This window comes from Cinclus cinclus, chromosome 7, assembly GCF_963662255.1.
Source record: "Cinclus cinclus chromosome 7, bCinCin1.1, whole genome shotgun sequence".
Lineage (NCBI taxonomy): Eukaryota > Metazoa > Chordata > Aves > Passeriformes > Cinclidae > Cinclus > Cinclus cinclus.
In genome coordinates, this window is record NC_085052.1 from 5,281,001 (window position 1) to 5,383,102 (window position 102,102).

A 102,102-nucleotide genomic window follows, 5' to 3' on the forward strand; every position below is an offset into this window, starting at 1 on the left:
GCACTGGGTTAAACGCTATGGCTCTCACTGAGAGATTTTACAATCTGAGCTGTGCACTTGGAGTGGCAAGACAGAGTGCTGACAACTCCCGTTCTTTGCCACGGATCAGTATGGGCTGCAGAAAAAAACACATTATCTGCCTGCCAGCCCTCTGGGAAATGCTCAAGGGAATTATTCCAGACACTGCTCGTTTCTGCAAATGGAAGGAGCAGAGCTTTCCTGACAAGACAGAAATGGATGAGAACTCAAAGTTCATGAATTGATGAAAAGGAATAAATCAGGGCTTCAAGTAACCCATGTGGATGATTCTGCAAATCTCATCTGTTCACTGTCAGAGGCTGCAGAAATGCTGTAAAAAAAAAAAAAAAGCAGGCTAAGTTCTATAACCCCTTTGTTGCTAAATTCAGTCTATTTCTTTTACTGTATTAAAACTCAGATAACCCCCATTTTTAAAAATTATATTTGTGAATTCAGATGAACAGCAGACAGATCATCCAGCCACTGAGTAGATATAAGCAGTGATATTTCAAAGTTTGTTACATACATTTTCTTGCATGCTCACCTCATTCCTAACCCAGGCACTATATTTCATTGGAAGGAGTTAATTATTTTCATCTCTGTTCCATCTCCAGCTTTTTTACCAAGATTTCCAACAATGTTATCCTTTAGTGCAAACCCTATCAGTGATTTCTATGTTTGTTGTGGAACACATCAGAGAACATTGCACAGTCCCTGAATAGATGTCAAATGTAAAGAACCAGGGATGAAGAACTCCACATTACATTTTTAATTCTAAAACATGAAGTATTTCCTTACAGATCAGCGGCCTTTGGAATTATTTTCTGAAATATGTGTGTCAAATGTGCTTTACTTTTAACAGTCTGAATTTTAATGTAAGATCCTCCACTTCTTCTTGCCCTGCAATTTGCTGGTGCAGGGACATATGGAAGCTAAAGGCTGGCTGAAACTCTTCTTTCCTTTCACGTAGACTTCCAGCTTCTAGAGCAGAAATTCCAGCAGGACCAACTGAACCAGCCTCTTTATTCTTTTTAAGTTCCTTACTAGATCCTGGAAAGGTGCTTGAGAATTGGTGTGTTCCCCTGCTTTGTAACCAGCTTCTAGCCCATCTTAAAATAACTCTTGCTCTGGATTACAGGGGCTGGCATTCAGTTACATTGGTCTCTGGTGTTACAGACCATCCACGCTCCCTTAGTGATTCATGGGCACAGGGACTGATCCCATGTACAATCCTATGGACGTGTTCTTTGGGCAGAGCTCAGGAACACAAATTATCCAGTCTTAAAGGCTGTTTCTTTGTGCAACCAGGCCAATGTATCTCAGTGTCACTCATTTATCTTTAAGCAAATTATCTTAAGAAAAAAAATAGTTTAAACACACTTGTTCATTTGGCTCTCCTGTACCATTGCACATAAGTAGGTGAAAGTGACAATAAAACTACTGTTTGCTAAATGCTAAAATGATTGTATTCATATTTCATTAATGGCAGTACTATATCTACCCAGAGAAGTTTGTCTGTGGAGTTTTAATATTTACATTAAGGCTCCAGGAAATGGTATTTTGTATGGTTAACTTCTGGCTTCGATTTGTATTCCACAGCTGAGGTCAGATTAGTTTTTCCTGAAGGCCTCCTTTACCCAAGTGTCCCAGAAGGGCTGGATTTGTTTCTGTCAGAAAAAATGTGTTTGTGCTGGATTATGTAATAAACCCAAAATTTTATTCTATTCAAATTCTATAGCACTTAGCTTTATTTCTAAGACATCTGCATTTTATTTCTTGATCACAACAGGACCAAAGGCACAAAAATTACTGCCCATAATTAGACCTTTAGTATAAGCCAATTTTCCCCCATGCTTGTATATGTCTTATTTAAGTTCATGACATAGTGCCTTCTGTCTTGTTACCTGACTATTTAAAAATCCATGCACTTTCAAGGAGGGAGACTGAAAACATAGCAAATTAAAACCTTCTCATTAGCATACCTTGACTGAGATTTGTCCTCTTCAGCAGCTGTGTGCTGGCCACCAGAAGGTATTTTTTTATTATAATTAAGTCTAAAAGAGATCCCCTCACTGAGGACACCGGATCAGGGCTTTCCTTGACTTGCCTTGACCTGAGCTGCAGGGGCAGAACCTGCCTGTACAAACTGCTGTACTGCTTTCCTGCCTCCTGGGTGGAGTGTGCTTTGTACCCCTTTCCTTCCCCACCTTGCCTGCAAACACAGCTGAGCCAACATAAAGCTGAAAGCAAAACATATCCCAGATAAAGGGTTTGTCCCTCCCTCTGGACAGGAATCAGACACCAGGCCTGTCTTACCATGCTCCTGGGGGCAATGTAACTGCTGCCCCTTCCTCGGGGCACAGCATGGTTTAGCAGTCTGTAAATAAATAGTCAAAATGCTATATTTACAGGAAACACAATGCCTTGCTGCTGTGAGGGTTTAAAAATAGAGAACAGGCCACTACTGGCATTTAAAATAGCACTAGCTGGACAAGATAGTGCAATCAGAAAATAGCCTAAGCTTTTACTGTGATTCCGTGTATAGGCTTTTCATACCCCTCCTGCTACTTCTAAATGAGCTGAAGCAGTGCCTTTCACTGACAGGGGATCATTTGCTTTTGAATAAATTGCATTGCTTGACATTTATTCAGTTTTTTGAAATGGCTACTGCAAATGCACCTTGTATTTGAAAACCTTGCACTCAACAGCACAGTTGCTGAAGTTGTATTTGTTGTTGTGCACAGCTGTATTTGGAAAGTAATGCAACATAATTCTTATGGTTTTAAACTCCTAATTGTTTTCTACCTGAGTTTCAAAGCCAGGTTTCCAGCTGTCACCCAGGATCAAAGCACAGCAGGTACCACCATCCTGCAAAAAGGCAAGTGAAGGAGGAATCCCCTTCCTCTGCCAGCTCCACACATCACTGGTACTCAAGGCAGCAAACAGGCTCTGCACAGAGTAGGTCAGGAGCTCACAGGGAATGGGTGGAAATCTTCAGCTGCTTCCTTCTTGGTCACTCCCTCCTCCCAGCCCATATGCAGCATTTGTAGCTATGCTGATGTGTCAGAACATATAAGCTGGACTGGGCGCAGTTTAGTCTTGAGCAACAGAGGAAACAAAGAGAGGCTATGACTCAGAGCACCAGTCTCCAGCTAGGCAGCTCCAGGGCAACCAAACGTACTTTCCCTTATTAGGCCACATCATGAAACCTCACTTTGTTTTGAGTTGTACTAATTCTACAGTAGTAGCACTGACTTTAAGAATCAACTTCTAAAGCAGCACTTGGCAGAGTGCAGCTCTAACTGCAGCTTTGCTTCTTAAAAGAACCCCATCAGTTGTAATTGAATTTGACTCCACCCAGTCTGACCAACACTGAATAGTATAACATGAATCAGGCCCCATTAGCAGCAGATGACATGTATTAAAAATCTAGCACCTGTTTAACTCCCTGTAAATACATTTTTAAGACTATAATCCTAATTTATACTGTGCCATCTCAGTTAATAAAGTGGTTTTGATCTGGATTATTTTAGTAGTCGACTAAGAGAAATCATTTAGAGATAGGGCCTTATGTCTCCCACAGACTTTGCTTAGAGAGTTTAGTTCTAGAAATCCACAGCTGATTTTCCTCAGTTTAAGTATTTTTGTTACATTATGTCAGGTATGTGTCCTCAGCTGAAACGTAACCCTGCATGAGCAATGCACCACTGAAGTGAGTTCATGCAAGAATTATGCAGGCAGCTGAACTTTCACACCTCTTCTAGGATGCCTCAAATGCTGCACCCAAAGCTGGAGCAGCCAAAAGGTTACAAGACATTGTGTATTCTCACACAGTGCAGTTGACTAGGAAAATGAAACTACAAGACACATCAACCTTCTACCTACAACTAAGCAAACAGTTCACAGCCCAAATGCTACACATACTGCAGTATAATTTACATGCTATATTGTTACTTAAAGAGTTGCAGTTCTCAATGACCACTCTCAACCTGCCTCTTAAAAAGGAGATATTTTCAGATGAGTTTAAACCTTATTTCGAATCCACTCCCATGATTCTAAGTGTTCAGTAAGTGATCAATTGCCTTGAGCAGATCGGTTTTGGTATTCATAAATTTGGGGCTCTATGCCACAAACATGCTGTCAGGTAAAAGAAAATTTGCATTTGTAAAATTAACAAGTTAATTGTAACCTCTGGATTTTCATTAGGACCCCTTCCTCCCCCACTGCTTTCATTTTGCATGGATAGAGCTGAAAATGGTTTCTCTCCTTTGCTTAAGTGCAAATTGCTAATCTTTTTGAACAAAGCATCACTTAAAACTGTTCACAAAGTGAGATGAATCCTACTGACTCTATGAATACAAAATGTATTTCTAAATACAAAAAAAATACACTTCTGCATACAAAATTCCATAGCTGTTCATAGAAGAATAATGACTTTGCAGAAGAAGTTATGATCTGGAAACTTCTGTAAGACAACCACAGATCTCAATCTTTTAAACATATCTGTTAAACGGTGACTCCCAGGGTGAGGGGGGCAGAAATGCTCGGCCAAATTCCTTTCTCAATCCACAGATGTGACACAACAACATCATTAGAAGGGAGGACATGAATAGAGAAAGGCATGTTTTTGCCTTGATGAGAAAACAGCTGTCAGACTTCAACTATAATGCTGCACTAACAAATCTGTGTTCAGAAGAGTGTATTTAAAGCCAATCACTGCCTTTACAGTTTATAAAATCACAAGACTAAATTAGGCTTCCATATTATTTTATTTCCCTCTTAAAATATAGCATTGAAGTCCTGCACACATATAAATATCCCTACAGTTTCTTACACACTTTCTATCCATCATTAAAGTGCCCAACTGTGAACATTAAAAATAAAAACATAACTGTTAAGAGTGGCTATACTTGTAGGAGGACTGGTATTCTGACAATGCAGGCCACTGATTTTACAAAAATCACCTGCAAAAGAATACACCTTAAACAACACGCATCAATATTAACCCTGAAGTCATTTTTCTTTTCCATTCAGCTGATCTAAAAGCAATTAATGCACAGGGTTTATTTTTGAAACATGTCTTTTACATAGTGTAAGAATAAAGGATAAATGCATCACTTTCTTTCTAGCCCCCTCCTTTACCCACAAAGTGTTTACTGTGTCCCAAGCTGCTATGTTGATTAAAACCAGTTGAAAAGAGCTCCGGAAATGCATGCAACTTAAAATTCACTTAAACACACTTTAAGTTATAAAGTCTGAGAGATTTTAACTTCAGCACGTGGCTATGGTTCAGTTGGGTTATTGGATGTGTTTGTCGTGGTGGCGAGATTGGTAAACACTTCTTCCTTGGTTTCAGGCTGATGTCTTTCCATTTTGGTTTCCTCTTTCGCATTTTTATTACTGCTATCTCCCTTGCTCTTGACTACCACAGGTTCAATCTCCATGATTTCCTGTGGTGGCTTAGGCTCTGGCAAATTTGACTGAAGTCCATCAACTTGAACAGGTTCTGGGACATCTTCTGCTTTCTGTTCAAGTTTTTCCAAAATGGTCTGGACCTTCCTCACACCATCTCTCCTGGCCTGGCGCACATCTGCACGACCCTCAGGGTCCACTGAGTCTAGGGCTAGCAACTCCTTGGTCAAATACTCTTCAATCATCAAGTACTTTTTGTCAGTTTTCTTGCCTTCAAAGGAGTTGACTGCCTGCTCAAGCATTTGTACTTTCTCCAGAATTGCTTCTACTTTCAAAACACCAGGATGCTTTTGAGGTTCTCCTGCTTCCATCGTCTTCAGGGGCACTGCTTCTTCAGGAGGAGGCCTTTCCTGGGGGGGAGCAGCCTTAGCTGGGGAAGGAGCCTTTTTATCAGCTTTCTCTGCCATAGCTGGAGGCTTCTGGGGTGGTAGTTTAGGATCTAGTTCTTGGTGGGTGACCTGGATTGGGATATACGTGGAGGGTGCCTCTGTTTCGGGCGGTGGGGCTGCCTTGTTGTCAGGCTTCATTTCAGGAGGAGGGGCTGGTCTTGGTGGCTCCTGAGCTGGGACTTGTTGCTGAGAAACCTGGTGAGCAAGGCAAGTTTTGTGTTGAGACACAATGCTCCTTATTTCTCTCTAAAGAACAAGAAATCTAACATCTAATTTTCTGTACTCCTCACAGTGCAATTTCACAAACACTAGATGATTACTCTTCCCTGAGCATTGCTGAATTTTACCATTTTAAACTGAAGAATTGCACTGTGCTGAGCAGTTATTATCATCACCAATCACCTCTCAAACATTCTATTTCAACCCACCAAATACTGCCCATGCTCAATAAAATCAGCCTCATAAGCAGGTTTAAAAGACAGGACTTTTGAGCAAAGCCTTCACCTAACTTAAATCAGTAAGATTGCTTGCAGCTGACTAACCATCAAGATTTCATGCCCAGTTTCACTAATTAAGGGCTCAGCTTTCTTGAAAAGCCAACTACTTTGCTGCGTTTTAATCACATTTTGGGCTATTCTCATCCCATTCCTGTTTTCAGGACACTTTTTTTGTTAGTGCTTAATTTTAATCTTTAACCTATTTACATGCAGAGGTTACTGTGTCAATCTTATTACACTGTAGCGATTAGAGACTATCCTTGGGATTACTCCAGTTTTAAATAATCAGATCAGAAATCTCTTGAAATTGAGATTAGTTTTGAAATCTTGGCAGAAAACTGAAACTTATGAGATCTGCATTTTCTTCTCCCTGACACCCCCCCTTTACTTACTTGGGCACATACACAGTGATTTTGAAAAATAATAAATCCAGCTCTTATGGCTTTATATGGCTGGAGTAAAGTATTTTATTTATCTGTTTTATTTAAAAAAGTATGTAAATGGCCTGCACCAAAAAATCTGTTACTGCTTTACCTGTTAAACATAACATTTGATTAGGGAGTGGAAACTCTCACCCACAAAAATAAACTAGCACTGAACTAGAATATGCCATTAAGTCTTGAGTCTTCCTTATTTTGTCCTAACCTGTGTTTTCAAAACTATTAATTTAATTCTGCTCCTGTCATTTTTAATGTGAAAAATCCCTAGAGAGGAAATTAAGGCTTGTTTCTGTACATACCCTCTTCTATACACTCACAGTTGTCTAATTCCCAGTAGCCTTTTACTTGTAGTTTTAGTAAGAATTCTAACGTGGAAAAAAATGTTCAATAAGCAGCAGGTTCTGTGACCAAGAACATGCTTCAAATCAGAAGAATAAAGATGGATTTTGCTTATCCTCTTTCTTCATAGCAAAAATTACTTTGTGCATCTCATGCAATCCCCTAAATGTTTCTGAGACATCAGCAAAGTATATTTACATAGATGCCCCAAATCCCACAGACGTGGTTTTCTTCTCATAAACATAATGCAACATCAGTGACCTCAGTGTAATTACACCAAATTATACTCTGACAAGAGAAGATTAAATCGTGTGTTAAATCACATTTCAGTGATCCAGCACAGTCCTGACAGGTGGAAAGGCAACTTGCTGCTTATCTCAATCTTCCAGTCTGTTTAAATCTAGCAGTGGAGATTACTTTAGGTGCTTTCATGTATGTGTTAGTACAAGCTCATTTTCCAGCTCTAGCCACCCTCAGGTCCCTGGCAGGTGAATCGCTTCCCCATTCTACATACCTGGGGTCTGTCTACTACTGTCTGCACTCGGATGGGAGCTGGGGGCTGCATCTGGGTGCTCACCCTGGCCGGGGAACTCTCCCGACTAGAGGAGCCTCTCTGAGTCACTCTGAACGGAGACTGCGCTCGCGCCGCCTTGGGCTCCCTCTCCTCCGGCTGGATTTTGTGGAACACTGGCTGGTGGGCCTGGAACTCGCTCTGCTGAGCAGGGTAGTGGGTCTTCTGTGCCTGGTGGTAGGCTTGTGCAGGCTGGCGTGGCATATTTTCATGGATCACAGGGATTGGAATATAACCCCGAGGAAGTGTGTGGCTCCCTGCGTTGGGCCTGCCAGAGGTCTGAGGGGAAACTGTTGGAGGGTCAGATGCTCCAGGAGGTTGAGGCTGCCATGAAAACAAAAATCTATTATTAAATGTTAACCGCTCTGTGCTTACAATACTTTTCATTTCTAAAGAGAAAAGGGGGCAATCATCATAGAAACTGAACTTGTGTTTCCGGCATGCAAGGACTCCATTTCCCTGGATTTTTGGCCAAGAGCCTCGCTAGACAAACCACATAAGTTGTGAGAGCATCATTATAACAAGTAGGAACCTGAGCTACAGCATTCCCAGCCCTGAAATGAGCAGGGAGTGGATGCTCAGTCAGAATGTTTGCTGCTTTTGCATGGCTGTTCCTGTCTAAACCTGTTAAATTTGAGGTAAACTAAAGCTAAGCAAACAAATTATGTGCTGGAGACAAACCCAAACCCCTAAGAGCACACAACACTGACTTCTGATCCTGACCACACAAACAAATTTTGTATGTTGTGTTGTTTTAGTGCATATCATTAATTTGCTAATGCAGATATGGCTAATTCCCCTTTGCCCTCTCTCTTCTGTGAAAGGCCAGACCAGAGCTGCAAGAGGAGAGGGTAGGCAAGGCAGGAGAGAAGGGGAACAAGACCCCTCTTTTGGTGGTGATAAACTGCTCAGCTACCCATGAAACAGCAGGAACAGTGAATAAATAAATTATGGTTTGCATTACAGCACCCATCAGTGGCACTGCTGATGTGCAGCTGAAGAGTCACCAACACTCTGCAGACAAGGCAAAGCTGTCCAGAGTTGGGAGTAGGAAAAGCTGAGCCTCTTGTGCAGGTACTGCATGGACAGGTGTGGTTAGTCAAGACAGCTGAGAAACCTGCCAACAGGATCTTAATTACATTCTTCAAACTCCAAATGGGTTTCAGAGAGGATGCCACCACTGTTGAATTACAGACCTGATATGTTTTCAGCTTGGTGAAGGCTGAATTTCCTGCTCACCTTATTTTGAATAAGAATGAGGCTTATATTTCCATATATTACAAGAATGCCAATTTGCTAATTCTCTAGAGAGAGCAGGACAAAAATCCCACCTTCTGAAACACAAAACAAGCAGGGTGACTTTTTTCCAAAGAAGTTCATAGTCTAAAAGTATTTTCATGTGCCACTGAAGGACAAAAATACTTTACAATTCACTTTTAAATCTGTATATATGTAAATCCATTTTATACAACTGAAACTCGCAATTAGGAAGCAAAGCTCTTCTGAAGCAGCCTGGGTTGTTAGCTGACTGGACACTCGTCTCTCTCACTTTGTTCACCCAGTTTGACTCACGGTACAGAACACAAGAGGCTTGTCTGCATCCTCCACTTGTGGGGGAACCTGTACCAACCCTAAAACAACCCTCCCCTGCCACGGGGCCTGCTCAGCTCTGCATTTCTCTCTGCAGAATCATTCCAGAACAGAAGTGGGCGACGCTAGAAAAAAACCCATACATATGTATGCTGCCGTGACTGTGCACTTTCAGTCCTCTGGAAGCGTTGGGAAAACACAGTCCTGCGGCGAGTTGGGCCGTCCGAGGGCTGAGCTCCCCGTGTGACATTCAGGCCATAAACGCTGCAAAGACCACTGCAAGCAGAGCCCAGCGGCGCTGACGCTCACCTCGGGTCCATGCGTGGCCGGCGCCGCCGCAGCTGCCGGTGTCTGTCCACATTGTTTATCGGCCTCCGCCGGGCCCCTCGCCGGAGACTCGGGGCCACCATGGGCGCCCCTGAGGGGGGGCTGAGCCTGCCCCGGGGTGGGCACGGCCTCCGTCTTGTACCTCTGCAGCCCCGGCTGCGGGGAGGAGAAGCAGGGGTGCTGCTGCCGGCCGTCGATGCCCTCGTGGATGACAGGAATGGGGATGTAGCCCGCCCGGAGCTTGGGGTAGCCCACGTGTCCTTCTCGGGCCGCCGGCTGCTTGGGGCTGTCGTGAGATGGGCCATTTGCTGAGGACTGGCCCTCCTGCAAGTGAAAACAGCACAGAGCACGTGTTGGTAAGAGAAAGCTGCCCTAAAGGTCTGTCCTAAAAGCAGCATCATCTGTGTATGAGGAGCTCAGAGTCTCTCAGGCCTGTGCAGGGCAGCCAACAGCAGGTGCCAACACTTCAGGCAAGGGGCAGAAGCTTAAAAAAAAAAAAAAAATCTGTTTATGCATGGGGTTTTCACCCCACTTCTCATGAGCATTTACTGGTGCTTTGAAATACCTGCCTAGTTCCACCTGGATTTCCTATTTATCATGCATCACTAGCACTTAGCCACCAGCCCACCCTCTTCAGAGGGAACTCGTCCAATTCAAACAAGTACCGATGGGACCAAAAGATACTTCCTCAGCACGTCTCAGAACACATCTGTGCTACATCTGAAAAGACACTTGCAAGGAAGACTAATCCCAACAAAAGCACAAATTTTGTTGGTATCCTTCTTCCCAATGGCTATTTGAAGGGATACTGACACTGCACCCTAAAAATGTATTCACTTCCAGCTAAGGAGGATCTGATTCAGTAAATATTGCAGGAGAGGGAAGGGGAAGACAGGATAGCTTAACAAAGAAGAAAACACTGAAAAGCAAGATTGAAAAAATCCCTGTGTTGTCTAAGTATACTCACTGGACAATGTCAAAGCTCTGGCAAGGGTGGAAGTGGTTTGTACTAAGAGCCCTCACAAGTCCTCTAGTAACTTCTTCCTGCATCGGTCATTCTATTTTGAGACCCCACGAGGGCCAAGTTCCAGATGTATCTCTAAGTCAGATCATATAACAAGCACCTCTGTCATTCAGAGGGTAATGTCATTATTCAGTAAGAGGAGAATTTAATAACGGGACATATGGTGCAAGTGTTGGAAACCCTATTTTTAAAGAGGTGTTTAAGCTGCAAAAACATTTCATGTTGCTCCTGTACCCACTAACATACTAATTCATCAGGAATTCACTGCTTTACCAATCAGATTATCAGTTTTCTTCCTATATGATAGTATCACCTTAAAAAGTGATTTCTGAGAATTCCTCCTAGAAATAAAACCGCAGAGAAGAAACACTTGCTTGCATAAAAAAAAAAAACAAAGAAAACCAGAAAGGAACAAGTTCAAAGTCTGAGTCCCACCGTTCCATTGCGTTTTACTCATTAAAAAAAAAAATCCTCCACAAAGGAAGGACTCTAGAAGAGGCACAGAGGAGAGCCAGGCCTAGAAAGTTCGCAGAGAGAAGCCATCTGAAGTTGGCTTTCCCAGCCGCAGAACAAGGATGATCTCACGCCAACGTCTGCACCAGGATCCACGGATGAGTCACTGGAAATTCTCCCTACCAGGAAACCACGTTGCTCGGTTCCACACCGACTGTCCGGGGGTTTCCAGGACCTCTCACACCAACAGCACTCCTCTTCCACCTTCCACCAGCACGAGCCGGGCCCCACAGCTCTGCCAGCACTCAGAGGGACGCACTGTTATGTCAGCAAACTGCTTTTGCCGGAAAATAAATCTGAGGTGCGCTCAGCTGACAACAATGCGGGGCCGTGCCGCAGCCAGGCGTGTGTCGGAGCCGATGATTCCCAGCGGGAAGCGGCACCTCGGTGCTGCGCTGACTCCGGGCATTCTGCACACGCCAGCTGCTCGCACCGTCCCTGCCCGAAACCTGAGCAGCCACCCCACCTACAGCCACGGCTCCACCGCTATAAAAAGGAGATTCCCTCACTTCCAGCGGCTCTGCGGGAAGGGTTTAAGGAGCTGGGTGGGCCAGCAGCACCTACAGGTGCTCTTGCAGGAGAAGGCTGTCAGCCAAAGCTGCTCTGCTCCACCTGGGTGTATAGCACTGCCCGAAAGGAGTAGTTGTTTTAGGGTCTGCATTGTCTTTAATGGCTCCATTTGGGGATAAGACCTCCAGTTTTCTGGAGTAACCCACACTGATACATCATTCAACATGGATAGTGTCCCACTAACCCCATCCTCCATGAACCCCCCCAGAAGAGTCCAGCCGTGGGCTTCCCCTCCCTTGTTTTCATGCCCAGACCTGTGGGGCTGCCCTTGTTTTGAACCTTCTTAGCTATCTGAAAAATCTGCCACTGCAACTTAAGCCCTGCTAGAAGATACAAAAGAGGCAGCCCAAACCCAAAGCAAAAATCAGGTTGGGCTGCCTTTTCAAAGCATCCGGTTTATAAACTAAGTGAAGCTTCTGTCAATACTTTGAGGGGTTTTGTTTTATTATTTTCTATATTTTAGTAGACTATACTCCCATGATTTCTCACGTTCTTATGGCTTCAGACAACCCGTGCTGCTCCTGTGGAAAGTTCGTACTTCAAACTGGTCCTCTGTTGCAGGCTTTTTTCCCCTGTAGTCAAGTCTAACCACAACTGTGCATGCAGTCATACTGGAACAGCCCTCGGTTAAAGAACAAACACAGCGTCCTTGTTTTTTCCCACCATCAGTGGCTCCGAGGCACAGATCAGGTTTAGGAAGGGTGCTCTCATCACAATTGCACTTCCTGATCTACACTGTCCCCTTCAACACCTAACTAATACTTAACTCTACAAACAGTTGCCTACATTAGCCCCTTTGTATCACCACATCTTTAACATTCTTTCTCCCCTATTTCTTTTCTTCCCACTGCAATCACAGACATGGACAATCCCGGTATTCTGAAACTCCCATCACTGGGGAAATATACCACTAAGGAGGTCCTGGGTTCAGGGAGATGCTGCCAGCAGTTCAGGTCTCTAGTGAGAACCTGACACAGTAGCAAGTGCGTGCAGATCCCAATGTCCCTGTCCCCAGACTTCTGGCCAAAGCAGTTCTGTTTTGTGCAGGAGAGCCTGTGTTTCCAGCCTGGGCAAACAGGTTCCAGAAGAGACTTCAGGAAAAGCTCAGTTGTGCCTGGGGACAAATGGAATCAAGCTCTGGAAAACTCAACCCTACATTAAAGAAATTCACCAGATTCCCTCCTAATGCTTTAATTCCACAGCACAGCCAGCACAACAAAAAGTAGCCATTTTTTGGTTTTAATTGCCTTCTATCACATACATTTCCTGCTTGTTATATTAACAAACCTGTTACCCGGAAAAAGTCCAGAGCACACATTTAACTCCAACCTGCACAAAGAGAAATGACCAACAGATGAATGGCAGGTCTTAGTCCATCAACCCTTCCTGGTTTAAGTATAAAAAAACCAGGAACCCAAGTCAGGTTTCTGCATTAAAACAAATTGAAGCAACTTTCTCCTGCCCTCATCTAAGAAAACAAGAAGTTCCTTAAAATTGAGAGTAGCTAGAAGCAGCAAAGTATCAACTAATTTTCAGTAAGTACCAGGACTGAGCCATCAGCAATCCCAGCTGTGATCACACACTTAATTTACCTTGAAGAGAGAGAATACCTCAAAAGGAGAGAGCACAAAAATGCAAAAAAACCCAAAAAACCACAAAAACCTGCACAACAGTTCTAGTCAACACTTGAGGAACCCTGAAATTCCAAGCAACTGCAACCCGATGCAGCACTTCAGGAGGTGCTGAGCTAAGTCATCATGCAGGCAAATGAGAGGCTTGGCCCAGCTGCAAGAGGGCCAGTGGAGCTGTGCCTGAAGATCTGCTCGCAGCAGTGACTGCGCTCGCGCCTCTCCGGACGAGGATGAGCGTTTCTGTTGTGAGGCATCACCAGGATAAATAAAGGTGCAGCCAGCACGAGTTGTGCAACTGGAAAAAACACTTCATGCCCCCACATCCTACTGCTGGCTTCCCGTGGGAAGGGCATTGTCAGGACTGACACTAAAATCCTCCAACTTGCTCCCATTTTGAGTTCTGAAGCCATGAGCCACTGGAATGAAAAAAAAAAAAAAGCATGAGCAAAAGCACAACCTTGCACCAGGATTCCCAGTACAGCTGTTCTATCTGGAGTGGATAATGGATAACTCCTAGTGTGCCCCAAGTCTGCTCAAATGTTTTTCCAGACTCAAACACAGAAACCTGCAAATTCAGTCACTGCTGATGCCAGCAAATTGCCACTGGAGTTTTCCAGACAGCTCTACCATTCAGATTAAATTTATCAAAATATCCTGTATTTATGTTAAAAGACTTGAATAGTTCTATCAAATTCAGAATCTCCCTTTTGAGACTCCTTATATAATACAGTTTTCATTCCTCATAAAATAGTCTACAGAATGAAGTCTAAAAGCCTTCTTTGCTGCCATGGCATTATTTCATTTCTCTTAACCTATACAATGTTATTTGCAGTAGTCAAATCAGTCTCTAAAGCACCTAATTCACACATGTAGCACCCCTGTAGGTGCTGCAGAGTAACAGCGCAAGTATTTAAATTGTACCCGTTTTATAAATATCTAGCAAGGTAAAAACAACACTTACCAACACTGCCAAGAGATTAAACAACTTTTCTGTATGCAAACAAATGGTCCACTGACTCCAGCATCATTCTGAACTCCTAAGCTGATGCTATTGAGTACCATGCAAACAATTCTTCTGGTTGCTCAAATATACCAGTACATGACAAAATTTTACTTGAGAACACACCTTTCATAACTTTAAGCCCAAATCCTATATATTTAGGACAAAGGGACTAGCATGATTATGTTCCTTCACAATCGAATACAGCAATATAACCAAAATGAGTGACAATCCAAATTTTGTTTGCACACTTGCTCAAACCTGTATTTTATCAGAAATTGCCATGAATAACCAAAAAAAGCCAGTGGTAACCAGTAATCAAATTAAGAAAGAAATAACTATTCTATTTATTAGAGAAAATAGCAGTTTTGTCATAGAAAGGCAAAACTTTAACCACTGGAATTAGATTCCATATCGACTTGTACTTTCCTTCTGGCCAGACCTTCTTTCCTTGTCTGTTGCATAAATTACAAAAGTACTACACTAACTTTGCCACCTTAACATATCCCAAGTATTTCTAAGAGGTTCCTCAAGGGTGCTGTGTGTTAGACCATATTAATAGCACAACATCAGCATGAGCTGGGTTTTACCAACACTTCCCAGAGAACTACACGAGCTGGAAGGTACCCAGTGATTTACTCTCTGTGCTGACTCCAAACTTCTTACAGCCCTACCTCAGCTGCTGCAGACATTTGCATTCTCACCCTTTTACTCACAATTTGTGCTTAAATATATAGACTGAGCACATAGGCATTTGAGCAAGATATCATTAGCTAATGACTGAAGGAAACCATGAATAAGCTTAGTTGCATGAGGTGTCTCAGTAGAACTTGGTGTCAGTCGCATCATGTAACCCAATTACAGGCCAAGCAGCTTTTGATGTTCTACTTGCTGAATGCTGAGTTTTATTTCCCAACATACACATGTGTAGGCAAACAGGCCTTTTGTTCTCTCTTGTAATTATCAAGTTGTATTATACAAGCATCACATTAACATTTGCTCTAACCAATGCCATTAGAAATAAATAAACACTATTAAAAACTGAAGGAGAAAACTAATACTTAGCTTTTCAGAACAGAAAGCCTTACTGGAACAAATATGTTGGCTATCTTGCCAGATCAATCTTGTTGCAGGAACAAAACCTATCCTCTTTAAATCACTAGGAGGATTCTCTCTTCAGCTAAAACGCCTTGGCACAAACATGACAACACCTGCCCCCTGTGCCCATGAGTGGAAGTTGGCACTGAAAGCACCCATGGGCCAAACTGAACATGTCTGAGAAAGAAACAATGACTGCTCCGAGGAGCAGAGGGCTCTTAGAGAGCTGGGATCACCACCTACCCTGCCAGCTTTAGAGGAAGGAGTTAGAGAAAAGCCCTTCAGAGCACTAACACAAATGTCCTTGTCAAGGGTAATGAGAATGACATTTTATTCAGTTATTTCTGTTCACTGCCTCATTACCTAAGAAACAGGTGGTCAAACTGCCTTCCTATTAGTTATTACCCAGGAACCTGAAATACATCATGAAAGCACAAGCCTAAAAAGTAGCAAAACAATGCCTAATTAAAAAAATAAGCAGATAATGGTTGAAGAATAGGTTATAAATTTCAGTTTATAGTCAGTCTCCACATTTTCATCTAAAATCTCATTTTGTGCTCAGGAGTTGTCTGACTTCACTTCCTTAAGGAGCAATTTTCCACACTATAAAACACTTGCTACATTGCACCCCATTTATTAATTATAAGGCTTTGCCATCAGCCATAAAAAACCACGCTTTTGTGCTATCCAGCCCACTGGGTGATGTCAGACAAATCTCTTCCCTGCAACATGCCTCATTTTCCTGTCTATAAAACCAAGAAGGAAAAATAAAAATCAAACCAACAGCTTCTGCAACATATTTAAGATACAGCCTTTTTCTTTTTGCCTGTAATTAAGTAATTTGAAAATCTGTGTGAACAAGCCATTTCTCCTAACTTACATTTTACCTTTACATTGGCATGAATAGACCACAGGTTACCTATGGAGTGATACTGTCTGCACACCCCAAAGCATGCTGGACTGTTACCTGCCTTATCACAGTTCAAGTGGGAACAATTCTATTTTTGCCACATAGTCATGGAAAAGTCCTGCCTGTGCACACAAGTGTTAAAAATACAGTTCCTAGGTAAGAATGCTGCCACCTGGCACAAGCATTCTTCCTTTGTCCTTTAGATAAGCAGAACTCGGTGCCAGGAGTTACACAGAAGCCTGCAACACCTTCTATGCTTTTCCTCTTGCATTATCTCCAGCACCATTTCTTCATGTTCCTGTCTCTTATTTCCTATTGAATCCACCCCTTGTTTTCAGGTTAATTGATATGTCCATAAGTTAACTCCCTGCTTACCATGTTCTGTCTGGGGGGGGGGGGGGGGGGGGGGGCTTTAAATAACTACACCAAGCAGCTGCAGGGAATCTGGGCAAAGCCAGGACACAACCTTCCAAAAATCCCCTACCGACAGTTTTACCATCCCTGTCTATTAAGCCTTTTGTGTGCAGTACCTTTTAAATACAGTATCTAACTTATTAGCATGACAGAACGCACATCAGCATTAGGAATGTAAGAACACTGCATGAGGAAGAGACTTGAATTGTAACTAAGCTGACCTCACATTCCCTTCCCCTGAGGAGAACCACTACAAGAAGGACAACTTCAGAGAGGCTGTTCTGACCTCTCAATGCAATTTCTAATTTGGTCTACCAAGGATTTTTCAGTCAACTTGACCATGAGAAGTCAGCACTCAAAAATAAGCCTACTGCTAAAGAGATGTGTACTGAGTGACTTCACACTTATTTGAGGAAGCAGAGAGAAAAGAGATGCAACAGCCATGAAGGGAAAGGATGGAAACTTAGGTGTAGTCAGTTGTTCCCCAATGAAGCATCAGCAGCAGGGCGAGATGGCTTCTTCTTCCTTTTAGGCCTGTGCAATCATTGCTGCAGCCAATACTGATCATAGATCACTTTTATGGCTGCTCCCTGACTCGTGCCTGGCTGCTGCAGCTTTTATCTCAAACCCAAGGCACCAGTGAGCTATTGATCACTTCAGTATCCATCAGTGAAGCTCAGCACAGTCAATTCCTTTGGTTTATTTTTAGCTGCATTATTTCCCAGGGAATAATGTGGAAACAACACATAGAAGGGGCATTGATAAATACCTATACAAACCTTCTTTGTTTTCTTTATATATTTCTTTTATTTTTTCTTTTATTTTTATCAACACTTTGGGGAACACCAAGTCACCAATTTAATGTCATAAGACAATCCTGCAGGAAGCATGCAGAACTGTGATACCCTAAGTTAGCACAGAAAACAACTACAACAAAAATATAGGAAATGAGTAATTCTATTTAAAAAGTGACACTGCTAGTAAACACATTTTTTACTAGATGTATTACATCTTCACAGTATTGATTGTACCTTACTCCTTGAATGTCTTACTGTTAATTAATCAGTTCCTTGAAAGAAAATAATTACTCTACGAAGAAGCTTCATTAATAAATATTTTTCTGTCATTTGCAAGGTCATCCCTTATTCATCACAGGGACATGAGATTTTTTCCTCTCTCACATGAAGGGCTCTCCAGTTAATCCTTATGCCACAGTGATTTCTTACATGTAAGAGAAACAAACATGCAGAACAACACCCATCCTTCATGTGGGTAAAAAAAAAAAAAAAAAAAAAAAAAAAAAGCCAGACTGAATGAGGAAATAGGAGAGAGCCATCTGAATTCACAGATGCACTTAAAATACAAAGTTAAATGCAAAACCAAGGTCTGGTTTCACTGCTTTAAAATGGCTTTGTCATGGGTTAAAATTTCAGAAGAGCCACTTCAACTTTTACCTGATTATGTATCTGGCACAGATTACTGCAGACAGCACGGCTACACTGATGTTAAGCCTTGGGTAAGTGAGAAGACCAAGATCAAGCACTTGGGAACAACAGGACTTCATTATGACACTGTCTCAGCTATATTCTTGCCTGGCTAGAAAAGCTCAGTTAGCCCCAGATCTGTGCTCCAGCCATTGTCCACTGACAGTGTAACAGCTCACTTCAGTGCCTAATCTTTTCAGAAAAGAGCAAACATTCACAGATAGAATATTGGTGGATATGGTACAAGACCACCTCAAAGGTGGTAAAAAAATTGCTAATTTCACTGTCAGATTTCAGCAAAAGCAATGCAGTGAGAGTCAGCACAAGTTTGATCCTTGTATAATCATCCTTGAAAAGGTGCATGAAGTCTGACACATGCAGCCAGCTTGTGTGATTCTCAGCTCACTTCTAAAAGCCCCCAGTTCTCATTTGAGCTAGGCTGAGAATTAAGGAAATCAGAAAGCTCTCCCCATCAAATCTCTTTTTTTGCTTTCATTTGTGATTATGTACTTCCTACCTGCTTAGGTATTAGCAGAAGTCTGGTGCCCTCAAAAATTTTTGCAGGATTTGAAATTCGATGTCAGTGGGTAATTTGCCTTCTTTGGCATTGCCTAAGAGAATACTTAGGAAAATATTTTCCTTGGGCCTGATTCTAAGATTCTTTTGCTAAGTAGTACCTGTCCTTGTGAAATACTCTGGTACTCAACAAACTGATGACTTCAGCAGCTGTCCACAAATTCCAGCGCACACATTTAACTCAGGGCTCTGATAAATGGCTCTGTGAGAGCAGTTACACACAACTCCTGCCACCATAAACTGGAGGACTTTTTTAGATAGAAACTCCCAAAAATATCAACAGTTCATCTCTAGAGGCATTTCTCTGTCTCCTAGTTAAGAAATTCAAAGCACATTCCTGCTTACAGCCAGGAGTAACAGATTTTCCTGTTTAGAAAACTGTATCCCACAAAAGCTGATGCAGCTTTTTGTACCTGTGAGAGCCCTTGCAATTGGCAGAAGAGTCACTTTTCATCACCACAGATTTCACATGAAAGAGGGGGAAAAATTTGTTTTGTTTCAGGCACCCACTCAAGCAGAGGGCTGATCCATCAGACAACTTCCAACTCTCCTCACACAATTACTGAAAGCAGCTTGACTCTGACTGTTCTGCTAAATGAGTTAGTCTCAAGTGGTATTCCTGGAACAAAAGCCTTTGAGTAAACAGCACGCTTTTCTTGTCAAGTACATTCTATGGTTATAAAAAAACACATTATTTTTAATTTTACTACCATAACAGCCAGTGTTAGCAGGTGCTGCCAAAAAGGAGAGAAAATGCTTTTTTCCTATGCTAGTCTCAATATTCTTATTATCAAGTTACATTTTTCTAAGACCTCTGTGTATTATTACTAGAATTTATTAATAGAAAAAAAACGAACTAGCACGTAAAGAGTTGCAACAGGGATTAATAAGTGATAGAGAAGTACATCCCTTCCTTTTCAAGACCAGCTGCTCTCACACCGAGCTTTCAGTCACGGTCTGCACTCACAAACCGGGCAATTACTATTTTAAGAAACGGTAAGTTCATAAAATAATTAACACTTCTTGAGCGCTTCGCTCCTCACGTTGTACGTAAGGCAAGGGGAGAAAAACTTCCAACAGAGGTCGGGTGCAGCCGCATTCCGCAAACAGCGACCGCTTCCCCGCAGCCCCATCCCTGCCGCGCCCCCCCGGCTCACCGGGGCTCCCCCAGCCCCATCCCTGCCGCGCCCCCCCCGGCTCACCGGGGCTCCCCCAGCCCCATCCCTGCCGCGCCCCCCCCGGCTCACCGGGGCTCCCCCAGCCCCATCCCTGCCGCGCCCCCCCGGCTCACCGGGGCTCCCCCAGCCCCATCCCTGCCGCGCCCCCCCCCGGCTCCGTCCCGCTGCTCCCCGGCGGCCGCCGGTCCCGGGCTCCGGTCCAGCCCCGCGGAGCTCCGTGCCCGGGTCGTGCCCGAGCCCCCGGCCGGGAGGGACACCCCGGGAGCACAGGGGAGTCGGAGAGCTCGGCGCACCCGGGGTTACGCGATGTTCCGAGCAGAGACCCCCGAGGGAATCGCTTTGCTTTCCCACCAGGCAAATCCTACTTGGCTCAAGTTTCCAGCACTTTCTGGCCGCAGCCGCCGCGCTGTTGGGTCAGAAGGCTGTGTTCCCCCAGGAACGGGCTGTATTCCCCAAAAGCCGGAGAACCTGAGCCGAAAGAGTCACTCCTCAGGGCCCCGGCAGAACCCCGGCCGCTCTCCCCTTCCATGGACATATTTGGACTGGGATGCGGCTTTTCCCCGAGCGTGCTTCGGAGCTAACCCGGAGCGGCAGCTGCCGGCAGAGTTTGGGACCAGGGAAAAGAAAACGGGGAAAGAAAATAAAAGTCGGAGTCCCAGCCAGATCTCTCCGTTTGTTTTTTAAAAGGCATCCAACGCTCGGGCAGGTCACAGCTGGAAAATAAATCAGGTTCACCTCTCCCCTGGCAAGCCGGGTGGACTTAACCAACTTTAAATAAACATTACAGGGCCGAGGTATCAAATGATTGAATGCACAAAAAAGGGACCGCAGTGCGTCAGAGACAAAAGGCAGCTCCTGCCCTCACCGCATCGCCACGCACGGGGGGGGGAGGGGAGCGCGGTCCCCAACCCCCCCTCGCCCCGCCGGGACCCCCGGCCCGGGCACCCCCGCCCGCCCTACCTGCGGCGCCGCCCGCAGGCGCGGGTCGCTCCAGGTCGTGGTGCGGCTGTTGTGATCCACGAAGAAGGGCCAGCCGGTCTGCGGGTCGATCTTGATCTCCCAGCCGGGGGGTAGCGGCTCGGCGCTGCCCTCCATCTGCGGCGGCGGCGGGGTCTGAGCGGCGGCGCTCATGGCGGGGCAGTGCCGGGGGGGCCGCGCCCGCCGCTTTATCCGCCGCGGGCCGGGGGCGGGGGCGCGGGGCTGGAACTGTCTGGAAACGGCAGGGGAGGGACGAGGGGCGGGACGCGGAGGAGGAGGAGGAGGAGGGCTGGGGACGGCCGAGGAGCCGCCGGCTGGAAACTTCTGGCTGTGTCCGGCGTGGCTCGGCGTGACCCCTGGGGTACCGGGAAGGGCTCGCCGGGAATGCCTCGGGAGCCGCGGGCGTCCCCGGGATGGTGTGGCCGGCTCTGCGTGCGGGGCTGCTCGCCACCAGCCGGGGCTGCCCTCCTGCTCCTGCCGGTCCTGAGCCCGTCCTTGGGGAGCCTCCGGCACTCTCGCAAGGCAGCTCCGATCCACTGCCCCGTGCAGAGAGCCAAAGATCGAAGCTCCTCCCCAAAACGCCCTGCCCCGTGACTGATAATTAGAGGTTGTAGTTAATCAACAACAAAAATAATGCTTCTCAAATGAGGGTATGAGCAGGCGTTGTTATTCAGATTCCGCTGGCTTAAACTTTCTCAGCGCTTTGCGAATGCGTGCCTCGGTCCTCAGTTTCACTTCGAAATACACCTGAAAGTAAAGAGGGTGTCTGTGAGGTTTAAATCAGTGGCTTTCTCATGGGTGCTCTATCAGCACGCCATGCACTCAGCGAGTTTGGTTTGAGGTAACTGTGCTTCACAATTACACCACTTGCAGTCATCTGACAGTCACAGGAGCAGCCGCAGATGCCTGTTGTTAGACTCTAAGTAGAAGAGTGAATGCACAGTGTCCCTCAAACGCAGAAGTTACCTTTTGCAAAGCTATTTGCTTAGAAGAATTCAAGGTATGAGTCCCTCGGAGGTAGATGCTTAGTACTGGAGTATGTCTAATTTCAAAAAGCCCCCTGCCTCTTCACACTCTTGAGCACAGGCAGGATCTCCTCCTGCTTGAGCCAGGATCAAGGATCTCCTGATTCTGCTTGCCACTGATAGTCATTCATATTTTGACAGGGATTTTGTTTATCACACTGACAAACCAAACAACTGCTGACACTTGCTTCATCATTCCTGCAGCTCTTCCATCCTGTCCCTTGCTGTCAGAACCACATTGCCCCGTCACACACCCATTTTTCTGTCGCCACTGTGGTGTGCCCTTGACTCCTAAGAATTGTAAATGGATAAATATTTTTCCCCAGGGCATTTACTTACTTACTTGCCTGTGTTGCCATCACCTTTTCTGGCTCACCTATTTTCTAAGCAATAAATCCCAAACTTTGCTCATCTCACATTAGTCCTGGACTGTGGTGCCTGTCGCTGGCCATGTTTCCTACCTCTGCTGCCTCTCATGCTCTCTGGTATAAAACCTCTGCTCAGCCTCATCAATGTCAGCACTAGCCTCAAAAGCTGTAATATCAGCGATTTATTCTGTTTCCAATCTGCAGAGGAATTTCACTCTCAATTTTGCAACAGAAAGGCAAACTTAGACCATATGTTCCCCGTAGCATATGCCAGAGTCTCTTCCAAATCAACAAAAGCAGCTGATTCAGACACAGGGGACACAGATGTTAAAAAGGTCCTGCAGGAAAATTACTCTAGTAAGTTGAGGAAGGGATACAGATGGGGTTTGTAGCTGAGAGAATGTAAACAAAGGCACAAATAATGGGGCTTTTTTTTTTATTTTACTGCAGCTGGCAGCGGACCATACACTCAGCAGGGCTAATGAATAAGGTCAGCAAGTAGGTGAAAAATTCATTAAAGGATATTTCAAAGGGATATCTAACTTAAGTTAGATATTTGTGTGGGGGCATACCCTGCTAAGAAACAGAGAGGACTGCATTTCACAGAAATTTTCATGGGCTAGTGATTCAAGATTCACTTGAACTGCTGGAGGGTCGACAAGCATCCAGCTGGAAAGAGAACAGTCTGGGCTGACAAGGAAAAGCCTTTCAGTGATTGAATTTAGTTGGCAAGACATCATGTTTTTTCTGTTAATTAAATTGTTTTTCCTGACAGGTAGGATTTCACCTGGTTTCCTGTGCAAGTGAAAGCACTGCCAGCCAGGCAGGTTGCACAGGATATCTGTACAGGGATGCACTGTTTGTTCTCTGGTGCTCAGGTGTCACTGGGCCATAGCTGTGACCCTGAGGCTATGTGACTTCTAGTTCATATCGTCATTAGCCATCCTTCAGATCAAAATGATTTATGAAAATGTTCGTGTAGGGAATACTGCCAAGCAAAAATCTTGGCTTCAGGAAAATCTGTTATTAAGATAAGTGAGTGTCTGTAGTGTCTGGCTTATCTCAGATGAAACTCCAGGCCCAAGGTCTATATGTTCTATTCCAAAAGGGAAAACGCTCAAGAAAGATTTGCTACTTCTCATGTTCTTCTTTTGTAAGGGCAAACACAGCATTCCTGATTTGTCCAGGTTCCTGTCTGCACAGTGCCTCACACACCCAGGAGTACCCAACTAAACATTTGCTCCAGGGTGTTCCACTACAGCTAGAAACAGTGTAATTGTAGTTATCCAGAGCTGATACACTCTACAGAGTCTTCCATGTTTCCTTATCTTGAGCATGCAGAGCTCCCTCCCAGCTGCACAGCAGCTCTAGCTCAGGTTGTAATGGACAACGCTGTTGCAATGGAATTGTTATTCACTGTATTAATCAAGGAGATATCTTTGGTGTCTCAGGAAACATCTTGCAGTGAGATCTAAATCCCATTTCTACCTTCTGAGTGCCTGCAGCACTTACGCAGGTCACCTGAGCAGAAAAGGCTCTGTAAAGCAGGACTGGGAGTTCTCCAATGTCTGTTCTGGATGGGGTATTGCAGAGAGCTGTCACTGATGAGCCGGGTGAGTGACGTGTCTGGCACGTGTCGAGTGCTGTGTTCCGAAGCAGGCTCCAGTCCAAGTTCTCTGCTGGATGCATTTGAGTCATACGAACACTCTTAATAAATCCAAAAAACACTTTCTCAATCCAAATCTCAAAATCAATCTCAAATCCAGCAAAGAGTTTCTCAATCTTCAGATTCAAGAGACATGATGAATTTGACCTGCATGATTTCCACCACCTGATGTTTCATCCAGAGTATCACTGAATAGCCCAGGTCTTCATTGATTTTAATTTGAATGTCCTGCTCCAGGTGTATGAACCATTTCAGCTAAAAGCAAACAGAACTCACCTATGAATTACTATAACCAGAGCTATACAGATGTTTGTCTTCATGCTTTGCTCAAAATCATGGAGCTGTTTGTTGGGCCACTGATAAGAATGGGGCCTGCCTTTCAGAAAATTAAAGATGCAAAGTGATTGATATTCTTGTACTAATCTGCCACTTATGCTACAGACCACTTCAGACTTCATTTCCAGTGTTTGGTACACAATTTAGTGTAACTGATGGTGAAGTGAAGAGCAGAAGTAGGTGTATGAAGCCATCCACAAATGGTCTGATCTCACTCTGACTGCTGCATGGTGCAGACATTGCTTGGCTCTTAGAGCTTGATCATGCCATCTGCTTATTGGAGTCACAGTAACTGGCATGTCATTTGATAGATGAATATATTTCCTATGAACTTTAATAGAAAATTCAAAATATTAATAAGAAATTAGAGTACTAATTGTACTGTTTAAATGGAGAGAAGCTTTTTAAATGTACAAGTTGCAGTCACATTGCAAGCTGGGCTAAAAGCTTGCACGCTAAAGCTGGGCATTCACAAAGCATGTATTCAGATTTCAAAATTTCAGATTTTTTGAAAAAGATTGCAGGAGATAATTTCAGCACAATTTTTACTTTATTTTCCCATTTTGTTTCCACTTGGAATTCAATTTGTCATAAATCAGGGAGCAAATCTGGTTGTGAACACAGCAAAACCAGCTTTAATTTCTGTTACCCCTATGCAGCAAAAGCAAAATTCAATTCCAAATGTAGGCAGCAGAAGACAACTTGAATGTTTAGAGCTACTCACTCTATTAATATGTCATGAGTGGCATATGTAAGGTAAATTAATATTTCCAAAATAGGCATTATTGGCAGCTCTTTCCCTGTTCTTCCAGTGTCAGTCAGACACTGTGGAAACAGCTCTTTGATTTAGGGGTGTCTGGGCCTACCCAGGGAGCAGAATTTTGTCTTCCTTAGAGATCAGGATGATGAAGGAGAGTCAGTGTGAGCCGGTGCTTTAATTGCCACTGTGGCCAGAGCCCATTAGAATTGAGAGGCTCCCACCTAGTGGATAATCTGCCCTGCTGTACTCCAGGCTGCCACGGTCCAAATGTGCTTTGGAACATCTAAGTTATTTTTCCAAAGTTTGCTGGCAAATCTTGGTCCAAAAGAGAATCGTTTCCAGACCTGAGGGTGCCCAATAGCAGGCACAGTGCAGAGTTTGGAAAAAACAACTGGAAAGGGAGTTTAAAAACTCTCTTTCATGAGCAATTCGATCGTTTTATGAGCAGAATGTGGCAAATGGGGAGGCAGAAGTATTTTTCCAGTTTCTGGGGGTACTGCAGCTAATTTAAATATATTGGTGCTCTGCCCCTAATCATCCCTTCCAAGTATTTTTACTCCCTTGAATCGAAGAAGCAGATGCAGAGCTGATAGCATCTCTGACTCTCTCCCTGGCACAGCGGAGTCTCAAAGGAGGCAACAGACTGAAAAGAAAGAAACAAACGCATGTCCTTTATTCTCTGCTCCTTTTGGCTCTCCTTGGAGCAGTGTCTGCCTGGGAATTGAGCTTTGGAAGTGCTAGCATTTCCCAGCCATACAAAGAGCTCTTTGGGTCTGTGCCAGGAATGCAACCCCTTTACTACTTAGGAGTGCAGTTGGCTGCCCAAGGCTGGCTCGCTGATAAGAGCAGTGACAAGGGTTGAAAGAAGCATTAGTGCCTCCTCTCCTTTGTCCTGGAGCTGTTTCCTGCTGAGCTCTCACCCCAGGCCCCCTCCAAAGATATCCCACAGCTGCAGTGCCATTATTGCTGTTTGCCTACCTAGGAAATCCATCATGCAGGACAGCTGGATCAGCAGGATGGGCAGATGTAGGGAAGGGTTTCTGGACAGTGTTACTCCTCAGTGGATCAGCTATCTGATCCATGGAGGCATTTATATGTCCACTCAGTGCTGCAAACAAGTCGGGAAAACTGAAAACTAGAAGTAAAACCAGAAAACTAAAACTCTTTGGTGGCACAGAACCCACATGTTCCTTTAATGGGGAGTATCACTGTGCCTCTGCTGAAATTTGAACCAGCCAAGAAGTCAGCACAAATCTTCACTTGCACAATAACCTTCAGGAGATGGAGTTATAAACAAAAACATGCTTGCAGGTATCCTTATACAAAAGTGAGTTTTGCCATGGTGAATTTTAATACAGTCTTCAGCAGTAAAGAAATCCAAGTGGAAAATCTTAGTCTGCATACTTCTGATAAAAACAAAACAGCCAGAGGAGGCATTTATAAAATGCTACTTATTATAATAATTTTCCTCTAATTTCCTTGCTAACAGAGTTGAGTAAAAATCCCATCTCTAGCAGTGCATCTGTCTGGTGTTCAGGGCATGGTTTATGTTGGATTGGATGGCTCAGGGGCTCCTGCAGCAGGGCCACAGAGTGGAAAACCTGCAGGTCAAAATGAACTGCCATTAACTTCCTTCTTAAATTAGAAATGAAAACTGTAATTTGCAGCTCCTGATCCCATTTTATCTTCTGCTATCCTTGCTCGAGGGTCAGAGGTAGGGAAGAGGAGCAGGAAACTGGGGACTCCAGCTCCAGGGGCTGTCACAACTGCATCTCCAGAGACTCAGAGGAAGACAAACCTGGATAATGCATAAAACCTGGAGTTCAGAGCAGCTGTAGGGAAACTTTCCAAATTTAATCAGTTTTCTGAAACAGAAGATTAGGTGATGCTTATCTGTGTTTACAGAACTGCAATTTTTGTCTGTAGTAGTGAAAAGGATTTTTTTCAATTTTTGGCTGATTTTACCCAGAACAAAGCTGTTTTCCTTTCCCACTGTTTATATTTCTGAATAGTCCAGGGCACTGGAAAACTAGATATTTGTTTCTAAGTGCATATTGCAAATTTTCTCATATCTTTCTGAAGTCTCATATTTTATTTTATTTTCTTTTTTGGCTGAACATCATCTATTCTGTGGTTTAAATATCAACTCTATTAGAAAAAAAAAAAAAAACAGATTGTGCAAAACACAAAACCAGTGGATCTGATTTCCAGAGGGTTATACTGGCATGGAAAGATCCTTGCTAAGCTTTGGGACAGCACAGCCCTCCTTGTGTTCCATGGTGCTGGGAATGTGGCCTGGCAGTTAACTGGAGCAGATCACTTCCACTCTTCAGCACATCCTGTGTTGCCAAAATAGTCTGCCTTGCAAGGTGAGAGAGCCAGAGCAGTTTGACAAGCAGCAGAGTGCTGCCCTGGTTTCTTCTTCCATCCCACAGAAGCCTTTGGAGATCGCTTAATTATAAGCAATCTTCACTGAGAAGGAAAAAATCTTGACTTTTTATGCCCTTGTGTAGAAAAATTAAAATATCATCCCAGAATAATCCCATTCTTAGGGCAGGTGCTGGATTGTGGTTCAAGTCTTGTGGTTCTTACCCAGATTGGAGCCTCTAACCTTTATTTCTGGCTGCCCAGTTCAGCTCTGCACCACAAGATCACTGCATGTGGGTGTTTTTGTCTTTTGTCTGAGAATTTTATTGGTTCCATATCTGTGTTTCCTGAATTACATCCTGCATTAGATGCAATTTTTTGTTTTGAGGATTCTGCTTTAAGCCTTTACCCTCTGCTGCTTTAATCAACAGGAGTAGAGCCCAGTTGTGGGACTGAAGTTCTCTGTGTATCACCATGGATTTTTAGCTCCACATCTTCACTGGGAGCAATGCCAAATCTGAACACCCCGGAAGAACTTGCAAGAGAGGGAACTGAGCAATATCAAGCAGGCAGCAAGACTCAGCAGAGCAAGAAACAGATTAAAAGAAAGAATCTTGCATGACTGAGCCCTTGTACTGAACACACAGCGTGGGATGCTGTGATCTAATAGTGTCTAGACAACAATATCCTCCATAACTTTCTTTCCTCTCTAACACAAATACAGCCAGAAGTTTCCCAAAAGAAAACACATGAAGAGAATTTCAGGTTGAAGGTTTACAGCCTCACTAGTCAAAGTATGTCCAGGTGACTTTTGCACAGAATCCCCACTCTGCTTTTACAATACATATTTATCTGTCCCCATGGTTCCCCTTTTTGCTCGTTCCAGGGCTAAACTCTTAGAAAAAAAATCTTTGTAAGAGATTGTGCATTCATAATATGGTGCATTTATGTGTCAGTAAATTCTGTTGTAATGTATAATCAACAAGAGCGTTCTTGTTCAAAGATGTTGAGTGATTACAAAGGATGCATAATGGACAGAAATACATTTTAAGAACAAATAGGTGTGGAATAATATCTCTTTTGGTTCTGAGCACTCAAAGACATGCATAGTTCTGCTTCATGGGTTTGGTATAACAAACTCTTAAGCTGCAAGGGTCAAAGTTTGAGGTAATTGGGATAAGCAGATGTCTCCTGCTAAGATGTCCAGGGAGTCACATTCTCTTGGAATATTTTTCTTCAGTTTCACAACAGAAATAAAGATGCTGGCTTTTTGAAGCAGCTCCAGTTAAGACAGAGGTGGTACAGCCTCCGAAGTTTCTTTTTGTGAACCTCAGGAAAGCAACACTGCATCAATTTGTTTGTGCATTTAACTCCCTGATTTTGCCAGACATATTTTGCTGCTGTTGGCTCTCTTGGATCCCATCCAGTGTTTTTTCAGAGTTTTTAGACCATGATCAAATAAGAGCAGTGTGAAATAACAGAAAGTTTTCTTGTATTTTAGAATACAAGTGTGTTTTCTTGCTGCAAACAAGGAAGCTGGCAGATGACAAATTCTGGATGGCATTTGAGCTAAACTTCCAGTAGACTGGCAGCGCCTTTATGTTTATTTTTGGTGGAATGACCTTTCCATGTGTAAAGGCTCTAGATGCTTCCTGATTAAGTTATACTTCCACATGAGAAACTTTCACCTCAGAGGAATTAGGTGAAATTTTAAAATTTTTAATAAAAACAGTATTCCCCTGAAACATAAAGCTGTAATGAAATTAGCTTTTTTTATTTTTTTTTCTTTTCTTTTTTGGGAAGAGTTGATGGGCTTGATGAACCGTGAAAAAACAGAAATGAGTCTTCTAGTTTTGGCCTACAGGTAAGATTTCCTTCCTCTTAGTAAAAGGTAACTGACATCAAAATTAAGTATTTTGATGTCAAATTTTGTATTTTGATATAATTTTGACATCAAAATGAGTATTTTGATGCAGGAGACTGATCCTTTTTCATGTTTTCTCATTTTTAGAAGTTTTAGTTATTTGACAATTCCTTTTCTGTTTACTTATGAATTATTATTTAATTAGTTTACTTTGCTCATCTCCCATCCTGACCTAGGTCTGGTTTCCTTCCTGTTTGCTGTGAGGGAAGAGCTTTGGCTGTGTCTGTACTACAAAATTCAAGTACCTCAGACTATTAGCCTTGTCTCCTTGTAAATGTCAACCTTCCAGCTAAGCCAGGTAAAACTAAGTACATTCCACTTAGATGAAGCATTAGGTTTCGGAGGGAGAATAAACATATAAATAACCAAAGAAATCAAGTGCAAAGCATGTTTTTAGGACTTAGTTCAAGTTCAGGCTGGTTGTATTCCATAGTTCTGTGCTACTTCTCAGTTAGCTCACAGGAATCAGACCAGTCTGACCAAGGGCTGGATAGCAGTTGTGAGGAGACCTCCAAATTTTGCCCCAGGTATTTCTGTTACACACCTGAAAGTGTCCATATTTGAAGAGTTATTTTAAGTCTCACCGCACCTGCTGTTCTTCAGAAGGATAATTTGATCTGTAAAGAAAGAAAAAAAATCAAAGTAATTACATTTAAAACAGGCTGGATATCAAGACTAACCCTCTTGTTATTGAAGTAAAGACGATGAGGAGCAAGAAAAAATTGTATTTAAATCTAGTTTCCTTCTGCCTGCTTCCCATCAGGGCTCTGCCCTCAGTGTCCCACATCTTACAGGGTCTCTGCTGCTCTGTGTCATGCTGGGTGAGAACAACTGCTCAAAGATCCACTCCCAGATTCCTCCCCTCCTGCTCCAAACCTTCCTCCTCCCTTCTGAGAAAGCAGCAGTGTCAGAGGCAGCACTGGCTTCTGCCTCCCAGGGCATCCCTGCTCCTAATTCCACATTGCCCTCCTGGGGCGGCTTGTGCTATCTCCCAGGTGGACCTACAGTATCCCGAGGTAAGGATTAAGAACTCAAACTTCTCTTGTGTCTTCTCTTGTGGGTTCTGCTGGGAAAAAAAATAAAAAGTGCTTTTAGAGCTGAGGTGAAGACCAGTCAGCAAACCATCTCTACAAGATTTCACTGCCACAGCAGAGTTGCCAGACTTGGAATTAAGAATAAGGTGTGCAAGCTACCAATTTCCAGTAGATAAGCTGCTCTGACAAAAACATAAATCAAGAGACAAGTCCATAACAATTCCTTTGCTGGAGTGAATACTCAGAGAAAACTGTAATGTTGTTGTAGCATCTGGGCATCTCCCTGAGCTCAGCCATCCAGCCAGATTTTTGCCCACCAAACAGAGCCCCTGTCCAAGCCACGGACAGCCAATTCCTCCACAAGGATGCCGTGGAAAATGGTGTTAAACACTTTACTGAAGTCCAGATAGACACATCCACAGCCTTCCCTCATCCACCAGGTGTGTCTCCCTGTCACAGAAGGAGATCAGATTGGTCAAGCAGGTTTTGCCTTTTCCTAAACTCACGTTGGCTGGGTCTGATCCCCCCATTAACAAATCTCAACAGAGGTACTTGTTAATGGGAAAACTGCTGCACAGTGGAGTTTTTTTTTCCCAGAGAATTTCTCCTGGGATCAGTGCTATCCAACACTCTGAATACTGCAAATCTTAAACTCAGCAGAACAACTTCACTCTCAGTACACACTTGGACAAGACTCAATGTCTAACTGCTTTATGAAGGGCTTCACTCCTTGGATGTTGCTGTAATTCTACCCACTTTTTGAATACCTCTGAAACTGAAACAAACCTTAGTTTATTTTGTTCATTGCTGCATTAGATAAAAACACATTGGCAGGGACTTGGCATTTCAGGCAGTGCTGCACATACTGATACTGGTCAATACTGGTGCATGTCACCAATCCTGCTGCATCATCTCCTGGAGCTGCAGGCACTGGAAAATGTCACAACGCTCAGAAAATTCCTGGGATTTACTGCCTGTAGACCAAACCTGTGAAATAATCAAGAAAGTCTTTGATTCCTGCTGGACACAGAGATTCCTTACTTGCAGATCTCTGCCTATTCAAAATCCATTCTTAGAGTACCCCACAAATTCTTTGCACATGCAAGCTACTGTGTTTTTAATACATTTTTTAAAGTTTCTTAAGCTACCTCTCTCTGCATCCACATGCTAGAACAACTTCTACCAGAAATGCATGCTTGGCAACAGTCTTGCATATTTAAATTAAAGAGAGGAAAACACTGCTGTGAGAGCAGCAGGCACAAAAATACTGAGTTTTATAACTATATAAGCAGTTTTCTCTGTGATATTACTATTTTGGAAGAGGAGTGGGTATTTAAGAGTTCTTGAATATTCAATACGTGTACAAACTGTTTGTTTTTTTTTCCAGAGTGAGAGTGCTATGATTATTCTGCAGGAGCTGTATGTGAGGATGCTCATCCTCTGCCTGTGCAGAATTATCCTGATCCATTTCCCCACTGACAGTTCCTAACTCGGCTTTTCTCGGTGGGCCCCCTCAGCATCACACATCTTTTAATCATTCCAATGAACTCATGCGGTGCTTATGCACAGCCAGGCTGTGCTGGTACATTACACATGAATGTGGCACACGAAACCAGAATTCTTGGGAATCACGGGATCGGAGCGGTTTGGGCTGGAAGGAACCTTAAAAAACATCTGGTGCCAACCTCCTGCCACACACGCTCCAGCAGGACAGCTTCTCCAAGCCCCATCCAGCCCCATCCTTCTCCAAAGCTGGCGCCGCCCGCAGTGACACGTCCCGGTGCGGCGCAGCCGCTCCCATGGCGCAGGCCATGTGGGAGGGCCGGCATGAGCCTCGGGGCACAGCGGGTGGCGGCGTTTGTGCTCCGTACACGGTGACACCGCGCTCCAGCGCAGCCTTGGCACCTCCGTCCCGCTCCGTGGGCCGGGGCTGGAACCGAGGCTGGAGCTGGGATTAGGGCCGGGGCCGGGACCCGGACCGGGGCCGGGATCGAGACGAAGCGAATCTTCCCGGGCTTCCGGCGGCCAATCGCGGCAGCCCGGGCGCGCCCCCGCGGCGCCGCTGCCGCCGGGCATGCCGGGAGCTGCAGTTCCCTCCCCGCGGTGCCGCCGCTCTGTGCCCGGCGAAGCGAACTACAACTCCCAGTAGGCTGCGGGGCCCCTCCGCGCCGTGCCCAGCCGTGCCTACGATCCCCATCGCGCCCCGCGAGGCCTGGAAGAAGAAGCGGGTCCGGGAGCGCGCGGGGTGGCGCCTGCGCAGAGCGCGGCTTCCTGAGCGTCTGGTGGCGGCCGCCATTTTGTGGTGCCGCTTCCCTCTCCCGCTCGGGATCTGCGGCCGCGGGACCTGGCGCGGGGGCGACGCGGAGCGGGGGGAGCCGGGGCCGCCCGCACCCTCCTCACCTTCCCTTCGCCTCCGTGCGCCGCCGAGCCCCTCCGGCGCTGCCCCCGGGCGCGGCTGCGGAGAGCGGCGCTTGCCCACCATCATGGAAGACGACGGGCAGCCCAGGACCCTGTGAGTGAGGAGGGGGCGGTGGGGTGGGCAGCGGGCCCGGGGCGGAGCGGGGCGGGGGCAGGGATGCGCTCCCGGGGAGAGGGGCCGGGGCCTCGAGGGGTGCTGGGGGAGCGGAGGGGGCTGAGCAGGACCGAGCGTGTGCGGCAGGGCCGGGAGCGGGGTCCGGGCATGGGGAGCGGGAGAGGAGCGGGAGGGGAGCGCGGCGGCCCGCACGGAGATTGCGCTGCACCCATCCAAGGAAAACACGGGAGAACCGCAGCTGGACCTGGGCTGTAACGGGGTCCGTCCCCGGAGCCTCCGGGGTCCGTCCCCGAAGGTTTAGGGGTGCAGAAGGGGGTCCCAAGCCTTCCCCAGCGGGCACAGGCCGGCCCCGAGCTCCCCCTGCACGGCGGTCTCGGCGCTGGGGAAGTTCTTTGTGCTCTCCCGGCGGTGGGTGGGATGGGGAGCGCCGGGAAACCGGGAGGGATGGCTTTTCCCTCCAGCGTGTCACGGTGTGGTTCAATAACAGCGTATCGGGCCCAGCAGAAAGAAATAACTGTGTGTTGGCCGTGTCTCTCCGGGCTGTTTAGTCACTTGGTGGCTGTCATCTGTTTTCTGTTTAAAAATACAAATTTGAGCATTTTGGAGATGCTGTTGAGTTCTTTGCAGCTTTGCAGATATGGTTTTGATGAATTTTCTTTGTCCTGTTGGCTTAAACGAGGGAGGCTCGCACTTGTGGTTGGGCACTCGAGAGCAGGGATTTTGTGCTGCTGCTGTTTTTAACCAGTTCCCAGATTCCCAGTGCAGCTGCCAGAGGGTGTTTCGGGCTCTGTGAGCGGTGCAGCGTTCGGGCTGGGCTGTCCCTGGGAGAAAGGCAGGCTCATGCTCGGGCTGCCCAGATGACAAACACAGCTCAGGACAGTGCAAATGAAATCTTTGTCTATTTAGTTTTCGGGACAGTAGCCTTCAGAAAAATCTCTCCGAGATAGTCTGGACTGAAAGCCACTCTAAAGAAACTACTGCAACAGAGTAAAATAGTTCTGTTCTCACTACCAAAATGATGACTTGGCATTTAAGGCTCAAGGCAATTGGTGTTTTTCTCTTTTCTAGGCAAAAGTTCTTTTAGCTCATTTGTAGTGTAGTATAAGTACTCAGTCCTCGCTCCCTGAGATGTGTAGTTCAAATAAGAATATCTGAAATGCTTTTTGCGTTGATTATCCAAATGATCTGAGTTTGCTTGGCCCTCAGAGCAGACCTAGGTTTGAGTGTTGTTTTAGAATGGGAGGAGGGGAAAGAGCAGAGTCACATAGTGTTTTATTTTCAAGGCTCCTTTCTTCATTATTGGCTCTTTTTCTTTCTTTTTAAGACCTGCTGTATTCCCACTAAGTTATTTTAAAATATTCTTTCAGTGCAAATAAGTTTGGGCACCACATTGGCCATGGGTCCTTTCCAGTAACATGTCCATCAAGAACCTGACTTAGCCCACTTAGATACTAACAAGAAAAAAATAAATTTGTACCTTGATGTCTGAAATAGCATCTCTACAGCTGCCCTAGACGGTTTATTGCACGTGTGACTGTTTCATTTGTTAAACTAATAAACAGCATGCACATTAATTTCCTAGTAGTTCTGTACTAACCACAATCACAAAGGGTTACTTGCCTGTAATTATTTGTAGGCTTTTTGCATGGAAGACAAAATTTTGCTGTAGCATTTTTAACATCTTGCCTTTTTGTCCCTACTTTTTGTCTGAAATATCTTTAAATTTAGAATAGGAAGTAGTGTTTTAAAGATTATTATCCTGAGCAGAGCTTTTCATATAGAACAGTTGTGTTCTCATACATAAAACTTACTGTCCCCTAAGAAAAACAAATAAAAATACTGTTAGTTGAACTTACAAGTTTTCATTGTTTGGTTTATTTGGGGAGGGGGAGGGGGGAGAAAGTGAAGAACAAACTGTTTCAGTAGCTATTTGACCATGTGCAGAAGCACTTGATTGGTAGTGTAAGCAGTACTTCATGAATGTCTTAGTTTTTTCATTCGTGAAGGAATAAATTAAATCCAAAATCTGTAAATTAGGAAGGAAATTTCTTTTTTTAACACTTGCAAGACATTTTTTTTTGCTTATAAAAAGCAAAACCTACCTAACCACTCCATGTTCATGCCCATCTTAAACAGCTTGGGAATAAGGATTATTTCAATTTGCAGTACTTACAGGGCTGTTGTTTCCAGTCATGAACCTCTAAGAATTCTGAGTATTTTCTAAGGCTTAATATAGAAACCTGACACCATTTGCATTTTTATTTCTTATATTTTTTTAACTTTATAGAAATGTGAAGAATAACCTCAGATACTTTCTGCCAAAAAACTGTCCAGGACTGGGGCCCTTTTTGCCTGATTTGTCACATGGGATTTTTTAGCTTGTCCTAAAATGAGCTGTGAGCTTCTGATTTTTTTTTTTTTGTTTTGTTTTAATAGAACACCTGAAAGCTCTGTTTTCTGGGAGTATTGTTAAATTTCATAGACCGTATCAGTCCTGCTTCTACTGCTAAACTATCAGAAACTTGATGTGTTCTAATGCTGTCAGCTCTCGACAGCAACCAGAAAAGTTCCAAAGTTGTGTATTCTTGTTAATGCTTTTAGAAATGTTTTGTGGGGTTTGTAGGCATTCAGTGACTGCTCTGAAGTCACTGCATACCTACAGCTGTTATCTCATCAGCCTTGCCATGCTTTATTCCAAGTCTGGAATGTGGATAAGGTGCAGGAGTAAAGCTTCACCCAGATTCATTTCTCTTGAACTTCCTTTGAGTTCAGCTCTTGTACAGGAATGTCTCCTGGAGGAGGCTACAGGGTGGATTATTCCTGATATCATTTTATTTCCAGTAGCTCACAAGCACTAGGCAGAGTTGCTAGAATTTCCATGGGTTCTTGAGCACGTCAGTTATCTTATTGCTTATCATAATTTTCTCTTTTAAATATGGAAAGTGCCATTTTTTGCTTGTTGCCTGTGTGAGAGAGAAATCAGATTTACTATCTTTCCTAAGAAAGGATGTAAGGGAATTATGTGGACATAAAAGTAGTGGCTGTAAATGTCCCTTTCTTACCTTCCTGTCTAGGGTGCAATACAAACCTGTTTACCTTCAAAAAGAGTTTTTCTGCTCAAGCCAAGGAGTTGAGTTCCAAAACTCATTATGGACTGATACGTGCCTCTTGTTCTTTAGATAGTTCTACAACATCTCTGAATTTCAAGTAGTTTGTTATTCTTTGTGTTGTCAGCAGCATTCAGAAGAGTAATAGACAAAAAATTGTCAGGACATCTGTCTGTCTATAGGTTGTTGTTTTTTTTTTTTTTTTTGTAGCTGCTTATTAATTGGTATTTAAGTGCTTCAAGCTTGCAGCAGGGAGTAAACACTGTTGCCTGTGTGCAAAAAGCCACCACTTTTGCTGCCCTGTCACATCATCCAAGACCATCTATAAAAGTTTAGTAAGTGCTTCTTCCCTGCTGGGTTTTATAATTTTTAAAAAGCTTGCATAATATATCCTCTAGAAAGTATCAGTCCAAAAAGATTGAAATACCATACAATAGCATGTTTGGAGTTTCTGGTTTCTTGAGGTGTGGTTCTGATAATTTTGATTTTATGAAGTAGAATAGAAGATACTGTTCTGTTCCATCACGTGTAAATAAATGGAGCTAGAAAGGGGAAAGCTGACCATAGGCTGGCCACGTGTAGTGGGTGATTAGCATCAGCTGAGCCCAGTTTTGTGTTTCCAGAAAGGAAAGGTGTCTGTTCCTAGTGTGGTGAATATATTTATTTCTTCAGTTCTGTAGTATTCAGACATTCACACTGAGGGTGTTCGCTTGTATGTTTTTATTGAAGTTGTCTGTAGCTGTAGTGAAGGAGGTGATGTTGCTGCATTCTGCTTAAAGACATGAAAGTAACCATTAAGTCTTACTTTTTAGCATATTGTTTCAAATTTGTAGAGGTTTCTATTCCCATATTTTGCATTCCATATGAGACATTTGGGTCCCTCTGGGTGTTGTCCTTGCTACATGAGCCTTTACTGTGCAGTATTCTCAGTGTGTGCATTACTAAAATTTGAGTTTTAGTGACTTGGGATGGGTGGGAATGCCTCTGACTAATGGAAATATTCACCAAGGCAGTATTTATCATTCAGAGAATTAATGGACCAGTAGGATTTCAAATCCTGTCTGAATCTAGCAGGCAAGGTAGTCCCAATTTTTATGAAAAGGCAGCTTGTTTCCTAGCTAAGGTTTATGATGCAACAACTACCTTGCAGAAGACCTGGTATCAAAAAACCATTTAGTAGATCTTACATCTTCTAGCAGCTAGTGTAACTTTTCATATCTTAGTTGAATAGTTCCTTAGGAATGGCTTTCCCTGGCCTTATTACAATTTTTGTCAGACTAAGAGGAATTCTCCAGCTTGATTTTCAGACTTCTCGTGTTTCCCAAATAAATGTTAATATTATGCAGAAGAGGATGATGGTTGTTTTTTTTTTTGTTTGTGTTACTTGTACTCCTTACTGTATCTGATTTGCAGCAGAAATAATATTAATAAGACTTCACTGTATTTAATTTCATATCAGTGTGCTCTGAAGGCTCATTATTAATGAATACTACTCTGCAGCATACAGAGGAAACCAGTACTAGCAATGACTTCACAGCACCACTGACCCTTTATGTTGGAATTCCCACTGGGATGTGCATTTTCCATCTGATTTTAGTAGTATCTGCAAAGGTTAATACTTCCACTAAAAGCTATTAGTGATTTACAATTTATTTTTGGTGAATGATTAACAAAAAATTAGTTAATATTTCAGAAAGAAGGTATGGATGAATGTTTAACTACTAAGTTTTCAGGATAGAACTGAAAAGTCAGTGAGGTGGACAGTGTGTCCTGCAAAGAGTCTTAGAGTTCTGCAGTTTTTAACTTCTCTACTGAAAAAGTTCATGACAATACAGGCTTCTGTTAATGACTTGTATTAATTCATACATATTTAGTAAGAAACTAATGAGTGCATGAAGGATTTTAGTGGATATTCTATACTCAGGTGATACTTCAGAAACTCACTGTGGATCTTGTAGCATTGAAGTCCTGCTAAGAAAGTGCAGAAATGCCCCACAGTAGCTGAAAGAAGCACAACACAAACATCTCTTGATCTGTCGTGTGGTGTTCTGATAAAAACAAACAGCGTCTGCTTTAATTTTGCTGATCTGGATGAAAGTCCAGCTGTCAAACACAGAATTTGCTTTTCAAAAATTTTCAAAGTTTGCCTCTCAGAGCAATTTCACAGCACACCTTTGTTAACTCAAAAGAAATTTGTCTGTGAGTAATAAGAAACACTTGGTCACGTTTATGTTCGCTGTATTAACAGGTCAGGCTGACTTTAGTTTGCAGTTTTATGACGTTCTGTAACTGACCACAGTAAAATGAATAAAATATTCTTTCAGCTTTTCAACCACAGAGGGTTCTGCTCGTGTTAATAGTCCCACTTGAGTTCTTTATGCCTTGGCAGGCTTATTTGTAAAGATGATGAAAGTCTCCCTGCTGATGGCTTTTGACATCTGTTACTGTGACACGTCTTTCTCTTAACCGATCACTTTGTTTACACTTTGATTACAAATTAGTCACATTGTTACAAAGAATTTAGTTTTGCATTCATGATTTTCTCAGCCGTTATTGTCACCTGGTAAATCTAGGACTCTTATCTAAACTTGGTAGGTATTTCAAAACTTGGAATTATTTCTCAAGATTTACAAACTAACAAAAATCAAGAAGTCTGGGTGATATTAAAATAACGCTGCCAGAAGTTTGGGGGGTATGACAAAGGTGGGAGCTGTTGAGCTAGATGCTGTACAGCGCATTCCTGTGGCAGAATGCTGCATAAATTGCTTTGTCTGTTGGTGAGTGGGCTGGCTTTCCAAATGTTCAGGAGAACAGAAAAGTTGAGTTGGTTACTTGCAAGGCAGCGCGATTTGTCTGAGAGCTGCTCCTGAGCTCATGGGAGTTAGATGTGTGTTTGTACCCAAATTCAGAAGTATTCTTGATGAGATACTCTGTGGGAAGTGAAACTTAAAATATCATTGCCCGGTTGGTTGCTTGTTCTGCACAACATTCTTGAACAATGTTCTTCGTGCTTTTTGACATCTCTGTGCCAAGGAAAGATTGGCACTAGGTCTTGGTGTCCAGTGTTGTCTGAATTGAGCTTCACTTCTCAGTTGTGTGGCCAACGTCGTAATTTAGAAACAATGAGTACTGCATTAAAACTATGAAATCATTTCTAAATATTGTCTTTAAGATACCTGAGATGTTTTAAAGAGAGATTCTTTATAGTTGTTTAAGTTTTTAAACCTATAATTACATTTTAAAAGATGATGATTTCTGGTTTAAAATCTCGTTGTTTTTTTTTTTTCCCTTGTGTAGCTATGTAGGAAACCTCTCCAGAGATGTGACTGAGGTTCTCATACTTCAGTTATTCAGCCAGATTGGACCATGCAAAAGCTGTAAAATGATAACAGAGGTAAGGCCTTCCACATCAGGGGGTGGTAGCAGATGTGATGTAACTTCATATCCTAAACAAATGAAGTTGAGGGCTTCTTTTGACATGACTGGCAGTGGGTTTCTTTGGGCTGATAGTGTTTGGTTTTGGGGGTAACTCTTTGCAGGAGAGACCTGGGGTGTGCAGTCCTGTGCTTTTGCCTGTAGCCCTGACATAGCTTTTATCAGCTGGTGATGAGATTCCACTTTATTTAAAAGATCATTACCCTCTCTTTGCACAGTCACATTGTTCTGATGATCAGAAACCCTATTATTTCAAGTGTTATTCAAGGCTGTTTTGTACATTTTTTGCTTTATTTGAACATGAGTCTCAGTAATTCTTGTCTCTCTTGAATAAATGGTTCTTTGCTAAGGATGAAAAGTAAGAAATCCTTCAAAATAAGTTTGACTCTTCCTCAGCTTTTTCTACACTAGTTCAAATACCTCTTGTCTGCACCAGTACAAATAACTCTTGTCTGCACCTGTCTGTTCGTAAATTAATTTTTCCTTGAAACAAAGTGACAAAATTTCCATAGTATTTCAGATGAAGTCTTTTGCACAGAGTGTTGGTAAGTATCAGTGCTTTCTTATCTCCACTGTAAATACTCTGGTACCTTTATGGTTGGCAGCCGTTTCTGTGAGCTTTTTGACGCATCCTACAAAACATCTCTGGTAGTTTTCCTTCTTTCTGTATTTATAACTGGTAAGCTTTGAACAGGCAGGAACTAATCTGAGCTTCTGCCAGGTGTAAGCTTTGGTCCTTCATCTCTGGTTTCTGTATACTCTTCATACTTTACTACATCTTATGCTTCATACTAACTCAAAATTACAGATTTCTTGAGGACAATTGCATTAGTTTTTTGTCAAGATTGTTAATGAAAGTATTAAAAGGCAGGTCTTGTGACCAGACTTCTTTAGGAATGCTACCAGAAACTCCTCTGTGGGGTTCTTCTCCTTTCAATGTGTCACACAGTTTGTTTGTTTCTTTGTTTTTACTTTATCATCAGCTTGCCGCTTGTTTAATCACTCTCATCTTTGTCTGGACTAATAATTTCCCATGTGATACTTTTCTCTGCTACATTTGCTCTAAGTTTATTGGACAAAAAAAAACCAGAAGGATGACAGATTACTGTTGTTAGTTTTTCTCAGAATAAACAGTTTTGATTGTCATGTGCTCTACAGACATAAGGCACTGCTGCTCCCACCTTTGGCTGGGTGAGAGCTGTTAGCATCAGTTTGGTTTCTTGAGAATCAGATGAGAAATTCCAACATTTTTACCTTGGTTGAGGCTTTGTGGTTTTAAGATCTTTCCATAAGTGAGACATCTTTATGAAACAAGTTGATAAACAAGAACTGCTGGCAGCTGTACCCAGTCACACAGAGGTGACTGCACTGGGCTGACCTCAGCACCTGCCAACGAGCAGTCACAGAAGTGCAGGTTGGATTCTAGACTGGCACTGGCCTGCAGCTGTCACAGGACCTGTCCTTGGTGTCCATTCTTCTACAGTGTGTGGTAAACCTGTCCTAGGAACTGAGTCAAGGCTAGGTGCTTCTTACCATTGTTAGTACCACCATCACCTTTTAAGAATCTGTGATTTTTCCATTTTAGCTGGGTGTATCAAGTAATTCTTTTTCTTTTGTGGAGTATGTGACATGCACACATCAAGTGTTGAAACATTTCAGGTGTTTCTTTTGAGGGTATATAATACTCAGGCTCATGGCATAGTATTTGTATATAGTTTGAGCACTAAAGATCTGATTGTCTGCTGAAGAGATTCTTCTCATGTTCAGACAAGTTCTCAGTGCTAAAGAACTCCCTACAATCTAAAAGTAAGGCTGCACTTCAGCTGAAGCATGAACTACACCAAATTTCCTAAAGAAGCCTCAAATGGATTTCCCAAAGAAGTGTGGGAGGAGAGGTGAATTAAGGCTTTCTGTTTTGGGGCATCTGAGGTGAGTGTGCTTGCAGAGAATTTTGTGACTGAAACTTTTTTTATGATCTCAGGTGCATTTTTCTCTCATCTGTTCTTTGTACATCAGTTAGAGGCCCCAGGTACTGATAGTGTTCAGGAGGATGGCTTCAGACTCCATCACTGTTTTAGGTCTATCAAGGCCTTGTGATCCGTTCAACTGTTGCATCTTAACAGCTGCACAAGTAGACAGGACTATGTTTGAATCTGTACAGTCCAGTTTTAGGGGGAAGGATTAGAATTGTTCATCAGTGTAAGTGTGTATGGGTTGTCAGAAGTTGAAAGGAGTGCTGGAAAAGGCTTCTCTTGTGTTACAGCTGTCTTCTGCCTGGTGCTCAGGGAGGTTGGTAGGTGAGACTACTGATGCCAGAAGAGTTCCTGTGTGCTAGCCCCTTCCCTATCCATGTGAGAAGTCACTTATTTAGGGTAATAATACTGTTTCTCATCTTTTGGTGTGTGCACGTGCTGGATAGTTAATGGAAATGTTTTGGTTAGAGTCTTTGTACTCATTACATCTTGGAGGTAGATCAAATCCAGTGTTCACGTTGGCATTCTCAACATCCTTTCCACTTGATCAGCTTTTCAGAAAACTCTTCTGTTCTTTGCACTTTATACTCTGGTGCATTTATTACTTCAGCAGCCTCTGTCAGTGAGTATTTTTAAAGGTGATTTGGTAGGTCATCCTACAAAACAGGCTGTGCTCAAGGTTTAATGGAGTTAACAGTCAATTGATTAACACCCTTTTCCCTCAAACTGTTTGGAGTTCTTTTAAAAGGTTATTTCCCAGCTGTTTGCTATGGCATTTTTCATTTGAGACTTGACACTGTGAAGCTTCCAGGTTGCTGCCCGCTGGTGGTTTTCAGTCAAATAAAAGGAAAGACTTCTTAAGTAGGGCAAGAGAAAATTGATGAAAATGTGTCTGGGGAATAAACTTTTCTGACTTTGAGTATCTGCATGAGGCAGTTTTGTTCTTCTCTCATTCTCCCTATTTTCCCCCTCCTTTCCCATCCAGTTTGCAGATGACTTTTCGGGTCAGTTATTTTTGTTTAACTGAACTTCAGTCCTCATTCAAGGCAAGCTGTTCTTCAGAAACTGCTAGACCTTTAATAAAAAATCCATCTTAATAATTCTCGCATTTAAGTGTAATGTCAAAGGCTATTTCATAAATCTAATGCAAATGATTCTGAAAGTTTCTAGCTATAAGTAATATATTTTCCTGGATTTTCTTCTCAGCAACCCGATAGCAGAAGGGTCAACTCTTCTGTTGGATTTTCTGTTTTGCAGCATACAAGCAATGACCCTTATTGCTTTGTGGAATTTTATGAACACAGAGATGCAGCTGCTGCATTAGCTGCTATGAATGGGAGAAAAATTTTGGGAAAGGTAAGTTGCTCACATGGTAATCTTAGATATAAAGAATATAGATTTGTGTGTATGTATTAATGAAACCACTGAAGATGTTTTACCAAGATTAAATATTGATAGAATCATCTTTTTAATGTACTGATATTAAAAAGTAAGTCTTGTTTAGGAAATACATTATTTGTGATGTTCTGTTTATGATGGTGTTTTATATTAAATTATGATTAGTAGACATTGACAGTTGTAGCCCACCCTTGAATGAACTTATAAAATGTAAGAATTTTGTGAATTTATACTAAATCTTATACTTGTTTTCAGGAAGTCAAAGTAAACTGGGCAACAACACCAAGTAGCCAGAAAAAAGATACATCCAGTAAGTAATGTAATGCCACAGTATCACTTCTACACAAATACTTCACAAAGTGGTCATAATTTATCATAAATGCATTTAAACATAACTTCTCTCCTTCCCATCTAGTGTTTAATAGAATTTTGCAAACTAATTCTTCTGTTTCTGCTTTACAACTGGGGAAACCGGAGTGGACAGATTAAATTGCTGCTGCTCTTCACATGGAAATCCTGAGCTTTCCTGGTTCCCAGTGCTGTGTGCAGAGCATCACTTTCTCAGGAGTTGAAACTTTAGATAGCAGTTAAATATTTGATTAGTAAATTATTTATTTTCAGATCACTTCCATGTGTTCGTTGGGGATTTAAGTCCAGAAATAACAACAGAAGACATCAAGTCAGCATTTGCTCCTTTTGGTAAAATATCGTAAGTATCATCATAAACATTTCCATTATCAGTTAGAAAATGTTACAGTGAAAATGTGTTTCTAAGTTGAAATGTTATTTCTTATCTATTGAGATAATATTTTTGCTGTTCATTTCCTTGTGGTGGGTGGGTGGGTAGTAAAGAGGGGTTGTATCTCTGTGTTTCACAATGTAAATACAGTAATGTAATTGTGCTCTGCTTTGCTGAAAGCAATGTGCTTCTAATCTAATTTATATGCTAATGTCCTTCAACTTTTTATTAAAGTTTAATTACTGCTCTAAGTGTGATTTTTTTGTTGTTGTTGAGAATGTGTACAGAGTAGTGACTTGACAACTGGTATCTATTGTATCCTGGGTGTGTTTTATGTGCATTTTTGCTGCATTTCATAGGCAATGTGAAAAGCTGGGCAATTGGAATATAATTCTATAAAGTAGCTAGTTAATAATTTGGGAATGGTTTGGAAGAAGCTAATACTTAAGAGAATTAAATCTGGGGTTTTTTAATGATAATGGGATGAATTGCAATTATAATATCTTAAATGAAAGAATTGTGGCTTTACAATATGTGCACATTTCTGCCAGTTAAGAGTATGTTTCTTTAAACTTCTCATGGACAATTCAGGTGATAGTAAATCACCTGGTGTTCTAATTGAACATATTTGAAATATCCTTGAGACTTCTAAAATATATATGTCCTAAAGAGTACTGCTACAAAAAAAAAAGTCTATTATCTTCTATCAGTTTATCTTTATAAAAATCAAAGTTGCACATGAACGTTTTTGTACTATTTTACAGGAATATATTTCTAAGAACAAAATTCTTATTTTTCTCTTGTTCTGTACGCATATTTTTAAATGAATCATAAATCTTATTTCTTACCTCTGCTGTTTTGTTTACTTTGCTTTTTGTCTCTTAATGTGGTAAGTAGTACTGTTTTAAAAATCAATTTAAAAAGAATAATTCAGGTTTCTGTTTCTCAATCTATATTTATACCTGAGACCTGCAGTTTTTCTAAAGTCCAAGTCACAATTAAAAGTAATAGCATTCTGGTTATTTTGCAGAATTGCTCATAAGAATGGACAGGATCTTGAAGGCTAACTGCAAGGAACTGTGCACACTGGAACTCAGTTGTAGATTTTTTCTCATTTCTATTTATTCTTATTATACATTATTTATATATACATATTTTAGTATTTACATTTTAACATTCTATATTCAGTGCAGTTCTATATTTCCAATCATTTTAACTTACTCACTAAAATTTCTGTGTAAATTTGTTGTTTTCGTACTGGTGTGCTTAGCATTGTTGTTAGTTTTATTCTCCTTTCTTAAATTTCTGAAAATGTCAATTTTTCAAAATTTACAGCTACCCAAACTCCAAAATGATGGTAGAGAATTGACCAAGAAAAATAAAGAAATCTGTTAACAGGCCATGTATGCCTTTTAATTCCTATTTTTTCCTCTTTTTCGATTTTTTTAATATTTCATATATTTTGTATCACTAGGCAGAAGACATTTAACTATTTAGAAAATGCATGGTAAATTAGATAGAATTGTTACAGTAATTTATAGAACAGTAAACCTTAGAGGACCCTAGCCAATAGAATATTAGAAAAGGAAACTTTGTTTCTCTTATACTTCAAATTTGAACATTCTAGTTATAGCCAGTATAGGTTATGTGCATAGGTTGCATGTTTATTACATGTTATTTTTTTTGTCCTACTGCTTTTTTCTAACAGGTAAAGAAGCAATAGGGAGAGTTCAGGAATGACTGTAGTTATAGGGCTAACTGAATTTATAAGAAAAAAATTATGCTCACAATACAGTGTGTGTGGTTCCTTTTAGTTTTTATTTTGCAGGTTATCAATACTACCCTCATATAGCTGTGCTTCTTTTCACAGGGATGCACGGGTAGTTAAAGATATGGCAACTGGAAAGTCAAAAGGCTATGGTTTTGTATCTTTTTATAACAAACTGGTGAGTAATCACAATGCAGGTTTAAAATAGTTCCTATTTTCCATTTTTAGTTTTGCGTGTTTATATATTCACTGTTAATAAGACTGCACCCAGGGAAACAAATTTACATGTACAGGAGCTGTATGTATGTTTAGGACAACGTGGGGAAACTGTGAGTCATTTTCCTTAAATATTTTGCATAGGAAAAACACAGTTTCAGTATTACAGCATATGCAGCCTATTTGTGTGGTCAGAAGTCCTACATGTCAAATCTCTTTTGATGTTCTGTAACAGTTACCTGGAGCTGTCAGAGAAAAAGTTTTAATTTCTTTAGATTTGCCAATGCCATAAGATACACTGAATCAAAGCATCCAATTGCAGTATCTTTCCAGTTAAACTCTTTGTTCTCTGTTACAACTGAAAAGGCAAGGAGTAGCTGTGATTTCCTTGTACCCCTCTTCCCTTATCATACAGTTCTGTTTGGTCCCTGTGACCAGAAGGGAAGTGTAACAGTCATGGAGTTACAGTTACTGGATTCTTTTCAGACTGAGCCATAAAATCTCCAATTTCAAATTTGTATTAGTTCTACAAAATTAAGGGATGAATTCTAAACATAGTACTAAAAAGTACTCTAAATTTTATGTCCCGATTGCTGTTCATTTGCACAGCAGCTGCACCTGTAGGGTTATGGTGTGACTGTTCTGAGCTCATACTTTTAGGCCTGTTATTCAGAATGTATCATTCTGCTAGATTTGAGGAAGTGAAATATGCTCCCAGACTTCAGGTACTTCAGCCTGAGCTCTTAATGCATAACACAGTTACGAGAAAATTGAACTCCTACATTGGACTGGATGAGTTCTGGCTTGGGCTCTGCTCCATTTTTGTCTCAGTTGTGATCCTCGAGCAGGATAGCAGCAACATTTGTCAGAGTGTTTTCTTTCCTAGTCAGTTCATAATGTATTCACCATGTTTTAGGAGCCAAGGGTGCTTGAATCAATTGGGGTGTTTCATTGGTGGTTTGGTTTTGTCTTTCAGATCGGGTTTTTCTTTTCTTATTGGTCGTCGTTTGTAATTTCATTTTTGTATTTAAGTGTTTTCAAAATGAGTACTCATTATAATTAAGACCTAGAAAGATCAAGGTCTTGAGTTTGAAAAGAGAATTCTAGCTGGGAGCAGCTCACCTTTAACTTGTCCACATTTTCTATGTCACTTGTGCTTGGCAATTTTTCCTTAAGTTTTGTGCCCTTGGAAAAGCATTTCAAATGTGCACTAACTGTATGTTCTGCCTGTCTTCTTCCAAAGCAATTGAGAGACTAATTGCTTATTGCAGCTCTTAGCAAACTGACCCTTGCTTACCAGATATTTCTGCTTGCACTGAACTCAGATTGTCTTCAGTTTCATATGCACCATAAAAAGTGGGCCATGCATTCTCGTGTGTGTTCATACAATGACTTGAACATGTAGAGAATTTAGCATCTGTTGCACACCTCCAGCAAGCAAAAGAAACACTTAATGATAGTTGTTTTATTTCAGTGATTGGTCCTGGCATCTGTGTGACTTTCCTACTTTTTTGGGCAGCTTTTTGAACATTCTAATGCAGGTGTTTGTATAGTATATGTATAAATGGTATAAATGTGTGTGTATCATATATATATATATATATATATATATATATGATTGCAGTTGGCTTCTAACCTGTGTAGAAAACAGGTGGGAGGAAGTTTTTACCAAAAGACTTCTGAGGGTCTTCTCTGTAACTAGTTGCCTTCCTGTTAATTAATATTTGTCTGCTTGCTATGATTGTTCGGAATTTCATACTCTTCTTAGTACTGTTACTGGTGTAACAGTGGAGTTAACTGATAACCAAGTCTTGGGAGTAGATTTGTGCATGGGTTTATTTATTTATTTATTTATTTATTTACTTATTTTGGAAGTGCTACAATCTCTGTTTTAATCTCTTCAGGATGCAGAAAATGCTATTGTACACATGGGAGGCCAGTGGTTGGGAGGCCGCCAGATCAGAACTAACTGGGCAACAAGGAAACCACCAGCCCCCAAAAGTACACAAGAAAGTAAGAACTTCATGTCATGCTGTGTTGTGTTTGCTGTCTTTTCACTGTTCAGTGAGGGTATAAAACATAAGCCAGAATCATGTCACTTAAATCACATATTAGCTTGCCTTCCAGATCTTGATTATATAATTTTTTGGGGATGTTATATCAACATAGTGCTGGCATTGTTGATCTGTCATAAAATATTGAATGTGTTTGTTAAATGTGAAATTCATGCTCTTGTATGAGGTAAGTGTCTGGGTTATTGTCAGCCCACTGCTGAAAACCAGCTTTCTCTCTTTGTAGATAATACAAAACAGTTGAGATTCGAAGATGTAGTAAATCAATCAAGTCCAAAAAATTGTACTGTATACTGTGGAGGAATTGCCTCAGGGCTAACAGGTATGAAGTGTTGTCTTATTTTTTTATTACTGAAACTTTTTGGACCCTAGGATGATTACTAAATCAAAAACATCTTATGTTTTAGATCAACTTATGAGACAAACTTTTTCACCGTTTGGACAGATTATGGAAATAAGGGTGTTTCCAGAAAAAGGTTACTCATTTGTCAGGTATGGACAGAGAGAGCAAAATCTCTGGGTCTGTGCATGCAGTAATGCTTCATCTCTTTGTACCTTCACTTGATTGAATTTGTCCTGATACAATAAAAGCTGTCACCACATATTCATACAATAATTTGGAACTTGTAAAAAGGGCCGCCAACATTTTTACCCAAGAAGATGAATGTTTGTGAAAGCAGATGTTTTTCTGTGGATTTCCTGTATGTATGGAGTCACTGCTTTTTAAGTAACCAGGTGGAAGTACTCTAAAACGTAACATTAGTTTGTTTTTACATTTTTTAGGTTTTCTACCCATGAAAGTGCAGCACATGCTATTGTTTCAGTTAATGGAACCACAATTGAAGGACATATTGTTAAATGTTATTGGGGTAAAGAATCCCCTGATATGACTAAAAACTTCCAACAGGTAACTGTACTTAACCTTTTCTTTGTATTACAAAAACAATTGTGTTTATACCTGTAATGACTTCCCAGTTATAATGGCTAAATTTTGTGGTGGAGTTCTTATGAAATTCCATGTTCTGTCTCAGTTATGTTCCAGTTCATCAAATTGGGCTAGTGATTTTGATGGAATATCTGTTACTGTCTTCTGGATATGATCCAAGATAGGGAGAAACTTTGAGGTAATTCTAATTCTTGCTGTTTTGCTAACTGCAGATTAGGTGGCTGTCCAACCAAATAGTCTTTGGGCTTTCAAGCACACACATACACTTTTCAGTACAAGGATCTAATTAAGTCATAGTGACATCTTATTTTTCAGATTTCATTATTGCTTGTTTTAGCTCTCTGATTGATATAGCCAAAACTTTGCCTTCAGCAGCACAAATGCAATATAAATCATCTCTAGAATCTGAAGTGCAATGGGCTATTCTTTCTGCAGGTGGATTACAGTCAGTGGGGACAATGGAGCCAAGTATATGGAAATCCACAACAGTATGGGCAATATATGGCTAATGGGTGGCAAGTACCATCGTATGGAATGTATGGCCAAGCATGGAATCAACAGGGTTTCGGAGTAGAGTGAGTAATTATATTTAATTTTTAGAATATTCCACGGTTGCTGTATCTTAAGTTTCAGGCTCATTTGGGTAAAGGATTGCACAAGGTTTCAAACTTAAGGGGGCTTCCTGTGTGCTTATTACATGCTTGCCATGAGCAGATACTGGGGTGAGTGTCTCTGACTTGTACCTGATGGCACATTTCATGTGTGATGGAGGCACAAAGACCACATAGTGTGGTAAAGTTTTGGGTGGTGGTCGTGTCTGGTATCTAAATATATTGTGGACTGTGGCTTGAGGTGGTGAGTCTGAGCCAGGAACCCGGGTGTTTGCCTACAGGGAGAGAAGGAACTGCACACAAACACTTCAGTTTGTGCAGTTTCAGAATTTGGGTGGGCTTTTAATAACGTGTCTCTTGAAAGAGACTGAAGTCTTCACGAGAACTCTTTGTTTTAACTTAATTTTGAAATAACGTTGCCTAGTTCTTCATTATGTGGTGCCAATTAAACATATTAAGCCTATCACTGGTGTTCATGCCCATGAGGTGCTAGGTATTTCTTGCATTTCTGAAGTTGAGTTCCAGCCACCTGTGCGTGTTCATGCCTTTGGAGGCAGGTGCCATATCCAACTGGTACCCAAGGTTTGTGGGGTTTTTTCTCCTTTGTTCTTAAAAAGCTCATGATATTTTCAGGAATCACATGTACAGCTTAACCTGAACTAGTCATTGAAGAGAAGAAATTGTTCTATTTTGATATAAGTAGCTGTGTAGGAAGTATGTTTTTATGTTTGGTTTTGTTTTTTAAATTGCTTTTCCCCACTTTTTTAACCATCCTGTTTCTTTTTAAGCCAATCTCCATCTGCTGCCTGGATGGGTGGATTTGGTGCTCAGCCTGCCCAGGGACAAGGTGCTCCTGTAATACCTAACCAAGCTGGATATGGTATGGCAAGCTACCAAACACAGTGAGCTGGGACTCTGTTTAAAAGTGTGTATTTCATGATAGGCTGCAATTTCCAGTGACATTCTGAAGACTGGAATGTAGACAATGGAAAAAAAAAAGAAAATATTTATTTTAAAAATGGAAATGTTTGGAACCTTTAGCACAGCTTTGCTTTGGTGAAGGACACAAATGTCTTCTAGTTCTGCCTTTTTAAGTTTTTGTTCATGATGGATATGGACATGTTTTTCTTTGTGTACAAAAATTGAAAATAAAGTCAATAAAGACAATTCTGACTACAAATTTTGATATAGTAGGAGAAATGGCTAATGAATTTGATCTTTAGGTTACCATTCCTTTTTTTTTTTTTTTTGTTTTTTTGGTCTTCAGTGTTTTATATCATTGTGCTTTTAAGAGAAATGACGTTGAAAAACAGCAAGTTGGTTTTAGTTGAACACAGATCCTGAAATAAACTGTGGACCAATCTCTACAAACCTGCACGACAGTATTAAGTTTTCAAGAAACCTATGGACATAGCTCAAAGTATATGTAGGTCTTGGAATAATTTTTTAAAAAAATATTTAATTTTTCTACATGCTTACAGAAAACAGCTGATACAATGAATAGTTCAGTCTGAAATGAAAAACAGTACTGTCTGAGAAATTTCACATAACTTTTACTGTCCACATTCAGGCACACGTTGAAACTTTTCAGAGCTGGTTTGCTTGTTAAAACTGTAGTTTACATTTAATTTTGAAAAGCAGAAGTGTTTTTACAAGTATGTTGTTTGTATTCAAATCAGACAGTCATACTTGGGCTTTTACATAAAGTTTGAAGGCTACACATTGTAAATATTTCATAATTACAGTGTTTCAAAAGCATGCTCAAACATAGAAGTAGCAATGTAATTATTCAAAGTAATACTTAATATGCCCTACTGCTTTAAATTTTTTAAATGCAGTAGATTGACAAGAATGTGCAAGACTGACATTTCCAAAGTTGGCTATTATGTAAAGTTACATAAAGAACTATAACAAAGAGCCTTAATTTTAATTTCATAAATCTTTAATGCATCACCTTTTTGTCATTAGAAATACAAATTTTTTGCTTTACATTATTTGGTATGTAAATACCTTGGTTAACAACCTTGTAAACCTATTTCAAGGTTATTATAAGTTGTATAGTATCTTGAGTGTTTTGAAAAATCTTGATGTTTTTTAAGTCTAGAAATATTTTGCCCAAGAATTTTTTAACAAGATTGTTAAAAACATCTTATTTTAGAGAATATTCAATGTGCCATTTGGTAAATGGAGATGCAGTTGAAACAGTACACTGAGTTGTGACTTATTTTTAATTAAAGTTTTTGTCTTTATGGGTGGTTTGCATGTGATGAACTTGTACAGAGGCTGGGTTGTTTGTGTACTGAGTGTGTAAATGGATAAATCATGAAGATGTTTAAATGGTATACTTGGGTTATTTCTGAAATATTTTATGGATACCTTGATATAAACTGCCTCAATAAATTTGAAGTTGAAAATGAATGTAAGTTAGATAAAAGTAATGTGTCCTCCCTGTGACAGCTAGAGGGTGCAGATGCCTCAGCTGTAATCTGAAATGCTGAGGCAGGCACGGTTGGAAGGGAAAGAGTAGGATTTGCAGTGGTGTAGTTCAGTGAAGCAAACTTGCATTTTAGAAGAAACAGAAAGTTTTGGTTTTTAGAGATGGTAGTTCTGAGTGAGTGTCTGAGAAGCTGTATAATTTCTCTTTTCTGTTTCTGACCGTGCAGGTGTTGCGAGGTACAATAGTCTGTTTTGAAAGGGAGATTTGCAGTTGTGTTAAACCCAGCCAGGTTGTGCAAATAACTACACTTATTGCTGTAGCAAATCACATGAGGGTTTTATTTCCTCCTCTTTTATTGACGTGTGAAGTAGTACCTTGACTTTTAGATCAGGTTGAAAGTGAGATGTACTGGAAGAGCAGTTTAGTTGTTTGGCTCAGCTGCACCAGAGGTACTTGTGACTCTGGGCATCTAATGCATGCAATAATGACTGAAGTTAGTGTGGAACCACGAGTGCTCATGCTGGCAGAATTGGCCCTTTATCTCCTTTTCTCCTTTATGGTATATGTAGTGTCTTTCCACTCAAGATAGGAATCTTGTCTGCAAGACTCCTGTTTTTCTATACATTTTGTACATATGTGTATATCTACGCGAGGATCGGCCTATACATTGTAGTTTGGAAAAACCTCACAAGTAAGTCTGTGTTTTTGTTACACTCAGCCGGTTTAAAAAGTCGTGAGTCAGCAGAGAGAGGAATTGTGAGTTCCTTTAGGATCTCTTAGACTTCACTTGAAATCTGGGGTTTCTACATCCTTCTAGGTGTTTGCCATATGGCTGTTCTGGGTGCATGCTGGTGTGGAGGCAGTTTGTTCTTTAGGCGCTACTGAAGATTTAGATGATGCAAGTACATTGCCACATAAATGCCCATATAAATGGGTGTGAGATTAAGGCAGTGATCTTTCAGGTCTCAATATGTAGATCACTTTAAATCTGATTATTTAATATGCCTGCTGTAGAGCTGGGCCGTAACTGACCTGTATTTCAGGATGAAAGATAGGATATACCTTCTGATTTCAGTTTTTTGTCATTGATTTTTATACAGTTTTTCTGTAATGGTGATATTTCTTCGCAGAGTGCTCAAGGTGTGGGGTCTCCAGTCCTTTAATGTTTCTCTAGCACTGCGAGGAAGAGTTGTAAATTAGATTGCTTTTTACTCAGTAGCATTCATAAATGCATCACTGACAATTTTTTGGCACCAAAGAGCCTCTTGCACCATACTGCTTTTATGACTGACACTTCCACTGTTGTAATTTCTCTAACTACAAAATCGACCACTACCTAACCCTTGCCACTAGGATTTGGATTTCAGAAACACTGATTTATTATGGCTTAAGTTGATGCGTGCAACCTAAACCAAGGTTGTAATCTGCATTTGCAGAAAATGTTCAATAAAAGTGGAACATGATAAAGGGCTTATCCTGTATTTGTCATCTGTCAAAGCATTGTCCCTCTTGGCTGTAAAACTGACAACAGGCAGACAAGGCTGAACTTGTAAACTATGCACTTGCAATCATGTAAAAGATGTTTTATTTAAAAAAAAAAGTTTCATACAAAATCATTTTGTATTTTGTGGAGTTGCAGTAGTAAGGCTGTAAATCTAAGGTTACGTGTAGCTTCTCATCAGTCCTGCCTCCTTGTGTATATTTGCTAACAGTTTTTAGACATACTTTTACTGCAGAACCTTTTTCTTTCTAAGATAACTTCATGAGAAGCAATTCACTGTACCAGAACCATTGCCTTCATGTCACTCAAAAAAGTCTCACAGTGAATAAGGCTTAGTTTTGCAGAAAAATAGTGATTTGTTTTTCTTGTGTTTGTACACAAGGAAGCAGACTTAAACTGTATGGACATGATTAGTGTCTGATACTTCTTAATTATCTGACTGTTTTTGAACAAGGGCACAAGTGTTTGTTTTAATCACATGAAACTGTTTCCTGGTCAGCAATAAAAGATTTTGTTGCACTGTTCTTACATTGCAAGACACAGGCAATCTTTTGTTCAGTATCTTTCCAAAAAGTGGATGGGGTTTGTGAAGAACTGCCTTGTTCCAGCTTGAATTTTCGTATGTAGATGTAATCTGGGATCTGGATTGTGGCTGTAAGAGCAAAAGAAAGTTCTCCTGAAAGTCAGTGAGAATTCACTTGTTCTGATCACATGGTGGTGCCTGTCCCACATTGATAAATTTAAGGGTTTTACCATGTAATGAAGTTTCTGTTTATAAAAAGGCAACTGCAAGGCAGTAGCTTCTGGGAAGGTCCTTTGTCTTGTTTCATTTCAGCTGACTTCTATGAATCCAGTTGATTGTTTAAAAAAAACCCTTAAAAGTTGTTGTGCTTTTACATGGATAAAATCCCATCCTGCTGTACTATAATTTCAAATCAAAGAAAATACTGAAGTGTTTACTGAATGTTTTACCTGAAAAAGAAACAGAACTTCATGTTGACAAGTGAACACTGATTGTGTTGTCCTTCTGAGGCTGTGTGCTCAGAAGATCATGAATGTGTGAGTGACATGCTCTGCTCGCTGACATTTAAGGGATAATGACTCAGAACATTAATTTGACATCAGTAATGATTATTTGAATACAAGTTATTCTTGCTTAAATACACAGCTCCCTATGCTTTGATTAAAGCTGATCTGAATCTTACTGGTTATTAAAGTATTCTTGATATGCTGTGGAAAGAAGCATCGCTTTGCCTTTTGTCTTAGTGTTGAAGCTGTCAATAAGGCATCAGAGTTGCACAGACTGTTTTTTGTTTAGAAGAAAAACATTTAATGGAGTTGTCAGGGAATTCAGTGTAAACTGACTTTTCTGTACTGATGGGTGATGGCATTTGAATGCTTCCCTTCTAAAACAGTGGCTCAGTTACCATTCCATGCATGGTAAGGCTGGCTCTCACAGATCCCAGATTCTCAGCAGCTGTCTTTCCCAGCTGCTGGCATGGAAGGGAGGAGGAGGAGGAAGGGGAGAGGTGGTTGGGATAGGTGATGCACCCCAGTGTGCCTGGTGCAGCAGTGCCAAGGCAGACTGTCAAACACGTTTAAGATCACGACAGGTTTACACAGACACCGCAGCAGTACCCCCAGGGTTGTGACCGTTCAGACACAAACTTGATTTATCTGTTTGCTGAAAATAATGTGGCTTTAAAATGACAAAAGTAGAAACCACATAACCTCTTTAGTTCCTCAGAAAATAGGTGCATTATAAACAGCCAGCCTAGAATGCTGAAGGTGACTAAACAAAGGAGCAAATTGCATTAAGCATCAGATTTTGTAGACTTTTGTTTAATGTAGACCTCTTAGCTTGGCATTCTGTTGCATGTCTGTATTGACCTTTTTGTTTGTATAATTGAAGTAGTTTCAGATATGTGCAGCTGCTTGTTGAACGTAGTCCCATGCTTGACAACTTCTGGGACAGGGATGGATAAGAACTGAATAAGAATTGTAGGTCTACCACTTGAAACACTGGATAATGCTCACATTCCCTGGATGGAGATTGACTTACTAGAGCCAACTCTGTAGAAGTATAAATATCACAGGGATGATGAAAAGCTGCTGTCCTCCTTTGAGTAGCTAATTCTTTGACCATAATAAATGGGGAATTATTACTGGGCTGCTGTTCTATGAAAAATGCTCTTCATGGGTTTTTTGTTCCTTACAATGGGGCAGATCTTTCTTCACAAATTGTTTCCTTTAATGCTGGGTTGTCAGGCGTGGTGAGAAAGACCAGTTGATAACAATTTATTGCTTATTCCAAATCTTCCAACTCAGGTACTGACTGGGGGGAAAATTATCCTCCTAGTTATTAAAAGGACTATTTAATTTTGCAATATACCTTTGTAGAACCATTTCTACTTGAGTTTTACTTTCACCAGAAAGCACAAGGAGTCTACACAAATACACCTTGGATTCAACTGCTTCAAGCTGCTGTTCCATGCTACAGCTGCTGCACCAGATCTCATTGTACAGTCAAAAGCTGGAAATATTTATTCCTTGCTCTTTGCTTTGGTAAATTGCAAGGCTTGTGTTCTGTACAGAGTAAATCTTTTCTGTATATTTGCAAATACTAAGAGAAAGCTGAGGTGCAATGTTTTCTGAACTCTTGCTATCTTGGTATGAATTGGGGCTTCTTTCATTTACAGGTACATGCTGTGGTTTAGTAGGATGAATTTGTGTTTGTGACGTTATCTAGAAACTGACTTCAGGCTAAGAAAAATAAAATGTGAATGTTTCTAGGATACTATTCCTAGGTGAATCTTGCCTCCTACTTGGATTTATGTATTCTGTGGAACAAGGGTACGAAGGTCCAAAAACATCTCTCAAATCACTTTGAATGGATATTTTCATAAGGGAACAAATCTATATGAACTTGCAGTATGCATGTAACAGGATCTTGTTCCAGAAGAGTAACAGCGGTTCATGTGTATTGCTGATACATTTTGAAATGGTCAGTACCTGAGGTCTGAGGACCAGCAGATACTGCTGAATGTATGCTGTATTTTGAAGACTTAAGGCAAATACACAGTGATGCTGTGTTCACTTTGACTTCTGAAAGAGTTCCTTCCAGCACCTTTTTGTTCTGTGGGTTTTTATGGAAGAACACAGAAACTCTCCTACAAGATGTATGCATAGAAGTTTGCCAAGGTATGTGATATTTTACTTCATGTTCCAAGGTCACAGTGTCTAGTGCCAAGTGTCTGACAAGCTGCATGACTTAGAAGTTGATGTTTCCTTGGAATGCTTCTGCAGCAAAACTTTACTGGAAGGTATTTCTGGAGTCTCTCCTGTCTGTGACTTCTGAGTAAAAGGAAGACAAGATGCAAGATACTTGTTAGAGGGATCCAGGTATGTCAGAGTTTAGTGAGGCTGTAGAAACAGGCATTCCTTTGTAATTATTTTCACTGTAGAAAATGCCTATGGATACTTGAATTGTGAGTTCTTATTCAGTTGTTGTCAGGGCTATGCATCACTCATTTTCCACACCCCATTTTTCTGTGTTTCTCACTTTAATTATGTTTCTAGTCAACAGAGCTGTACTTGGTTTTCATGCACCAGGAGACAAGTCTGTTGTATTTGCATCTGGTTCTTAGCAGAAACACACTGACCTCAGGTATCATTTTTAATATTCCCCTGTAATGCAAAAATATTTGATATCTGTTATCTATACCTGTTTTATAATTTATAGATGGATGTTGAAAGCATGTGTTAAGTATCTTTTTTTTTTTTTTTTTATCTTCAGGTTCATACCAGACTGAACATTTCACAAAAGCTGGGTTTTCTTTACTGCACTCCCCAGTCAGTCCTACCTGTCTGTAGTCCAGAAGGCCTTAGAATGCTTTTAAGATTTTGGTGATGATTTATTATTTCTAGTTGAATATATTAATATTTTAGCACATCAAAGTTTTTATTGCAGTGAAATTGATTTTTGAAAACCACATTTCTTCATCACAAGACTTAATTAATGATGCTGCTTTATTTTCTGAAAGCTGGGTTTAAGTACTGTAGGTAAAAAAAAAGGCGTTTGCCTTTGAAATTTAAAGGCAGTATAAAAGGAAAATACAATTCTTTCTTTACAGAACAAAGTTGAAGAAAAAAACTAAGTTGTTTAGCAGTAAACCTGTTATCAAACTTAAATACACATTTAATACTAATCTAATGAAACATTTTCTTCCCTGTCAAATGCAAAGAGCATAGAACTGTAAAAAAAATCGCAACCACACTTAAATGTCAAGCTTTGAAACACTTGGTATTGTTTTTTTCTGAGTGCAATTTATGAAGAGAGATAGGTGTAAGTAATATAAGGTAGGAGTGCTACTGGAGTTACTCAGCCTGTAATTCAGTTTCTGCATGTTTGAATTTGCTGCCAGAGTTTTGCAAGTTTTTGTATTTTGGCACGCATAAAGCTGCTGGAGTTGGAGGTACTGAGGAATGTTCCACAAGATTAGGGATTAAAGTTGACCCTGTGAACCTCCTTAAACTAGATAGAAAGTGTTACGAAGGAGTGAGTCAGAGCTTTCTGTGAGTTCAAAGTGAGGAGTGCTGGGCAAATTCCCCAGATTTATTTAGGCAAGTCTGAAATAGAATGCAATTTTCTACAAGAATTCTCTTCAAGGCTGTTTTATGCTGTGTATTTTGCAGGAAGGTTATGTTTAGATTTACTCTGTGTGTATCTTATTAAAAGACTAAAATCTTTTATTACCTGCTCTTTTATTCTGGTATCTGTGAATCTTCAGGCAGTTAGCTGCATTTAGCTAAGACTTACTAACCTTGGTTTGAAACTACAAATGGTTTGTTGGTTTAAGATTAATAAAACTCAAAAGTGATCCTTGGCTTTTAACTGTGAAAAACCACCCCAGATCTTAATATCCAGTCCCATTGCTTCCTCTGAAAGGAGCAAGGTTAACCACACTGTGCTGTGTCCTAGCAGCTGGTCACTCATTGCCTTGTGGTGAAACTGAAAATGTCTGTGCTCAAGCATTTAGGTTAAAACTCCATAAATCTGAGTCCCTGCAGGTTCATGATGCTCTGTGCATTTCAGCATTGGCTGATGTGGAAGGAAAGGCTTTCAGGCCATGTTTGCCAGCCCATCGTGAACATCAAGATGTTAAGATGAACACTGATGAAGTTTGAACCCTGCTTTTATTGAACCTGTGATACTCTGAACAGTCTAGGATTTTTGAGCAGGAATTCTTGATTAAAATACCTCGTTTCTGGCCAGCGTTTAGTTTGCAGTGCAGTATCTAGCCTTATTTTCTGCTCTTAACCTTTTAAAGTCCAAAATCTGATTTTAAAGGGCTGGAGTTTTTTGCAGAGAAAAGAGGGTTTCCTCCTTTAAAGGCCTCCTCTCCTCATTGTTAACATTTCTAATTTTAAGTTCTTATAATCACATAAGCAAGTTCCACCTCTACTGAAATCAGTTGCATTATGTTGATGTAAATGAAATCAGGTTTAAATCATGAGTTGGGGTTCTCATAGTCTGTTGATTAATTTTGAGTCTTTCAACTGCAATTTGGCGTTGAAATGAGCTGTGCATTTTATGAATTTTCTGTGGTGTTATTCATAGCTCAGCATGTTCCAGAATAGATTTTTGCAATGGCAACAGCTAAGAACAACTCCTTTCATTTCTTTTAAAATCCAGCTATTTAAATTTAAGTAAAATTACTCTTCAGAATACAAGTCAAATTTTAAAATAGAATCTTTGTCTGAGATCACATCATCAAGCGTGTGTCTGCCTTTTTGGGTGTCTTGCACATCTCCTTCCCCCTACACACACTCACACCTGTTCCTGCGGGTGTCGGTGGGAAATCTGCTGAACTTTATCCAAATTCAAAGCTGCTCTGGTTTGGGGTGATGAGCAGCCCAAGGCTTGCCCTCACACTATGTGCTAACAAGTCGTGCATCTACAGAATGGAGCAGGAGGAGGCGCACAAAAGCTTTCAGGGTCACTTTTAAGGGCATTTGACTACTTGAATAGATCTCAGTTTTAATGGTACCCGTTTCCTTAGGTGTGAGTGCAACAATGTGGTAAATGCTCAGAGCACACCATCCTCTCTATATGCTGGGGCTGAAGTAGGTTATGAAACAGGTATGTGGCTTCATTTTTAAGGGAAATTTTGCCTTGTGAAATTAGGGAAAAGCTGTGATGCAAGGTTTAAAAATCAATGTAAGAATGTATAGACGTGGCATGAGAACACTGGGACAGTTTGAATTAAATCATAATATGGTATTTATTGGTATTACAACTTACTTGTGGAAAAAGATGAAAAAAACCAGCAAGTGAATCTTGCCTGAAAATCTCCACTGAATTCACCTGGAAGGAGAATTTCCTGAAGTCATAGTGTCTGATGAAGCACTGGGTCTTGACCATGAGAGCGGGGGACACAGCAGCATCGGGAGCACGACACTGAGAGGGCAGGCACTGGTGTGCCCACCTGGGATTCTGCCTCTACAGGAGTATTTTCAAGGAAAAGGGGCAGAAACAAATCTTGGAAACGTGTGTCAGCGGGGGGAAAGGAACCAAAAATGCCTTGGATTCTAGAGGTCAATTTGTGGCGGATCTGTAGGTCAGGTTTCCTGTTGTATGAATGGACAAGGAGCTGGGCTCTCTTGGGTCTGTTGGAGATGTGTCGTCTATGAGCACAGTCTGACCTCCAGCCATTCTCACAGTTCTTAGGTATTCCCTCAGCCCCAAATCCTTGACATTAAGTCTTAAAGCTAATCCAGTAACTTCTTGTCAGTACACTGGCTTGAAGATGATCCAGTTGTCCTAGGAGTCTGAGTTCCTAGGACTTAAAATAGAAACTTTGGGCTTTGTGACCTGATTCTGAAAGAAAAATAAAATCTGGTGATGTCTGTAGTGCTTCAGTGTAGAGTTCTGCCCGGAATACCTGGCACTGGTGGATTTGACTAAAAAAAGCCTTGAGAAGTGCATGTCCAAGCTGTTTTGTCCCACCCTGCTCCCTGCTCCTTTCCCATGTGCCTCTCCATGTGTTTTCCTCTCCCAGCTGTGCCCTGGGGCCCTGCTGCTTCTGGGGTGTGACACCCTGCTCTTCTGATGCTTGCACGAAATTTCCAGTTGTGTCCCAAATGTTGTGGCTGTCTCACACATCTGCCTGGAAGCGCCACGTGCAGCTGCTGAGCAGTTCCCTCAGCAGAGCAGCAAACTTTCATATATTTTTAATCCACCCTAAAAGCACAGAGATCTTTACCAGCTAGCAGCTTTTGGCCCCGGTGCTGAAGGCAGAGGTCCAGGGGGGTGCAGGCCAAATCCCTTCAGCTGGAAGGTATTGTGCTGTTGTTTATTTTGGAAGCACAGATGCAATTGATTCTTGTGTTCAGTCTTCTGGTGTCACCAGTTCCCAGGAATGAGATCTTGGCCTTGTGTATATAAGTGGAAAATAGCCATAATTTTCAGTGAGATGGGGAGCCCATCCAAGTTCCCTGTGTGAACCGAGCTTCTTAGCAATGTGTTACTGTGTGTTCAGGATGGGATTTGGCTGAGGTGGAAATAAAACAACTGTTGACTTGTTGGCTAGCAGTGGTTTCTGTGATTTTTTTGTGTATTGGTGATATTTCCAGTGGGATTTAAGCGCTCCCATTGCCTCCCACTACTGTTTTGCTGAGGTAATTGTCTGATGGCTTGCAGCTTTGTCAGAATTACACAAACTTCTCACATGCTGGATTGTTGAACAAATACACTGGTAAAAACGTTATTTCTGAAAGTACCTTTGTTAAAATTGTAATTACGGTTTTCTGCTCAGAAATAATTGTTGGAAAAGCGAAGGAGTCACTCTAACCCAAAAACCCTTGGCGGGTCTGTCTTAGTAAGACAGGGCGTAATTTCACGAAGGAGCCCGTCTCGGGGAAGTGTTTTTGCTTCTTGCACCTGCTCCAAGGTGGCTAAAGCAAGGACAGGAGGGTGGCGGGTGGCTAATGCCGGGTGGGCATTAGAGAGGGACGCTGCTATCCCGTGTCCACGAGCAGGATGACAGGAGCAGCGTGAGGAGCAGGGGGCTTGAGCCGGGAAGAGTTCGGGGAGGGATGGGCGAGCAGGCTGCGGGCGCACGGAGATAGCAGGGCTGTGAGAGCGGGGGCGGCGTGGCTCGGGCTGAGGAGGGGAAGGGTGCGAGGGGTGAATCCCCGCCGCTGCCACGTTGCACGGGAGGTCCCGCGGTCCGCGGGATCTGCGCTGCCCGGGGCGGCGGGGCCGGGCAGGTGCGGGGCTGGCGCTGCTCCCCGGGGCGGGGCGGGGCGGGGCAGCGCGGCCGCCCTCGGGCTCGGCAGCGGGGCCGAGCGGCGCCCGGGATGTTCAACCGGGCCGTGAGCCGGCTCAGCAGGAAGCGGCCGCCCTCAGGTAACGGGGACGGGGCGGTGACCCCCGGGCGAGTCCGCGGCCGCTCCCGCCGGGGGAGCGCCGGGCCGGGCTGCGCTGCGCTCCGGGCCGGGCTGCGCTGCCCGCCGCCCCGGAGAAACGCGGGGCTCACGGCGGTGCCTGGGCCCCGCTGACGCTTGGGGCCGGGGCTGCTCGGCGGCTCCTCCGGGATGCGGGATGCGGGGATGCGGGGATGCGGGGATGCGGGATGCGGGGATGAGGGATGCGGGGATGCGGGATGCGCGCTCGGGGCGCGCCGGGGGAGCAGCGCGGCGCTTCCCGCTGAGCGCGGAAGAGGGAACCGGGTTCTTGCCTCAGCAGCCAAGTTTCAGTCGGAACTGCTGCTGCTACCGGGGGCGAGGCAGTCATTAGCCCATCAGAGCGCGGTTGCTCGAACTCCACGTTGACTTTAAGGAGTTTGCCTTTGAAGGGAGCGTTTCAAGCTGGAGTGGAGATTTCCAAGGAATAATAATGTAGGACACCACGGATCCCTGCGCAGACGGGCGCTGTAACGTGGTTGTGTGTTTTGTATCCCCGATGCTGTGAGTGTCGGTTCCAAGGGGTGATGTCTGATATCTGTCTCTGCTGAGATATTTGGGGCGACAGTTGCAATCTCCAAATCCTAGAAAATAATGTGTTTTGTGATGTGCAGGAAGAAGTTGCAGTCTCTCTAAGAAAACCCAAATGAGATCTTTGTCTAGAGTTGTTTGGGTTTTCTGGGTTTTTTTGGGGTTGGGTTTCTTTCCTTGGGGGGGAGGGCAGGAGGGGAGGGGGTGTTTTAAAGGCTATATGTCTGGTGAGCACTTCCAGAGATGCTACAAAAGAGGAACGTCCCTTTAGTTTCCTTCCTTATAGTTAAAAGTGGAATCCAGTAGCCATCTGTTGCTAGAGGCAGTCAAAAGAGGATGTTGAGGCTCATGCTCTGAACACCCCACACATGCCAAGGACAGCTCTGCTGTAGCAAAAAAGTCTAAAATTCAGCTGCTCCTAGGAAAGAATTGTTGTGCGAGGATTCATCATCTGATGCTTGGATACATGGAAAGTAAGGGAATTTTCCCTTTTCAGCTGCTTGCTTATGAAGTTTCCCACTGCTTCATACATTGGATTTCATACCTTGGTGATTGTTGCTGGGTAGGCATTCTGGTGACTGTAGGACAAGACAAGGTATTCAGAGTGCTTCTGAAGTAATAATAAAGGCTCATGGCTTACAGATTTATGATCCAGGTGGATGAGGGGAGTTCTGGTCAGAAGTTCTTCAAAAAGAAATAGAAGCAGCTTTTCTTGTTATACATCAACGCTTAAATACGGAGTAAGGACTGTGCTGTTTGCACGGTGCTTTTGCCGTTGTGTTTGTGTGGCAGTTGTTTGTTGGGGAGTGTGCAGAAGGTGTGCGGGAAGCAGATGGGCAGAACAGGCAACTGGGAAGGGATGTGTTCAGCAGGATTCTGTGCAGGGTGTGAGTCTGTGCTGCTCGATAGGGTGCCACAAAGGCCACGGTATCAACAGCTGGAGAGTGGCAGCAGCTTGGGAAAGCTTCTGGAAGGCAGAGTGATCAGCATGTCTAACTCAATTAGCCGTGTCTGAATCACTCTGTTTCTTCGGTTCCCATAGGTTTTTTCTCTTTGTGCTGGTCAGAAACAAGGGCCAGAACTGTGAGTTCTGACCTGCAAAGTTGTATGTATTGATGGTATTAATACTTCCTGGGATTGCAGTCCAAGTTCCTGTTTGGAGGATGCAAATATTTGGCATTTTGATAGTACTCTTCAGCTGATAATTACTGCGTTATTAGTGCTGCACTTACCGTTCTGCTGCTCACAAAGAGCCTTTATCCACAGCCTGCTGCTGCAGTGCCATTGTGTGATGGGAAGGCAGCTCCCGCGAGGTTTTCCTCTAAAATAATGCTCCAGATAGTGCAACTGCCTGTTTGCTGGCTTAGCAAGGAGTGCTCTGAAGAATGGTGCTGTTAAAAGAAGCACTTAATCACTTGCTGTGTTGGTAGGAGCAGCTGGCTGCTCCCTGCACACTGTGCGAGCCGTGGTGTCTCTGAAGCAGATTTTCAACTCAGTGGAAAGTTTGCTTCAGCAGAAACTCTTACAACTGTGCTCTGCTGTGCGTGCCTTTCTCTGCTTCTGGCTGTCTAACCCATGTAAAAGACAGCAAGTTCTGCTCTGAAATTTAATTAGCACGTTACAATGTAATGAATGTAGTGTAATGTAAGCAATTTAGTAAACCTATTTATCATCTGATGCATATTCTGTGCGTTACTTTTACAGAAATGTTGGTGGGAGAACTGCCATTTTGTAATGCCCTTTGTGGTGCACAAAATTATCTCCCAGTTTTTAGTAACAGCAAATGTCTGCCTTCCTCATTTAAATGATCATACAAATGTATGTACATTTTGGTTCTTGTTAAACAATAGGATCAAGCTTGTTGTTTTTTCCAAGGCTATATTACTTAACTTTGTCAGTAGATGATTTTAACAGGAGAAAGCTATCTTTTTATAAATATCAGAGATAAATAGGTGTCAGGAGGATCATTCATGTAACTACACTGCTGTATTGCCTCCTTCAGTGAATTGTTTCAGACTCATTAATTTGCACTTCAGTGAAAGTATCATTTCTAAGGTAATTCAGTATTAGAGATGGATTTGAGGATCAGCTTCTGGAGTAATTTGTGGGGAAAACCTCTTTCCTGTCTTTTAAACTCTTAAAAAATTTCTGAAAATCACATATTAAATCTGCTACATGAAATCAGCATGTGGAGCGGGAAGTTATGATCCTGAATGGGGGGATGTTGGGTCACTTTTGTATTAGAGTAAATGTTGGTGATGGCATTTTTAATGGGATATAATAAAAATGCCCAGCAGTTTTAACAGCCCCATAAAATTTCAGGGTGTTTCCTACCATCATGTGCAGCCTATTTATGTTTGTGCTGAAGGGAAATGTTGATGTTTTATGGTGGTTGCAGGGGAACACTGGGCATGGGTATTGATGTTGCTCAGCCTGGTGTCCCCAGCCTTGGGGTGGGCAGTGCTGGGAGCTGCAGCCTGGGCTGAGCTGGGATTGCCCCTCTGGTGGCATCCAGAGCTGCCCAGCACCTCAGACACCCCACAGCCTCTGCTCTGGGGACATAAATGAGGCAAGGGATAAATAGAATAAATTGAATAAATGAGGCAAGGGGTAAATGGAAGGGTTGCAATGGACAAACAACCCTTGTCTCTGTACCACAGTATTTTTTGGGTTGTGGGGAGCTAGTTAAGTGAGGAAATAAACTGAGTACAGTGTCCTGTACAAGGCTCAGCAGAATGGACATGTAGGTCCTCCCTTCAAAACCAAATTTTGTTCTATTAGGGCTATAGGGGAAGAATTTGGGGAAAAGGGGAGTAGAGGGAGCAGGGTTTGGAGGCTGACAAGGAGGAGAAGGGGCAGAACATAAATGGAGGGGTAGAGTTGAGCTGTGCTGTGTAGGCTGGAAGTGAGAGGAAGATGGGGAAAATTATCAGGGAGGATAGAGAATGGCCAGCAGTAAAATGAGAAATCAGTCAAAGCAGCAAAAGAGGAGCAGATTGATGTATCCTGGGTTTGTGGAAGGACTTATTCTGGCCTTTGCTCACCAGATTTATTTTTTTTTAAGTTTTTCAAGGGCCTGGGTCTGCATTGGCTCATTGAAACACGTGCTTTTCACAGTAATCATCTGTGTCCACTTCAGATTCGGCTGGAAAAGGAGCACTGGAAATCAAATGTTCCCCCCTTGTGTTGTGTGCTAAATCCTGTGCTCGGTGAGGGAATGGGCTGGTTCTGCAGGCCACGGGCAGCTGCACACACAGAGCTGCCACCCTGCTCCAGGGTGAGAGTGAGCATCACAACACATCCCAGCTCCTCAGAGGGTTTTGTGTTCTGCTGCAATAGATTTGGCCATTCCCACTCAAATCTCACAGATTTCACTGAGATTAGATGCCCAAATACTTTGAGTCAGGTTTCTAAAATAAATTTTTCAAGTGCTAATCAAGAACCACATCCTTTTGCGCAAAGGGGGGCAAACTGAGGCTGTGTCAGCTCGCTGTGCTCTTGTCACATGTGAAGGCTGCAGCTGTTGTTTGGAGACAATCCTAAGGTTCTGGCTCCTGACCTTTAAACTAGCAGAGAGTTTCTGAAACAAAATCAGGGCAGAAGAGGTGTTCATTCATTTAGAACAGTTGGTAAAACAAACAGACTCCACAGGTCCCTACCAACCAAAGCTCAGGAGGCTCTGCTGTCATGCCAGTATTCTGTAGGGCTTTAATCTCAGCATTATTTCCAGTCAACAGCTGGAAAGGGCATCTGCTAGTGTGTACTTATAAACATATATATATGTGTGTGTGTGTGTGTGTGTATGTGTGTGTGTGTATGTAGGTATGTATTTCTGCATAGAGAGTTTTTTGAGATACTTAGTGAGGATTGCTTTCATAGTGAAAGAAGAGGTTTTAAAAGCAGAGCTTAAGCCAGATCCAGATTTCCAGTAAGTTGGTAAGGAGAAATGAAGGAGTTATAAATAGAAGCTCTACTGGTTACAGTAAGAGTTTTGTGCATCTCTCCAGTGCACAGTGACCTGCAGTGCAATGCAGCTCTTATCCTTCTGACTTCCCTCCTGTGTTCCCAGGGCATTTTGTGTTTTAGGGGAGAGGAGGCTGAGCACTTTATGTCTGTGTTAGAGTTCTTCAGATGAGCAGTAGCATTCCTGGATCTTTTCCAAGTAATAGGTTTTCTGAATGGTATCCAGCAAATGGGCTATCACCAGCCCCGAATGAAATGCACTCGTTCCTGGGAAGGAGAAAATAGAAATTGTATTCCATCTTTCCTATTTCTGAGAAGGCTGGCTGGCACATCAGATGTGGGCACAGTCCAGTACACCTCATAAAAGGAGAATTTCAGGACTTGGAAACAAACAGTAAAATCATCCTCTTGCCCAAAACCAGACTCAGCTGGAGCGAGGCTCTTCTGCTGGGTGTCTTTCCTCCCATTGGACTGGGTTAATATCTTGGACTGGGTCTTCTGCTAAACAAACCATTATTTTTCTTCCTCTCCCTGCTTTTACTGAGCATCCAGCTTCCAGTGATGATTCTCTTCTTAAAAATAAATTTCACACATGTGAGTGACCAGAAGTTCCTTTAGAGAAGCCAACATTGTTGACAGTGCCATAGCAAAATATGGACTGTGGTCATTGTGTTCCACAGGCAGAAGGTGCTTGAGCTCCTATAAAACAGTGACAGTGGCTTCTTACATGCTCATGAATTATGTGACTTTAAGGAATTTTTGCCTCCTTACCAGCAAAGCAGAATTCAAGTGTCTGTATGTGTGTGTGTTTATTTTCAGTTTTATGGTGTTTCCTTTAAAGAGAGCAGCTGAAATCAAGAGTGCAGGGGGAAATGGGGGAGACATCTGTGTGGCTGATTCTTGTCTTTTCTAAAGAAGATGCTGGTTTTTTTAATTTTTTTTTTTCCAGAGATAAATGATGGTGAGGGCCACCCAAGCAGCAGCCACCAAACCTTGAAAGGAACCTCGAAATGGGCCACATCCCTGGAGAGCCTCCTCGAAGACCCAGAAGGAGTGAAACGGTTTAGGGTCAATATATTAAATATAGATATTTACATAAAGCAAAATTCAGGTTTTAAAGCAGGATGAGCCTCAGCGTGAAGGTTGCAGCTGTGCCAGCACTGTGAACAGAGGCACACATATCTCTAGATATGTGCCCTGAGCAGAGCTGGGCCACTGGCAGAGCTTCCGAGGTGGCACCTCTTGTCCCATTCCACTGCACCCTGTGCTCAAAAGGCACAGGCAAGGCTTTTGGCTGCCCCTTCCTAACAGGATCTGTCCTCTCTTGCAAGGATTAACAAGTTCCTGTTGGATAAACTGCAGACCCTGAGCCACTGCTCCCTCCTGCCAAGCATTATTTATCCCTGAGCTCCTGGGCTCTCGATTCTCACACGTTGTCCTTAAGCAATGAGTTGCCAGGAGCAATCTGATGACTCTGTGGCTCTTGCTCTGTGTTTAGCAGCTCTACTGAAAATATTCCCTTTCAGTTTACTACAAAGTGTGGGCTGGTGCAGCTCAAAATGGCTTGAAGTTTAATTAGGTGAGGGTGGTGAGTTGGTGTTTCAAGGCCTTCTTGCCATGTTAGATGTAAGAATAGGAGCTGCCTACTTGAAAGTGCTTTTGCCATACTATTCTGATAAAATGCACTGGGATAAAATGGTTTCCTGCCAGACTGGTTTGAAAAGTGAGGTAAACAAGAGTTGCAAAACTCTCATTTTAAATTCTTAAAAAATATTTTAAAAAGTGTAAGCTTCATGCTGTTTAATTCCTGGTACTATTTAGTCTCTGTTTTCTAATGCTTGAAAGAGAAAACTGATTATCTCAGAACTATAAAAGTTTCAAGTGTTATAATTCATAAATAAATTTAATATGTATTTTTCTCCTTTTAAAGCATGCCTCACTGTTGGAGGAATGTGCTGTGTTTAAGCAGCACAGAAAGCCCAGCTACATCTTCTGCTTCAGTTTGTTTAAGTGAATTGATTGCCACTGATGATCATGTTTGGAAACACTTCTATTTGTAGAGATTTCACTCATTACAGAAGTCAGGAAGATACTACATGAGAATCCCAAGTGATTTGTGACTCTCATTAAAATAGTTCACTTTACTCACCTGGTAATGAATTAATATATTTTTGGATTTCCCTTTGAGCAGTTGCTGTAAAAGTGCTCAAGTTATTTAAGGGAGGCTGGAGAAACTATTCCTGTTAGTTACTGGTATGGTCTGAGATTAGATGTAGCCCATCCTCCTCCTGGAATGTACTTCCAAATTGCAGAATAGCAGAGTGTCCAGTATCAATTCGACAGATGCAATAAGTGCAGTGGTTCTGTGACACTGCACTGGGTGAACTCATGGTAAAGTTAATTGTAGGCAGCTTCTAGTTCTAACAGCTGTAGCAAGAAGAGGGAAGAACAACTGAGAAATTGGATGCTAACCTTTGTGTGTTTGTTTTTCTCTTTCCTAGGAATTTTTAAAGAAAGAATTTAGTGAAGAAAACGTTTTGTTCTGGTTAGCATGTGAAGAATTTAAGAAAACACAGGGAAAAAAGCAGGTATGTTTCCTAAATAAATTCTACTTGTCAACAAAGTTTACTTAGCAGAGCTGGAGCTAAAATATCTCGGTTGCATAACGTGCTTTGCGCGAATGCAAATAATTATATTTGAAGAAATTGCACTAAAATCATCCTGGTGGAGTTGTTTGGAAACAAAACCGGTTCTATTTCAAATCAAAACAAAGTGCTGAAATTGTCAGATTTCCCATGTTTTGAAAACTGAACTTTTTGTAGTTTCTAGGGAGTAGCAAAAGTTTTATTAATTCAGTGATGTTGCATCGTCTTGTTTGCAAATATAAAGATATTTCATTCAGAGCTTTTTTAGAGTATAGCTGCTATTACATGGAAATTTACACCACTGTGATATCTTACTGGAACATAAAAATAACAAATGGCCCAAACAAAAGTATTTTACAGCACCAAAATGAAATATTTTGCCTTATCAAATTGCAAGTTACAAAGCAAAAGGGGTCTGTTGAAACTTTTTTTTGCTTGTAAATTTATCCAAATTGATGAATACCTGTGGAGGCTTTTCATTTTGATGACAGTTCTGTCTTTCTAGTAGGAAATATTCTACTGGAAAATTTTTCAACCAGGCATCTCCAGTAAGTTTTTTTTCCCACTGCTTGGATCTTGGCTTACATTTAGATTCACCAGGAACACAGGATCCACTTCACATTTAGACTTTGAAGCCCATAGAGTCAGGCCTAAAATATGTACCATGTTTTGTTTGTTTGTTTCTCAAAAAGTTTTTCTGTCTGTTTTTTTGTTTGTTTTGTTGTTTTCTTGAGAAATTTCAAGTTTATCTGCTCTTTAAGAGCACACTCTGTGAGTATGAAATTAAGTAGTTTCAAAACTCCAAGTGAGTATCCCTGTCCTTGAGAGTCAGACTCCTGAAGCTTTTTTTTTTTTTTTTTTTAAAAAATCCCCACTTTTATGCTTTTTACCTGAGTGCAGCTCTTGTTGCCAAAGGTCACATTTTGGTACCGTGAAGAGGTGAGAGTGGGAAAATGCCCTTTAAACCTCTTCCATGTGAATCACAGAATTCACAGAAACACAAGGTTGGAAGACACCTTCAAGATCATCGAGTCCAACCCCTGCCCCAACACCTCAACTAAACCATGGCACCAAGTTCCATATCCAGTCTTTTTTAAACACATCCAGGGATGGTGACTCCACCTCCTCACCAGGCAGACCATTCCAGCACTTTATTACTCTTTCCATAAAAAAACTTATTCCTAATATGCAACTTAAACTTCCCTTGGTGCAGCTTGAGACCGTGTCCTCTGTCAGTGCTGCCTGGAGAAGGAGACCATCCCCACCTGAGCACAGCCACCTTTCAGGGAGCTGTAGAGTGATAAGGTCACTTTTCTCCAGGCTGAACAGCCCCAGCTCCCTCAGCCATTCCTCATAGGGTTTGTGTTCCAAACCCCTCACCAGCCTTGCTGGTGACACGCTCAAGTGACACTTGACACGCTCAAGTGTCTCAATGTCCTTCCTAAACTGAGGGGACAGAACTGGACACAGCATTCAGGGTGTGACCTCACCAGTGCTGAGTACAGGGAACAATGACCTCCCTGCTCCTGCTGGCCACACCATTCCTGATCCAGGCCAGGGGCCATTGGCCCTCTTGGCCACCAGGGCACAGTGCTGGCTCATGTCCAGTCAGCTGTCCAGTACCTTCATGTCCCTTCCTGCCTGGGCACTGTCCAGCCACACCATCCCCAGCCTGTAGCACTGCAGGGGTTATTGTGGTCAAGATGCAGGACTCAGAACTTGGATTTATTAGACTTCATCCTATTGGACTCTGCTCATCCATCCAGCTCTTCCAGGTCTCTCTGCAGAGCCCTCTTCCCTTCCAACAGATCGACACATGCTCCCAGCTTAGTGTCTGCAGATTTACTGATGAGAGACTCAATGTCCTCATCCATATCATCAATAAAAACATTGAACAGGACTGGTCCCAGCACAGACCCCTGAGGGACACCACTGGTGACTGGCCCCCAGCTGGATGCAGCACTCTTCACCACCACTCTGGGCCATCCAGCCAGTTCTTAACCCAGCAAAGAGTGCTCCTGTCCAAACCACGGGCTGCCAGCTTTTCCAGGAGAATGCTGTGCTTGGAGGAATGTCAGAAATGCCAAAGGATAGCAATCAGATGGGAGAGCTGGGCTAGGAAAAGTGTTATGAAGTGCAGGTGTAAGAGAGCTATGTCCAGACTGCAGGATTGCTCTTTTAAGGTCAGTCAAATATTGTCAGCTAAAAAAAAAGTTTCCCAGCAGATTTTCAACAACAACAAAAAAATTTCCCTGTCTTTCCAAACAATGTATTTTGGGTGGAGGAATCTACTTTCTGTAAATATCCTGTGTTTTGTGCTGAAAAAAATTCCCCTCAAAACAATTTGCTGGGTTTAGCTGTGAGTATTTTTTGGGTATTGATAAATCCATGAAAATACAACAATGCAAGAAGAGGGAAATGTTCAGTTTGACTGTGAACTTTGTAACATTTAGTAATTCCAGTTTTGTGTATTCAGCTGCTTCCCTCCCTCATTAAGGTCCACGAATAAAGAAAGTCTTGAGGAAAGAACAACCAGTCAGTCAACTTTTCTGTGAAGTCCCACACTTTCAGTGGGGTAATAATAATATTTTCCCTTGCTAAATAATTTCCATATTTTTAGCTGATGTAGAATTGCTAATTTAGGATGTCAGTATAGAAAATGTTCAAGCGATGGACAGGGTTAGGAGCTTGGTGAATCCTTCCATGAATTGTCAAATGAGTGGACAGAGACTTAACTAGGTTCTCTTTAGGTTAATTATTCAGCACCAGTCATTCTACAGTAGGGTCAGCCTGGAGTCTGGTGTTGCCCAAATTTTCATAACTGAATAAATGTGCTTTATAATGACACAGACTTACAGTAAGTCTGTAGCTACTGCTGATGGGTGGCTTTGTTTAGATAATTTACAAAGCTAGGAAAAGCACTAAAAATAGAAAACTTTCCAGTGTTTATGGTAGCATGAAGTGTGGATTTTTCTTCTGAAAGTGACTCTGCAGAAATCCCTTTGCATCTCTCTATTGTGTAGTATTCTAAAAACAGTTTTTTACATGTTTTGCAATTTGCTTCTCCTTAAAACTGGTTTCCCACACAGATTAGCTCATAGACACTGAGACTCTTGGTCAGATAAAGCTGATATCAATTTAACCCAGGTTGGACTGAGTCCAGAGGAGGCCACAGAGATGCTCCAAGGGCTGAAGTTGCTCTGCTCTGGATCCAGGCTGGGAGAGCTGGGGGTGTTCATCCTGGGGAACAGGAGGCTCCAGGGAGACTTTCCAGTGCCTAAAGAGGCTCCAGGATAGCTGGAGAGGGACTTTGGACAAGGGAATGGAGTGGTAGGCAAAGGGGAATGGCTTCAAACTGACATAGGGCAAGTTTAGATGAGGTATAAGGAAGAAATTCTTTACTGTGAGGATGGTGACACACTGGAATCAGTTTTCCAGAGAAGTGATCAATGCCCCATCCTTGGAAATGTTCAGTGCCAGGCTGGATGGGGCTCTGAGCAACCTGATCTAGTTGAAGATGTCCACTGCCCCTGCAGGGTGTTGGAAGTAGCTGACCTTTAAAGTATTTTCAAACTCAAACCATTCTGTGATTCCATGAACGGGATTTCCCCCCTCTCCCCCCCATTTTTAAAGGCTGAGATAAACTTTTCATTACTTGCCCAAAGGTCACCACATGAGCAGTGCGTTGAACATCCATTGTGCCAGGGATATTTATTGTTATCCTTTCTCTGCCAGCCTGGGGCAGTGTTTGGTTTTGTACAGGCTGCTGTTCAATCAGAGTGGATGATCCAGGGAGCAGGGGAGATTTTGGGCAGCTGCAGAGTGAGGCAGCAGGCAGACTGCACTGCTGGTCTAGGCAGGTTTTAGATGGACTGGGTTTAGCCTGTCTTCTTCTGGCAGGAAGGTACAAACTTCCCCCTCAGCTCAAGACACATCTCTGTAGCTCAAGAAAAACCACAAAACAAAACAAACCCTACGACAGAAAAGGATATTCCTTTAAAACTGAAGATAAAATACAAATTTAATCTTTAGTGAAGACTGAGAAAGCAATTGGGTCAAGTCCACTTGTTGCAGTGAGCTTTGCTGCCACCCATGTGGCCCTCATGCATTTAATTACTGAAATGGGAGTGGTGGGGATAAGGGAATAAAATTTAACTTTAAATATTTTGTTGAAGTTAGTCATATGTTGTTGCATTTGTGACTGTTAATGAAGTAAACAACATGCCAGTTGTGCTGCTTCCCAGGGTTTAAATGTTTATCCTCTTGCAGCTGAGCTTCAAAAATAAATTACAGACTGTAATAAATGCTTCCAACAACAGGGAATATTTTCAGCTATTGCTAAAACCCACCAAAATGTCCATGTTGAAGTTTTGTAGTGAATGATTCCAGAACGAAGTCCTGCACATTCAGGAGTTTCTTCTGCTGCTTCCCATGTGGAATGTAGCAAGGGTTTAGCAGGGCTGGGTGATGCTGCACAGCTGCTGAGTGCTGGGAGCCTGCTCTGTGAGCATCTGGGGCTCCCAGTCACCTCATTTGGGAGCCACACGTGCTTGGGAGCTGGGTTTGACCTTAGGAAAGGAAGTGGGAAAGAAGATTGTCTCCACTTGAAATAGTGAGGGGGGGTTCCTTAGGCAGAACTTTGTACTCCAAAGGGGAATCTGGCACGGCCGCTGGGGAGAGCACACAGATGGAACTGAGGACTGCCAGAAATCCTCTAATAACCACCTGTGAACAAGATCCCAGCTGAAGAGCTGTTTCAGTTCCAGAGCAGAGTCCCCTGTGCTGAGGCTTTAGTTTCAGGCTGATGCAGAGCAGAGAATGCCACCGAGGGAGCAGGGACAATCTCTGCCTCCTCCACCTGAACCTGGCTCTGCCTGAGTGACATTTGGGGGGTGTATGAACACACTGGCAGCTTGAACTGTTCTTTCTTTTTAAAGCAAATTATAAGCTGTAGTTAATCAGCTGCTGTACTGCTGAAGCATAGACATAGAAGAACAGTTCTATTTACAGCAGAACCTGTAACATTCAGCTGTGCATTTCCATTTTTCCCCACTGCTGTAAACCCAGGTCCTCTCTCTGCAATGGCCTCCTCTCCCTACCACAGCTCTTTCACTTCCTTTCTTTGTTATTCTTCCTCACAAAATCCAAAGAGCCTCCCTGTTTCACCAGCCTCCCACACAGTGCTGTTGTTCCTCTCCATGCTCTTTAAACTTCCTCACAGTTACTTCTAGTTTTGTTTTTCCTCTCAAGCCTCCCTCTGCTCTTTCTCTGTATTGCCCAGCTTGCTCCTGTGTCCTTGGGCAAGCAGCACCTCGTGCTGGGGCTGGTGAGGAGCTACATCTGCCTTGATTAGCCAGCAGCAAAGAGCATCCTGACTGTTCAAGTAGAGCAGATAACTTTTGAACCCTTACTGCATCTTTTGCCTTGGTGTGTGTGCTGCTTTTCCTCCTTCTTCTCTCTTGCTGATTTTCCATTGACTCAGCAGGAGGGTAATTTTTTTTCCTCAGTTCTTTGCCCCTCTCTCAAGTATGGTTGAAATTGGACAGCAGGTTCTAAAGTCATTTAGGGGGACTGGCAGTGCAACTGCTCATGCAATAATAGCTGAAGGCCCCTTTACTGTGCCTGCATTAGGACATTAACTTTGCCACTTGTTGCAGTCACACCTTTGATCCCTTGGATTAATTGCTCATTTAGAACAGAAGTGGCTGACCCAGTCCTCCCTGAGCTGTGAAACAAGTTGGAAATTGTTAAAAACAGTTCATTGTGACCTAATACACCTGACACATAATGTTCTACCCACCAGATGAATAATAAGTTTTAAAAAGGAGCACTAGAGAATGGGTATCCCCTTCAGCAGTGACAGAGCCCCGACTCTTTAGGTCACCTAAATGCTCAAGCACATGCATCTTTTCTTCTGATTGCCCCCAAGTGTAAATGTACCTCAGCTGTAAAGCATGGAAGTAATTCTGAGAGTCCTTCATGGGCAGGGTTTAAACGATTCCTTCTTCAAGCCCTATTCCCATCAAAGGCACAGCCCTTTAGCTGCTGCTGTCTGGAGCTGTGGTTGCTCGTTAGAGGTACCCTGGGGATACTGGTGAGTGCCCAGGGCTGGGGATGGCTCAGAGCAGCTGCTGCTGGGCTGCTTTCAGCATGCAGAATTCAGATTGCAGCAGGGGGCTTGGCTCTTGTCTGGCTTGGTTCTCTTCTCCCTCTCTGTCTTCCTCTTATCTGACCATCTGCTTAAGGGGCTGTTGATTGAACTTCAGGGTGTTGTTGCCTCTGCTTTGAAGCTTAAAGATGTTGGTGGGGTCAAGATGTTGTTGCTGTTACTGGTTTGACAAGGGAAGAGCTCCGAAATAAGGGCAAATACCAACAAACAGCTTTATGTAGGTCTCACCCTTACTTATCAACTCTTAGAGGCTACTGAGAGTCTTATCTTTGGTAATTAGCCAAGTTGTTGGTGTTTTCTTTAATCATGGAGTCAGTGTTGTAGGTGAGCTGCTCTGAGGTAATGGTTTAGACAAAGGTATCTGGCAGTAGCATGGGTTATACACTAACTTCACTTAATTTGCCCTTGTAGTAAGTTCCCAGATTTTCTTCCTCTGGGTTTCTTGCCCATACTGATGATCTGTTAGGAAAAAAACATTTGTCTCAAAAGCAGAGACAAGATGCAGTTGATGATGCTGAGCAGTTTTACACTGTCTGCTGAGATTCAAGCATCCCAACCTGCTGTGGCCTAGGAGCTGAATTCTGGCAGCTTTCACTGATGTCAGTGTAGCTTTTGGCCTGCAGGGGTGTTCTCTTCCAGTACAAATGAACATGCACGAGTAAGATGAACCTGATACAGAGAACATTCCCACAGCAAATAATTCTTTAAATAAATGTCCTTTTTGCAGATGCAGGAAAAAGCTAAAGAGATTTACATGACTTTCCTGTCCAGTAAAGCTTCCTCCCAAGTCAATGTTGAAGGGCAGTCCCGTTTGAGTGAGACCATCCTGGAGACACCTCACCCTCTCATGTTTCAGAAGCTTCAGGACCAGGTAAAGTTATTTACTTCAATAACAGTTTCATTCATTTTTGTGTGGCTTTAGTGAACTCTGCTTTCTAGCCATGGCATGGATTGAATAGGTAAGCACAACTTCCATGTCTGGGATGTTAATGCAGCTGCTCTGAGATATTCCAGGTTCTTGGCCTCATCTCACTACAACCAGTTAATGAAGAGACTCAATACAATCATTTCAATTCCAACTCAGGACTTTCCTGGAAACCTGGATGGAGTTTTCTCCTGGGTTCCTGCGTGGGCAGCTTGAGAATTGCCCTGATTAACTCAGTGCCTTTGTTTTCCTGTGTATTCACTTGTTCTGAGTCATTGCTGATGTTTGTTTCTGTAGTTGCCACTGGTTTCCTTGAGAGCTCAAATTTCTTCATTTTACTTTGCTTTGTATTTATATTGATATTAATATAACACAGTTTTCTGAAAACCCTCCTCTTCTGTAACATGAAAGACTTAGAGGAATTGGTCTCTGCTTTGCCTTTCCCTAAAGAACTTGGGAGGTCTGGTGGAAATTTTGCAGGCATGTCTTTAGGTGGTAAATTTTCTTGATCTTTAGCTGATTTCAAAGCATAAGTTATGAAGTGAGTCATTCTTATCTGCAGCTTTCTAGCACTAGCAGTACTATTTTTAATTCCTGTACCATCCTCAGGACTACCTGTATTTTCCATTTGGCTGTTTCCTTATGTGGAGAAACAGCACAGTGATTTAAACAGTGTTCTCAGCCCATTTCAATCAGTTATTGAATACATTGGCTAGGCACTGGCTGGGTCACTTGGAGGGGTGTGAGGAGCAAAGGCTCTGCTGTTTTTCAGGCAGATTCAGAGATATTAGCAGTGGAAATACCTGAATCCAATTTCCATGTGAAGGAACAGAGTTTTTGATGGAAAAAGTTCTGACTTGGGGGAAGGGAAGGAAATGTTCTGGTAGATCTAGGCAATGCAGATCAGGGTGAGTGACTATAAGAGTGAAGCTGGAGGTAATACTGGAGTTAAAATATTTGCTATTTTATCAATGACATGGAGAGCCAAGGATTAGTAATACCTGAACTGGAAACATACTGGACTAGTGGTAAAGGAATCCCACTAGTGTGGGAAGCAAATCTGTGAGCTTTTAAAAACAAATGCAGAGCATTTATGGGTCATTGCAAGTTTCCAGTGCTTGAAGCTACTGTTTATTGCTGTTAGATAATGGCTCAGAAGAGTTATGGTGTTCTCCAGTTTTCAATCCTTATAAAGTTATGGAGAGTGGTGTGATTTGTTCTCTGAAGAGCAGTGTTAACCACTGCTGGCACTGTGGGACTGAAGTAGAAAAAGGCAGAGCTGGAAGGCCACAGTCTGGTGTACAGCAGGGCTGGTAACAAGAGCTTCAGTTCTCCAGAGAGTTCCTGCTTTAACTGGGGATACTGGTGGGGTGTGGGCTGGTGTTCCTGGGGTGGCCTTAAGTGCCCCCAGGCCATTTGTTTGTGCTGAATGAAGTGGTGTTGGAGTGGTTCACAGAAATTCATGTGCTTCAGAGTACTTGTGGGGTAAATGTTCCTGCTCCACAAAGGCTGTGAGAGGAGGGAGGGAGGGGGAAAAGAGGGTTCTGCTTTGGCACATGATTAAGAACTCTGCTCTGTATATTTGGCTGACCAGACTGCAGAAGATCTTGATCTTCAATGCTCTTTCTCGCTGGGAGATGCTTTGAGTGATACCAGGAACAAGAAGGGTCTAAGTTCTTAACACAGGCGTGACATTTTAACAGGAAATGTCTGCCTTAGAATTTTTTTTCCCTTGAGCTGGTTGGGTAAATTTAATTCTATTGCAGTTAGCCAGTGCTCGGAGGTATAATTTGACTTTGCTTAACTTAGGAGGAATTCAGACCCTGAAGATCATGCCCTACACAGAGTGGGTGTTTTGGGATTTTTTTTTTTCTTTTTCATATTCCAATATGTAGCATAAAGAATAAAATTTCCACAGTTTTAGACATGAACTTAATATTTAAATATGTAAACAAAATAGTTTAGTTAGGTTAGTAAAATCCACCATGTAATCTACTTGTAAGGGAGCTATTTCAGCAAATGCACAGACAAGAACATTCAAGTTTTAGGTGTTTGCTTGTATCTGTCCAGGTTCCTTGAAGATGTAAAATGAAAAAGGAGTTTGAGATTTTGTTTTTTGTTTTTTTCCTCCTAGGAAAGAGTTGTTACCTGATTGTACTATCAGTTAGAAGTGAGGCCTGTAAAGGTAAAGATGAGTTATCCAGACATGGAGTAGCCACATCTTCAGGTCAGAATTCAGAAATTTGTCTTGGAAATTCAGTTATTCTGGGTATTATAAGAAAATAATCAGTCCTGAAATATGACTCAGAGAGGATCCACCAGTGAAATAATAGGCTGAGGGTGAGGCTTGTTTTGGTTTTACCTCAATTATAGTTTTGAAGTTTACTTTTTTTCCCTTCCCCTCTGTTTTAAGACCAAGCAAAATATAGTCCTGACCTTGACACCTAAACAGATTCCAGGCTCCTCTTCCAACCTTTTTGTTTTCAGAAAACTCCAAAAGAGTGGTAGGATTTGTTTTTTCTTTTGTCTGCAGTGGGTATAAATAGAAAGAGCAGCAGTTATGCTGAGGGATGAGCCTGAACTCAAGCCCTGGGAGAAAAAAGCTGTACATGGGGCTGACCTCATGTTTCCATGCTGGCTGTGAGAAGCTCTTGGCCTAGTGAGAAGTGTAATGGCACAAACTTAATCCACCAGTAATTTAAACCCATATGTTAACTGGCAAAATACATCTGTACCAGGTCAGCTCTTTGTGGCAGGTTCCTGCAACATTTCTCATCTGGCCTGAGACCAGTCTTGGCATTTGGTCTAAAAAAGATGGGAAGATTGACGTAGGTTTAAGGAGCATTGGCTAAACCAGTTGTTTCAGTATTTGTGTAAATGATTCAGAGGCTTTCCTTAGTTATCCAGTGCTCTGCATGAGTTACTCTGCAGCATCCAGGAGACAGTGCAGTCAGAAAGGTGCAAAAAAGGTCCCTCTCTTTCCTCAAAGCTCTGCTTTGTCCCGTTGAATGCCTTCCAGGCACCTTGCCAGGAGGATCTGATCATCTTCCTCACTGACCAAGGCATGGCACCTCTCACCTTCAGTATTAGCTGTGCAAAGTTGGCTATTCTGGAAACTATAATTTGGTTTCTAAACTAATGTGGATGTTATTGCCAAGCAGTGACTACTACATGCTGCCCCTTGGAGAGTTGGAATTGCGTTTTATTTTAAATGTCCTGCTCTGTAATAATGCTCCAGTCCAAACAGAACGAAAGTACATTGGAATTAATGCATCCTTCTCATTTAAAATCTCATTTTCCTGAGGTAATTTGCTTTATCTTTTCCCCCTCTTCCCAGATATTCAATCTCATGAAATATGACAGCTACAGCCGCTTCCTGAAGTCAGACATATTCCTAAACCATAAGAAGAGTGAGGAGCAAGAGGAGAACTCACCAGAGGCTCAGACTGCAGCTAAAAGAGCATCAAGAATTTACAACACATGAGACACAATGGATCTCTTCAGGAGAGGCAATACAATAAGGAAATTACACTCAGGAACAGTCTAGGTTTATAGCAGTTGCATTTAGGGCTTGGAAAACTCAAAACCTTTTTAGGAGATACTTACCTTCTTAATTGCTTGAATGACTAATTGTTTTTGCATGATAGCTATTAAGCCAGCACCCATGGAAGGACTGTTTCCCAGCTAAAAGGCTGAGCTATTTCTCCACAGCATGAATTGCCTTTCATACTTCACAAGTTAAAATGCTCTCAATTCTTCTATTTTCTTTTGTGAGGCATCTTGGTGGTGAGAATGAGAGATAGCGTGATTGGGTTTTTATTTTTTGCCTTGTAATTTTTATTTGGGACTAGCTTTTACGTCCTGAACTGCTGGAAGAAGCAGTTGAGGAGTGCATTTCACATTAGTTTGTGGGTGAGTCATTCATAGCAAATTTAATCATAAAGGGACAGCCTCTTTCAGTATTAAGCTCAGTAGAATCCAATCACTTCCTGTGTGACTTTGTTCTTTCAGGGTGATGTCTGTTTTGCTTTGCCTTTTTGCTGAATCAAAGCACTTCCCTAGTCACAATTTTCTTAGGGTTTTTTTTTGGTTTTTTTTTTTTTTTTTTTTTTTGTTTGTTTGTTTTTTTTTTTTGCAGTAGACAATCACCTTCTTCAGAGGCTGGGATAACCTCCTATTCCCTTGTGAACAAAGGCTCTAAAAGAGAATCTCTGATGAACTCTTAACTGCCATTAGGAAATGTGAAAGTAAACAAGTAAATATCCCTCTCAGGGCACACTGGTCTCAGCAAAGCTTGGCTTTGTCCTTCATACCAGTGTGACATCAGATGCTGCTATCAGGAAGCATCTGGTCACTCCCAGGTCTCCTGAGCAATCCTGCTCTGTGCTTTGGCAAAGGACCAACAAACCAAATCTGGTTCTGTTTTACTCAGCTTTTTTTTTTTGTTTTTTTTTTCTGCTAAAATCACCCTGCCAAATTTTGTTTGCCCCGCTCAAATATTTCGGGGTTTCTTGATTGTGATTTTGGAGAGCTGCAGTGGAACAGGCGGTTGGTTTTGGGGTTCAGCCACTCTCACATCAAGCTTGAGAGCAAGGGGAATTTATTTCTGCCCTGAGCAATCAAAGGTTGGTTGAGAAAGACATTCCCAGTGAGCATTCCATGGGAATGTGTCAGCACCGCAAATCACATTTTGGCATGGAGTTTTTTGTGTGTTCATATATTTTTTGATTAATTTACTGCAGTGTTACTAAATTGCAATTTAAGCTGGGAAAGTGTATTAGCTACTTGCTCTATTTACAAGCTTTGCAGCTGTAGTCTGGCTGTTTCCCACTCTCTCATTATTTACTCTTCCATTTTTTTGCACTGCTTGTCTTGAACTTTTGTTTATGTGCTGGCTAATCTAAATGCACAGTTAGCTTTTGAACATTTTGTACGTTTTTTTTTTTTTTTTTTTGTCAAAAAGGCCAGATATGTTTCATACATTGCTGTCACCATCAATGTTTAAAATCTAAGTCTAGTTTGTCACTTTCAGAATGCAAACTCTTTTGGTAGACTTGATTGTTTCTTTTAACTCTGAGCCACTCTTGCAGGTATTGTGTAAAGGAAATTGTTTTCATGGGCTTTTCCCTAGTTAAAAGTGGGGATGGAAGTTCCATGCCCTGTTCATTTTTAGGAAAACAAAGAAGAGGTCAGTGCCTTCATATGCATGTTGTAAGGTGTAATTCTTATGCACTGAGTTAATGCTCTTTTTATGCTCTCAGAAGATTTAATGATGAAGTCATATTACTTCAGGCACTTTCAGTGGTATTTGACCTCATGCTTAAGCTGTATTTCAATGTTCTACTGAATAAGAATGAACTAAACATGTGCATGAATTTTTTTTTTTTTTCCCTCTGATGTGGTCTAGGAAATGGGACCATCCAGTTCTGGACCTGCCAACTATTCGTAATCTCAGGATTACCTCTTTTGAAAATCCACTGTAGTAACAAACTCTTAATGCCTGCCACAGCAGAGGACAGAACTTCTGATAGCATTGAAGCCCTTGGGAGTGGGCAACTTAACCAGTTTAGGACTTGGGATTTGTGTTTTCCCAGTGTTTGCTGCATTAGTCTAGTGATACTAAAAAATTCAGCATGGGGACGTTAATGGGAAAAATGCAGAATGAGCTCTTACCACATTCATCACATGGATGCACAGCAGAGTCATTTTTAATCATATTGATTTTAAAGATACATGAGCAAGGGAGAAGAGTCTTTGACTATCATGTTTTAAAATGGTAATAATAGAAAAAAACAGGAGCCTTATAAACAAAGGTAGGGTGTTAAAGAGAGAAAATAAATTTGTAGCTGCTTATGAACAACACTTTCCTTGGCAATATTTTCCCTTTCAGGTTCTGTCTTTGCTTGCTCAGAGCAAATGCCCCACATGAGTAGACACAAAGGTGCCTTGCACTGTCACAAGACAAAAATTACTGCAATGGAAATGTATGTTTTAGCAGCATCTCTAATCCTATGATGTTTATTTCAATAGCTATTGTGTTTCTAACCTAATGTACTTTAATCCACAAAATTATTAATCTTTAAATTGCTCTTTTACCTCAGAGGTAAAAATTTGATTCTACCATTCTCTTTCTGGTGTCTGGGTCGGTTTGATTGCTCTACAACACCAACAAGTAGACTTGCAATGTGCAGAAAGAAAAGATGTTTTCCCTATTCATTAGATTATCTGTATTTTTCAGTAAAAAGGCAATCAAATTAAGACCATGCAAGCAGATGTCTGTAATTGCAATTTGTGTATGTGTAGGGAAGGTTGATATTATTGCAAACTTGCTTCTGGAAATAGGTGACACTTGTACCACGTGGCACAGAACAAATCATACTACAGAAAAGGAAGTGTTTCCCTGGGAGTAAATCCTTAATTCCAGGCACAACTGTACACATTGCATCCAACCTCAGGCTGTAAGTGGGTGCTCAGAGTTGCTTTATGTAGGGATTAAAGATAGGCTCTACTCCTCTTCATAGAATTTAAACGGAAGGTATGAGCACACAAAACAAGCGAGAGAAATTGCATGCCTTAAACTCTACCCTATTTTGTGTTTCTCAGCTAAAAAATAAAAATATTCTACAAATACACCAAATCTGTGTGCTGGCAGCTCTTTTATGTTCTGAACATAGTTTGGGTCAAGATGGCTTCGTGTCCCATAATTGTCCCATTTTCAGCTCTCAGTCCTTGCTAGCACAGTTTACGCTCTGTCCTAATGTGTCAGGTTGTTTTCTTGGAAGAAGGAATGGCACAGTGAGGCTCACTTCTGACTGGGCTGTGGTCTGAACAAATTGCAGTAAGTCACTTGAGCAGGGGAAGATGCTTCTGGTACCTGCTCCATCTCCCGTTTCTGTTGTTCCTTCTGCATTTCTTTCATCGCAATTGCCGGCCCGCTGGTGTGGAGAAGGAGGGTTTGAAAAATCAGAGGGAGGGAGAGAAAAAGATTTTGATGTTCCTGTTTGGATAACAGTTTGGAATGTGCTTGGTTTTTTACTGAAGATTTGGACATTTTAAGTGGGTAGCATCTGCGTCTGGGCTAAAAACCAATTAGGTCTGCCCTATATAATTCTGTGACTGGTCCAAAGCTGAAAAGTGGTGCATGCTCCCTTTTATAAATTGTTTATAACTATTTTAATCCTACAACAGAGCAGCAAGTCTAACAAAGTCACCCATTTTTGCCAGCTGTCTGCCCCTGACAAAGCAGAAGCCCTGTTTACATGGCAGTGCTCATTTCCCCGTGCCAGAGGCAGTTCCTCCTGCTCTGTATCCAGCACAGCTCATGTCCCAGGGCTTTTGGCAAAGCCACAGTTCAAAGCGAGCTGTGGGGCATCCTTTATCCCGAGGATTGCTGTGACTTTGCTGTGCTGCCATACAAGTGCTCAGCAGCTGCAGCCGCGGTTCTGATGGCTCCAGCTCGGTTGTAATTAATCGAAAGATGCTTTTCATCAGGGTTATTATATCCTGTGTACAAATCCATCGCAGCCAGGAGTTTCAAAGCGCCCCGTTCCAAGGGGCTTGGGGTGGCGGGGGAAGAAGCAAGGAAAAGCGGCATGTGGCTCTTGGGAGAAATGGGACCATGGCCAAATTTAGCAGCACCCTCTCCTGGCTCCCGGCTGAATAACTCGTGGGGATTTTGGGCTTGGAGTAAGAGTCCGGGAAAGGTGGCAGCTGCTTGTTCCTTCCAGGACATATTAGAATATCTGATTTGGGTCTAGCTGTTAAAATCCATCAATCCGTGGAAGAGTAGGAACAGTAGGGTATATGGGTAAGTCTTCCACTGCTCATCTTTTTAAAAGTTTGCTGAGAGTACTTCAGATTTAGAGATATTTCTGCCAAGTAAGCTTAAGAAAAAGAATTTTAAATATTCACATTCAGCTGGGTCCAGTTCCATGCAGCAACTCTCGCAGAAATCCTGATAGTGAAAATCAGAAGAGGGTGAAAGGATGGACCTCCACAGCTCTCAGTGAGGCTGGTCTATAACCTTAAATCAACAAAGAAAATTGAAAGGGGAGACAGCAAATAGTGATTTTAGTGTAGATTTATCTTAGGAGGGTTAATGCCAAAACAAAGGTTTCTTTCTAGCTGCTGCTTTGGATAGGAGTTACAATATATTTGTGTGGTTATGATAAAATGGGTAAGTCCACACCTATTGTCATCTTGAGCTTCCCTCTGTGTGCAGGGGAGGCTGCACAGAGGATGAGTAGAGATTTGTACATTGGCTAAAAAAAACCCAAAAACTACACTCCCTTATTTAGCTAGATCTGTTTTCTAGCTAACTTTCTGTCAGCAGTAAATGCAGCTCAGCTCGAGCACTCTGCTGAAATGCTCAGGTGACTCTGGCTGCCAGTAGAGGCAGCTGATGGCACTCCGATCAAAACTTGGGGGGATCCCCGTGAATAAGAGGAAAATTGCTTTGAAAGTTGGCTTTAGAGAGCAGATACCACTCTGAGCTGCTGATCCGAAACTGCAGAAAAGGGCCAGCAGCTGTCCCTGCTGCTCCTGTGCCTGTCCGGGTGGCCCAAAGCCACGACGTTCCCTACAGGAATGCTCCAGCCTGGGACATGGGTGCTCTCACCCCTGCTCCTGCCACATTCCAGCCTTTCCAGAGGTCTCGCACCCAAAATTCAACCGTGTGCCTGCCTGTACCCCGGTGTTACTCTTGTTTGAGTTTGCACAGAACTCTGCAGACCAGCAGGAAAGGCTGGCTGGGAAGAGCAGGGATAGGGATGGGGATTATCCACTGCTCCATTCTCGGGCAAGCACCAAAACTGCTGTCAGGGCTATGTCCAGACACGGGGCTCCTGCTTTCTTCAACCTCTACGTTTCAAGCAGAACTTGCCAGTTTGTCCCCTTGCTGGGGCATGGCAGTCCCTTGGTGCACGTTTCCCCCCAGGAATTCCAGGTGCTGCCTGGCCAGGACCCCTCAGCCCACAGGGATGGTGGTGTCAGTGTGTCCTGGACAGGGTGACGTGCCAGGCTGCACTTCAGCTGGCAGGAGCTGAGCTCAAGCTGTATCAGCATTAACTAATGTGGTTTTCATCAGGCCTATCTCAGCTGGTGAACCATTTGATTAGATAGATTTCAAGTGTTTTTCCATATCGTGACTAAGATGAGGTAGGAACTTGAAATATTTGACCAAGTTAGGCTAACAATTGCAGCACTAAAGCTCTCCCAGAGTTACAAAAAAGTACACTGACTTGGTGATAAATTGATAAAAGATAAATTGATAAAAAGATAAAGATAAATTGATAAAAGAACCTTTCAGGTTCTTTTTCAAGCTGCAGAGGAACAGATGAACATAAATTTTTCTTAGTTCCTGTTCTGTATTTCCTGATTTCATAATTCTTCCACAGTTTGAGTACTAGGTTTAGACATTTTTTACACATCAGCATAAACATATTCTTTTTGCATACCTGATGTGCCACAGAGATGGATCTGACAGCCAAGAGCATAGAGGAGAAGCTCATGCCCCTCTTAGCCTGTAATGAGATACCAAACAATATGAAACCTCAAAACATGAAGGAGAAAAGGCAACACTGCTACAGATATCACTGAGACTGAGAACCTCAGTGTGTGGTGAGACCTCAGGGGCAGAGTTTTGGTGCAAGTCATTCCCTGAATGAATGGGAAACCCATCTCTGTTGCTTTTCTTGCAGTGCTCAACCAGCTGCTGTTAAACGATGTTCTCAACATCCTGACCAGGCTGCTTGGAAAATCCCCAGGTCCAGGGAAGACCTGTGGGATTAAAATTGCAATCTAACCCATAATGAAGATAATTGGCCTCACAGAACTCTGCCTCTGACTGCTGCTCACTCCACATCTTGGACACCATTTCTTAAGGAAGTATGAAATTGCTAGTGTTTTTTTGAAAACAAATATTTTATCCTGAAGCCAGGAGGGTACGAGCTGTGTGTTTCATCCTTTAATTCCTTTTCCCCCACCCACTTCCTTTTCTACTGTAGAGAAATAAGTGAACTCTTTGTGATCTCTGCTTTCAGGGGGTTTCACTGCCCAAGCTGCTCCGTGGATTACCAGTGACTTCCCAGCTAACAGATGGCTGGAAGTGACAGCAGTGCTGCAAGGAATTAAGGAAATTATTTCCATCTCGGGACTGGTCTCATTCCCTATGTTATGCAGCTTTTAAGCATTTTCCATCCACTCAGATGAATATTTGTGTATCATTTACGGAACGCAAACGAAACCTCTCTGAAGCAAAATTTCCAACCTCAAGGCGAGTTGTTGTTCTTGGAGTCATCACTGGGGCTTGGGCAAAGGCTTGAGGGAAATCCTATCCTCTGTAGTTGGGCCAACAGCACTGTAAACTTAAAGATGATCTGTCTTTTTCTGAGCTCAAGATTAGGCAACGAACCAGCCTCTCACTGAGCCAGTAGCAGCAGTCAGAAAAAACTACTGAGTGTGGCAATTTTTTTTGGTAATTGTTTGTGTTTGTTATTTTGACTCTTTGCTCTGGTTGGCTAAAAATTCCCTTTCGTGTGCAAGCATGGAATAGTCTTCTGTGAGAGGAGAGCTGCCAAAACCTGAATCAGTCTTTTTTTTCTTCTTTTGTTTTTGAAAAAGAGAGGCTACAAGTTAGGAAAACAGAACTGAGAAGTGCTGAGCCTTTTCAGGGCTCAGCATTTTCAAAGAGGGATGGCTGAGGATGCAACTGACCCCTGGAGGGGTGGGAGTGGATGGAAAGGGAAAGCTGCAGGGCTGGGAACTGCCAAAGGTAGATTCTTTTCAAGGTTACAGTTCTAAGGGTCTGCTGTCCTCGTGTACATAACTGATGTCCCAACAGAGCTCTCAAAATGCACAGAAAAAGGAGGGGGGATATCAGTTTAAATTTTTATATTTATCGGTTTTAAAAGGTCTTCATGTTGTGCTAAATAAAATTGAGAAAGGCATAGTAGTGACCAAAGTGACATAGACAAAGAAAAAGTCTGCATTCAGCCAAGTTCCAGTTTTGGTGTTGTGTGAAATGACTGATGGGACCAAGACTGGGAGAGCAGGGGAGCTGTACCCTGAAAACTATTATTTACCTCACTGTTGTTTCTTGATTTGCCTCTGGGTGGGTGCAGCTGGGAACCAAGATCTCCAAAATCATGATATGAGTATGTCCTGATGACTTTAATTTTATTGATGTGGCAGCAATCTTCTATTAAGAAGCATTTTGCTTCAAGGCCTGTGTTGCCTCACCAGGATGGGAGTTTTATGAGCATCTGGACTACAGGAGAACCAAGCACCCACTTCCCAGAGGATGTGCAGACATCACACCCACCCTCTCTTTGGTCTTTGTGGTCTCCACCCTGCTCCTTCACTCTTCCATTTTGCACAGCCATAACATGCACCAGGATTATTACTTCCCCTTCCCCCCCCCCCATATTCTCCTTTAAAGCTAATAAATACAATGGGCAGGAGTGGTTGTACCCTTCTAAATACCTTGTAAAAACCACCAATTTTCAACACAGGAAAAACAGACAGTGATAGGAAAGAGAAGTAATTGTTACTCAGCTGAAAAAAGGAAAATCACAGCTCACAGCATGGTGAGCATCACTGTTTTCCATGTAATCTGTTCCATGATTATTTTTTTCCCCTAACACTGGGCTGTACTAGACAGTTCTGGTGCCCCCTGCTTTAAAAAACTAAGAGAAAGCTCTTTCTTGGGGGTATTTTTTTTTGTTTGTTTTATTTTTTGCCAACAAGACTAGAAGCTGAGGTTTCAGTTTGCTGCAGCTGTGCTGATGTAGATGGAGCTGTGGCAGAAGTAGCTCTGGCTATTCCTTGCAGGGAATTGTTTCTAGGAGCCTGGAGGTGCCTGGAGGTTGACTCTGCCCTGGCTCCTTTGGCTCAGGAGGATTTGCAGCCATGTGTTCCACCAAAACTGCACCCCCATTTTTTATTACTACAGATAACAGCACTAATTAAAACGAGATTTAATCAGGTGACAGCTTTTGCATCTGAGTTAACACCATTTAATAGATTTGCTTTTTGGGGTTCTGTCTCAGATGCCTGTTTGAACTGATAGAAGCCAGAGATACAACCTCCACCATTGCATTAATGTTGGGATTTTCAGAGGCTTAAAGAGCACCTAAAATTGCAGCTGGAGCCAGAGGTAACATTTTGCTGAATGTTCTTGCCCTGCTGCAGGATGGAGCTCTGGTGTCCTCAGCACAGCATGGACAGGGACGTGTTGGAGGAGGCTGGGGATGCTCAGGGGCTGGATCACCTCTGCTGTGAGGAAAGGCTGGGAGGACTGGGGGTGTTAGTCCAGACGAGGAGACTCCAGAGAGAGCTCAGAGACCCTTTTGATCTAAAGGGGCTCCAAGAGAGCTGCAGAGGGACTTTGGATAAGGGATGGAGGGACAGGACAAGGGGAGAATGGCTTCCTGCAGACACAGGGCAGGGTGAGATGGGACATTGGGAAGGAATTGTGCCCAGTGAGGGTGGTGAGGCTCTGCTCCCGGTGAGCTCTGTGCACGGGGGACACAGCAGAGCTGAGACCCCAAACTGCCATGGCAGCCCCGGGACCCCCAAATCCCCATCACAGCCCCGGGACCCCCAAATCCCCATCACAGCCCCGGGACCCCCAAAGCCCCATCACGACCCCGGGACCCCCAAACCCCCATCGCAGCCCCGGGACCCCCAAATCCCCATCGCAGCCCCGGGACCCCCAAATCCCCATCACAGCCCCGGGACCCCCAAAGCCCCATCACGAACCCGGGACCCCCAAACCCCCATCACAGCCCCGGGACCCCCAAACCCCCATCACGACCCCGGGACCCCCAAACCCCCATCACAGCCCCGGGACCCCCAAACCCCCATCACAGCCCCGGGACCCCCAAATCCCCATCACGACCCCGGGACCCCCGGCCCGTGCGGAGCCCCGAAGCACCGGCAGAGGGCGCGCTGGGGCCGCGCGGGGTGAAGGCGGATTTTGGGGGGCGTTATTTGGGGTTTAGGGCATCTCAGTGTTTTATTTGGGGTTTAGGGGTCCCCGAGTGTTATCCAGGGGTTAGGGCATCTCAGTGTTTTATTTGGGGTTTAGGGGTCCCCGAGTGTTAATTGGGGCTCAGAGCATCTCAGTGTTCTCTTTGGAGTTTAGGGCATCTCAGTGTTTTATTAGGGACATCTTCCACTATCCCAGATTGCTCCAAGCCCCGTCCAGCCTGGCCTTGGACACTTCCAGGGATGGGGCAGCCACAACTTCTCTGGTCACCCTGTGCCAGGGTCTCACAACTCTCAGAGAAAACAAACAAAACCCATTCCTTCCTTCCCCAGGAAGAAAGAGTTGTGGTGGCATAGACCCAGATATGACATATTTTGTGGCCACCAAGGCAGCAGCCCCAGTGAAAATTACCTGGACTTCCTAATCGTGCTCATGACCCTGATTCTCTGCTTGTGACATTTTTGGTAGCACTGAGAAGAGCTGATCCCATGGATGTGCTTTCCATTGACTTGCAAACACTGTCCTGATTAGTGGAGAATTGTACTCCTGAGCCTGCTGGGGTACCAGAACGAGCATGGGAATCTCCCTTGCTGACACTGTGCTTCGGTGGGGCTCTTCTGCACAGTTTGCAGCTCAGCACAACTCAGGTACTGAACACAGACAAAATGAACGTGTCTGGTGGAGTGAATCAGACCATTTCTGTACCTGACAAGCAGCCACCTTGTTTATGACATGCAATTTGACTTTTGCTGTATTTTTCCTGCACCATGGATGCTCGGCTGTGAATTTTCTGATGCCTCCCTGTGCTTTTGAAGCTGCCATGGGATGCAGGTGGGTAGATGAGGCTCTTTGGGCTTCTGTAATAACCACACTGACTTAATGTGTCCAAAGCATGTGGCAGTGTCAGCACTGCTATTGTGTTCCCCTTTAGTTTCCAGAATTAAGAGGGAGGAGACTGCTTTTATACCTAATAGAGCATTTTTCTTGAAGATGTGCAATGCTGTTGAAGTGCCACAAAACTGCTCCAGGGCTCAGCAGGTCCAGGTGGATTCATTCCTGACACGGAGCAGCTGCAAGCAGAGACCAGGACACCAGCACTGCTCTTTGTCCCTGTGCTTTCAGCCTCCCCGCAGGAAGCTCAGAAACCTGGGCTCAAAAACAGGAAAAGAAACAAAGAAATAAAACCCCCGAGAGCCTATTCTGGGGGATGTAGCCTCAAACTTCAAGCTCCACAGCTGCTTTGTTCTGTGACAAGAAGGGTCACACCTGCCTGCTCCACTGCCCACCCTGGAAAGTTTGCATGGAAGGATAGCTGAGTGTAAATCAGAGTATTCATCACAAACACATAGCATTGCTCCCAAGTCAGCTTCACACCTACTGAGAAATGTGGGTCTTGTCCTCCTGTAGCTCTGACCTTTCCCTACCATGACTGTAGCAGTTACATTTTTTTACTCTTTTTCCATCTCTTCTTTAGCACCCATTTCCAATATTCTTCCTCCTGCACTCCCGGCATTTAATCCCTTTTCTGTGCTTCAATCTACAAATGATTTTAAAAAGAATCAGAAGCAGTGAGAGATGTAACTGTGGCCAGACCTCAGGGAGTGTTTGCTTCACGTTTCTAGCTGGTGATTATGACTAAAATCTCACTATCTGGGCCACGAGCCTCTGCTGAAAATCCCACAGTAAACATGCCACGTGAGGCAAGCGTTTGACATCTGCAAACGGGTGCCATCTGTTTCTCCTTTTAAGAGTATTAACTGTCTAAGAAAGGAAAGGAGATGCATGAAAGTTAGTCTGAGGTCAAAAGAGTGTGAGTGAGATCAGGGGTTTCTGATTGCAAAGTAAAATGGGGAATAGATTCACCCCCCTCATACACACAGGGCTCTTCTTGGTGGGTGGAGGTAATTGCAAGTGACATGAAGTCACACCTCCAGATTTGGGGGAACTTGGGATGCACAGGCAATCATACAGGCCAGACTTCTTTGTAGGGCCAGACCAAGGCCTTTTTCTAAATGAGGAACTGAGTAACATCAGAAGACAAAACTTTGACTCAGCTTTTTGCAATTCTACTTCTGCTCCCATCCCCAACGCCTGGCACAGGCAATTCTGTGCCAGACACAGCTCATTGCTTCTCTTGTCATGACACACTTTGCTCCCGTGGTCAGCAGCAATGGGCTTGATGTGCTCGCTCTCATCTTTCCCACTTCTGGGCTGGTTCAGACCTCTGGGCTGTCAGAGGAACTTCAGCTCTGCTTGGCTCCCCTGCAGTCCCGGCTCATCAGGGATTTGGGACCGACTTCTCTGTCTCTGTTCTTAGGTGTGACAAGCCAGCACTTATCCCAGTTTCACAAAAACTCCTCACAGTTTAAAAGCTTTACATCACAATTGGCCCAGGATGGTTGGCTGGAGGGAAGCCTGCTCTGTAGGCACTAAGGCAGCTCCGAGGGGATGTGCTGAGCTCTGGGTGTTGTGGCAGGACTGTCCCTGGTGTCCGGGCAGACTCTGGACTGTTTCTAGCACGGGACAGTGTGCTGGAGCAGTGGCATCCATTGAACAGCACTGAGAAAGAGATTTGCTGTGCAATTCACTCTGTTCTTGCTGTGAATGTTTGCTGTTGTTTGCTTATGCAGTCAGTCTCACAGGAGAGCATCTTCTGGATTTCGATGCAGGCTGTGCACAACCTGAGTGCCTCATCTGACATGAGGGATGTGACTGTCCCCTAAAATATCCAAAATTCTTTTAAAAAGAATCTGAAGGTTGGTAGATAAGGTAGGTAACTAGGGAAGCCTGAATGTTACTGAAAATCATGTTTCCTTTCACTGGAGGATCACAGGGTAATTGAAAGTTGTGTATGAAACAGGATGGAGAGTTCCGCTGAAGAAAGAACTGCCTTGGCCCCACTGTGTGAAATATTACATAGTGATTCATGTCATTATAGAAATACACCACCAAGAATACTGAACTTAAAGTAAAGCATGAACGTGAGACACAGGAAAATACAATGATTTCATTATATTTGTTTAAATCGCTTTGCTGTGAATTGTTAGCTTTTGTTTTTATGTATTTTTTATTATTTTGCCACTATAATTATGAATTGTATCCACTTTTTATGCATAAGAAAAACGCAGGCTTGTGTGAACATGACCAGACTTGTTCCTGGTGTTACCTGCTTGCTAGGAGTGTAACCTGACAACATGTTTGAGCCTAGTCCAGACCTGGTGGGGGCTTGTAGCCACTGCTGCTTGAGTGCTAGCCAACATGTTCGGGCTTGCTCAGACTTGTACCCCAGCACAGTGGGCATGACACGGCCCAACAAGAAACTGCCTATAAAAGGGGCAGTGACCAGAGACTCCCCTCGTCCCCAGCACTGCTTGCCCATCCCTTATCAACGAATTAATAAATTGCCTTATTGATTGACCTACCTGATTGCGGGGAGAAAATTCATAACGGCAGAATGCAGAAACGGCGTGGCACAAGAAGGAACTTGGAAGATAACAGAACTCCATGAACTCCAGTTTCAGACGGCGGGAGTAGAACCAGAATCTCCCATTAAAGCAGGAGCACAGGACTGGTTTTTCCCAGCTCCACGAAGTCACCCACTGTGCGCAGCGCTCGCACTTTCATTAGGCACAATGCGCAATTACAAGGGAAAAGCTGCTGGTGTCTCACTCGAACCAGGGAAAGCTTTCAGGGGCCAGCAGGGTTTTGGTAATGAGAGGTTTTAGGCTGCAGGTTTAAATGGGAAGAGGGAACTCTTCAGGTGTGGCCAGCCGTGCCAGGGGCAGCTATTTCACACAGCTCTCATTTGTCTGAGCCAGGTGACAAGTGCGGGCAGCACCTCGAGAACCTTGTTCTGTGAAACAGAAGAGCTCTCTGCCCTGGTGAAATCACTCGGGCTCCTGCTGTCGCTGTTTTGTCTCCCCCTTGGCAGGGTAAGGGTTCTGCAGTGCAGATTGCTCTGCCTCTACAGAAGGCATTTAGACCTGGAGGCAGCGACCTGGTCTGAAGACTCTCAGACAAAACCCACCTCCTGTTTGTCCCCATGGACTCACTGATCCAGGTGTGCCTGGAACATATCCCCAAAACAGCTCAGGGGAGTATCTGAAAAATTTTGGAAGGATGAGTAGTAAAGAAATTATTTTTTTTTCCTTGCCAAATGGGACAAGAAAAGCCTTTCAGGGGAGAATTCCTTGCCAGGAAATCTTTTTGATGCTTTAATTTTTTTTTTTTCTCAGGTACTGGTAGCGAGACCACATTGTATTTCTAGATGAAGGCATCGTTAGGTATACAGCAGCACTGCAAACCATCAGGGCTGCAGCAGGGATGACTCACAGTTCCATTACTCGGTGAGCATAGTGACATCTCTACATGCAAATTGCTGCTGTCAGCCTCATATTTGAATTTGTGTGTGGTTCATACGGAGCTGTGGACACAGACCTGACCCGTGATGGCTGGTGGGGGTGCAGCAGCAATGACTACGCACACAGAGAGCTTTGTTCTCTGCCTGAGAATTGTTTTTACCCTCAAATGAAAAAAATGACAGAGCAGATAGAAAAAGGAGGGCTGCATCTCTGCAGCTGGGCAGTGAAAGGCTGGGTGGAAGTGTTTGTGTGGGTTCCTGTCCAACTCCTGACCTGCTGTCAGGGGCTGTTGCTGTAGAGGGTCCTGCCCTGAGCCTGCCCTGCTGCCATCTGCCAGAGAGCCTAAAGCACTAACCTCGATCCAGCTGATGGGCTCATGGGTCACATCCAATGCTCTCAGCTCACACTCAGGGCTCTGACTATGTGCATGCAAGTGTTTATGGACACCCTGGATTGATAAGGGTCTCTAGCTCATCCAGGACACCCACAAATATTCGCATGAATGTATTCAGAGTGGGATATTTTCATGCATGTATTCAGAGTGGGCAAGCTTTTATGAATATCTCGTAAGCAAGAAGCCTCGGAGGGTGAGAGGATTGCAAATCCCCTCTGTATTTCTTCCACAAGCACCAGTGAGCACAGTAATTGCTCCACGGTGTGTGCTAGAGAAGAGGCAATTCACCTCTCAGTGCCAAAGCTCTGCATGCCACTGGCCCCAGTGGGGCAGTGAGTGGAGGTGCTGCCCTCCCAGTGGCAGGAGCTGTCCCCTGTCACTGGGGACACAAACGAGCTCTGTGCTGCTAGAGCTGATGATGTGCCAACTGTTGCAACCTCATGCATTTATCTGTTTCCAGCAAATGACACCACCAACGCATCTCCAAACCAAAACTGTGGAGCTGCTCCCCTGGCTGCCCTTCCTCTGCCATGCGTGGGCTGTACACTGTTCAGGGCAGCTATGGCTTCTTGCTGGGAGCATTTGCTCAGCTTTGGCTGAAAGGAATCCTGCTGTCTCCACGCTCTCTTGCCAAACTGGCACTGGTGCGGGGCTGTTTGAAGGCAGGGCGTCCCTCTCCTGACACAAACAGAGGCAGTGTGGATCTCCTCGGGCCTCCAGGGTTGGATCCCATCTCCAACCACACTGAAGAAGACAACAGGCATGGGATTTCTGGGGAGGAATTTTTTATTTCAGCTTCCTACACTGTCTTTCCTAAACTGTTTGTTCATTGAGTTGACTCAATTCACGTCTTGCCTTGCTGAGCTAAAGCCCTGAATGTTTTGGTGTCAGGGATCCCTGGTCAGTCACAAGGGCAGTGATCTGCCTGCCCCAACTAGGCTGAGTGACGACTCCTGCGCGTGGCTGTTGATCTTCTCTAATTGCTGCCGCGTCAGCAGCCACATCAGGCTGTCTGAGATGACGGTGGAGACTCTGTAATCCCTGCAAATTCCCTTCTCACCTGAGCCCTTTGCGTTCTTGGTCCAGATTTGCCAGCCTTCTGTGAAGAGCTTTCAGAGGATAAAAGCAGCATTAATGGCTTGAGGGTCTCAGAGCTCAGCAGAGGCATCCCCTACCTGTGGTACTGCCGGGAGCTGTTTGTGCAGCTCATCACTGCAGGTTGGCCCTGGGACCAGATTATGAATTAGAGGAGAACCGGGAGAGAGAGTTATTCTGGAATACACACTGCTTCCAAACTCCTCTGGACCCTGCTGGAATGGAAGGACCTGCCTCGATGCTGTGCCTGACAACTTGCTACATAAAGCACTGCAAACCATTCGGCATCCCTGGAAATCCACCTGAGCTGGGGCAACCCCTTCTCTCCAAGAGCTGCAGCTGCTCCCGTAGGATTGTGAAACAAGAGTGGTCAAACAGTGCCAGCAAGTGTGGCCTGCCCATCATCCCAGAGTATCCAGGCTTTCAGGATGTCAAGGTTTGCACGCCAAAACTCGCTTTGCAATATATGGTGACTGCTACCTATTCTTCTGCAGGATGAATAGTTCCCTTATGTTCTGGAAAGTTGATGTTTGATATGATAATAAAGTCTGAACTGTGGTTGGGTGTAGAAAAACTTCACTTGAAAGGCTTTTATTCTGCTACATTTTAAAAGCTGATTATTATTTTTAGGTTGATTTTGTTTTTTTAAACCATTTTTAAAGGTTTGAGTTAGGAAGACTGCTTTGGCCAGGTTTAAGTGTCCAATTACATAACTTATTCCAAAAGTACAACCACTCTAGGCAGGGACATCAGATTTGCTGGGTCCCCTCCAGAATGAAGTGTGATGGAATAGTGGGAGATCAAAAACTTGATTGCTTTTCAGTTTATATGGCATGTCCAACCCACTATTTCTCATTTGAGCTCAATGTTGTTCATTCATTATGAGCAGGCAGCATGCCAGGGGCTGATGATGGAGTGCCCTACTGAGATATTGCTGGGCTCTCAAACCAGATTTGTGGCTGGACCCTTAGTGAGGATCTAGATTTAATTAGAGATTGTCAAAAACTGCATGAGTGATGTCTTTTTCTTTTAAACCAAAGGCATTGTCAGGCATAATAAATGATTGCAAAAATGTTCCATGACCCCGCTGTGGCTGTCATCTACATACAGTATAGTCTTTCTTTTTATTGATTAGAAACAGTAATATAATATAAAACAGTTCTTCTCTCAAGCCAAACTGCTAAGGTTTTTCAGAGAAAAAGCCATGGTCTGGCCTAACTTGCTGTACAGAAACCAGCTGTTGTTCCTGGTAGCTTGAGACAAGCCAGGGTCTCTTGGAGTACCCGTGGGAAAGGTGGAAATGGCAGAGCAGGGACTTTGAAAACCCAGAGGACATTAAGCAGTGGAAAGGCAACCTTTTACATGGTGAGTTTCTGCCAAAATTTTGTCTCCCAGTCAATAAAAGGACTCACCACATGGATGTTCCCCTGAAATCAACCTAAAGACACCCAAGTGTATCAATGGGGGCTTCCTTTACTATTTAAATAATTTGAGTATTAATTTGGCTGGTTAGAAAGGAGAGAGGCATCCTGCAATGGGAAAGGAGGAGAAAAAATATGCGTATTGATGATGATGATGATGATCATAATAATCAACTTCATAATTTTAAGATGTAGAAATATATTGAATGTGAAAATTGCAATTCTTGTAAAAATACACAGAGTTCAGCAGTTACCTGGGATTAAAGAATTCTCTTAGAAGTAGGATCAAGTTTTGCCTTGGGAAATAGCAGCTACAAGCTAATGGGATTTGAAAAAGAGAAACCTAAAATTCTGTCCATACAGACAAGTGAGGAATTGTTTCAAAAAGTTAGATATTCACAGAGGCAACATAAAATTGTGGCAGTACGTCACAGCCAGCTGGAGGTAAAAGTGCTCAGCATTAACATCAGCCCACTGGACTTCTGTTCCAGAGAGGGATTGGTACCAAACTGCTTGGTTTTCAGGCAGTTTGGATCAAGAATCTCAAACATTGTCAAACAGCTGTTTATCATATGGAACCTTATACCTTAGATCCTATTTCTATTTAAGACAACCTATTTTAATCCAGATTTCCTTCTTCCCCCAACCCTGCCTCTCCCTCCCCCTCTGTTTAAAACAGCTATCAAAAAGTTATTTGGGAAACCCTGCTTTCAACCAAATTTTCCAGGATCTGGAAAGAAGGAAGAAGTGCTCACCACAACTCAGTAATTTCCCAAGGAGAGCCTCCTTGCCCCATTGCCTGGGGCACTCCTCAGGAGGCTGCTTCAAAGGCCACCAGACCTGCAGCCCCGGCTTCCAGGACAAACCTTTGCAGGAATATTTCAACGAGAGGCTGGAGGAGCTGGGGAGCTACGAGAGGTCCAGCAGGAGAACAAAGGGGTTTGCAGAGAAGAGCCAGAGCCCATTCCTGGCTCTCAGAGGGTCCCGGTGCAGGAGCAGCTGCAGCTCTGTGCTGCTGGTGGGACATGGCAAGGAGGGTGAGCAGCCCTGCAGCTCTGCACACCAGCACAGCAAGAGAGGGAGCGAGTGCCAGGCTCAAAGGGACATCCAGAACGTCCTAAAGCTCTACACTGGTAACTTGGACCTTCTGACAATGCACATCACTGCTCCTCTAGAAGTATTTGTGCAAAAGAAGTGATGCTGGAGCTGGTTACAGATTTTCGTGCAGTCCTAGAACTCAGGAAGAGTTGTTCCTGTTCAGTATCACCCTGATTTTAGCTGATATATATCAGTCCCCTCTGGTGCAGAAAGGTGCTTGTTTTGCGACTGTTCTTGATTAACGTTGCATATATTTGTTTTTAATTATTTCCTGGAAAGAATCAGCATGATTGAGCCATAGGTGCAGCTTATAGCAGCGTTCTAAATACATGCATGTATTACTAGAATACTTCAGTTGCCTTCGAAAAATGTGATTAGTGTTAGAGGAGTAGCTTGTTTCCTGCTGTGCAGTTTGTGTTAATTAATCTGAAGAAAGACTGTTGTATTCTGCCTCATCATTTTCCCTGTTTTAAGCTTCTTGCTTTTATCATGTTACTGTGGCCCAACTAATGCATGCTCTTACTAGGACTTATTTCTGACATAGATGCAAATACTTTATGAGAAATTACTGATTTTCACTCATTGTCACATATAATCACCAGGTGGATCACTGCAAGAGTCTGATGCATGAAGAACCAAACACAGACATAAGACCTACTTTTAAATATAATCAGCCATTATGGTTTTATTTGCAGACTCAAAACCTCTTGATTCAAAAACCACCACATGGCTGAAGAGGAAAAAATGCTAGATTTAAGTTAGAATGATGGAATTAAGTATGAAAGAAGGCTCCTTCCCTCTTTCCTACTGTAAATACAAGAACCACATAGTGAATTCCTAATGTAATCTGAACTTCAAATTGTTTATTGTATTTTAATGTTTATCCTGGTCATGTAAGTATAAAATGTCAGCTGCAGCTGAATCTTTTTACTATGGGAAATGTCAATGTTTAATTCCACAGTGAATATCAGACCCAAAATGAGGCAATGATTTTAAGCTTCCAGAAGGATTTATTACTGCCTGTGGTATCATCAGCAATAAATTCCATGTTATAGTTGTGGTTTGAGACTTATTTAATGTGAGTTAACAAGTAAACCATGCCCCTGGCTACACCTAATCCCTTCCAGTGCTGGCTCCTCCCCATCACTTTCCCCTCCTTGTTCCTCCCATTTCTTTAGCCTTGGTGAAACTTGCCCCAAGGTGTGTCTTGTCCCTTCTGCAGGTCACATTTTATTTCTTCCCAACACTTTTTGCAGAAATATTTCTTCTGCATTGCCCCCTCAGCTCTTGGGCCTCATATGTATGTTTTTCAGACTGTGAAGATAGGAGGAAAGGGGAGGGCAGATTAAGGAACTTCTCACATCCCTCTGCCACTTTTCTCAGGAAACAACCAAGAGTTTCCCCCCCCACACACACACAAAAAAAAGGGAAGGGAAACGTAAGACTCATTCCACATCCTTTTCCCCATCCCAGGATCAAGATAATTCAAGGGATGGATTACGAGATGGGATAGTGACAGCTCACAGTCCTTTGTGTGTGGGAGAAAGCACTAAATATTTAGGCCAAATGAATTTTTCTGAATTCCCAATTGCCTTCCTGCTGCAAATGGAGGGAGCAGCCAATTAGGTGAGATTTTCCCTGCAGGAAAATATTTTTATTTTTATTCTTTTTATTGAAGATTTAAATGAAAGTCTGAGACTCATAATGTATTAGCAAATGCCATTGAAGGGATGCATCTGGTTTTCATTGTGAGTTTGCCAGAGGTTAGTTTCTCCTCTAGGAGTGAATGCATTATAATAACATGGTATTATGTGGGGGCAGAATAATAACAGTGCATGAGGGGAAAGGAACAGTATTAATGGGACACAGGCAACTTTAATTCTTTCATTTCTTAAACATGTGGCTTTCCACACTTGAGTGTATCCTTTTGAAGTCAGGTTTTGCAAGTCATTTCTGATTGACAAGCTTTTTAAAACAGGGAAACAGCCTGCCTTTTTGCTCCTGATATTTTAATGACTGTCACACTGCAATAACCCCAAATTAGCAGATCTGGAGCATCCTGAGCCCCTCTGCAGACCTCTGCCATTTAAATTAACAGAGGTGTGTGGAGACTTGCACTGTTAGGGTGTGACTGACATTTGCTGACAGCACAGGAAAACAAAGCTTCCTTAAGAAAAAAAAATTAGCAGCAACAAACTGTAACTAAAAATAAACCAGAAAACAGGTATTTTCTTTGCTGAAAGAGTGGTGAGGCATTGGAATGGGTTGCCCAGGGAGGGTGGTGGAGTCCCTGCAAGTGTTCCAGAAATGACTTAATGCTATGGTTTAGTGGACAACGTGGTGTTTGGTCAAACGTTTGACCTGATGATCTTAGAAGTCTTTTCCAATCTTAATGATTCTATGGTTCTGTGATTTACCCAAGCATATGTAAAGGGGTTATTCCAGCTGCTCAGCTTCTGGGCAGTTCCTCTTGTCTACTCATGGCAATTCAGAACATCAGTTTTTAACAGGCTACATTTAAATTTTATTTTATACTTTTACTGAATACCAAATGTGAAACCAAATTTCAAAACCTCAAAAAGTAGACTCTGACTTGGCAGAAATTTGTAGTATTTCCTTCCTCAGAAGGACCCCATAGACCTGAAATTTCACAGTCAGGCCCATTTATGGTATTTTTCATCTGTAAAGCACCCCGAGGAATTAAAAAAGTTGGTGTGCCTTTTAAATTGGATTTTCTTCAAAATAGTGTCATGACTTTCCTCTGAGAAGCTGCACATCCCATGTCAGAGATAGTGGAAAGGCTCAGAAGATTAGATCTCCCAGGAGGGAACATATCTAGATGTTGCTGCACAGAAAAGACACGAAGATACAGAGAGAGAAAAAAAAAAAAACCAAAAAAAAACAAACCAAAACCAAGCACCAAGAGCTGTTAAGAGAAGAAATAAAATTTCATCACACAGCCTCTCAGATTGTTAAAACATTGTGAAAAAAATGGCTTGGGTTTGTTTGGAAAGTGATAATATGCATGACCTGAATTTATATAGTCTATTACCTTGGGTTTTACTGAGTTTAGCTCAGTTGGATGTAGCTGCTTCTTTCATGCAGATAATCTGTTTTCTCAGTGTTCTTTTGTGAAACTTGATGCAGACAGTCCTTGCCATTAGTACTCTCATAAAAATATTCTTTATGCCTCTTTGAAAAATGCTTCTTTCTCCTCTTAAAGAAAAAGCAGTGCATCATCACTTTCCTGCTGGTGATTTTGCAGCCACTCTTCGTCTCTGTTTTAGATCTTCCTGTATGGAACACTAAGCAGCACCCTTGGCTGGTTGTTTTCCTTCTGTAAATATATTCTCTCTGTCTGACTGGAGCTTAGGCAAAGTAAATAGAAATCAGGCAGTGCTCACTTCACTTAAAAGCAGAGCTCTGCCTTCTGCAGCCATGTCCCTGCTGTATTTTTCGTCACCCTCTCCCTGAACTTGCCCCTGAGGCTGCAAAAAAAGGTGTTGGCTGATGGTGCAGAGGGAGGCAGGGGAGGGAAGGAGGTCTCAGGGGAACTCAGCCTGATGAGAAGCAGAACCTGCACTTCCAATCTGTTCTTCCAGTCCAGGAAGAGATGGGCTGCACCCCACTCCCACTGCAACCATCTTCAGGATCCAAAGGGCCTGAGGAATCTGTTTGATTAGGTGCCTCATTAAAGCAAAACATACAGTTTTCATGTATTTAAATTAAGGAATTTATTTAAAAAAAAGCCAAAAACCCCAATCAAAACAGTGGTTTGATCTAAATACAGCAGCACTGTGACATTACTAGGACATTATGTACGAAGAATCCAAGCAGCCATAGAACACAGAAGCCTTTATCTTCAGTAACAATCTCAAAATGAAACTAGCTTCATCAAACAATGATTAAGATCTCCCTGGAAAGAGAAACAAAACCGAACAGACCCTCCCCCCCAACCCTTTGGATATTAGAATTTTTTTGTACAATATCAACAGCCACTAGCTCTTCTAATTGAGAACACTTGCTTTAATTTATTACAAAAATGATTTGTTGACTCAGTTATGAAAGACAACTTTTAACATTGCTTTAGAAGTGTCTGCTTCTCTTATAGACTACAGTATTAGAAGTGCTTAAAAACATTTACTCCTGGATATGCTCTTGAAATTCAATCAGAAGGATATTCTGTGTGTGTTTATATACCAAATATGATTTTTAATTTTTAAAGCAGGTGAAAAGACTAACCCTAATATGAAACTGCAATTTTACAATTTAATTATTAGTCAGATATGGGCAACCACATGATAGTTCATGAAATCTTTAGGTCTATCTACATTGCTCAGAAACACAAAATAAAGTTTTTACAGCTTTCAGCTTCAAAAGGCTAAAATGTTCAGTCTTTTAGAAGAGTGTCCAGTGTTTAAAAGAAATGCAATTAAGGGAGACCGCATTCAATGCACATGAAACAACTCGTTTGAGCTTGCTAATTAACATATCTAACAGCTGCATGTGGGGCGATGAGAAAGGAAAACACATCTGCCATCCAGCCACTACCTGAGATGTTTCTTCTCTGGGAGTGAATCTTCTCAACAGGGCCACTCCAGAAAACCTGGAGTTCCCCTTTGGAGCCCACTGAGCCCAGGCATGTTGCCTCTTTTGCTTCCAGATCCAGTCTGCCACAGATCCATCTCTGGGACTTCACACAGCACCTCACTCAGTGGGTACCTGGGGGATCCTTTGCAGGCTTTGCCAAAAAAGTTGAACCAAAGAATGTTATTTTGTTCCCTTCCTCATAACTATTTACCTCCATTCTA

The 102,102-nt window shown here is 42.7% G+C and overlaps 3 protein-coding genes across 7 annotated transcripts; 2 read left to right on the forward strand and 1 right to left on the reverse strand.

Moving 5' to 3' along the window:
• Window positions 1–4,790: 4,790 nt before the first annotated feature.
• BAG3 (BAG cochaperone 3) lies at window positions 4,791–21,172 on the reverse strand. The gene is made up of 4 exons (XM_062496196.1): window positions 21,002–21,172; window positions 9,626–9,967; window positions 7,670–8,050; window positions 4,791–6,074 (listed from the first exon to the last, which is right to left on the reverse strand). The coding sequence occupies exons 1-4, from the start codon at window positions 21,170–21,172 to the stop codon at window positions 5,301–5,303; spliced, it is 1,668 nt and encodes a 555-aa protein (XP_062352180.1). The 3' UTR covers window positions 4,791–5,300.
• Window positions 21,173–32,807: 11,635 nt separating this feature from the next.
• On the forward strand, window positions 32,808–51,504 carry TIAL1 (TIA1 cytotoxic granule associated RNA binding protein like 1). Of its 5 annotated transcripts, none has more exons than XM_062496864.1 (12): window positions 32,808–33,011; window positions 39,437–39,533; window positions 42,805–42,903; window positions 43,201–43,255; window positions 43,567–43,654; window positions 45,555–45,630; window positions 47,573–47,681; window positions 47,967–48,062; window positions 48,148–48,232; window positions 48,524–48,653; window positions 49,122–49,261; window positions 50,086–51,504. In XM_062496864.1, the coding sequence occupies exons 1-12, from the start codon at window positions 32,983–32,985 to the stop codon at window positions 50,201–50,203; spliced, it is 1,122 nt and encodes a 373-aa protein (XP_062352848.1). In that variant the 5' UTR covers window positions 32,808–32,982; the 3' UTR covers window positions 50,204–51,504. The 5 variants fall into 5 exon arrangements, with proteins under 5 accessions (XP_062352848.1, XP_062352846.1, XP_062352849.1 ...); XM_062496862.1 differs by having other exon boundaries at window positions 48,524–48,647; window positions 49,098–49,261; XM_062496865.1 differs by lacking the exon at window positions 50,086–51,504 and adding an exon at window positions 48,772–48,864 and having other exon boundaries at window positions 42,754–42,903; window positions 48,524–48,647; window positions 49,122–49,253.
• Window positions 51,505–61,596: 10,092 nt separating this feature from the next.
• Window positions 61,597–79,600, forward strand: RGS10 (regulator of G protein signaling 10). The gene is made up of 5 exons (XM_062496545.1): window positions 61,597–61,645; window positions 67,145–67,263; window positions 68,697–68,783; window positions 75,737–75,880; window positions 79,272–79,600. Exons 1-5 carry the CDS (start codon window positions 61,597–61,599, stop codon window positions 79,416–79,418), a joined length of 546 nt encoding a protein of 181 aa, XP_062352529.1. The 3' UTR covers window positions 79,419–79,600.
• The last annotated feature ends 22,502 nt before the right edge of the window (window positions 79,601–102,102 follow it).

What these genes read in the sequence shown, in the direction of transcription:
- BAG3 (XM_062496196.1), bottom strand. Translation starts at nt 21,172, where the DNA reads ATGAGCGCCGCCGCTCAGACCCCGCCGCCGCCGCAGATGGAGGGCAGC. An exon ending in GCCTGCGGGCGGCGCCGCAG is followed by an intron (nt 9,968 to 21,001) that starts GTAGGGCGGGCG and finishes TTTCACTTGCAG; the next exon opens with GAGGGCCAGTCCTCAGCAAA. An exon ending in CGGCCACGCATGGACCCGAG is followed by an intron (nt 8,051 to 9,625) that starts GTGAGCGTCAGC and finishes TTTTCATGGCAG; the next exon opens with CCTCAACCTCCTGGAGCATC.
- TIAL1 (XM_062496861.1), top strand. Translation starts at nt 32,983, where the DNA reads ATGGAAGACGACGGGCAGCCCAGGACCCT. An exon ending in TATCTTTTTATAACAAACTG is followed by an intron (nt 45,631 to 47,572) that starts GTGAGTAATCAC and finishes TAATCTCTTCAG; the next exon opens with GATGCAGAAAATGCTATTGT. An exon ending in CAACAGGGTTTCGGAGTAGA is followed by an intron (nt 49,262 to 50,085) that starts GTGAGTAATTAT and finishes TTTCTTTTTAAG; the next exon opens with CCAATCTCCATCTGCTGCCT.
- RGS10 (XM_062496545.1), top strand. Translation starts at nt 61,597, where the DNA reads ATGTTCAACCGGGCCGTGAGCCGGCTCAGCAGGAAGCGGCCGCCCTCA. An exon ending in AAGGAGTGAAACGGTTTAGG is followed by an intron (nt 67,264 to 68,696) that starts GTCAATATATTA and finishes TCTCTTTCCTAG; the next exon opens with GAATTTTTAAAGAAAGAATT. An exon ending in TTCAGAAGCTTCAGGACCAG is followed by an intron (nt 75,881 to 79,271) that starts GTAAAGTTATTT and finishes CCCTCTTCCCAG; the next exon opens with ATATTCAATCTCATGAAATA.